At 42.2% G+C, this 119845-nt stretch overlaps 1 protein-coding gene across 1 annotated transcript; it reads right to left on the bottom strand.

Annotated features, from left to right (window-relative positions):
* Nucleotides 1-34921: 34921 nt before the first annotated feature.
* On the bottom strand, nucleotides 34922-88645 carry NOX3 (NADPH oxidase 3; the record flags this gene model as incomplete). Its single annotated transcript, XM_079779656.1, is given in 14 exon segments — nucleotides 34922-35048; nucleotides 43111-43235; nucleotides 47253-47399; nucleotides 57111-57270; nucleotides 64097-64350; nucleotides 66126-66218; nucleotides 71340-71469; nucleotides 73845-74026; nucleotides 76621-76766; nucleotides 86544-86628; nucleotides 87604-87714; nucleotides 87827-87922; nucleotides 88555-88611; nucleotides 88613-88645. Coding segments are annotated over 14 exon segments (1746 nt in total).
* Between the last annotated feature and the right edge of the window lie 31200 nt (nucleotides 88646-119845).

The following is a 119845-nucleotide window of genomic DNA, read 5'->3' as shown; positions in this document are numbered from 1 at the left end:
CTCCAGAAGGACACACATCTGGGCGGACAGCGTGACTCCAGCACAGTGAGAACTGCTTCAGACTTCTGAACTACAGGGCTGTCACATAAATGGGTATTATTTTGAGCCAACATGTTTGTGGCAGTTTGTTACAGCAGCCACAGAAAACTAATACAGTGGTTTTTTTTTAAAAAAAACTATAACGTGACTAATGAATAACATAGCATTACAAAGAATTGTGCAATATGAACATGTTACAAAACATTATATAGCATTATACCACATAAGGTAATGCTCATAATGGATCACATATAGTGGCCAACACATTGAAAGTATTTTGTCAGTGTTTATTCTCTTACTCTTCTCTTTTCCCGTCTGAACACACTAGTCTAGCAGATAGATACCTAGTTCTATATAATCAACATATGAATTGTTAATACCCTGATGCTATTGAAATCAAATAACTGTTAGGATGTAGTTCCCCTAATGCTGTTGTGACATATGACAAAGTGAGCTCAGAGGATTGCCTGCCAATTTGTTATTCTGTGGCGCTGATGAAAGATGACTTTTCCTTCTGCAGATTTTTATTGAGCGTGGCTATTGCATATTAACTCTGTTCTTTCGCTTCATTATTTAGAGGCCTTGACAATTTGAACACCAGAGAATTATCTTAAGGATAGAACTACAAGTGTTGCACCTTAAAACAAATGTGTGATTTGATCTGAGTATTACCCAGTTTAAAAACTGTATTCATTTTAGCCTATTCAATACCTCTCTTATTCTTTTTTGGGGAGGAGGGTGAGTAATTCTAATTAATAATTCTAATAAGTCATAACTATTTATACCGAATCCAGTGGCAGTACAAGACATAAAACATTAAAGGGTTGTTATAAAATGTTACATTGTGTAGTGAAATGTATACACAGGATGTTGTGACTGAAATCCTATAATTTTAGGCTATCTTTAAAACAGTTCGCTCAGGGGGTCTTATGAATGGGAGGGACTATGGGAGAGAAATGGGAGTGCTGACTAAGAGCTACAACAGCTACACTAGTTAATTTATATTGTATTATGTTCATGATATCACATAACCTCATTATATTAATCATATATATCTTGTTCCCTTTACTGTTAGTGGAATCCTTAGGAAGAGATGGCTCAGAAGCCCAGAGGCTCTTTAACAAAGGAACATAAATTATGATACAAACTTAGATATGAAAGTCAATATTTGTTTGGAATAAGGAAAAAAATCACAAGATATGGCAAACATCACAACATACAGAAAAGTAACATAATATTTTTATTGATTAACTATTTTTAGACTTCTTTGATAATTTTCCCCTACATTTTTGGGAAGCAAACTCTGTGGTTGCCTCTTCATGTGATAATATTTACAAATTTTTCCATAGAGAGAATAGAAAGATAGTTTAGTTTTCACACTTTCAGGATTGATTGCAATTTGGCTTTTATTTTTTGATAGTTTAGAAATATTCCTTGCATCTTCCCTAATCATTTTTGTTTACATCATATTCATTGTTAGGCTTGTTGTCAGATTTAGAAAACCTATATTAAGTGTTGTGTTTTTTTTTTTCTTTTTGGGCATTCCAAGTTTCTTGTGCAGTGTTTAATTTTGAATACTTTGAATTGATGACACTTATTAACCAATTTGTCATAGGTGTCCTTTTTTGTAGTGATGTATTATGAGTTTATATTATATTAATTGATGTCAGTATTTGGTGTCACATAATCAAGACATTTAATTTTTTTCTAAAATATTCTTATGATTCACTCCTCTTTATGAATTGCATTATCAAACAATCCATAAGCCTATTCATTACGTCTACTCAATTTATTTATTCTTCTTTATAAATTACTGCATTTTGATATGATGAATTTTTAGTTGCAATTCACATCTTGGTATAGAAATAAATTTCTATTGATTTTATTGCTCTATATATCATTCTATTGCTGTTGTTTCTTACCCCATTACTTTTTTAATCGAATTTTTCTCTCAGTTCTTTAAATACATAAAATTTAAAGACAGCAGAAAGGACACTCCATATTTACACAAACCTGGAGTCTACTTCTGGAATGTTCTAAAACATCCTTCCAAATTTCAATTAAAATTTTCTAACTCAATTTCCCCTTCACCAGATCCCAAAATGTTTGGTACCACTAGAATATCACCTGGAAAAGACCACGGTTTTAACTGTGGCTCATGTGTCTTACTTTGGCAAATTTTACAAAAACTTACAACCATGTGAGCACATTTCCCGGCTCCTCCCAGGGCCTTGGAAGAGGCTTGTTCAGGGGAAAGGTCTGGAGCTTCAATGGTCAATCTGCCCATGTCCCGCAACAAGGGCCAGCCTGAACACCCGGGGTGGGAGGCACTGTAATTAGAGGCCTAGTCACACCACCACGGCCAGACAAGGGCTTCTTTACAAGATGAGCATTGTAGCTTGCATCACCTCAGACTCGAACCCTAGGCAAGGATGCAGATGGTGGTTTATATGGGAGGTGATCCCAGGAAGTACAAATGAGGAAAAGGGAAAAGGAAGAGAACCAATGAAATGTGGTTCAAGAGTAATTTAAGGTTAGGGTTCTAGGACAACTACACCTCAATCCCACTGAGGACCCTTTGAAAAACTTTGTGAGACCCAGCTCAGAGTTTTCCCACCAGAAGCTGGGGACGCTCCCAAGGCCCTCGGAACGGAAGACAGCAGGGGAGGTCGGAAGCTGCCCATCTGCCAGGAACCAGGGCTGCAGGTGGACTCGGGAGGACTCAGGATATGGGTGGGCAAGAACGTGTAACTGCTGCTCTGTGACCCCTGTTCCACCTGGGAATTTAGAAACTCAAAGTTATTTAGAGTGATGATAAGGAATGATAAGGAATCTTCAATGTTATAGACCTTTCTCATTTTAAGATGACCTTGTAGTTAGAGGACAGGGGTTGAAATACAACGTGGCATCTTCCCAACTTGCCAAGGAAAGTCCTAGATGTTTTGAGCTGGAGATAAGTATTTTCTTTAAGCTGAATGAGAGCATAGTTCGAATTCCTAATTCCCTTTACTTAAATTCATTTCCCCTTAAGTATAAAAAAAAGTGGTGAAACATTTTTGTGTATGCCAACAAGGAACAATTTAGTCATGAGAATGCATTTTGCCTTTCTGAAGGCTCCTATGTGGTGAACTTATTGTGAAGAAGGAAAAACTGGACCACTTTATTCTCAGACTAGAGGCCCAGTGCGTGAAATTCATGCACTCGGGAGTGGTCCCTCAGCCCAGATTACAAGAGGGCGCAGGCCAGGCTGAGGGACCCCACTGGTGCATGATCAGAACTGGGAAGAGACATGAGAGGTTGGCCAGCCGGGGAGGGACTGCAGGAGGGGCTCCAGGGTCTGTCTGGCCCGTCTCACTCAGTCCCGATCGGCCTGACCCCAGCAGTAAGCTAACCTACTGGTCGGAGTATCTGCCCCCTGCTGGTCAGTGCATGTCATAGTGAGCAGTTGAGCGGCCTTAACATATCATTAGCATATTATGCTCTGATTAGTTGAATGGCTGACCGGATGACCAGACAATTAGCATATTAGTCTTTTATTATATGGGACTAGAGGCCCAGTGCATGAAATTCGTGCACGGGGGCGAGGGGGGTTGTCCCTCAGCCCAGCCTGCATCCTTTCCAATCTGAGACCCCTCGATGGATGTCCCACTGCCCATTTAGGGCAGTCAGACATCCCTCTCACAATCCAGGACTGCTGGCTCCCAACTGCTCACCTGCCTGCCTTCCTGATTGCCCCTAACCACTTCTGCCTACCAGCCTGATCACCCCCTAACCACTGACCTGCCAGCCTGATGTCTAACTGCTCCCCTGCCAGCCTGTTTGCCCCCAACTTCCCTCCTCTGCTCTCCTGGTCACCCCTAACTGCCCTCCCCTGCAGGCTTAATTGCCCCCAACTGCTCTCCCTTGCAGGCCTGGTCCCTCCCAACTGCCCTCCCCTGCTGGCCATCTTGTGGTGGCCATCTTGTGTCCACATGGGGGCAGGCTCTTTGACCACATGGGGGCAGCTATCTTGATCTTGTGTGTTGGAGTGATGGTCAATCTGCATATTACTCTTTTATTAGATAGGATAGAGGCCTGGTGCAGGGGTGGAGGCCAGCTGGTTTGCCCTGAAGGGTGTCCCGGATCAGGGTGGGGGTTCCTTTGGGGTATGGGGCGGCCTGAGCGAGGGGCCTGTGGTGGTTTGCAGGCCAGCCATGCCCCCTGGAAACCCAAGCAGAGGCCCTGGTATCTGGGGTTTATTTATCTTCTAAAATTGAAACTTTGTAGCCTGGAGCGAAGCCAAGCCTTCTGCTTGCTCTGTGGTGGCAGCCATTTCTGTTGGTGTTTATTCACCTTCTATAATTGAAACTTTGTAGCCTGGAGTGGAGGCCTGAGCCGGCCAGGGCAGGTGGAAAGCTTGGCTTCCTCCGTTACCAGGGGCAGCCCTAGCCTGCTCTCTCCAGCTCCGTGGCCGGTGGCTGCCGCCATTTTTCTTGGGATTTATCTTCTATAATTGAAACTTTGTAGCCTTGAGTGGAGGCCTAGGCTGGCAAGGGCAGGCAGAAAGCTTGGCTTCCTCCATTGCCAGGGAAACCCAAGCCTCCCTCCTACTCTCTGTGGCGGCAGCCATCTTGGTTGGGGTTAATTTGCATACTCGCTCTGATTGGCTGGTGGGCGTGGCTGGTGAGCATGGCTTGTGGGTATAGCGGAGTGATGGTTAATTTGCATATTACTCTTTTCTTAGGTAGGATACTGTGGTCACCTATTCAAAACTGGAATTATGATCATTTAAGGGAGAAACATAAACCATTTAAATGAGATTGGTCTAGTAGGAGAATAAATGCCGGGCTAAGTGTTATGCCAATCAACTCTGAACCTTGAGAAGCCATTTCCATTTTTTTGTGCCTCAGTTTCCTCATTTTTTGATAGAAGCCTTGGATTGGTTGACCTTGAACTCCATTTCCAGCTCTGAGATACTGTGATTGAAAAAAAATTAAGGTTGTAGCATGTCATGAAGCATGGGTCTTACTGTAGCATTATGGGCTTGACCAAAGAAGTTAACCTTTTTGACCTTCAGTTTTGTCATCTGAAAAATGTTAGGTGTTCTTTAAGGACATCTCTGCTGGATATAATCCAATAGGAAAAAGTGTGTGTGTGTGTGTGTGTGTGTGTGTGTGTGTGTGTGTGTGTGTGTGTAAAATCTGGGAGGATGCACAGAAGTAAGCCCAGCCTGGCCACTGGGTGGCGATCTTGTTCCATGTTAAGGAAGCATTTATAGCTTTTACCAGTAGTGCCAACGTTTGAATTAACTAAGCCTAGTGAAGAAAGATTTTTTGAAAGGATACTGAAATAAAATCAGGTCAGCAAAACCCCCAGATTTATGGAGGAATGACAATAAACATCAATGCCAAATAAGAGACATAAAATCCTTATCTTCAAGGCAGTAAAACATGGGGGGATAGATGAGAATTGTGTCTGGGTATTATTTAAAGGAATATAGGGAGAGGAGTACATGGTAAATTTATATAGTTTTCGAAACACATGGTTTAAAAGTTAACGCTGACATTTAAAGGTTTAACTTGTAGAATGACCGAATACCTAAAAACTGTACTAGAGCATAAAGGTCTAAACCTGCAAAATCTAAACCAAATCAATGAAGATGTTACTTCTTTTGTCAAATCTAAGAGAAACATGTAAGGGAATTGTACTCCTGCTCCAATATTTTAATGTTAAGGAAAAGGAACGCATCAACAAGTTTTGCACTTTTTTTAAAAGGAGAATGTGGTCTCCATCAGGCTCCGTAGCTTAGCTTTAGGATTCTAGAATGATGGCTCCTGGAGTAATGGCCTGCCTTGGTGTTTGCAGGGCTTTGAGTGGAGGTCCGTTTCTATGGAGATAAAGGGGCATCAGCAGGAATGAGGAGGATAAAGGCTGCCTGATCACAGGGCTGCCAGCCCCTATCTCTAGAAAAGGTGACATTCCAAAGGAAAACATAAGCTCCCCAATAAAGCACCAGTGAGCATGAAGGGGACACCCAGGGGCTGGAGGAAGAGGGTAAGGATGGAGGAACCATCGCATTCCCAACTATTGCACAACCTGGGAGGGGTGGCAGGAGGGTGCAGGGGCCGAGACCTGGCATTGCCAACCCACCCTTTTCTCCCCGCTCCTCCTCCTCCTCCCTCCCAGGTAGACACGTGCCTCCTGGAGGCCAAGCGTGGGCCTGCTGGCTCTGGTTGCCATGGCTGCTGCTCCCCCCCCCCTTTCCTTTGATACATTAGCCATTAGTTTACATAATCCTCTCACAGGAGGATGTCCCCATTCAAAAGGGGAAGAAAAGTTAAATTGCTGTGTAACCTTTCACAAGGAATAGCATTCATTATGCATTTGCCTAATGACACGGAGGCATTGTTTGCTCTCGTTCAGGTGATAACAGCAAATCAAAGGCACCGAGGCCAGACTGAACTTTAGAGGAGCCAGCAGAGCCTGGATGGAAATAATACTTAGCATTTATGTCGCACTTTATACTCTCAATGGGTTCCGCGATTATTAATTAATTATCCCACACAATAGCTCTAGGAGGAAGGTCAGTGTCATTAGCTCTGTTTCACAGATGAAAAATCAGACAGCAGTTCCGTGATCTTCCTCCCTCCCCCCAAACATTGAAAGGCCTCATGTCAGAGCAGACGCAGGGGTGGGGACTGCAGGTAAATTATGAAGTGGGGAAGGGCCAACAGACCAGAGCCGCCCCTTGCAGGGGCTCCATTTCCTCTGCTCTGTCTTTTGAAAACCTTCTTCTCAGAATGGTGTTCTGGACTTGGGAACTACCTCCCCCCGCAGCCTGGTTCCTCTTATGTATACCTGCCTTTCCTACATAGCCACTGTTTTGTGTGGGATTTTATTCCCTATTCATTCATTCATTGGACCTTAATTGAGTACTTAATATGGTTGAATGGGATATAGAAATAAAAAACAACTGATTCTTCAAATGATTCTTTCCTAGTACACACACACACACACACACACACACACACACACACAGGGCAGTGGAGGAGGAAGGAGTAGTCACCCTTGGGGGGGTAGGAAGGACTGCTCTGAGAGAGGATGCCCAGCAGTCCTCTGCATGATGTCTTTTGTTCAAGCAGCAGTGCTCCTAGAGGCCTCTGGGAGAGAAGGTGTAAATAAGGTGTCCTGGATGTTGGCTACTCAGATTTTTGCCTTAGGCCAGGCCTCCTATGGGCTAACCTGGTAAACTCATGTTTTAATTATTTGTGAATATCTTCCCTTTTTATAGGACTATAAGCAATTTGAAAACGCTAACCAATTCCCATGGCCCATGGCCTTTGTAGGAAATAATAGTGTGAAGGGCCGCCATGCATCGAGTGTCCACTCTGTTTAGTGCTGTGCAGTGCTGACCTTCGCTATGCCTCACAAGGACCTTTGAGGCAGGTCTTGTCAATATCCTTTTATTTTTATAGCTGAGGAAAGAGAGATTCAGAAAGTTTCGGTAATTTTGCTAAAGCCACATAGTTCTTTTGGCCGTTAAAAGGAACTTAGTGACCTACGCTTTGTGCTAAGTACAGAGATCCAAATGGTGAGCAAAACAGACATGCTCTCTTCCTATTTTTACCTACAGTCCACTGGGGAAGACAGACATTAATCAAGTAATAACTATATGTCAACATATAATTACCCCCTGTGAGGAAGCCTATGAAAGAAAGTGCAGAGGTACATGTAGGAGCAGTTAGCCCTCTGTGACCTGATCTGATCCCAGGCCAGTGGGGAGGGGGCAGATATGGGGGAAGGCCAAGGTCAGGAAGCTTGACCTCACCTAGACGCTCTGATGTTTAAGCTGAGTTTTAAAAGATTAATGGGTGTTAAGTAGGCCAAAGTGAGCATCTCAGGAAAAGGCCTTAGTGTAGGAGGGAGCTGGGAGTATTTGAGAATCTGAAAGCAGGTCTACTATGCAGAAGAGGGGAGGGTGTAAAGGGGAGAAGACGACTGGAGTAGAAGGTGGGGCCTGATCTTGTAGGACCTTATGAGCCAGGGTAGAATTTAATGCTTAGGAGCAAGTCTGGATGAAGCAAGGGGAAGCACAAGAGTGTGAAAAGGAAACTGGGTAAGCAGGTGACAAAGCGATTCTTGTGTGAGACGATGGAGAGACCAGGTGACCATGGCAGAGATGGAGAGAAAACACATCGGTTGGGGAAGTATTTGGAAAGTCCAGCGCACAGTTCTTAGTGATGGGTGGGGAGAGGAGAGGGAAAGGCAGGCGAGAAGGCTGATTCCACGGCTCCTGGCTTGGACAAGAGAATGACTGGAAGTGTAGACGGGAGGGGACCAAGGGTTTGGGGGAAGTGGCAAAGGCAGATTTTGAATCTAAATCTGCTTCTCACCAAAATACACTCTGTCCCTTGAGGGAAGCAAAGTTTCCCAGCCCCAAATATGCCTTTTTAAAGATAGTGGTTATTTTAAGCTGGTTATTTTTAAAAAATAAAAATAAAAACACATTTGAACTTCCTCCTAAGGACCTAAAAGAATTTTAGAGACCTGCTCAGAAAGGGAGCTGTTATGGTTAATAACTGTAGTCCAATGTGAACTCATGGGATGGACAGGGAGGAACCTAGCAAGGCCTGTTTGATCAAAGTCCTTTCTGTCCCGCTTGTTTACCAAACATTTGCGTTTCTATTTCCACATGAATTGCCTTACTGTTTGTATCCAACAACCCCAGCCACCTTCTCCTTAGCTCAAGATGGCATGTAAGTCCTAACTGCTGCATATTCTTAGGGAACCCCTGTATGTACACGCATAATACTCGTGGTTATTTGCTCCCGTTAATATGCCTCCCATTAATTGGATGATTGGACCAGCCAGAGGAAACTGGAAGGTAGAAGGAAAATTGTTTTTCCTCCCCCACCACAAGCACATGGGTTTGGAACTCCACTGCTGAACTGCATTTCTAGCTTGCTAATGCTCCCATTGCTATCACTGTGATCATCACCTTTGTTTCCTAATCAATTAGTGATATCAGCAGGAGACATGTCCATGGCAGGGATGCCAGGGAGATCTTTTGGGGGAAGGGGTACCTAGAATTAATTTTCCCCACTATTTTGCTGTTCAGCAGTTACGCAGGAAGGCTTTGGCTCAAAGTGTTAGGGTTTAACATTCACCAGAGCTGGGCCAATTGTTTAACATTTCTAAGCCTCCTTTTCCTCTCTGTAAAGAGGGAGTTGTAACAGGGTCTTCTCCATCCTGAGGCTGTTGGAAGAATGAGGGTTGCTGCTGGCATATAGGACACCTTCGCATGAATTAGAGGAAGGTTGCCATTCTCAAGTAAAAAATATCTCTTTGAAGTTAAGTGTATTATATATTTCTCTTCAATTACAATTATACAAACATAAAATCAGTCTAAATAAATGATATAAATCAAAGTATTCAACATAATATAATGTACCATTTGAATTTTTAATCACACTAATTAGAAAATCAAATTTAAAAATAATAGATATGTAACAAGTCAATAATTTTAATAACAGTTAATTATGAAATTTCCATAGCAACAAATAAACAAGCCCTCTAATGCAATTACCAGATTGTTATGTAATAATCTCTAATTTATGTCAACTTAATATGTACTTTGTATATTGTTAATGCTAAATTAATATTAGTTATTATCAGTTATTTATATCAGTGTAATTGCGTGTATTTTACAGGAGGAACCTGCAGTCCCACTCAGCACAGAGTACAAGTGGCAGAGAATATAATCTGCAGTATACTGACGCTGATAGATTTCTTTTAAAAAAGTAAAGATGCTAATCAACCAGTACTTTAGTGAAGAAAAAAAACCAACAACCCACTACTTCTTATTTAGGAACACAAGTTATTTCGATGATTGTTAGAGCATCAAGATCTTTTCATTGAACAGACTAGTATTCTTCTTTGTAAATCCGATCTGAAAGTGACACTTACAGCAATCCTATTGAGCAGATAAACTCTGAGAGAAGCCTGGGGGCTTGCCTACGGAAGGGTGACAGTGCTTGAGCCATCCCATCTCTAGGGTGACTGTGTTCCGGTTCACCTGGGATGGTGCCACTTTACGTCTGCTGTCCTGGCATCATTCATAGTGCCCCAATCATTGTCTTGATGTAGATGAAATCTAATACGGTAATCCTGCATTTCTCACCTGAAAGATGGGGGAAATATTCCAACCCTTTCTTTCTTCTAAGGTTGTTAAGAGGACCAAATGAGATTATGTTTATAAAAGTGTTTTTAAAATGACTTAAAGGAGACCTGCCCTGACTGCATGAGTTGGTGGCATTATTCTTTGTTGTTATTATCTATTTGGGCTCTCATGGACTTGTTAGTTCAATTTCATTTTCTTGGGTGTGTTTTGGATTGTTGAGGTCATGAAACAAGTTATCTCCAGATTAGAGAGGTGTTAGTTTATATATGGTTCTATTAGCAGTAAAAAATCTCATTTTTTCAAGTTAACACTTCATTTAAAAATGGAATTGATTTTTACAAAATAGAAACGTTACCAGCATAATTTCCCCCACTGTTCAGGCTGAACTTCTAAATGATAAAAAAGGAAAAAGATATACAAATAGAATTTTAAGCAAAGAATAAGTAATAAAGCACCATTATAGCAATAGCACAAAAGAAAAGAAAACAACACATAGAAAGGCTAACCCTGTATGTATGGTGTGTGTGCGCACGCATGTGTGTGTGTGCGCGCGCGTGTGCGCACGCGTGTGTGTGCACATGGGTAGTTGTAATTCAATTTAAAACGTATCAACTTGATAAGTGTACATTTTCCTGAATCTATTATTGAAATGGATAAATATTCGAAGCAAGAAAGGAAAACAATTGGGGTCGGGTATCCAATAGGATGATGAATCAGATCTTTAATAACTGAGTTGACTGTCTTTTAAGCAGTGACATTTCTTCTGTTAGCAAAACAGACAAACAATCCCATCTGTAATTAAACTCTGATCTGATTGTGTTGCTGTATTAAGTGTTGCCTCTGGTATAAAATAATGTGCTTTCTCAAATGGGATTGCTTTTCTATTGCTCTTTATTCCCGAATGACCCTATTTTTCCTGCACAGGGAGAAAATGTGCTTATCTAAATGAAATAATTATTTCTTTCAAGGTCTGACACCATTATTTGGTAAATTATCTATTTCCGGGCCTCTGATGGTGCCTCCAGGCAACAAATGAGTTAATTTTCCATAAATGGACAGTGAGGGTTCCTTCAAAGGCAGGAAAGCTTTTGTGGATTTCCCAGGAAGATTCTTGGGGGCTTTCCTAGAGCTGCTCCCCCATTTATTGTAATTTTCCTTCACATGGTAGGATGTGGCCTGTATTAGAATACCTCTGAGGTTGAAAACTGGTAGCCTATATGTTCTGTTTGACCCGGGGCACTAAAAATGTTAAAAATTACAAAGGAATATAGATTTCTGGCTTCTCCAAACACACACACACACACAACAACAACAACAACAACAGGAATATTTTATGTGGCCAAGTTGGCTGGAAGCTGAGCAGTGAGTCTATCCCTTTGAGGCCTGGGGCATTTGCCAACCCCCTCTTATCTAAGAGACTTGGTGTTAGAGTTTGCAACTCTTCCTCTATTTCTTCATTCACTCAACAAATTATAAAGACCTTTGTATGCAAAACCCTGTTGAAGGAGCTCAGCCAATATGTACACAGCTCCTTCACCCTAAGACTCTATGGAAGTTGGGTCCCCTGACCTGTGAGGCTCTGTGGAAAGCATGCCTTGGACACGTGTGCTGGGATGGGCTACATCTGTTTCTCTTGGAAATTTATAATGCAAGTCATCATATCACAGGCTCCACAAAGCCCTAATAAGGAAACCGGTTGAATATTGCTTAACCATTCTTTCTTGGCTAAAAGTTATTTTTAAAGTGACATCTATTACCTTCACAAGGGCTAGTTCTAGAGAACATAGTTTAAAATAGTCATCTGTAGTTTGGCGTTAAATGGAAGGCTATTTACATTTGTATATTAATACAAGTAAGAAGTAAATTAGAAATTCTTGCACCGATATTCAGAGAAAAAAATAACTGAATTAAAGACTGTTTAGTGAACCTGAAATAAGGTCCATAAGAGATAAGAGTTCATGTCTTTTTTTTTTTTTGTAAAACATTAATATTGGGTGGAGCTTTGTAAGTTCTCTTCTTTAAATTGCCACTTGTATAAAGAATTTTTCTAAAGTTCAGTCAGTACAGTAAGTGGGAAGAATAAATAGATGCTAACTGTTTTGAGGACGAATACATTCATGTGCTCCTTTAACAAAGCCATGTCCTGTGGATTTGCCTCCTCAATGGTCCTAGAATGTGGACCCTGGCTCCTCCTCACAGGTATCCCTACAGTAGGCACCACCGTCATCTACCTCAGGTCGACTACAAGGCCTCCTCACCCTAGCACATTTCTTACCCTGTACCCAGGGTGAGCTTTTTAAAATGTGAATCTGGAAATCTTTGAATGGCTTCTAATAGCTCTTGAAGATCAAGCTCCACCTGAGGTCTGCAAAGCCTCACATGTTTTGGGCCCAACTCCCCCAGCCTCATCTCACTCAGCCTTGCCACTCTCTATGATACATTCTCTTAAGTCTTTCAGTTCTTGAACGAGAAGTCTCTCTCTCGCCCCAGGGCCTTTGCACATGTGTTTGTTTGTTTTTTCTTTGTCTGCAACTTTCCCTTCTCCATCTTTTTAAAAAATATATATTTTTATTGATTTCAGAGAGGAAGGGAGAGGGAGAGAGAGAGAAACATCAATGATGAGAGAGAATCATGGACCAGGTGCCTCCTGCACGCCCCCCCACTGGGGATCGAGCCCCCAACCCGAGCATGTGCCCTGATGGGGAACTGAACCGTGACCTCCTGGTTCATAGATGGATGCTCAACCACAGAGCCACGCCGGCCGGGCTCTCCTCTCCATCTTGATCCTTCCTTTGCAACTTCCGCTGGGTTCATGTCTATTTATTCAAATCTCAGCTAAAATATTGCTTCTTTCTTGACCCGCCACCACCACATTCTGACAACTATGTCAGCTTCTCCTGTTTTATCCTTTCACGCTGCACTCTGCATAGTCACTGTGATTTGTAATTACATACTCTTTATAATTATTTAATCAGCATTTGTTTTCTCCTTTTGTTTACTAGTTTCTGAGCACCTGGCGCAGTAAGGAACAGTCAATAAATAGAAATGAAGATCTGTGTGACAGAAGATAAAATGGTTATGCATATGGGCAAAAGAAGTGACAGAAGTAACCTTTTGGGAGATTTAAAAATAAGCCAATATTGCTTATAAACTGGGACCTTGGTCTATATATTTAGGTATAAACTTTGCTGCTAGAGGGAGACAAATGAGATATGGGATGCAACTAATCTAGCAGCAATGGAAAACAAAATTTCTTCTGGTGAATTAAGTAATGGTTTTCAGGTTGGCTAATTCTAGACACAGAAAATGATTGATTAAAGCTTCCTGCAAGCTTGGGCTATGCAAATATAGCAGGTGTCTCTGTACATGCAAGGCTTGAGCACAGTCTCCAATTATTTTTTGGGAAAGTTGCCCCCAGTTGAGTTTGGAATCGAGCATCCACATCTGTCAGTATGTTCCAATCACTACGTGGCCAACGAGGCCAAAAAATAACATAAAATTAAAAAAAAAAAAAAAAGTTGGGCTGCCCCGTATGGAATGAATGTTCCAACTTACTTATTTCTGTTCTAATGAAAAAAAAAAAAAAAAGGATGGGATGCTCACGAAGGCTTCAGTATTGGCTAACAAATCCACTGGAGTGTCCCTCACTACGTGCTCCACTGGCGGAATGAATGAGCAAGTGTGCTGGGCAGGAGAGAGCGCGGAGGTTCTGGGGCAGGCTTCACTTGAACTCACAGTGGTCTGATATATCCCAGATCTCCTTTGGTAAGGCCTTTCTAGGTGACATTACCTGATGCCCTAAGGAGCTCTTAAAAGTTGATGAGAAAAGGGCCACTTCGTACCAGGCACCTTTCAGGATGGTCCGTAGGTCAGTGTTTCTGGTCCATTTCAGCCCAATGTATTCCATTTGCAGTATCACTTTTTTGTGGTCATCCTCTGATCTTTTTTCCTCCTAGGCCTCATTAAGAGGCTCCTCCAGGAGCCGATGGCCATTCAAAAGTGATTTCTGGCAATGAATTCAACAGCAAAAATTTATTCTGACTCATGATCCTGTTATTGCTCAGTTCCTCTTTGTCTTGTATGTGCTGAAAAAGAAAAAAAGCAAAAACAAAAACAAAAAATTTGGTACATCTATGAACAAAATAGATCCAGAGACATGGAAGTATGGAACAGACTGGTGAATCTCAGAGGGAAGAGATTAACCAAAGAATTTATATGCACATATGCATTACCCATGGACACAGACAATAGTGTGGTGAAGGCCTGGGGGTAGAGGAGTGGAGCTGGGTGGAGGGGGTCAATGGGGTAAAAAAAAGGGGATAGCTGTAATACTTTCAACAATAAAGATAAAGTTTAAAATATATATGTAAAATTATTATTCCACCCCACCCCCCAAAAAAAGAATATAATGGTGGAGGTGTTAGCTCACACTATAGTAGCAATCATGTTGCAACAGATAAGTAAATCAAATCATTATGTTATATACCTTAAAGTTACACAATTTTATATACCATTTACATCTCAATAAAGCTGTGTTTAAGAGAAGGAAAAAAAATAGAAATTGCACTAATAGCCAATGATTAGGATAGACTCACATATAATTGGAACTGTTTTTTCAAAATCCAGGTGTATTTTTTTATTATTGGTAAAATTTTCAAATTGACATGTATTTATTAAGTGCTGCTGATGATTCAAGGTTCCTTCTAATTCCATCTTAATTTCTGATTCTGTGACCTTGATTTATATTAGTCTGTGTTTAAACTCTGCTCAATTGAAGATAATAATAATACCTATTTCTAGTAGCAAAAGCTAAGAAAATAATGAGTTACATTACATAAATGAAATAATTGTATTCACTTTAGACACTGATATTAATATTTTGAATTTTTAAAGTTAAGGGTAGTAATAATATCCCATGAGCTCTCTCAACACCTGATTACTTCAAATCTAAGGAAGCAGACATGAAAGAAAATCCAGTTATTCTCAAATAGAGAAGAAATGTGACAATATCCATGGCAGCCTTCGATAATTAATTCCACTAATATGAGTGACTCCTTAAATTCCTACTTAAAATATGTCTCCAAGTTAAATATTATACATTTAAAATGGACAAATCTATATTAATCTAATGGGTTTCTTGACAATTTGAAATGAAACATGGCTTACTATGACACGATTTTAAATGCATTTATTTAAATGTGCCATACTTAATATGCAACTTTGAAAGTCCCTGGGTTGACATCAAAATATATTCATCTATCTCTGATTTGCTCTTCTGAAGTTTGGCCATACTTCTTAGCCTCTCAGGAAATTGAAGGAAAATTCCCCAGGCCTTAGTATCACTTTCTGTAATGCAAACTCTATTCTGAAACTACTTTTTGTACTTATCTATCTTCAAGCCTGAAATGGATAGACATTTAATTATTTTAAATCGTTGCTTAGTGTCTCCTTAGGTTTATCACAGTATTTGTCTTAAAAAAGTGGTAAAAAATTTAAGGAAAAATGCCTTAAATTTATTAATGGGCTTAGGTAGGAAGTCTATTCTTTTACAAAAACAATTGAAGGAAATGGAGGGAGTTTGGGGGGGTCCTTGTTCTGGGCCATTTAAATGCCACTGGAATTCTCAATGTTGGTTTTGGCTGTTCTGAGTGTAGCGTATTGTGTGTGTGTGTGTGTGTGTGTGTGTGTGTGTGTGCGCGCGCGCGCGCCCGTGCGTATTCCATTCCCCTAGACTGAGATCCTCAAGCTCTATTTTTCCCAAATTTTAAAACCCAGCTAACATCTCACTTCTTCAAAGGCACCCTGAATGAAGCTAAATTGTTCCCATCCACAGTAGTTCTTAATCAGGTGCCAGGGGACCTTACTCTTTAGCCATCCTTACCCCCGTGACCTCTATTGTTCTCTTTTGCTGGGTTCATTAACATGACCTCTAGACTTCCTAATGTTGATTTTAATTAAAGGTGATGTTGTGCCTCACTCAACTTGCCGGAGCTAAAACAAGGTATTTTAAAATATGCTTTGAAAGTGGAAAACTCACTATTTCCCTTCTTCACTACTAATGGGAAATGGGGCTGGGATGATTCCTGGTGTGTAGAACGCAACCACGGGGATTTTAGTATTTTTTTCTGGCATAAGAAGAGGAGCAAGGGGAGTTTCTACATGGAGTTGGGCATAATGTTGGGCAATAGAGAAGGTTTTCATGTCATTAGGTTCCATAGACATATAGGAGGCTCCTGGAGCTCCATAGATTTATTTATTCACTAGAGACTTGGTGAACGAATTTGTGCACAGGTAGGATCCCTAGGCCTGGCTGGTGATCAGGGCTGATTGGGGCCTTCTGGCTGCCAACCGGGGGCCTCCCTTCCCTGGCTGCTGGGCCGGGGCCTTCCTTCGTTCCGCACCACCCCCTGGTGGTCAGCGCATGTTATAGCGAGCGATAGAACTCCCAGTCTCGTGTCAAACTTCCGTGGGGACACTTTGAATATTAGCCTTTTATATTATAAATTCATTGATTCATTCATTTCACAAATATTTTTAGAATGCCTTTTCGGTGTCATGTGGCAGGACAGAAGGCTGATTTTTGTGCCCTGGAGTTTTTTTTTTTACTCTAGGATAACTAGTTTTGTTTTCTGATTTGTCTTGGTTTCTCTTTAAAGGGGTTCTGTGTTCTCCCTACCTATGTTCCAAGTGAGTTCAATAAATCCTTTTTTATTGACAATGATGTTTCCAACAAGGCTTTTAACCTAATTTAGTTACTGAAAATGTCTTATATGAGAGTTTTTCCTTTGCCAAAATAATTTGTCTCCTTTTTTCCATGTTCTTTTCTTTAGTATCAATTAATTTCTTATATGACTATTTGCCATTCCCTTTCTTATCTCCCTGTCCTCTTGAATTCATGTTCTTCTTTGACTAACTAAATAGAAAGGCTTGGAGGATTTTTTTACCCCAATTTTTAAAATCTCTTTCATCTCTACATGACATTTTTTTTCTTTCTGATAGCTCTTTCATTTTGGTGCTTTTTTCTTTTGCCTTTTATTTGACATTGCTTTTTATTCCCGTGCTCAGTGAAGTCAGTTTTTTTTTTAAAACACATTCTACCACTTCTTTTCAAGTTGGCCCGTATCTGCTCCCAGTTTCTCTCTCTTTTCTTCTTCTCAATAAATCTTTTTCTCTCTGATCTTTTCCTCCTTCCACTTCTTATCCTCTTTCCTCATTCTTCAAATTGTCCAATATGCCTTCATCTTTGTGTGTGTGTGTGTGTGTGTGTGTGTGTGTGTGTGTGTATGATTTCCTTCTTCCTTTTTTTTCTCAGTTCTTTTATTTCTACTTAGTACTTTAAGGGGAAGAACAATTTGGAACCTTTTACTTTTTTTTTAGCTCTTGTCAGGAAAGGCCAGACCTTGCAGGACAACAGCCACATGGCGGGTGTTGGGTTGGAGAAACTGCCCCCCTTCTCTCAGCCCGGGAATCAGAGCATCATGGAGGCTGACATGCAGCCATGAGCCCCCCACTCAGCCTTCATGCAATAGTGCCCTTTCACCCCAGGTATACAGAGTGGTTTATGTTTTTCTTAAAAACACTCAAGACAACTCTACCGTTTAATCACTTTTCCACTTTTCAAAGTACCTGCACCTCATTTTGTCCCCGACACATTGAATGAGACAGGATGGCCATCTCCACTGGGGGGATGAGGCAGCGGAGGCAGAGCGAGGATTAGCGTGTGTCCTGGGGCCTGGGAACCACACGGAGCGCCCTGGCCCCTAGACCGCCCCCCCTGGGCTCCGGGGGGACATTGTTAGCACTTCCTCAGGGCGCCCCCAGCAAGGCAGCGTTTGTCGCCCAGCCTCCCTCCCCCTTTCCCCCTTTATTCCTCACTCTCTGAGAACACGGTGAATCGTTCAGAGAGCTCCCATCTGTCCAGCGTTTGGATGGGAAGGCATTGCACTGAGTCTACCTGAACAGTCAACCCCAGGTCTCGCAGGCCTCCTCTGCCTCTTACATTTACTTCCCGAGTGTCCTCATCTGACTTCAGTGTTTATCTCCCACCTCGGGTCCAGCTCACCCCAGACACAACTATGAGATACTTCGCTTGGATGGTTTCCATCACCTCAAACTCCACAGGACCAGACTGAGTTTGTCCTCCTCAGTCCTGGCCTCCCTTCCTCTCCTAGAAACGTCTCGGCAGTAGCACGTTCCCAGCCACAAAGGCTCGAAGTCAACTTGGAGTCATTCTTGCTCATTCTCATATTTAGTCAATTTCCAAGTTCTGTGAAAAGCTTCTTTTCTCCTTTTTTTCTTTCATTTTCTACTGCCAATCCCCCTGCAATTGGGTTACACTTTACCCTTTTAACGGTTCCTTTTACAATCTCACCCACTCCATTTTGCCTGACATACTGATGCCGGAATCCTATTTTCTAAACTTCCAAAGACTTTGTTTTGCCAATGGAATAAAGATTGCACAAGACTGAACAGTTCTTTGGGGACAGAGGTATGGCTAGAGCCCAGGATTTGTAAACTTGTTTCTATACTTTTTCTACTAAACTATACGGTGTCTTATGAATTCCAGCATAGGAATCCTTTATCTGTCCTACCTTTCCCTAAATTATTTAGTTTTTTCTGTGCTTTGTTTTCATCTGTAAGCTTCCTCAGTCCTTTTGGAAGTAGGAAGAACCTTAAAATTTAATTAAATAAAAACAAATGCTGGCCCAAATAAAAATGCTGTGTAAATAGACACATAAAACCACATCAAGCAGGTGGAACAAATTTTTTTTTCTTTCAGAGACAAATACTTCTGAAAGAATTTGGTTTCAGATGCGACTGCCTATCGAGTCTGGACGATTTCTGATTCAAGAGTCTCCCTTCACCGACTCTTCCTCCAGGGAGTGTATCTGTGCTGATGCACACGAGGGAGGTAGCCCTTGGTACTGAGCTCTGGTTCTTATCATGCTGGGTTTCAAGAATATTTGGATAGTTCACTATTTTAACATCATTAAAGTATAATCTACCCATGGCATAGGGCTAAAAGCCCATTTCAACAAAATCTAAGTTAAGGTTGGAATTAGCTAACAAGGCTATTTATGACATCTTCAGTTGGTCCTAAGAGGAACCCTACAAGGGACCTACCTGTAATGGACTTCAAGCCCGAGATGGTGGGAGGAATTGGCAAACAGAAGCAGAGAACTTCAGCCTTGTGGTCCCGCAGCTGTAAGCTCACGGACACTCGGGAAGCACGCTCTACTCACATCCTAGGGAAGGGCTCTGCTGGACTCGGCCTCCCCAGGGCCAAGCACGCTCTATAGCCTCTTGGCCATGCCAGTTGTCTCAGTTATTTGGGGACCTGTCTCTCATGCCACCCCGTTATAACACGGGAGAAATTGGTTCAATGTACAAAGACCTTATTTGGCAATTTTCATCTTCCGTGCACTTTCCAAATGTTAACTAATTAATCTGCTTGACAGTATTCCATTTAACAGTTGTACATGTTTTATGTTCATAAACTCTTATAAACTTTTTATTGCTTTGATATTTTATTTTTAGGTGTTTTTTTTTTTTCTGTGTCCCTCCAAGGCCAAATTAGCATAATTCTTTGCTGGCATGGCGCATGTTCTCCACAATCTGGAGGCCTTCAAAGTGGTAGATGACCAAGCAAGAAAATAAGATGAGGACGTGGGAGGCAGAGGAGGAAACAGCCTCGCCCTTGTGAATATCAGAAATGCCACCAGAAACAGACCTGGCATTCAAGCAGCCATTGCCTCTGATCATGGCACCCAAACCCATCCAGCTCCTGTGTGATCAACAAGTATTTACTGAGTGCCTACTATGTGCCAGGCCCCGTTTCAAGCACTGGGGATAGAAGAGTGAGCAAAACAGACATCAGTCTTTGTCCAATGGAACCCCAATATCATACATAAGCTTAGAGAATTTCCTCAAATATTCCATAAAAATGTCTCCTTATTCTATAGCACTTCCCAGGGAAATGAGCTCCACATATTTGTTTTCCATGGGTAAATACAACTTAATTTGTCTTAAAGCTTTCTCTTTTAAGTTTCAAGGTCCACTCCCAAAAATTAGTGTCCAAATCCACACTCTTCGCATCTAGACCACTAGTTCTTGAACTTTTTGGGCTATGAATCCTGTAAGTATATGATGATAGCTATGCATTTACTCAATAGAAGAAATATATATATTACAAACATATATAGTTTTATTTATACATATATTTATATGCAGATATGGAAAAACATGCATGCCATTTTAAGGGGTTTATAGACCTTCCAAAGTCTGTGTATCCCTCGTTAAGTAACCTCATCTAGCCTAGAAATACCACTCGATTATATAGACTTTATCTCATTTAGATTTCAGCTATCACAATTAGATTTTACAGATTGGAGAATGAGGTTATTAACACTGATTCTAATAGGCACGTGTGTTTGCTTCTTTGACCTCTTTGATCATTTCTTTGAATTATTTGGGCCCTTATTAAGGCAGAATTGGCAAAGCACAGAGCAGTCTAGCTGTGGATATAAGATTATTTTAGAGAATAGAATGAGAACATTGGCTTCTGCATCATTTTTAATCTTTTAGTTGGGCCAGGACATTGTCTTTAAGGTGTAGCTATAATGATGGCATGCTCCATGTTCTAGCTGGTGACTGAAACCCCGGGTTCCATCACTTTTTCCAGAATAATTGGTCTTACGGTCCCTGAATGTGTTCTCCTACACTTGCCTATGAGGAATTTCATCTGCCAGTTTTTTTTCTCCCATATGCAGACTTGTAGAAATTTTCACAGTTTCCTCTGCATAATGGCATGATATTTCATTATTAAAAAGAACTTAGTGTCATGGGCAAACCTGAGGATTTTATTGTAAACAGTCTCTTGTTACATCTTAGCATCCATTTGTGAGTTGGAACCATTTTAAAAAATATTTATACTTCTCTCCCTCTCTCTCTCATATTTTTTTTGAGCCAGTGTCAGTTCTTTTCCAAGATAAAACAGTTAATTAACTTCTGTGTTTGATCCCAAATGATATACAGCAAAATATTAACAGTGAACATCTCTGTGATCTAGATTGTGGATGATTTTAATTTTATTCATTTTGCTTCTCTGTGTTTTCCACGTTTCCTATAAAGAACAGATATTGCTTTGTAGTTAAACATTTTGTTAAATGCACATCGTTTTTAAAAATGGAATCTTTTCCGAGTGTCACTGAGTATTGAAATGGCGGACATCAAGTGGGTTCTCTTTCCCAGTATTCGGGAGGTGCACTCTCCCTTTCAGAAGCTCTCTTGCCTTTCTGACGAGAGATTATTTTATTTAGAAATGTATAGGCACTCATCTCCTTTGGTCCTTCCTCCTAGGTGCCTGTCACATCAGCAGTGTGACAGGCACCTATGAGGTCTCCATTAAATTGATCTGTCTATACAAGTTTCCAATGGATCCAAAATTTCACCCTTGCGTTTCTTCTAACCTCTTGGGGAGAGCCCATTTATTTCTAGTGATCACTCAAGTTTGGGAAAGAAAATCGTGACAAAAATGCCTTATTGATCCAGCCAAGAACATCTCGTTTATTTATTGCTATTTGATTTTGTACCTGTGACTGATCTGCTTCCAAAGTTAATTTAGGAGTGAGAGTGTTGGTAATGCCTTCCTTTATAAACTGATTCATTCTGCAACCTCCTTTTCAGACCTGCCTGCACTTTTCATATTGTGATCATCAATCAGTTGGTCTCATCGATTCTCTCGCCGTCTTTCTGCCTCCCATGATTCTAACACAGATTTTAATATGAGGATTAGTCCCTCAGAAATGTCCCCCAATTTTTTTAAGCTTACAAAAGTTCTTTTTAAATTTGCATTTGTTCTGCTATGTATGATATTCCTTATATTTTTCTACTTGGGCACATTGGTTTTTAATATGGTGTCTTTTCAAACAGTATCTTTTAAAAAAAAAATCTTCACTTTGCTTGAAATAGGCTAACCTCTTATCTTGATATTTAAGTACAGGAGTCGCCCCTTGTCCATGGTTTTACTTTCCACAGGTTCAGTTACCCACTGTCAACTGTGGTCCGAAAATATTAAACGAAGTATTCCAAAAATAAACATTTCATAAATAGTAGTGCTATGAAATCTCCCACGTTCCGCCCCATTGGGGCAGGACGTGCACCAGCTCTTTGCCCAGTGGCTCCACATGTGTATCCTACCCACCCTTATAGTCAGTTATCAGATATTTTGACAGAGAGAGACCACATTTACCTAACTTTTATTACAGTATATTGCTATAATGGTTCTATTTTATTATTGTTGTTGTTAATCTCGTGCTGTGCCTAATTCATAGATTACACTGTATCATAGGTATGTGTTTGCAGGAAAAAAACACAGTAGACATGGGGTTGGGTACAATCTGTGGTGTCAAGCTTCCACTGGAGTTTTGGCACGTACCCCCTACTGGTAGGGGGAACTGGTCTATGGCATTTCTACCCCCCAGGGATTCTATTGTATATTCTTTTTCCCATAGAGTTTCTCAATTTCTTTTCATCGCCTCCTGAGCGCCTGCGCCATATCCTTCCTATGCAGAGTTTTTGCTTGGCAGCAAGTCTATCGGGTCCATTCCATGTTAATTATATCATAGTCCTCACGATGCCAAGTGTTCCCATCTGGCCGCTGGGTCTGTAAGTCTTTAGTGTTTATTTGAAGCAGTTACGCATGCTGGATTGGGCCTTCATCACTTCTCCCCTCCATTTGTTCTTAGATGAGGGCATCCTTATTTCATTATCCTCATTTTCCTCAGATGTATTCTCCACTTCCTCCCTGATTGCTTTATTTGAATCTTGGATACCTCAAACATTCTGTTTGTATCCATCTTCCTCCCCATTTCCTAATTTAAAATCTTCTGAAACTTGAAAACTATCCTTAACTGTCTGGTGCTGTTTTACCTCAACCTACATTTTTCTATATAAATTCTACTTATCCAAAAAATATCTTGGTTCTTGGTAATCTGTAAATGTCTTCCTTATACTGTTATCTTGTCTACATATTCAGACTCTGGAAATCTGCTCATCCTTAAAATTCTTTATAGAATCTACCTTACTTTGGGAGGTTGTACTGAGGTTTCTTGCCTTGCAATTGAAATGTGACCCAGATATGATTCAAATTGAGTCCCTATAATTGTTAACCATTTATCCACCTCAACACCAGCAGCCTTTTTCATAAAGGTCACTATAGGTGTTTTGAAAGGCCGTTCAGGACATGGATCACGGCCAACATAGTCTCTTTGTGAGTCAGTTACCCAATCTACCAACAAACCCGATTTCTCTGCCTTCAGTAGCATCCCTCATCTTAGAGAAGTTTGGTTAGGGCAAGTTACTGGGTATCTCTCAGCAGATGGATTCCAAATAAAGATCAATTTATTTTCCCATTATTTAGATACTAGAGGCCCGGTGCACGAAATTTGTGCACAGGGGTAGGGGAGTGTCCCTCAGCCCAGCCTTCACCCTCTCCAATCTGGGCTGAGGGACACTCCCCCACCCCTGTGCACAAATTTTGTGCACCGGGCCTCTAGTATCTAAATAATGGGAAAATAAATTGATTTTGCGGAAAGCTTTGCTTCTTCCATTGCCAGGGGCAACCCTAGCCTCCTGCTCTTTCCAGCTCCGTGGCTGCTGCCATTTCTGTTTGGATTTGTTTACCTTCTATAATTGAAACTTTGTAGCCTTGAGTGGAGGCTTAGGCCAGCAAGGGCAGGTGGAAAGCTTGGCTTCCTCCATTGCCTGGGAAACCCAAGCCTCCCTCCTGCTCTCTGTGGCTGTAGCCATCTTGGTTGGGTTTATTTGCATACTTGCTCTGATTGGCTGGTGGGCATGGCTGGTGGGCGTGGCTGGTGGGTGTAGTGGAGTGATGGTTAATTTGCATATTACTCTTTTATTAGGTAGGATTTTTATTTGGTGTGATGAAGAGAACATTGAAGTAAGATTTTAAGAAATTGAATTTTTATTCTAGTTATATACCTTAACTGAGTTAAACCAGTCTGGACCTCTTCAACTGCAAAAAAAAAAAGCATTTGATGTAGTTGGCCTCCAGGACTCTCCCTGTCTTCGACTTTCTGATGCTCTGTAGTGGACTGTGTATTGGGAACAATGATGTGCCCCAGTAGCATAATTGGCATACAGAGATGCCATTTCCAGGGGCATGAACTTTCACGTGAAGTAAAGTTGTAGGTTTAATTGCTTAATTCTTCAATGTCTTTCTTTCCAGTGATGCTGAAAACGATGATGTCTGCCAGGACCTGAAGAACTGGGAATGACTGCCTTGACTATGCATAGGAAGGCTCTGAGGCCCAGAAAGCCAGACTCTTCCCAAACGGGGAAAAAGTGGTAGGTCCCAGAATTAATCACCGAGTTGTATGTCTAGAAGGGTCAGTTTGAGAATTATATCATCCCTGGTTCCTGGACACCGTTTCCAATGATGGTTTTATGATAGTCAGTGGATGCTGTTTCAGGTACTAAGTTCAAAATGGTTTTGACTTCTTATTTCCAAAACCACGTTCATCAGAGTAACCACTATCCAAGGAGAGCGATCCCACTTTCTTCTGGGTCCTCAGACCAAGGGTTTGTTGGTTGTTGTTTTTTTTTTTCTAAAGAAAAATAAAGCCATGCATTTATGTAGGATTATCATGAGGTTTCACTCAGATTTTGGATTTGGTATCGCTGTTGATAGAGATGAGATGGTTGCGTTAAGAAATCTGATTTAAATAGCTTATTTTAATATTAAACAGTATGTCGCATATACCAGACCCATTTTGCTGGTGGAGGTCAACATCTGCCACATGTGGCAGTTGCTGGACACCAGTGGTTCTACTGAAAATGCACAGTGGTCCTTCCTTCAGTTTTGAGCTCTTTGTCTACATTAATCTTTTCCCTGGCCTTCCCTGACTGCTTATTTGTTTACTAGAAGCCCGATGCACGAAGATTCGTGCTAGAATGGGCTTTCCTTTCCCTGGCTGCCAGCACCACCTTTCCACTCTGGCCCCGGAGCCGCCTCTTTCCCCTCCGGGAGCCACCTCTTTACGCTCCGGCCCCGCCTTCCCATGCTGCCCAAAGGCCCTGAGAGATGCGGGTGGGGCAGAATGCCTGCGTCCACCCCCGTCACTCGGCGCCTGTGTATGCAAATTAACCGCCATCTTTGTTGGGTTAATTTGCATATCACTCCTGATTGGCTGGCGGCGTAGCAGAGGTACGGTCAATTTTACATGTTTGTCTATTATTAGGTAAGATATTCTTTTGCTTAGGTTATGTTGAGCTGGAAAAACATGGTTAGACAAAACCAAGTGTGTTAGTTGTTACTTTCCTTCCCCTTGGCGATGTGGATGTGGGAGTGAGCGGGTTAGGGGCTGCAGCCAGAGACAGGAGATGGGGTGCTGGATGGGGTGAGCGTAAGGAGGGCTCGGGAGAGTCAGGTGCTCCAGTGCTCACTGTGCCCATTCTCTTTGCTTTTAATCACAGCCTCCTTGGGGCTGTTTGTGTGTTGTCTCTTCATGCTAAGCACCGTTTCCCTGTTTGACGGTAAACCCTTTGAGGGCAGGCGTGGGCCATCTCTTCTGCCTTTCAGAAACAATGTTGATAACAAGACAAAGAGCCCTGCTCTTGTTGAACTTCCCATGAATCAGACGTGAGAAGAGGTGAAACATTTAGCATTGTTCTAGGACAGAGTCAAGCTCGGACCTGACTATTTTCTCTGACCTCCTCTACACTGTACTCAGTGTCCGGCACTAACAGTCCACACCATGCACTGAGGAGTCAGTTATACCTGGAATCCACAGTGGAACCACTAGGGGCTCATCCACACAGTGGGCGGGATGTGACGACAAATGCTACCGTTCAGTTTTGTGGTCCACAGTGTAGCTTTGACATGGAGAAAGTCTTAGAAATAAGGAAACGGAGACTGCGTTAGGGGAAAAAAGTAAAAATTTTTATCATGTACATAAAATATATACATATAATTATAAATATAAATTCTGGAGAGTGGCTAAATTCTTAGAATAGTTTCCTTAGCATCTAAATAATTTCAGCAACTCATGTGAATGTCCTGCCTTGCATGTTTAATGATCTCTGTGTGTGTGTGTGTGTGTTTTGTTGCCCAATTGAACTATAAGCTCCTTGCAGACAGCACCGCTGTCTTATGCAGCAGTCACCCAACAGGGCAGCTGTGGGCATAACTCGTGTTCAAGGAGCCCGTAAGCCAGAATCACAATTCGGGCCCAGCATGCATTGCGCTGAGGCTGCCAGGTTTGGTCAGTCTTTCACGGCGGCAGCTGGATATGTGACTTCCACACAAGCCTGTGTGGCTCTTTAATTCCCTCTGTGTGGGCCACTGTTACTATTCCATACCTCCCAGCGTTTTCAGCTAAAGAAGCTGACCGAGCAAACCAATGAAGACATTTCTCATCCCCTCTGACGGAGCATAGTGCCCTCGTGTATAAACACATAACACAGACATCGCGGATGCACTGCCATTCCCTTAGCGCTGTGTGCCCAGCAGCTCTCCTGGCCCGGCAAGGAGCCCGCGTTCTGTTTCATCTAAATTATGCTCATCATAAAAGAGCTTTCAATCAAGGTAAATATCATTTCATCCCAGCATAACATCTACGCGCCTGCGCTCTCTCCCTCTTTCTTCCTTTCCTTTTATTCTCTGGTGGGGATGACAGCTTTGCTCCTCAATGAACTATAACAGCTCCAAACGCCTCCCCGGTAACCGGCCTCTGTGACTTGCAAAGGTGGGAATAAATCAAAGCAGGGAAGAGATGCCGCAGGAAGCCAGAAGCTAAATGCTACATCGTGTCGCACGAGGCCCGGGAAGCGAGAGCCTGCTTTTCCTGGCAGCCCGTTTCTTCGTGCTCCTCACCTGGGCCCGGCCCGTTAGAACAGTCCTGCACCTGCTGGGAACGGTCACCGCTCTCCTTCCTGCCGGGCAGCTGGCGTTGGAGGCCACAGACACCGCTCAGTCCCTTCAAGATTCTTCACACACACACACACACACACACACACACACACACACACACTCTCTCTCTCTCTCTCTCTCCCACACACACACACACATACTCTCACACTCACACACTCACACACACACTCACACACACACACACACACACACTCACACAAAACCAAAATGAAGCTTAATATGTTAAAAAAGAAAAAAATAAATAAAGTGGCAGCTTACCCTCAGGCTCAGCGCATGCATGGGGGAAAAGCAAAGATAAATGCCTGCAGGTAACATGTGCAGACACGGATTCCGGATTTCTCTCGCTCTGCCCCCCGCCTCCCCACCACCCCATGTACCACATTCATCATGCCCGATGGGGAGACAGTTCAAAAACTTAAGCAGTTTTCCAACAAAGATGCACCGTTTATAAAATACAATAACACAACTTTATTTTGCGTCGCTTTCTTTGTACCAGCAATGAATCTGAAAAAGGTGCTGCGGCTGTGAATGCAAATAATTAATGCCCGGGTAGGGACAGGAGGGAGAGGCGGGAAATAGACAAGCGTAAGCAGAGGGGGATCCTCGTTCCCTTCCTGTGACCTTGCCCAGATCTCAGGGCCTGGGCCAGGTCTCCCCATTCATCACAAGGCTTGGTTAGCTCTGCCCTGGTTCCTGGACCAATTCAGACAACAGATGGGTCGGTACTGAAATAGCCCCATCATTTCATCCCATGGAATTTAAAGCGCAGGCTTCCCAGACCCAAGAGCCCTGTGATGTCCCTGGCGCCTGTGTGCTCTGTCTTGGTTCTCACTGCCCTGCTGTCCTCACATGAGTCCGGGGGTCTCTGCCTCTGACACCCTTGTACCCTGATTCTTGACGCTTCCTGTTGATGACACTGGCCACTCTCAATCCGACATGCTGCCCACCCCGGATTTCCCGGGTCTACTTCCTTCCCTGGATGTGCCTTATCCTACAGCAATGTCCACTCTTGCCTGACGCCAGGTCCTCTTCTTTGTCTTGCATGCCCAGCTGCTTTTGTGCCCAAGCCCCTCCCCGGCCCCCAATCTGCTGTAGTTTAGAATGTTTGTGCCAGACCCCTTCTCCTGTTTTCTGTCTATACTGTATTCCTACCATACCCCAAAGTTTGAAACAATAAACGAGTAGAAGGGGAGAGGAGATTCCTAGAACTCAAAGGAGTAGGGCTGTGGCCAAAGGTACTGAGCACTAGAAAAGGACATCATGGCGGACTGCAGTGGCTGAGACAGGTGATGATGTGTTGAGGGATGGCAGTGGTGGCCATAAACGTTTGAAAAACCTCTAGTCATTGGGAGGCCAGCCAGGCTTCCTAGTCACAGACACAGTGACAAATTGGACCTGTTCTTTCTGGTTCCAAAAAGCCAGGTGTCCAGAATTTATGGGGTGGGTGTGGAGAGCCCTCAGCTAGGATGAACTGGGAAAGCACCATCCACTGAGGAAAACCTCTTTGTCCCATGCTAACTTGAGGAACCATCCCTTGCCTCCCAGAGCAAAAGTCTGCCAAGAATGGTTTAATATTGTCAACTATATCAGGTGCACACAAATTGCAGTGTATGTGATACAAATTTTAAAATTCAGTTTAAGAAATAAATATCACGGAGACCACCAAAGCCTTCCATCTGTGTCCTTACTCTCATTTCTCTCATCAGAGATAACCAGGGTTCTGAATTTGGGGTTTGTAATTTAATCTCTGTACATTTCTGTATACTTGTATGCATGTGATTGCATGTGTGTATGAATAAATAATAGCATTTTGCATATTTTATAGTCTTATTTGAGTAGTTCCACACTACATGTATTCATCTATAACTTTTTTTTTCTTAGTATGATTGTGAGGCTTATTCATGTTTTAATTCTGAGATTGGCAAACTATGGCTCATGGGCCAAATCTATTGGTAGTCTGTTTTTATACACCCCTTGAGCTAAGAATGACTTTTTATGCCTCTAAGTAATTGAATAGTAAACAAAATCAAAGCAATAGTCATGACAGAGGCCATATGTTTATGGAAAGAGTATGACAATTCTTGCTCTTTTATTTTGTCTTGGTTATTTTTATCTCTACATTCTTCTAAATACACTTTTAAAAATAGCCTGTCAAGTTTCATAAAAAACCTTTTCAGAATTCTGATTGAAATGATTATATATATATATATATATATATATATATATATATATATATATGTATGTATATATATATATTTGCATTGATTTCTTGGTGGAAAGGAGAGGGAGAGAGAGCCAGAAACTTCAATGATGGGAATCATTGATTGGTTGCCTCCTGCATGCCCCACAGTGGGGATAGAGCCCACAACCCGGGCATGTGCCCTGACCGGGAATCAAACCCTGACCTCCTGGTTCATATGTTGACGTTCAATCACTGAGCCACATCAGCTGGACTGAATTGATTTTGAATCTATGGATTGTTTTGAAGAGAATTGATATATCTGTATTAGTTATTCATTACTGCTCTAACAAATTACTAAAAATGTTGCAGCTTGAAACAACACAAATTTTGTCATATATATTTTTAAGTCAAACTCCTAGATGAATATCACTGGACTAAAACTCAGGTGTTGGCAGGACTGGGTTCCCTTCTGAAGAGTTTAGGGCAGAATCCATTTCCTTGCCTTTTCCATTTTGGAGGCTGCCCACATTCCTTGGCTTGTGGCCCCTTTCATCTTCAAAGCTATTCATCATACCATTCCAACCCCTATTGTCACCTTGTCTTCTCTGACTTTGACTGACTCTTCTACCTCCATCTTCTACTCGTTACATCTCTGTGAAAACAGTGGGCCCACCCAGAAAAATTTAGGATGATCTTTCTATCTCAAAGAGAATCATGTCAAAACAACCACAGTTTCATCTGGAACCTTAAGTTCTATTTGTCAAATAACCCCACATATTCACAAGTTTCAGGGATTAGGATGTGGAGATCTTTAGGCCAGGATTATACCTACCACACGCCCATCTAGTGAGTTTTTCTCCCATTTCTTATCATTTTAAGTTCTAGAATTTGCAATTGGTTCTTTTTATATCTTCTACTGGTATTTCTTTGCTGAGACTATTTTTCCATTTGTTTCACGAGTGATCGCAGTTGTCTGTTGAAACATTTTTAGGATAGCTGCTTTAAAATCCTTGTTAGAGAATTCCAACATTCGTGCCATCTTGGTATTGGCATTTGTTGATTTTCTTTTTTTAATTTGAGTTGAGATTTTCCTAGTTCTTTGCATGACAAAAAAAATTTGGACTGTATCCTATACATTTTGAACATAATGTTATGACATTATGGTTCTTTATTTAGATCTTCTATTTTTGTTGGCAGTTGACAGGTTTAGGTTCAGAACACACTTCCTGGCCCACTTTGGTGGTTTGTGGTTCCAATATCAATGTAGTCTTCAAAGCCTTTGCAATGCTATTCTGATATACCCCACTTGTATGTACCCAGAGGCCAATCTGAAATGTGGAGGTATTCCTCACTAGAGTTCAATTCTCTAATCACTGGCTGTGTTGATTTTGGTTGGTTTCATACAGTGGCCTCTTGGGAATTTGCCCAGGACTTCAGACACAAATTTATGAATCTTTTTCTTCAGCAACCTTCTCTCTGTAATCACACCCTGCACCACTCCATCCCCTGCCAAACTCTCTCTAACCTAAGTAGACATTTGTTTAGCATTAGGCAGGAATGATTGGCAGGTCTCCATCCCAGTCTCAGGGTGGGGTACAGGAGAAGTGAAGGAATAGCACCTCTGTTCATGTTAGTGTGGGGGAGATATGGTTGATAGAGTTTTATAATTTTCTTTCTAAAAATTTCATATATTTTGTTGGGATTATTTATTAGGACCTTATGTGGTTTGATGCTGTTCTTACGCTTCTAAACATTTAAAAAATGAAATCTGAAGTCTGAGGTAAGTTGGTTAGGGATTTGGAAGGTGTGGCATGAGACTGTCACATAAAAATGTAATGGTGGGGGTCCTGTCTTTAGCTAGGTTTTTAAAAAAATAATTATTGATTTTTACAGAGAGGAAGGGAGAGGAATAGAGAGTTAGAAACATCAATGAGAGAAAAACATCGATCAGCTGCCTCCTGCACATTCCCCACTGGGTATGTGCCCACAACCATGGTACATGCCCTTGACCGGAATCGAACCTGGGACCCTTGAGTCCACAGGCTGACGCTCTATCCACTGAGCCAAACCGATAGGGCGGAGACTTCTTAAATGAGTCAGTAAATTGAGACCCGAGTATTATTGAGCTGTTATCTTTAAGATCAATTAGGAATATATATATATATATATATATATATATATATATATATATATATATATGTATATATATATATATATATATATATATATATATATATATATGCCTAAGCGACCGGCTGACCAGCTAACTGGCCAACAGCTGACTGGCCAACTGGCCCGTAGCTATGATGCACACTCACCACCAGGGGGCAGACACTCAACGCATGAGTGGAAACCACAGGCATGGAAACATGGAACAGACTGATGAATCTTAGAGGGAAGGGGGAGAGGAGTGGGTGGGAAGAGATTAACCAAAGATCTTATATGCATACTAGAGGCCTAGTGCATGGATTCATGCACCGGTGGGGTCCCTCAGCCTGGCCTGTGGGGATCAGGCTGAAACCGGCTCTCGGACATCCCCAGGGATCCCGGATTGCGAGAGGGTACAGGCCAGGCTAAGGGACCCAACCGGTGCATGAATCCATGCACTGGGCCTCTAGTTTTTATAATAATTTGAAGGTATTTGATAATTCTTAACACAGCTTTTCTTCTCTTTGGTTTGAGGGGAAGAACTGAGAGAAAGTAACTTAGAAGGATGCAGATATTCTTATGATTTTTGTCATATTTTTCTATCTGGATAGGTCAGACTCTACATAGTGTGTAGGGAAGTAGCCTAAAGTTCACAACTAAAAAATAGAGATTTTTTAAAAAGCAGCAAAATTTGTTTCTTTTAAAAAGAGACTTTATTTTTTAGAACAATTTTAGAACAAAATTGAGAGAAATGTAGAGAGCTTGAATTCTTTGTTTAAGGACAAGTATACTCTAATTTATTACACAAAATGAGTTGAATATAGAGTACATTTTATTTTCAAGTATACAGGAAAAGAAAAATAATAATTGAATACAACTAAGAGAAAATATTTTAATAGATTAAATTTTCCTGCTAGAGTAAAGATTTAGCATATACATTTGACTGCTGAAAGTTCTAGTTGTAAAGGCTGAATCAAACTTAAAAGGGAAAATAAATATACAGAAAGACTGGGTATATTAAAATTAGTTGAGTTTGAATGATATCTTCAAGCAACATTTAAAGATACTGAGAAATTGCAATGTGGAGTTAGTAGTAATAATTTTTGAGACATCAGGGAATATACCCAACTTTTCTCCTAAAGCATATTTAAAAATCATAGAATTAATTAATGTCAATATCTGAGGATAAAGTAAAAGAAATGATCAATTTATAATTTAGAAATCCCTAAAAGAGCTTAATTGGCTGTCTGACTTTATAAAAACAAATCAGACCAATTTAATTCTTTTTTTTTATGACAGAATCACTGCATTAAGCATAAGAAGCATTTACAAAATACGACCTATTTTAATTTCAAGAAATTTTTTTAACTGTATATGGCATACTATTTATAGCTAAGGAAATATGTGGTGGTGTACTGTTCTCAATGGCTAGTTATTACTAACCTGTTCCAAACTGGAAGCTCATGGTCAAGGCAGTTGCAAGAATTGGTGGTGGAATTATATAGGTTTAATAACATGATTAAAAATCTAAAGAAAAGTTTTTAGATATCACTAATTAAATCTGTAGATCTTACTAAGCTAAATACTAGTATTAGTCTCTGATGGTAAATTTCAAAACAATCTTGAAAAATTAGAAAGATAAATTCCAAAAATACTAGCCAGTCTTAGTAGAGAAAGCTATAAGATATGAAGAACACGTTGGGAACACTTTTGGGGTAAAACAATTGCGTGACAAGGAAAGAATAGCTCGATGGGAGTATAGAATTTAAAACAAAATTCCAATATGTTTGTGTGGTGGAAGGTGAGTTGGAATATAAGTGTCAAAGTGATTATAGATCAAAATGTTATAGTGATAAAAAGTATTTGTCAAAAGAAAGTGAGAAAGAAATAAGAAAGGAAGAAAAGAAGAAAGAAAAAAAGGAGAGACAAACAGAGTTTAGTTGTACTGAAAAGCATATGGGACACTGGATCTAAAAAATCACTCTGCTCAATACTGGTTATGCTCCTATCAGAATAGTATGCTCCATCGGAGTCAGCTCCTTTAAGAAGGATGTGAAGAAATGGAAATGAATTTAAAGAAGAGCAACAAGACTGATTGAAGGGCTACCATATATATCCTCGGCTGAAAGGTTAAGTATCCAGTATTGTTTGGACTAGAGAAGGTTTGGGGAAGGGATGATTTTATGGTTTTTTTTCAAATATATAATGGATTTTTGTGAAAGATAACCCTCATTGGTGATTTCTCAGCTCTATAGGGATGAAAAGAGGCATGAAGGAGCTTAAGTTTAAGCAGAAAAGACCAGGTCTGGACGTAAGGCAGATGTCTCTGCCATCGGGGTGATGGACATTTGAATGGTTCTACCGAAGACTATGACCCAAGCTGTCATGCTGGTCTCCATGTTGGACATCCCATTAAGCATGAAAACAAGTTTGGGAAAGATTCTCTGTATCAGTGGTCAGCAAACTACCCACTGGCCCACAATCTGCTTTGGATAGTCCAAGAGCTAAGAATGTCTCTTACATTTTTAAGTCATTGAAAACAAAAAAAAGAATATTTCGTGATATAAGAAAACAATTAAAATTCTATTTCAGTGTCCATAATGAAGTTTTAATGGTACACATCCACATCCACTCATTGGCGTATTCTTTATGGCTACTTTGGTACATTACAATAGCAGAATTGAATAGTTGTGACTGAGACCGTGACCCACAGAGCTTAAAATCATAACTATTTGGCATTTAACAGGAAAGGTTTCCCAACCTATGACCTATATGATTGTAGCCACTTAAAAAAAAAAAAAAAAATATATATATATATATATATATATATATATATATATATATATAATAAAAGGGTAATATCCTAATTAGACTGGACGTCCCTTCCAGACAAAGCCATAGCAGGTGGGGGCCACGGCAGAGGCCTCTGGCCACTGTGGGCAGGAGCCCGGGCCAAGGCCCTTGCATGAATTCTGAGCATCGGGCCTCTAGTGTGTGTGTGTGTGTGTGTGTGTGTGTTTATGCCAGCTACCAGAACAGCAGAACAACCAGAACAACTGAAATGACCGGTAGCTATGATGTGCACTGCAGCAGCCAACCAGCCTGATCCCGACCCTGATCAGCCCCCAACACCCAACCATCCACAGCCCCTCCCCCGTGCCGGCCTGGCCGATGGGCCCCCATTGGGGCGGGCCGGCCAGACCCCACCCATGCATGAATTCATGCACCGGAATTGATTTCAGAGAGGAAGTGAGAGGGAGAGAGATAGAAACATCAATGATGAGACAGAATCATTGATTGGTTGCCTCCTGCACACACCCCCACTGGGGACCGAGGACATGTGCCCTGACTGGGAATCAGACCGTGATCTCCTGGTTCATTGGTTGACACTCCATCAGTGAGCCACACTGGCTTGGCTGTAGTCACTTTTTATCTCCCAAGTCTAGAAGCTTTCTTTGTTGTAATGAAAATGGACCCCTCTGGGGTCTGCTGATGAATATAAGCGGCACATCCTTTGAAGGGTCTTTGAGAGAGCTTTGGGCCCACAGAAGAACACGCCAATGCTGCTGCTGCAGGAGGGGTCAAAGAGGAAATAAAGGTCATACAGGTCAAGGCTGGCCCGAAGCCAAGACAGAATTGCAAAAGCTGGGATGTGGTTGTGGTTGTGACTTATTGATTTTTCTACATGCACTTCCTTTGTTCTCAGATTCTCTTTTCCTATTTCATCACCATGGTCTCCCAAAGGTCCCCAGGGTTCTGTTATGCCCTAAGTCACACAGGTAGGTGAAGCAAAGAAGATTGAGGCTGGTAAGGTCATAATGACTGGGGAGGGAGTTTCAATACAGAGATGACAGGACCTGGATTTTTGGTCTAGTAACTTTGATTGACATCTTCTTGGATGGTAGAATGTAAGCTCCTTCAGAGCAGAAACCTGGTCTGTGTTTCTCATCTTTTACTGTAATCCCACCACCTAGAATAGTGCCTGGCATACAGTAGATAATTAATAAACGTTTATTGAAGGAATGAGTTAATGGTTATTATCTGTGTGGTCTCGGGCAAGACATTGGACTTCATTCTCCAAAACAAAGATAATAATGACTACACTGTATGTTTTATGGAAAGTTAAGTATGATAATTCATTCAAAAAGATTTAAAAAGTGTTAGTTATTACTCAGATGCTGTTCAAACCTGTCGTTTTTATAGGTAATACAATTTATACTAAAGTCATAATAACCTAGTTTATTTCTCCTGCTGGAATTACTTTAGTTTTCAAAGAAGGCCAAAGAGAAGAGTTGGAAAGGAGAAAGACATGGCTGAAAATGTGGTCACCCAAAAGTTGTCCTCTGTAATCACGGCATTTCAGAAAACTGTGCTGAAGAGGTATTTTTGCATAAAGTGACGGTCCCAGGGATGCTCACATCCCTAGTCATTGCTACTGCCAACCTTGCTGATGTGTAAACAACACCATCAGCGAAAGAACTCGGGTTATCTCTGGAAGATGGGAGGGGCTAGTCCCTATATGGACTTAGAGAAACCAGGTTTTCCCTGGTCTTGCATCGTGCTATTCCTTACAGCGTTTTTCCAACCTCTGACATACTTTAATTAGTTCCTCAGTTCTCCTACTGTGCTGTGCATAAAATTATCTAGGCCGATTGTTAAAACTTAGGTTCCCAGTCTTGGGGTCAAGGAGTACATTTTTAGCAAGGCCCCCCCGGTGACCCTGAGGCACCTGGTGTAGGGGCCACACTTGGAGAAGCACCACCTTAGAGGAAGTCTTCCTATGCCAGGCTCCGCCCACCACACCACCTCTTGCTCTTCATATAGGTATTTTAGGAAGCACTTCTATAGCCTCATTCTACTCTAGCTCATCTATTAACATGGTTCTCTGCCCTGTATCACATCCACATTAAATGATGTGTTCCAGGGCCATAATATCCATGGCAGAAATTGATGGTTCAATTACATTTCAAACTCTGTATCTTCAAAGAAACATACAAGTGGATTCATTTGTAAATGACGGTATGTTTAAACTATATAAGTCTTATTTTAAAGACGTCATTCCCATGGCTACATTTGAGAAAGTACTTTTTTCAGGAACTATTTCTTACTGAAAAATATGAGTTTATGACTTATTGAAGCAAGTGTCATAGAAGGCAATAATTAGGAGTGCTCTTGGTCCCACCATTTTATTGCTGATCAACTTTGGGCTCATTAAGTGCCTCCTCGAAGCCCTATTTCCTTATCTATAAAGCTAGATGCCTGGTGCACGGATTCGTGCACCGGTGGGGTCCCTCAGCCTGGCCCGCACCCTCTCGCAATCTGAGGCCCCTTGGGGGATGTCAGACTGCTGGTTTCGGCCCGATCCCCAGCAGTCTGACATCCCCTGAGGGATGTAGCAGTGAACGAAGCAGCAGGTGGCCAGGGAGGAGCCCTAGCCGGGTCCAGGCGCTGCTCCCGCTCATCCTGGCCCCACTGTGCCTGCTGTGGAGGCGGGAGAGGCTCACGCAGCCGCAGCTGCGCTCACCAGCTGTGAGCCCGGCTTCTGCCTGAGTGGCACTCCCACTTTGGAAATGCACTGACCACCAGGGGGCAGCTCCTGTGTTGAGCATCATAGTGACCGGTCATTCAGTTGTTCAGCTGCTTAGGCTTTTATATATATAGATGGGAGAACTATCATACCTAGCTCCTAGAACCCCCGCGAGGATTAGACACGCAGGTACAGCTTTCTGCCCCATGCTTGGTACACAGTGAGCTGTCAGAAACAGCTCACGTTAGGACCCACACAATGCCCGCCTGCTCTCCAAAGCTGCACAGAAGATATGAAGTGCGCTGTTATCCCAGAGATGATTAGGGACTTCCCGGATCAACACTCTGTCACCAGGATTTTTGAGTTCTGGACTGAAACCTTTGGAATGACAGATGGGTCAGTGAGCAGTCACAGTGTGGCTCTGTGTCTGATGCCCGGAGGTAGCCTTGCATCTAGGTTCAAAGAGGCTGTTGTGGGTGGTGATATTTTTCCATTAGCGTAGGTGGCACCAAAGAGATGGCCACCGGTCCCTTCCCACCGGGCTCAGATGGCCCTTTCTGTGCGGCCGCGGCAGTGCGCGCAGGAGCTGAGACCGCCCTTTGATGCTCTGCCTGGAAGACTCCATTTCAAAGGCCTCTGTTTGCTGGCTGCCAGGGGGACCACTGGTGGCCCCACAGCTCCCAGCGACCGGTCCCTTTTGAAGTTGTGGCTGTTACTCGGCACAACTAAGTCTCACAAAAGCCATTTATTGTCCACCTTCCATTAAGGCAAAAAGGCCAGTCCTTCAGCCAATTGTGCATTCCGGTCCCCACCCAGGGCATTCCTGTGCTTGCCTCGGTTACCCTGCTCAGCATTTGTGATTTCAAAGATGGAGATTTCTTGTCACAAATGCGAACTGCGACTCACAGAGCCCAGAATCCGCCCGCAGTGGTTAAGACACAGATGTGGCTGTATTTCCCCCCCCGCCCCCGCCCCTCCTTTACGAGGCAATGGACAAGTGCGACAGAACCCTAATGGGGTTGGTAAAGAAAAAAATTCATCTATAAAATTTAATCACCCGCGATTGCTTAGAATGAAAAAGAGCAGATTCTCTGTAAAAGAAGTATAAAAACACCAGGCATTGTTCTTCTGTTTACAGCCTGCCGAGCTTGCTCACGCAGGAGCTGGATCGGGGACGCTGTGGCATTGATCAGCCCGAGCTGCTGACTTTGATGAGAAAAGGACAAATTTTACACAAGCTGCAAAGACGGCTAACAGTACAGCATTGTATTTAACTCTGCTACACTATAAAGAAAATCCTCTTTCTCCTCTCTTATTTGCTAAATAACTATCATCTCTTCTCCGTGGGGTGGATGCAGTTTTCAAAAAACGATTCAGCAATGCCATGCATGAAAGGCATTGGAAATGTCACCCACTGGGCGATTTCCGGCCAGCAGATAGATGGGAGATGGGTGCGCCCGCCAGTCCCTCCACTGTCTTCCTGGACCCTCGGCTCCTGCTGCCTTGAGCCCTTCTCTCTTTAAATGTATGTTTGTTTTTATGTGTTGGCTTTTATGCTTGGTAAGTTATAACCCTGTAGGGGCAGACCCTAAACCCCATTTAAAAAAAATCAAATTACTTTATACCCTGAGTGCTTTCTGCAAATAAAATCGATAAACAGAAGCTTCCTGCGCATTTATGAAGGCTGAGAAGGGAGACAGTGAGAGCTACGAACTGGGTATCAGACAATGGACACGACTTTGGGGGAATCTTTCCCAGAGGATGTTTTTCATTACAAATGCCTCCAAAGGAGCCACCACATAATCCTGTTTTGTAAGACACCTTCTTTTTCGTAACCACAGATGATCATTGTGTTGGCCAGTTTCTTTTTTTAACCCATCTCCCAACTGATGGGTAGCAGCCTGCCCTGTGACTTCTCTCTGCACCCTAATTCCTCATTGTTGGTAAGAACCCACAGTTGGCTCTGGCAGTATACTCACGGCTGTGGCACTGCTGCCCTCTTCCCACCAACCCCATCTTCTCTGGCCAGAGTTAGGACTCTTGTCCCCACTTCCTCATCCTCCCTACTGCCGCTTAACTCGAGTAACAATTGGTCACTGTGGTCGGCTCGGAGGAGCACAGAAATAGTTGCTGTCCTTGAGGATGTCAATGAAAATAGCTCACTTGTGGCATTGGATCCTTGGAAACGGTAGACCCATTTTTCTGCCAATCCTGTCGCCTCCCCCTCTTTGATAAGACACTAATATATATATTTACATACCTTCAGATAGAAAAATCCTAATATTTTTGCCATATCTCATGATTTGAAAGGTAATATCCCCAAAGAAACTTTGCAGAGCAATAATAAATCTACCTTGGCTCACCCACTTCCCTAATCCCACCTACCACAAATGAGTAATGCCAGTAATTTTTTCATGGAATCTTCACTTGATTATAAATGAAGAGCTGGTATGCTCTGGTGAAAAAATTCTACCTAAATATGCAAACAATAGTCCAAGTCATAAGTTTAAGATGGCATTAGTTTTTCTCATGAAGCTATAATTCGTCAAGTGTGGGATTTCCTTTGAAGTCTATTTGTTTGAATATTCTTAACATTTTAGCTCTGTAATGGATGTTTAGTATTCCTGTTAGACAGAGGGCCTTGTATGCCATAATCAGAATGTTAAATTTCTTTAAACTATCCTTTAAAAACCCTGGGCACATATGCACGTACCAATGGGAAGTGGAGGTTGTGTACAGAAGCAATTGTGATTCCAGATGGACACATTTACTCACTTTAGCACAAAGGTATTTTTACATTTCTGAAAGCAATAGGTGGTCGAAAATACATTCTTGCAATTTGGATTAGAAGCTCCCAATCACCTTTCCTCATCCCTGGGTTGGGTTGAACTTTTCTAACAAATGCTTGTACTCTTTTATTCTTTACTGTTTACTTCCAGATGAAAGAAGCACTTCTATTGAAGTCATGACGTTTTTATGGTAATTAATAATATAAAGTTTCATGCCTATAAGGCATGGTGAAGTTATTAGTAGATAAGTTGCAAATGGCAAACCATAAATATTATGTGAAGTATAAGATCAAAGATTGAAGTCCTATGGAAAATCATTTTATTCAATTAATTAAAAACAATTGATCCCTACATCCAAAAGGTTGAGTATATGCACAATATGTGTTTATTAAAAAAGTAGCTGGATGTGACAAAAATATATTTATTTTCATTCTGTAGACCTTCCTGGTAATGATTTTCTGATTTTCTATTTGTCTAAAGCTTGGGAACATATTGAAAAGGCTTACAAAAAAAAATGAAAAACAACTTCCATATTTGTAAGGTACACATTTTTATAGATTCCTAAAGTAGACATCAATGCATGTATTTAATTAACTTACTGAGTTTTAACTGAGAGCATAATTTTCATTGTTTTTATGTTTAGAGCACTTTCTGTGCTTGTCTAACAAGCAGTATACCACAGTTGTCACATGCATGTCAATCATGTCAATCAAAGACTCAGTTTTTATCCATCCACTTACTATTGGTTGATCCGTTAGAACATATTGTGTTGTTGAATACAGCTGACATAATTATGAAAATTAATTGCAAATGAAAACAACAGAATACACTTTCCCATTTTCAACTTTCAGACTTTGATCTTTTTAATCCCCCCCCCCTTTCCTTATTTCTATTCATTTTGATGCCCATCAATTTGCTTTTCTATTACTGTTAGTTTTGCAATTTTCTGGTTCCTCTATAGCTTGCACTATTCTCTTTGATCTGCTTCCCTTCAAGCTTTGGTGCTGTTTTTCATGTTCTATAAAAAATATTTTTGCCCTTCTTCCCTTTATTCTTTTGATTTAACTCCTTCTTTTTAGAACAAGAGCAATCTCTAGCTTTGAGTGAACAGGTAAATGTTTTTAAGACAGTAAGCCCTAAGAATCCCCAGTTTCATGCTGATGAATAGAAATGGTTGGGAGCCCACTTCAAAGGCCCTCAAGAACAAAGGACCTTTTTGGAGGCCACTAACAAACCCACCAATTCTTCCTGACCCATCTTTGCCAAAAGATATGAGCTAATGACAAGACAGACCTGTCTTGTAAGACTAGCCAAGTAGTCTTGGGAACAAACGTATCCTTGACATAATCAGGGGAAAACATGCTGTTTATCTCTTTAATAACCATCTTGAAGAAAATTAATGCTACTTTGTCCTTTGTGTAGAACCGTAATTGGATTGTGTATTTCATTTATATCTGGACAAAGGCCAGGATATTGAAATACTTCTCCATATTAAATTTTCTTGTTTAAAAATTAGATTTTATTGGCATTCTCTTTCCGAGATTTCTTCATTAAAAGCTTCATTAAACATAAATCTTCTATTGCACAGCAGAAAACAAAATTATTTTAAGGAGGTCATTTGAAAAGTCTTTTGGAAGGGTGGTGCTAAGCTCTTTATTGGGGACTCATCTTCCCATGGAGCTGGCACTCAGGGATATCATGATTATTGTTCTTTGCCAACATGTGTCTAATATTAATGACACAGACAGTGGAAGCTATATAACAAGTTGGGGTGTTCTAGAGTCTAAGGCTATTACAAATATGCCGTTTTTAAAATTTGGGCTAGGAAGTGAGCTGTAGAGGCTTGATTCAGTGACATCCAGACCTTGCGGCCTGTTCTCTGGAAGCGTGAAGTCATCCATCAGGAAGAGCGTTCCTAGTGAAACTCTGTGTGCTGAGAAAATTCAGCGGGGCTTTAACGACATTCATGGACTAAACTTTGATGATGGCTTCCGAAAAGGAATGCACACACCCTTCACAAGGGCAACAAGAAAAGTGGCAGCTGCGGTTTCCCATCTTCACACTGTTCTCCATCCCTCACTCCCTGCAAAACCAGGCACGCTCACTCCTCGGCACCATGCAACAATTTCCTGGGGCAGAGTTTGTGCAAACTCGGCTTTACTCTCTGGATGCTGTTGTTTCTGGTTTACACCTTCTGAAGGAAGGGAGATAATGAAATACTTGGGCTTGAAAGGCCTTTCCCACTGGGCTGCAAACTTCATGTGCAACAAAAATAAACAAATATACTATGCGATGTCAATAAGGGACAAACATAATAAAGAAGGGTCCTATCTATAAGAACTTATGTCCTATCTATAAGAACTTACAACCAAGATGTGTCTTCCTCAACAGCCTGCCGAGTGGGGACATTCATTCCATGATCACTGAAAACTGAGTACAAGATGAGTCTATATATTTTTCCAAAAGGAGAAAATAGCAACAACAAAAAACCTGGTTGTGGCTGAAACATATGAGCTTGTAACATTTTGTTAGTTTTCTACTTATAATTCTTTCTTTTCTAACCTACATTCTCTTTTTAAGGAAACTGCAGATAAAATGATCCAGTCTGTGCCTTTGGACAAGTACCTGATGGGCGTGAGATGAAGGGTGGCGACCTTCAGGGCTCAGAGGAGGCTGGGCTGGGGGTGGAGGGGCAGCCAACATTTTCTGAACTCAAAGTCTATTGTAGGCTCTTTGTACATAGTCATGCATTTCATCCTCACAGAAGCCTATGAGGTAAGCACTATTATTACCTGTAGTTCACAGAGAAGGGGACTAAGTCAGTGGCAGAATAAGTAACCTGTCCAAGTAAACCGGTGGCAATAGCAGAGCCAGGATTTGCACCCAGGCCTTGGGCTCCATATCCTGGGCTTTAACCCCCATGAGAAATCCCTGCTTAGTCTTATAACATTTTGTCTGCTTTGTTGGATGTGCTAGGTAGAGTTTACAGTTGGATGTAAGTGAATTCTCCCGTTGGGTATTCGAGATCAACTACGTACACCAAAGAAGACATAGGTAGTTTCAGAAATACTGTCACTGAGTTTAAGTGAGAAAGGGATCAACATAATTTCTAATCATCAGGGGTTGTAAGCCAGTCAAGCCGACATTGTGGTTCCTGAAATATCCCATGACCACCTTTTCTAAGGCCAACATTTTATCTCTTAACAAGATGCCCACTGCTGCAGATTAGCCAGCGTGCCCGAGAGCTGACCACTTCAGCAGCAACTTGTATTTCTCCAGGGAGGCTCCCAGCAGGCAGAGGGAAGAGGGCCTTACCTGGGGTGATTGTAGGCTATCTGCCTGAACTCGTTGTTCCAGTTAGGTCTTCCATAGAAGGTTTTCTGCTTTAATCCTGTAATCACGTCAGTATTTTCATCCCAGTGTAAAGCTATGTGAATAACCTACAATAAAAATTGTGGTATCAGATGACATTGAGAAAAAAAAAAGGGAATCTGCTACTAAATAAAAGATAAAGTAATTATGCTCATTTGTAGATTTATTGGTACAAGGCACCTCCCACATCGTAGATGTACAGTAACATGAGCCTGGAAGGAAGATTTTTCTCTAAAAAATGAGAATAATAGAGTAAATTTGGTTAAGGGAAAGCAAGCATTAGGCTACTTTTTTTTTTCCTGCCAAACTTTAAAAAAGTTAATTAGTACCTCTGTCTCTATTCACTTAATGCTAAACCTTGGGGATCTGAGAGGGGCACTAGCAGATGAAAGTGACAGGAAACTTCCAGGAAGAAGACCGTACAATCAGATCTGCCTACTGGGCTGAAAGGGTGTGAAGTGCACTGTCTGGGTTCAAGTGCCGGGAGGATGCTGAGTCTGGCAGACAGGACACTGTGGCCAAACATAGCAAGAGGCCCAGTTGGAGCTCTGTGCCCCGCTGTTTGCCTTCAAATTCTATGAATGCACCCAGGCATCGGTAACTGCTGGTCAATGAGTAAAAGCCTGGGCATAGCAATGCCTAGTGATGCCATTTTTGTTGTTGAATTCTGGTAGCTTCCTTGCTTCTTACCTTCTGGGATTTGTGTTGCCTGTGCTCATCCTTTAGACCCCTTCACAGCTCTTGAACTCCTGTGTTTTTTTCCCTTTGGTTGCTCACATCTTAACTTTTCCTGTTCCTGACCAGTTTGGCTAACAACCCTGCTAGGCCCAACTCTTGCCCCAGGTTCCTGCTGCGCACCTGACTTCCCTGGCTGGGCTTCTTATTGGTCTAGAAAGCAGCCAGGGGTAGGAATAGGGAGGCTGAGCAGAATACAGTGGTCGTGCCCTAACAGGCCTGTCGATGGCAGACCATGGTGGGCTGCAGGAAGTTGCCATCAGGCGAGTCCTGACCTCAGGTAGCTATTAGAAGTGGGTTTGGCAATAGGGCTCCAGGAGAGAGAGAAATGGTGAGGAGGGCAGGTTTATCATGACAGAGAGTGAAGCAGGAAGGTCAAGACAAGAGTCCAGGAATAAGAGCTCAGGTGGTGGGTGAGGGCTGAGCCTTGGAAACGGGCAGAAGCCCTGTTATCAGAACTGGAGCCACAGTCAGAGTGGTATCAGCCTCCAGGTTAGAGTGGCAGCTTGGCATCCCCACAGCCCTCCTGCTTAACAGGATTGATGGGTGCCATACAGTGAGCTGGTTTCTGCTGTGGGCAAAGAAGACGCCAGAGTCAATTTGCTTTTGATAAAGTGCCAGATCGAATGACCAACTCAGGCCTGCTTCTCCTTGGCTTCTTCACCACTGGCCGAGCACTGCTTCCTCCTGATTTGATTTGCATTATAGAATCCCATTTCTTCTACTTCTCTCTGGCGTTTCTTTTGATTCAAGGGAGAAAATGTAGGTTTTGTTTTCCTATTATATTGTCCCGTCTCAAAAGGTAGCTGCCTCTAGTCTCAGCTCCCTGCACCTCTTGGGGGCCATTATACCCCAAAGAGCTTCCAATTCCAAGGTCCTGCTTAGCATCATCTACAAAGATGAACCCAAACTTTCTTCCCGAGCCCTCCTCTTCCTGCCTCAGTAGAGTCCTGCATCTGGAGCTCCCCAAACATATTTTTGTGAAGAATTCTTTGTTCCTTCAAATTGATCAAAATAGCTAAAAATGAATCTTCCCAAATAATTTTGACTTCAGGAGGTGAGTGAGCCCATAAGCGGGCAGTGTGTGCTAAGTGGGAGATACAAAGAAGAAAGAGGGAAGGTCTCTGTTTTAGGAGGAACTGGTCATTGAAGGGGAGCAGGTCACGTGCATAACTAGGAGTCAGACCACAGTCCTCTGTACTAGAGACAGAAACAAGCGCTCTGGTGAAGCCCACAAATTGCTTGGGGAAGCCCTGAGTGATTTTAGCCAAGAGAACTGGGGAAGGCTTTACAGGGGACTGGGCTTTAAAGAATGATTCTGTGCAGTGGGCAGCAGGGAGGGGCACGTCAGGGAGAGGGGACATGTCAGGGAGATGGGACAAATACGGGAAGACATGGAGTTGACAGCATGATAGGAGACCACACATGGTTGGGTGGCTCCAGCACCAGAGGAAAATGATGAGCATGGAAGAGAACAAGTGGGTTGCCATCAGGTCAGGGAGGGACTTAAAGAACCGGCTAGTACTTCAAGTTTGGGCATTATTTAATAGAAAAAAGGGGCCTTTCCTACTTGTAGTGGTACCATCGAGCTGCCAATCACTGATGTTCGAGCTTTTGGAACTCTATTTGTTCCATATTTCTCCGCCCAATGCTCAATTAATCTCCAAACCCTGTTGATTTGCCCTTCACAACACCTTTTCCATCTGTCCCTTCTGTGCTTGTCATTCTGCCACTTTGAGGTTGTCGAATTCAGTTTAACAATTGGCTATTTCTGAAACAGCCTCTTGATTTCTTACCAACAGATCACATCAATTATTTTATTCCTGGAATTTGAGCAACTCAAATATTTCCAACATGTCATGGCAAAAATTTAAGAACATTATTTTAATGTACTTGTATTCAGAAAAAAAAGTACATGTTCTAGCACACTTTTGGAAGGGGCAGAGATGGGACGGGGCAAAGTTGCATTGTCACACAATCAAACAGAGCCCCAGTCTCCCGCATGGGAGGTGGGCCCTTACAGCAATTCACTTTAGACGCAGAAGAGCAAAGCAGGGTACTAGGGAGCAAAAGACAGAGGTATGTCTATACTCCACCAAATGGCTCATTAGCAAAAAACGAATAAGGAAAATGTTTGTTTGGAAAACATAATTAACACTAATTTATTGAGATGCTTCAAGCCTAGTTTCTCCCCACCCCCAAACACACACACACACACCTATATTTCAAATTATCGCAGAGGTATAAATATTTAAGGCTGACTGAACATGAGACCTTAAAAATTCAGTTAGATACTGAATTTAAGCAAAATTTTACTCATGCAGAGACAGAGCCAAATTACAGTGATGTCCTATAGGGCCACTGTGTGTGTGTGTGTGTGTGTGTGTGTGTGTGTGTGTGTGTGTGTGTATGAGAGAGAGAGAGAGAGAGAGAGAGAGAGAGAGAGAGAGAGAGCTCACTAGCTGACAAGAGTGCATTCACTCATGAACTGAGTGATTAACACAGGCCGCCTGGACTCACATACACTCTCCGAAGCTAAGTATCCATAGGAGCTGCCACAGAAGTGCCCATGAGAACATACACTTCATAACCTAGTCATCACATCACTGTACCTGCCATGCTTGAGGAGTTAAAAAATGATTTAAAATTTAATAATTATCATTCAATATCCGCAACACTGCTACACTCCCGTAGTACAATATTTGGATAGACATTATTTTTGGTAAATCCAACCTTACTGTTTCTAACACAATACACTGCAGAACACCTGCCGCAACAGAAGATTGTCTTGATCTTCGGTGATTTCACATACGTGCACACAATTGCTAAGTACGCCTTAAGAAACAAACACCTTTAGATAAGTCGTGTGTTCGTAATGATTATTTTCTGCAGAAGCTCACATACTTTACAATATAAAATGTTGAATATAAACACCAAGGAAATTTTTTTTTTCTGCTTAACTTCAAAAGCATAGAATCAGAGCCAATTAGGAGCTCAACTCGACAATACAGCCAATAATATTCACTCGATGTCACTAAAATGACAAATGCCACTTTCAGTGACATAATTTTTCTTGGGTTTTCAAAGTTGGGATTGTCTTCCACTGACCACTCTCTTTTCCTATCTTCTTTTCCATTCCCCAGAATGTTAACTGTAGGTTGTTTCATTGATACGATTTGAATAGCTCTTTCTAGTTTGGTTTTATGTTATTCTCCTTTACTTTTTAAAAACAAAAACACAATTCTTATAGTTTTCTGCTACCAGAAAGCTATATAGCTCATTATTGAAATTGTTCCTCTTCTCTTTGCTCTGTGACAGATAATATTGCTCATTCTCGGTCTTATCAATACCTGGTTTTCATCCCAGCCTGTAAGAAATATATGATAACTCAGAAGGTGAGTTTTCCCTTGCTCGCTCATGCGTGTTTCCAGCGAGAGTAAGAGATCAGCAAACCACTCAAAAGCTCTGGAATCCCGGCAAATCCAATAGAAATACACCTGCCGAGAGAAGAGGCGAGAACGGATTTGTCCCTCTTTTCACAATGTGCTGATAATCACAGACTACTTTATCTCCATTAAATTATTTGAGCCCAAATGGGCACTTCTGCAAAATAACATGCTTCCCTCTGCCAGTGAACAGTCACACTGTGATTTCTTTTGAAAAAATTCACAGAGCATTTCAAAAAGCCCAGAGTGAATTGAGAGTCAGGAGCCTGATGGCTGTTGCCAGTTTCGCTGGATGAAAATCAATTCACCACATTCCTGGCTGTGCTTCTTTTGAACGAGGTTAATAATCATAACTAGCTGTGCCTTTCACGGCTCCCAGAGGCGGATAAACTGTCAGCCCAGCCCTTCATCTTTACTTATGACCTAAGCTGGGGATTTGAACTCTCTTCTCCAGAGACCCCAAAGGCTTGTGCACTAATCCACTCCACCAGCTTGGCCTCTGGAGGGCGAAGATTATGGAAATTGCAGGCCAGGAGTTTCCCCTCAGCCAGACATGCCATTGTCCAAGGAGGCTGGTGGGTGGTGGCTATGGTTGTGTTGCCAACTGCTGTAATAAAATTATACCTAGGAACATTAAAAAAAAACCACAACACCACCTCTCTGTGATTAGCAAATGGCATGTGACAAGAAGTAGTTTGGGTTTGTTAAAAATACAGGCTTAGTTTTTGTGCTTTGAGCTTTAGATAATTGTCTCTAGGAGCAACCACAGGAGATAGATCTATTAATTCTCCTGATTTTTCTCACACTCCTACCTCCTGTGGCCCACTCCTGTTCCTGCAACCCCTCCCCAACGAGGCACATCTCTACTCCTTAACAGGCTACCAGGGGGCTGGTTTGAGCTCCACCAGGAAATATCTCCTCCCATTGTGAGAGTTCTCCCTTCCCCCTCTCACCAACCAGCCTGCAAGCTCACCGTCCTATAATGCAAGTTATAGACGAGAGTTAATTAACAGGTAACATTCATGAGGGGAAAAAAATCACAGAATATAGTTCAAGGCTAACCATCTTACCTTTTCTCTCCAGGTTTAGGAGGGAGTTTAAATATTAACAGTCAGGAAGAGCAGAAGCTAGTGATGGGAAGACCTTTCCTCTTAAGAATTAGGGCTTATATATTTGTTGGACAGCTGCCACTTGGAAGGGCATTTTGAATATTAATTCCAGGACAAATGGTAATCTCTAAGCGTGCTAACCCCCAAAAGGAGTGCCTGTCTCTTTTTATCTTGAAACTGAGCCAATGGTTCCTATGCCTCAAGAACCCCCACAAGTACAGCGATTGCATTCATCCACTCACTTGTTGACTCAGCAAACATGTATTAAATGCTTACTCTGTGGCAATACTGTCTTGGCTCTGGAACCATAAGAGCAAACAAAAGAGACAAAAATTTGCTGTCCTTATGGAGTTTGCATTTTAGAGGGAGAAGACCATACATTAAGACATAAAATATTGAGTATGTCAGCCAGTGGTAAGTGCAATGGAGAAACATAAGCAGGCTGGAAAGGGCTGCAATTTGAAGTCAAATGGCCAAGGAAAGGGGACACTTGAGCAAAGATGTAGAAGAGGCAAGGGAGTGGAATAGTTAGGGGAGGAACTCTACGGATGGAGGGAACAAGGCGTGAAGGGACCCTGGGTGGGACCTGTCAGGGCAGAGCCAGGAGGACGGGATGGCTGGAGTGAGATGGGAGGGCACAGCAGGTGCCAGTGTCCAGCAGGCAGCGCCGTGATCTGAGGAAGGTCCAGGAGGGCAGGATCACTCCGGCTGAGTTGAGAATAGACAGAGCTGTGGGTGTAGGGTGGGGGTGGGAGTCGGGGTGGGGACAAGGATGAGAGGATGGAGGCAGGAGGCTGACTTTATACTCTCTGTGATGATACCACTTTCTTCTTTCTTTTCACTCTGCAATGCCCAATCTAAATTATTCTTTGCAAACCTTAACCCTCCCTTTAACTTGTTTTGCTCCCCATGGAAATAGAAAAACTGCTGAATTCAATGCCATTCTCACCTATGCACCTCCCCAGCCCCTTCTGCCCTCTGAATGTTGCTTCATCTAAGAACATTAATGTTGACAGCTGGTATAGAACAAACTTCATTTTCTGTTATTCCACTCTTTAAGGAACATGCTTAAAAGACATTCATATAGGAATAACAAACCAAAACGTTTTTTTAAACCTGTCAATTTCAAATCCAGTCCCAATCATTCTTACTGGAAAAATGCCCCATCTTGCCATCTTAGCTTTCCTTTCAGACAGGAATCATTCCTGTCCTCCATGTGAGCTGAAACCACACGGAGGAGTTCCATAGGTGCCAGAGTTGCCCTTGACCTTGGTCAATGCCTCCACCCACCATGGAGTTGTAATGTGGCTTTGCCTTCTCCTGGGCAGCACTCTTTGTTCCCCATTGTTGTGGACTGAATGTTGGTGTCCCTCTCAAATTCATATGTTGAAACCCAATGGGATGGTATCTGGAGGTGAGCCTTTGAGAAGTGGTTATGTTTAGGTGAGGTCATGAGGGTGGAGCCTCCAGTAATGGGATTAGTGTCCTTCTAAGAAGAAGAAGTGCTAAGAGCACTTTCTCTTATATGAGGGCACAGGGGAAGGTGACCATCTTCAATCAAGGAAGAGATTCTCACTAGAACCCAGTCATACTGGTGCCATGATCTTGGACTTCCAACCTCCAACACCGTGAGAGATAAATGTTTGTTGTTTATGTCCGCCAGTCTATGGCATTTTGGGTACAGCAGCCTGAGCTAACTAAGTCACACTGTCTGAAATAACAGAACTGACAGACGCGTCAAACCACAGGGCGATGGAGACTTTTCATTGAGGGAATCATGACCATTTTCCAAAGAGAAAACTTTTCTCTCTGAAAAGATAAAGACTGTACTTAACAAATGGTCGCTATTATTGTCCTGGTCTTAATTTCCTTGTTGTTGTTGTTGCCAAGGTCATCCTGGATGAACACAATAGCAAATTTTGAAGCAACTGTTTCATCTTATTGAGAAGCTTCCTTAATGCAGTTTCCATGTCCAGTTTTAAAGAAATATATTTATAAAATTGTTTTTCTGGTTGGCAATTATAAGACTGAGACCACAATTTATCAATCATGTTTAGTCCTTAAGACTTTTTTCTAAAGCCATTATCCTTAATGTTAACTATTTCATGGCTATCCTGCTGGTTTGCCCCGTGACCAAGGACTGACCTTGATTGTGCCTTGTTCTGTTCCACTTAGAGTTAATAATTGTTGGATAACCAAAATGTCATTAATAATAGAACGGTGACAAAATTGTGAGATACCCTTACTGCAGAATACTGTGAAGGCATTAAATAAAATAAAGTCAATCAGCAGGTATTGACATTAAATGTGCTCCAAGCCATGTTAGGATGAAAACAAAAATAAAACAAAGGGCACACCTCTCACTCTCTCTCACTCCCTGCCCTGCAAAAATAAAACCACACCCTGCATATGTGCATCGATGAGTATGTTCATGCAAATGAATGGAAAAGGAACGGAATAAGATGCACTTAATGGGTAGTGGTGCACCCCTGGAGAGCAAGGTGTTGGTGCTGGTTAGTTTGGAGAGGAAGACGAATAAAGGAAGATTCTTGACTATTTGAGTATTTTATTGGAATTTTTTACAAGGCCACTGTAGTCTTGTATGGTTAATAAACCAAGATATTAGAAATATTAATTCTGGTCACCTCCCCATAAGGCAACGGTGGGGTCTGATGAAAGACTGAAGTCTTTGGATTCCATCTGGTGAAAGATGAGAAGAATGCGTGTCTCTGGAGAGGCAAATGTGGCCTCATGCTCCCCGTGCAGACATTACAACCCTCCACGTGTTCAGGAGACATGATCCATTCCAGGAGTAGCCACAGCTCCAGTGTGAGGGAAAGTGAAAGTAAATGATTTCTCAAACTGAACAGATTCAATTAAATGCATTTTTCATTCATTAGAAAAGGGAGCAGGCCTTCCTTTGTTCCATTAATATATTTAAGTGGAGTATGGATTTTTGCCATTCTTGGCCTCTTTGTCTTGTTCCCACTGGCCCATGCTGTCTTTTTATTTGAATTATCTGTTTATTATATTAGGTTAAGAACCCAAAGGCCATTTTGCATGGGACACACTATAAATACCCATTAGCACAGTTGTATATTCTCGAGCTGATGAAGGAAGACCATTTATGAAGAAATTAGATTACCTCGGTTTTTCTATAACCTATTCTATTATAGTCTGAGGACTTCGTATGCAGTTAAGAAAATGAACCACTCTTCTGGTTCCTCTCAGTTCTGCCTACACGGCTGTGACATCGGGGCGAACTACAATGTGGAAGCCAATATATTTATGTCAGCAATCTTCCCACGCCCTCCCCACGCGCACACACCTGTTTCATTCATCATTTTGACAGTTTGCACAAGCAAACTGTCCTAATTTTTTTCAAGCGCTTTTCACAAATTGAGTGTGATGTAGAATTAATCATGTCCGTTAGGCAGGAGCTGGAGGGCGTCCATGGCGATGGGGCATTTATACGCCTCAGCACCCAGCTTCCTCCATGTTGCATCAGAGACTCCTCCACCAATCGTACCCCTTCCCTCATCTCAAAGGAGCCTTTGCTCTAGTCTGCCTTCTGCTAAGTGAAGGTTGGTTTTTACTTCTGGGTTCAAAGTATTCCTTTCATATATTACACTGTTCCTGAATTTTCTTCACTGCAAGCCATCATTATTATACTTATTAGAGGCCTGGTGCACAAAATTCGTGCACGGTGGGGGGGGGGGGCGTCCCTCAGCCCATGTCCCACTGACAGCTTAGGCCCACTCCCTGAGAGGGCTTAAGCCGTCAGTGGGACATCCGTAGCACTGCCGGGGAGGCGGAAGAGATTCCCGCCACTGCTGCTGCGCTCGCCAGCCATGAGCCCAGCTTCTGGCTGAGCGACACACCTCCCTATATAATATATAGGGAGCGACACACCTCCCTATATAACAATCCTATATGTTATATAGGGAGCGACACACCTCCCTATATAACAATCCTATATAATAAAAGGATAATATGCAAATCGAACGGCAGAACAACCGGTCGCTATGACGCACACTGACCACCAAGGGGCAGATGCTCAGTGCAGGAGCCGCCCCCTGGTGGTCACTTCACCAATGGGTGAAGAAAAATGGTCACTGACCACCAGGGGGCAGCTCCTGCACTGAGCATCTGCCCCTTGGTGGTCAGTGTGCGTCATAGCGACCGGTTGTTCTGCCGTTCGATTTGCATATTATCCTTTTATTATATAGGATTGTTCTTCTGCTTTCTTGGGAAGTCTCCTCCAAACCACTTCTCTCCATTTCTCTCCACCCCCCGCCCCCGACTAAAAAATAAGCGACTGTGAGGAAGAAATTTTTAACTTCAAATGGGAAGTGCTACACATGACTGGACAGAAGCAGCAGGTGTCCGGTTGGCTATTCTGCATTTTCCTTAGACATGGACTAGAATAACGTGGAAGAGGAAAAGGGTGAAGAAAAATGGTTTGCAGTGGACACAACAGAGAAAAGTTTGGTGCAATTTGCTTAAAATTTTAGACTTGCACCATGAGGCTTTTTACCAAAAAAATGTATGCCTTTGTGCCGACTGCTACTTTACCAGGGGAGGAAAAATCCACTCCAGTTAACCGTTTAGGTTTAAAATTCCAGCTCTGAACCCCAGTGCTGTTTTTCCTCTTTCCTGTCACAGAAGAGAACAATCTGAAAACGAGAGCCCAGATCTATAATTGTGAAGATGCTGCTAGATAAACATATACTGCTCTGCTGCACTTTAGAAAACTCTATAGATGCTGACAGGGTAGTTGGAAGAAGTGGTATTTATATCTCAGAAGCATGTGGGAGGCCCTGACAAATATTAGTTACAAGCCTAGTGATAGCCGAACTCACACACACATGAACTTGCTTTAAAACAGGGAAACTTCTCATAACAGACAATAGAGCAGGGAAGGCCTACGGAGAGGGCAGGAGCTGGGTGGAGGGGGTCAATGAAGAAAAAAAGGGGACATCTGTAATACTTCCAACAATAAAGATAAATTAAAAAACAACCAGAGAAACGTCTTAAACTGTTTCTCATGCATGAAGATGCGAAGGAAGTGGATCTTTAGTGTAATTTTCGGCCTAAACTTTCAATAGCATGGAATCTCACTTTCATGACGTAGGAATCAGAAACACATGCTCTCCCACCCTGACTCAGTGGCTAGTCAGCTGGGTGCCTTTGGACAAATCACTTCCACTCCAAGTACAGATGCTGACTTTTGTAGTCATGTGCAGAGCTAGGAGGTTAAGACCCTCAAGTTGTTTGTGATTCTATGCTTTTAGCTCCCATATGTCATTATTCCTACCTTTAGTTTCACCCAATTTTTTTCTTTATTCTTTTAAAAAATATATATTTTATTGATTTTTTACAGAGAGGAAGGGAGAGGGATAGAGAGTTAGAAACATCGATGCACACTCCCTACTGGGTATGTGCCCACAACCAAGGTACATGCCCTTGACCAGAATCGAACCTGGGACCCTTGAGTCCGCAGGCTGATGCTCTATCCACTGAGCCAAACCGGTTAGGGCAGTTTTACCCAACTTTGACTCAATATTACCCCCAGTTTTTATGTTATATAAAATACTGTATTTTTCTTTTCAATTTCTGTGTTTGGGATAAAGACCAATGTCCCTGTTTTATAGTTTTGTGTTAACTGCCTAACCCTCCCATTGAAACAGCCTTGAGACACCCCATAACAGCACCCAGGAATAACAATGGAATGCTGAGAGAGGAGGCAGTATTAAGATTTTGAGGTTTCCTATATGGACTTTAAGATTTTGTGGGTTTTTGTAAGATTTATTCCACTCTATTTGTAGTAAAATAATTGCATGCATTATCTTTATTATAAAATTACTGAACAAACAGTCTTTCTGGTTAAATAAAAAAAAGTGAATTAACCTTAGTAACCTAGACTCTTATAGAGACTTGCACAAAAGCCATTTGTTTATTCTTTTGGGCACATAGACATTTATTCACTCATTGATTTATTCAAAATTTATAGTGTGTGTGTGTGTGTGTGTGTGTGTGTGTGTGTGTGTGTGTGTAATAACTAAAGAAGCTAGGGGAAATAAGATATTGCCTGAACATGCAGGAGGTCAAGAGGTAGATGTTAAGAGAAGGGTGAGGTATTGTAAGTCTGGTGTGAGAAGAATTATGGGCTTTTCACATCAGTATGAGAGGGCCTGGCATATACTAGGTGCTAAATAAATAAATAAATATTCATTGAGTGAATAAGTGAATGAAATGTAAGTTTTAGTGTAATGAAAACCATGAAGCAAGGAGACATGTCTCTAAGGGGGTTTTACCTGGTAGACAGCAAGAGGAAAGAAAAAGATTAGGAGGACTGAAAATTATCATCAACCCTAACAAAGCATTGCGGTGGGATCCAAATATGTAAAACAATAGCTATGCCTGGCTGGTTTGGCTCAGTGGATAGAGTGCTGGCCTGCCGACTGAAGGGTCCCAGGTTCGATTCCAGGCAAGGGCCGTGCAGGAGGCAGCAGATCAGTGATTCTCTCTCATCATTGATGTTTCTGTCTTGCTTTTCCTCTCCCTTCCTCTCTGAAATCAATAAATATATGTTTTAAAACAGCAGCTGTTTTGCTTGCTTTGTACCATAGACTGAATGTTTGTGTCCACTCAGAATTTATATGTTGGAACCAATCCTAAACATGATGGTGTTTGGAGTAGGGGGTGTCTTTGGGAGATAATTAGGTCATATAGGTGGAGCCCTCGTGAATGGGATTAGTGCCCTTATAATAAATCTAGATGTCTATATCTTTTTTTTCCCTCATTGAGTTGCAAATGGCAAACCAATAAATGTGACTGCTACTGATTAAAAGAAAAGACCCCAAAGAGCTACCCGTGTCCTTCTGCCATGGATAAGGACAATTCTGGCCAGAAGACGGCTATCTATAGACCAGGAAGCCCGCAGGCTCTTGTCAGACACCAGGTGAGCCAGCGCATTGACCCTGGACTGCCCAGCATCTAGAACTAGAGAAGTAAGTGCCTGTTGGTTATAGCCACTCAGTGATGGTACTTTGTGCTAGCAGCCCCAACAGACTAAGACACTTTATTAAATTCATTGCGTAGAGGAAAGAAGATGGGCGTTCGCACAAGAAGGACCTGGATTCAAAATCACGTTCTGATATTCACCAGCGCTCTGTGCTTACGCCCCGGTTGGGCCTGGACTCTTGTTTCTCCAGTAAATGGATCAGGAAATCCAGCTTAAAGAGCGGCGCTGACTCACTCAAGGTGATGCTTCTAGTGAGAGTGGAACCCGGCTGAGCTGGAGTCTCTGACCAGGAGCCCCACAGTCTGCCCGCCCTGCCATGGCGGGAGGCTTGCCCACCATGTGCTGGTTATGCCGTGGGAAGCGCCAGATGGACCTGAGTTTGCATCCTGAACCTGCCCTTGGTATCCATGTGTTTTCAGGAAAGTCCCTCTGCCTTGCTATGCTTCAGGTTCCTTATCGGAGAAACAGGTCTTTTGTTATCTACGTTCTAAGGTTGTTGGGAAGATTATAATGATCAAATGGGAAAAGGTGTGCAGGCACCTGTCACTTGGAAGTTCCTGAAATGAGAGCTCATTTTACTCTTACTTCTTAACTGGAGGCCCCAGCTGTAGTGATCTCCCGGCCTGGCGTTGCCTTATTAATAAGTGATATTCCCTAATAAATGTGAGGTGAAGAAAGCTCCCATGGCTGAACAAGCGTGGGGCAGGTGGGGAAGCAAGCTGAATGAGTTCTTCCCTACAGAACGTAGTCAATCGGCTAACGGATGCTGTGACTCTGCTAGGGTGCGACCTGCACTAGCATTTGTGGAGTTCTTTACGGGGCCATAGCCTCTGACTGATGCTCCGCAGAACTCTCACTGAGCCATGCTGATCTCCCCAAACCTCTGGCTTTGATGGATGAGGAAACGGCAGCCCCAGTGCCAACCAGACAAGAGGTCGCAGAATCAGGACCAGAGCCGGGCCCACCTGACCCCCTGGCTCCTGCTAGCTGCCACCACTCTGTCTGAGCCGGGCTCCCTCTCTCCGCCGCGCTGGGGTCTGCGGCTGGTCCTAGGAGGGCTCCTCAGGGGACAGAGTCCCCGGACAGCACAGGGAAAGGAAGGTGCCATGAGCACCTCGCCAGAGCACACACAAGAAGCGGCGAAAGGGCGGTTTGGGGATGCATGACACCAAGTGAGCAAGCCGGTGAACCCAAGGAGGGCCCGTTCGCTCCTGGGTAAGACCCCGAGTCCATGAGAGGAAGATACCGAATTGTACACTTGCAACTGGCGTCAAGGATCAAGCTGAAGAGACCAGGGCAGGCAGCCTGTTAATGCCACTCCCCGCGGCCAGTCACACAGCCATCTGCAGCCCGGGCCGCACTTGACTGACATGAGCAATTACATGTCCTGCAATGGCAATGAAGCAATAAAATTTATGTCTTGTCATCTCTAACCAGATTAGACGGAACCCTTCTCATAAATGCAATCCTAAATGGGGGTTTTTAAGAACATAAGTACAGTGAAGGATCCTTGAGTGTATCCCTCAGAGTTAATTAAAATCCTCCCCAAGAATCGGCCGATGATAGATAGCAGGGACGGGGAGCCTTTTAATCCGCGGCAGGGCGAGCCCCTGATTTCCCTCCTACCTTGCTCAGCTGAGGGGGCTGCGGCTCACAGCATCTGTACCACAGAGACTTCAGCACCGCGGCGAACGGGGTGACCCCGATGCCCGCCGCGATGCACACGCTCACCGGGTAGTGGAACACGTCGGTCAGCGCGGCCCCGAAGGGCCCGTCCACGGCCAGCCTGCAAGCAGAGCGCCCCGCGGGGTCAGAGCCCTGCGCTCAGGGCGCCCCCCACAACCAGCGCCTCCCAGGCGCTGTGCCTGCGGGTGTGCAGGGAGCTGGCTCCGTGCTGCAGGCGCCCCGTTGGAGCTGGGGCTCAGCATGAGCCTAGGGGGCCTGCCTCCTGGGAGGGGGGCGGAGGGGGACAGACCGCCGGCCCAGGTGTCCTTCATGGAGGGGCAATGCCCCGACTCCCGGGTTGGAGCTCAGGCCTCTTCCACCAGGCGGGCGCTCTTCTTCCAGGTCTTAGAAGCTTGTTTGGGCTCCAGGCACCATGAAGCCCATTCATGATGCTTCTATTCCTTCCTTCTGTTCTCCTGGCTGCCACCAGAGCAACAAATCGGGGCCTCCGGCTGGTTTCCAAGGCTATCTGCTCTTTCGTTAACATCTTTCCCTCCCCTGTTTTTACTTATTCGGTCTCACACCTTCGTACCACCTAGTTATGTAAATTTTAGCCTCACGGAAGCCATTTGTGTGAAATCAGCAAAAACATTTGGAGGTCATTTGTCAGTTAACGTGCAATTTCTAAAACCCGTTATTTTAGATTGTGCAAACTCAAAATCTGTAACGATTAGGCGAGGGTGGCGCTGGTGTGTCCTTGCTTAGCAAACTTGTCTTGTTAAGGAGAAGGCATATTCACGGCATAAATATAATTGTCTTTAACATGGTCCTCACTGGACTGGCCCCTGGATTCCACTCCAGTTGTTTTTTTAAAAATATATTTTATTGATTTTTTTACAGAGAGGAAGGGAGAGGGATAGTTAGAAACATCTATGAGAGAGAAACTTCCATCAGCTGCCTCCTGCACACCTTCTACTGGGGATGTGCCCACAACCCAGGTACACGCCCTTGACCGGAATCGAACCTGGGACCCTTCAGTCCACAGGCTGACACTCTATCCACTGAGCCAAACTGGTTAGGGCATCCACTCCAGTTCTCACAACCAGTTCTCCACGCTGGCTGTTCTGTCATCTCCTAAAAATAAACAGTACCCCGTTGTGCCACAGGCCCTTTGCACATCATATTCCAAGTAATCACCTGGAACACTCTGCCCCACCTTCTCCCCTGACTGGGTTAATGGCTGCCCTTTCAGGAGGTCGTATCCCAATCGTCACTACCCTGGGGAAGGTTCCTGGGCCCCTTAGACTAGTTGAATCCCTCTTTATATAGTGCCACGTCCCCTCCTCAGCAGCCCTCGTCACAATTGCAATTTCACACCTGTTTTGGGGGTGTGCGTGCAGCCTTTGCTTGCTGCTGCCTCCCAGCGCCTCACACCAGCACGCAGTTGTTCACTAACAGTTTACTGAGTAAATCGTAAAGGGAATGCTTAAAAGACTTCCGTCAGCAGAATGTGTTAAAAAAGTCAACTATTCTGAAAGCCCACATTTACATATGAACAGAGATATGCTAATTAAAAGGGTTCTAAGCTATTCATCACCACCCCCTAAGGGGTGTCTGTTGAAGACACCCCAGTTTGGCCCACTGGGCTTAGGATGTGCCCTGAAAGTTCAATTGAGTTTATTTTAAAATATTCCACCTGCCAGACCTCCTAATAATTCAAATGAAGTCTCCCCACGTTAATCTTAATTAATAAGGCTTTATTACATATGGATATATGGAAATGGAAGAATAAAAATAAAAGGTCACTAACCAGAAAGCGTTAGTATCTCAGCCCACTGCAGATTATTTCATAAATAATTAGAGAAGGGGCATTGGGAGAGAAAAGGGGAAACCGTCCATGGATTAACATGTCCTGTTGGTAATTGTTTTTATAATTAGTCATATTTGGGGTTTATATGACACTGATTTGAAAAGATAACAATGAAATCCAGAGAAGAATTGTGTCCTATAATCCATAGAAATAGATAATACACAAATTTCTGCATAATTAGACTTGAGAACCTAAGCCAGAAGCGGCAGGCAACAATATTCAGCCCCGCTTCCCTGCTAATATAGGAGTCCCTCCTTCCACCTCCCTGACCGCTGACATTTTCTGATAGTAAATTGCAGGGCACCTGGCTCCATTCAGGGGCAGCTCTAAGGAGAGAGTTTTCTCCCACGTCTCACGGAAGTATCTTCTGACTACGCGCCCCTCCTGTCTTCTTGAGACACACACATCAGGTCTTTTCTCTGTCCTGCGCCTCAGGCCTTTAAATACTTGCCGGTAGCGATCATGACACTTTAATTATTCTTTTTGGACCAAAATGTCTTCATTTCTCAAGACCTCTCATGATCCTGAGATGGCTTCCTTTGCCCAAATTCCTGTTTATCAAGTTCGCTCAGCGGCTTCCTCTTTGATGGGGATACAGAGAATTTCTAACAAAGCAGCACAGAAGGCAGTTTGCCTTTCCAGTACTACCCACACAGGCTGTTCCCCGTTGCTTATGGCCGGCAGCTTCCCCCACTCACCTCATCAACCTCTAGTCTCGCCTCTTTTTTTTTTTTTTCTCCCAATTTATTTTTAAAAATGTATCTTTTTATTGATTTCAGAGAGGAAGGGAGACGGAAAGAGAGAGATTAACATCAATGATGAGAGAGAATCATTGATTGGCTGCCTCCTGCACGTCCCACACTGCGGATTGAGCCTGCAATCTGGGCATGTGCCCTGACCCGGAATTGAACCTTGACCTCCTGGTTCATAGGTGGACCTTCAACCGCTGAGCCATGCCGGCTGGGCTCGTCTTGTCTCTTTGAACCCGAGACGTTTATTCATCCCTGTGCTTCTCCTTATCTAATCACTCCTTTGCTGTCACCTCCCTGGTAAGTGACCTTTCTTATTTTGCTAATAATAATAGCTAACTTTAAACAAAATCTTTATTGTTGAAAGTATTAATATGTCCCCTTTTTTCCCCATTAACCCCTTCCAGCCCGCCCCCACCCCTTCCCCCAGGCCTTCACCACCTTATTGTCTGTGTCCATGGGTTATGAATATATGCATTCAAGATCTTTGGTTGAGCCCTGACTGGTTTGGCTCAGTGGATAGAGTGTTGGCCTGCGGACTGAAGGGTCCCAGGTTTGATTCTGGTCAAGGGCATGTACCTTGGTTGCAGGCACATCCCCAGTAGCAGGTGTGCAGGAGGCAGCTGATCAATGTTTCTCTCTCAGGGATGTTTCTAACTCTCTATCCCTCTCCCTTCCTCTCTGTAAAAAATCAATAAAATATATTAAAAAAAAAAGATCTTTGGTTGATTACTTCCCACCCACCCACCCTCCCGTGCCTTCCACTCATAGCTAACTTTTTTTTATTATGCATGATGCTGAGGGTTTATGTGGACTGTCCCATTTAATCCTAAACAAAGTCTCAGGTGCTGCTATCATCTTCATGGGGAGACTGAGGCTCGGCGGTTCAGGACCACACACACAGTTGGGCTTTGAACCCAGGCTGTCTGAGGCTGGAGCCCTGGCTCCGGGAGGCAGGTCAAACTGCAGAAAACTCTAGAATCTACTCTGAGAAAAGTCTTCCATTTTACTGTAGGAGCGAAAGTCTTCTAAAGGAGCTCACTCGCTCCCCCTTTCTCCTGGGCTCAGAGTAAGGCTCTGGGCCCTGCTCTTTGCCTCGGTTTGCTTCTCCTCTGGGCTCCTCGGTCACTGAGTCCCTGGGGCTGGACGAAATCCTTTCTGGATCCAAAACCAGTGAAAACCTACGGTTCTTTCCCCCAAGTGTTTAATTTCACTCAAAACACCTTTGAGAGATAAAGTCATTTAAGGAGCCCCAATAAAATGCTGGTACTTCCTGGGTTAAGATATAAACAAATTCTAGTGTTTTTTTTTTTGGTTTTACTGCTAGTACTTGTGCTGGCACACACATATTTGTTCAAAAGAATTGAACAAATAAAGGGAAGCTGCACTGTTTACGACGACTCGTTTTTATTTATTCCTACATATTTATTGATGCAACTGAGAGTGAGGGCCTTTTCTAGCCCTGTGGGCGCCAAAGTGAGCCAAACAGATATGGTGCCTTTACTCACAGAACTTCCATTCTAGTGTGGGGAGGGAGATGTGAACAAGCAGGTGCTGTCCTAGCTGGTGTGGCTCAGTGGATAGAGCGCTGGCCTGCAGACAAAAGAATCCCAGGTTCGATTCAGGTCAAGGGCACATACCTGGGTTGCAGGCTCCTCCCCGGACCGGACCCTGGTCAGGACTTGTGCAGGAGGCAACCAGTCGATGTGTTTCTCTCACATCGATATTTCTCTTTGTCTTTCCCTCTCTCTTCCACTCTCTCTAAAAATCAATGGAAAAACATCCTTGGGTGAGGATTAATAAAAACCACAAACAAACAAACAAAACACCAAGAACAACAAGTAGGTATTTAGTGTGTCAGGTGGTGGTCACGAGCAAAGTGACCCCAAGCGTCAGCTGGGCACAAGGAGGGAAAGAAAGGATTCACTAGGAGCCATTTGAGCAGAGACTTGAGGGAAGCAGGAAGCACAGATCCAAGCAAGAGTGTCCCAGGTGGAGGAGAGGCAGCGGCCAGGTGGGGAGAGTGTGCTTGCTGTGTGAGGGAAAAGAAGGGCTGATGCCCCCAGGGAGCAGGAGGTGGAGCCCAGGAGCCTGGGGCCCTGGGGGGGGTGTGTGGTGGGGAGATCCTGTCAGGCCCTGAGGTGATAGAAAGCATAGGGACCTCTGAGAAGCACGTTCAGAGTCATTGTTGGGGGATTGGCTGCAGTGCTAGCTGGTCTGTGAAGGGAAAGTTTGGTGAAGAGACTGAATAACTGTATGCCCAAAGCAGAGACCAGGCTAGCAAATAGGATGAAGGTATGGATCTTGCTGAGGGACCTGTGTGTGTGTGTGTGTGTGTGTGTGCCCGCTCGCCTGCTTTTATCCCTATTAAGCATTTATATTGCATTCTGAATCTTAGAATCCTGTTACATGGCTTCATTTCCATGATAAAACAAAAGGTCTTCATGGAAGCGTCAGGTGTTACCATATGACTGGAGCTCTGGTCTGGTTTGGCGTCATACCACTCCTTAGTGCTAATGTTTGGAAGGAAAGCTTGTGGCTTTTCCTACCCGTTAAACACAGCCAAGTCCAGTGCTACGCAGTTATAGCTCAGTGTCCCACGGGAGGGGGGAAGGGTACAACACACTGATCAGATTCTGTGCCTCAAATTCATCCCAGTGCCTGCTGTGCCACCTGTAAATACTTGTTAAGTTAAATGAGTTAAAGCACCCATTTTGAGTCCAGGGGCTCATTTATTCCCTTATCAGATATTTACTCTGCACCCACCATGTGCCAGAAACTGTTCTAGGTGCTGGCCATTCAGAAGAGAACAGACAACATCTGGCTCCCAGAACGTTCCATTCTGGGTGTGTCTTTACAGTGTTCACCACCCAATTTCTTATGCCAGCGGCCACTGCTTGGTGGTCCCTGGTACCCTCCGAGGATGGCAGAAGAAAGAGTATCTTGATGCTTCTTTTGAAATATCAATTTTTTCAAAAATGTTTTTCTCAACATTGTGTGTGTGTGTGTGTGTGTGTGTGTGTGTGTGTGTCCCTGTTTATCTGGGGCCCTACACACAGGCTTTGTGTGCTTATCAGGTAATCCTGCAGTAAGAGTAGGAATCAACATTAAGCCATTGTTTTCTAAAAGGAGCCAAGGAGTGGTAATTTACATGGGGCTTCTGTCATGTTCTGGATTGCATCATCTCCCCCAGGTGATATGTGACCTTATTTGGAAATAGGGTTGCTTTAGCTGCAATTAATCAAGTGAAGATGAGGCCAGACAGTCGGGTGGGCCCTTATTCCAGTGACTGGTGTGTGTATAAGTAGAGGTTTCAGGAACACAGAGATGTAGTCACAAGAGGGAAGAACACTGTGTGACAACAGAGGCAGAGAGGGAACGCTGCAGCGGGCGGCCAGGGAAACAAGGAGTGCTGGTCAACCCCCCGAGGCTAGGAAGACATAAGGAAGGCTTCTCCTCCACAGTTTCGGAGGGAGGATGGCCCTGCAGACACCTGGATGTTGGACTGTCGTCTCTAGACCTGTGAGAGAATGATATTTCTGTTGTTTTAAGCCACCCAGTTTGTGGTCCTTCATTACAACAACCCTGGGAGACTAATCCAGATGGCACTATTCTACAGCCTTCTCAGACCTGCCTTTTGCACATCTTCCTTGTAGCAAAATGAAATCATTTGCTTGCATTAGACCTCCGGAGGTCCTGGAGGAAGGGCTGGACTGTCAGGTCATGGTGTCATTAACTTCCTGGACTGTCAGGTCATGGTGTCATTTTATGAGCCTCGATCTGGGATTGTTAGCGTTTTCCCCAGTGTCTGGAGCCTGCGGATCAGTTCTGACCACGAAGCATGCTTCTTAGGAAGACCAAACTTCACAAATATAAAGACCTCCGCCTAACAGCAGAAAGTTCACAGGGCTGTCTTACTCATCACAGGCTGCAGATAATCCACCACGTGATGGTTTGGGGCTGGGAAAGCAAAATTCTCCTTCTTCCTGAATCACCACCTGCCTTTGTTGAACATTTTTATTTTTAAAAGAAACGTATTTGCTTCTATCAGAAATCTTCTAAATTACAGCTGACCCTTGATCAACGTGGGGTTAGAGGCACTGGCCCCTGTGCAGTTGGAAATCCATACTCATGACTCCCCCAGAACTTCATGATTGTAGTGTTTATATAGATTCTCAAATTTAATAAATGGACTTGAACTTACCATGTAGATATTAAATTTAGCAATAAAAATATTGCTAAATTTGGTAGCATGTTGATGCACTAAAATACGTACCTTACTTTAAAAAATATTCCACCCGACACACAAAAAGGGGATGGGATCCAACCTTGGCAGGCTCCAGGGCTCCTTCAGGGCCTGGCCCTCAGCTCCAAAGGCCCGACACAGAGCTCCGGTCCAGTCTCCCGCTGCCCGGATGTGCACACTGAAGAAGTCCTCCTGGGGCGCGGAGGTGAGGGTGAAGGGGTGCCACTCCAGCCAGGATATGGACGGGCACTGTATCAAGACGTACTGCCCGGGTGCCATGTGGAAGTGACGCTTTTTCATGTGAAGTTCCAGGACCCCCGACGGATGGCTTACCACCTAAAGTAGAACAAGAGAGTTGGTCTTTCTACCCAAGCCAAGTAATAAGAAAATAACCTTCATCACATCAAAGGTTTTTACATTTTAATTTTTTTTTGAAGTATAGTTTACATATAGCATTTGTAATGAGCCTCCAAGCATCTCTGACATCATGTTTACGTCTTGGTTGGCAAATGCAGTGAGATTGGAGTTCAATTCCGTCACAGTGATGTCTGAAACTTGGGTAGCTGCACACAGGTGCAACGTGGTGTCTGGCACATGGCTTTATGTCTGAGATGGCCAAGCTTTCTTAGCATAGTTAACCGGACCCAAGAGAATATACACTAGCACATCACGTATTGCACATCACTATGCTTCAAGTTATTAAAATAGTCACAGAATTATCTCCACGTTTTAAAAATGTAGGTCCTGTTTTAAAGGATCTGAATCGCTTCTCAATCCTTTGTGAATTAGCCCTGGTATTTCTTCCTTGTAAGTGGGAAACCCTCTTCAAACTCACTCTGAAAGGTTTCCTTTTGTTTGAGTCACGTGTCATCTATCTCCTTCCTGCGCTCTGAGTTTTAGTAGAGGAAGCATCATGCAAAGCTCTTATCACTGTTATAAGAACTTTATAGCCTGCTGCTTATCAGAGGCAAGGAACTAATTTCCCGTTTTTTAGATTCCCATCGGTTTTCTGAAAAATCTCTCCAGGTCCCAGGTTTTTTATTGTGGCAAGAGTTATAAGGGAACAAAATCTCGTGTCCAGATTCTGTGACAATATTTTTCCACACATACGAGAATTTCACCGCATTTTAATCACTAGTTCTGTTTCTCTTCTCCCTACTGATATCCGTTCTGATTCTGCCGCAAAATTGTCTCCCCAGTAACAGCTTTAGTAGATTTCTAGACGTTTACTGTCTAGCATTTGATACAGCCTCATAGGCTTTGGTGCTTAGCTTGAAAATAGCAATGTAGCAACAGCTTAAAACAGAAATATGGAGCAATTTCTAGGCTTCTGCTCTCATGAAGACAGTTAAAGGGATATAGTATTCTATTAATACTGTATTAGCAAAGTGGTATAGGCTTGGTTAGCAGAGAATTTCCTCTTAGACATTTAAAAAACTGGGGGTAGAGTATTTGGTACTTTTTCAGTCTCCTAGACCATGTATTCCTGGTCTGTCTGCTCATATCTTCCTCCTGCATGAGGTAGACATTGGTGAGCCATGAGTAGGGTTGGCAAGATTAGAAAATGCTACCACAGAGCAAGTGCCACTCATTCTCCAGGGCAGAGCTCATCCTATGTCCTTCCTCTCTACTTTGAGGCCCTCAGCACCCCGCCTCTCTGAACCTGAGAGCGACTGTTCCCCCATCTTCTGTTCAGTGATTGTAGGTATGAGAGTATAGGCTTGAACACACATGCATATCATTTGTGTGTTTGCAGAATCTGTGCCTCAACGTGGTGAAGGAAGTGATTATACTTCAAGGTGCTATGACCAGTGTAAAGCAGGCTCAGTCCCTCTGGAGAGAAACTGAAATAGAGAGAAATACAGCCAATTTGTGTGCTGCCCCACAGCCTTTATCAGAATTCAGTGCACCAGTCTAGAGCCCTGGTCCCTGCCTTCGGTTAAATTAGTCACACGAAAGGATGTGCAGGAGGCAAGCAATTATTAGCACAGAAGATGAGCCTCTAAATTATAGACAGTTCTGCAATAAAGATGGCAAATTAAAAACTTGGGCTAATAAAAAATTTCCATCTACACGCAGGCTTTTATTCCGACATAAAGCTACATGCATACCTTTGTAATGACGACTTCTTGGTGAAATCGCCAGAACCTAATTAGTCTTTCACATGCATACAGGACCACAGGGCCTAAAACCCATTTCCAAGCCTACAGAGAGAGAGAGAGAGAGAGGAAAAGGAAATGAAAATAGAACCAAATACCTTCAATTTGAACCAAATCAATATGTTACATGATGGGGTTTAGACAGTTTTCTTTAACTTTGGGCCAGTTGTCAACAACAAAGATGTCTCCTTGTATTAAATACTAGAACATTCAATTATTCCTTGAAGTCTACAAGCTTATTTAAGAGATTAAACTCTTCTGTATTGGTTTTTATGCTCACTTGATCAATGATGCCTTTATGTAATCAGAAATAATTGAATTTGCAAAGAAATAAGAAAGCAGATTGATGTTTATGTTCCATATGATAGGGTCATAAATGCTCTCAAACTCAGCCAAAGTCAAAAGCTTATAAAGCTACATTACTGAGCCAACATAGGACATGGGAAATTAAATAAAAACATTTCAAATAGTAATTTGGGGGGCCAAAATGCATCACAACTTGGGGGGTCTGCCTGAAGAAGTACCCCCACCCATCACACACATATACACTCACACATATACACGCACAGCCAATGTGATCTGGAATAAAACATGACGTTAGTTTCTCAGTATTTTCAATCCACGTTTACAGAGTCAGAACAAAAGCCTCAGCTCACTATTACAGGTCCTACGGTTCCGGTCTCTGTCACAGTGAGAACTGTAGCAGTGATCATTTCTATTTTCACTAAAGCCCATCCCCTGTTAACCTTTTCTGAGTATAAACTGCATTATTGGTGCTCATTTGACCAGCAGGCTATTCCTGTCTCAGGGGTTGGGGACAAAATAAGGTGTCTTCTTTCCCTTAAAGGAAACCAATAGGAACTTTAAAATTTTGAAGGCTTCTCCTAGGTCTTATCCCAAACAAGCCCACAGGACATATGCTACTCCCTCTATTTTACAGAAGTAAAGTAGAAATGAAGGCTCAGCAAGTTCAAATTGTCCAAGGGCACAGAGGCCGTAAGATGCACAGTAAAGACGTGAACCCCAATGTGCCTGGCCACCTGGGCTGTGCTCTTTCTAGGACCCCAATGCCCCCTCGAGCATTTACCATGTCATCACACTTCTTCCTGTCCAACACTGACATAGGTGCTGACACTTGTTTTACAAAACATTAGAAACGTATTTATTGGATTTCAGGATGCCTAAGGGTTCTTGGAGATCTAGTGTAATTTTGCATGTATAGAATTAAAAACCAGAATGGGTATGAGTTGCCTGGGAGACAGGTCTAGATCACAGAGACCCAGGACTATAACTTCACCCATTCCACCATTTCCCTGAATTCCCTTCCTGGTTCACTAAACCCAGCACAACTTACTTACTGCCTTAGGAACAGGAGAATGTCCAGGAAACTATCACCAATGGACTTACTGTCTTCAACACTTTTTAGTCCCTTGCCTGCTATCCTGCTCCATCTTTCCTGTTGACAGGCCACAAGCACTTCCGCATTATTTTTATTCCTGTTATCTTTCTTGTTGTTGTGAATTCTCTCTTATTTCTGGGCGTGTTTGCATGGCCCCTCTTCTCACCTACATCAGCCTTCTCTGCTTTTCCCCTGAGAGCCTGTTGTTTACCTGAAAAAGGTTTGATTTGTGCAGGCTACACAAAGCAATTTGACCCACCTATTCTTTTCTGCCTCAATAGCACTCAGCAACATGTTCAGAGTAGCAGAGAGAATGAACCTTTGTCCACCCACGCTGTCGGTGAGGCCGTGATGATGGGCAGAGTGAAGGAAAAGATGGGAAGGGGACCTAGGGACCGAGTCCTTCGGTTGCTTATGCTCAAATGAACCAAAAAGTGCTTTGAGAACTGGTCTGGGTATTGACGGAAATAATAGCAAGAACACAATTCTTTCTATATAAATTTAGAGAGGTGTCTGCAAAGACATTCACATGGTCTCTGTGGATGTTTATGAATAATGTTCCATGCATATTTTGGAAAGTTTTAGACATCACAGACTTGATTTCGGTGGTGTCCAATCAGGCACGGTCTCTGATTTTTCCATGTTGATAAGATGGAATGGATTAGTTTTCTTCGTATGGCTCGTCAGGAAGGAGGATGTAAGCTATTAATCCTCAGCTCTATCTCTTCTCTAGTAAATAAATTGCTTCAGGAGGAGAAAGCCCGATTTAGTTCCACTGTGATAGTTAGTCCCAGAGCCGCTGGAAGTTGGGGCGTGAGGGAGAGGGTATCTCAGAGGATTATCCTGATAGCAATGGCCAATGCAGACAGGGTGAGTGAGGCCAAGGAGGCCAAGGCACTGAGCAACCAGGGCAGGTGGAGAGGGAGATCGGAAGCCCCCGCTTCTGGTGTTGTGGTTACCACGCATAACCCTATGCCTTCAGGCAAGTCTTGAGCCTTTTCATGGTCAGGTTTTCTGTTTCGTAAAATGGGTTGGAAGAAATGATTACTTTGGGTAATCTCCAAGATCTTATATGTTTTAGCTTTATTCACAGAGATAAATATCAGGTTGGGGACATGTACTCATAGATAGCAGCAGAGAGCTGACAAGGTGAGGGGTGGGAGGAGGCGAGAGATTCAGAATGGATGCTGGAGGGTATAGCGGTGAAAGTTCATGGCCACAGAGTTAGAAACTCTGGTTTCTTGATGTGGCTTTGTGGGCAATGCCTTTGTGACCACAGGTAAGAAATTAAAACTCCTTGGGCATCCATTTCTCCGGCTGTTTAGTATCTAAGTTTCTTAAATGCTAACATACTTTGTGGATTCTTAGCTTTATTTTTTCTTCTCCAAAAATACTCAGAAAGTTACTGTACAGTGAGTATTTTATGATAGAAATAAAAACCACTTTGATTTAAAAGCTGCAGTAACGAAACTTATTTCCTTCACTTTCACTTCTGGTTTTTCATTCCTACCAGAAAATAAGAACATGCTTTGCTTTGAGTTTATTTTATGTGTGAGCTTATGAACAATAAGATTTCCAGGGCAGGAACCACATCTCTGAATCAAGTGCAGGTCTAAATGTGTAAAAGCCACTTGGAGAAAGTTTGCTGAATTGACTCTGCAGCCATTAAAACTTTCCCTGTAGTGTTGCTGTCATTCCCTAATAATTTAAAAAGCTTCAGCCTTTATTATTGGTATTTATTATTACTGATTGATGCCATAGTTCAGTGCAACAAGGTGCTTTTATTTTTGGCTAAGCAAGACCAGGTATCTTTTGACAGTGGATCACATGAATAGTTCTAGAATCTGGAGTCTTGTATGTCTGGGTGTAATCTGGTGTCTTGAATTTCAGGGTAAAAGGGGCAGTGAGACAAGTGGGGGAGAAGGGACTGCAAGGTATAATTGGTTCCTTTGATCAGTTCAGTTTCTAGGAGGTGATGTAACGTGGGGAGTAGTGCACCGCTGAGGGTGAGTGGAAATATTCCATTGATAAAAGCGCCATGAAAATGCACTGAGTTAAGGGAGGCCAAGAGGAGGGGATGAAGTCCTGCAAAGACAGGGTGCATGTGGTGCCTTGAAGTGCAGGAGTCCCTCCTTGTCCTTGGGATGCCTTCTGGATTCAGCGTCTCTAAGACATCAGAGAGAATATTGCGCACCCAGCCAAGCGGTAATTGCACAGCCCACACACGCTTTGAATTAGGATCCATTAAAAATAATAGGAAAGAGTGACAACATGAGTTTGGGTGTGCAAGGAGGTGTAGCAGGGGCGAGTTAGAGAGATGGGTAAGTTCTCCCTCTTAATGATAATTAATGCCGGCATCTGCTGCTGCCGGCAGCAGCCTCTGGTCCGTATTCATGAGGTGTGGGGAGATATTGATTTTTTTTTTATGGAGACGATGGAGCTGGAAATTTTAGAGAGGCATTCATGTTCCCCATTAATATGCAGGCTGGGTACTGGCTACTGATAGTTGAGTTTAAGACAGAGACAATCTATACTGGCCATTAAAGGAACCACAGTCTATGGGCACATCTATTCCAGTTCGCTCTGTTTTAAACATTCTTCCCAGCAGTTTTCACCTTAAAATCCAGTGCTTAATTTAATGTATTTGAGGATTTTAGAAAAAGTCGATTGTTTTATCTTTCCAAAGTTGATGACTTAATTCCCTAAATCCCACGATTTATATTCTGTTAAATACTATGAGTCCATTTTTTATGACTTTTTTTTTCGGCGGGGGTTGGGGGCACTTGTTTTCTTCTAGTTTTAATCTCTGGGCTTCATTTTTTTTACACATCACCCAGCCATCCCAAGGTTTGTGTTGTTCTAAGATACCGGAGAAGACCAAATAGGATTATTATTTCTATTTTCCTATGCCATCAACAGAAATGATTACAGCACACCAGGAAACCTTACTTCTGAGATCTTGCAGGCACTACCATCCACTCTAATTAAGTCTCTCTTCGGCTCCTATTGTCATTATTTCAGTTGTGGGAGCTTAATTAGAACAGAAAGTAAATGCATTAACACCCCCATTTTTTCTATCCCGAAAGCTATAGAAAGAAGGAAGACAAGCTTAGAAGGAGGGCATGTTCTCATCTGGTTGTGGCATAACGTTCATTTGAGAAGTGATGCTGTTCATTCTCAGAATGCAGTAGAGGGACAGGGAGCTGAGCTTGCTGAGAACAAAGGATGGAGAGCCACACGGCTTTCTTCTTTTAAATATGTTTTTATTGATTTTTTTAGCGAGAGAGGAAGGGAAAGGGAGAGAGAGATAGAAACATCAATGATGAGAGAGAATTATTGGTTGGCTGCCTCCTGCATGCCCCCTGCTGGGGATTGAGCCCACAACCTGGGCATGTGCCCTGACCAGGAATCAAATCAGCGACCTTTTGGTGCATGGTCTGACGCTCAACCCCTGAGCCACACTGGAATTTAGAAGTCTTTCTAATTCCCCCAGAGACATTACTGTGCTCGTGGTGCTATGAATTCCCACAATATGAGACGTCCCCATTTCAATGTAAGTAGAACACATATCAAATCAGACAGAGTGCTTTTGGCAGTAAACCTCTTTTTGAAATTATCCATAACTCGATTTCTCCATTAGCACACTTAATGAAGACTTGGCTTTGTCTAGTGGTGACATGGGCTGTTCTTTTCTCAAGCATAAAAGAGCTCTAGTGCTTCTCACTATGGAGACAGCTATTTTTAAAGGCTCCTGGGTTCATTCTTACCGAAGGCTCCTTTCCAGAAAATTGAGGCACGGGGCACGGGGCAGCCGCCTGCCATTCAGCATAGTGGTCTCTACAGAAGGTGACGTTGTGTTGTAAGAGGCTCTCAGGAGTTTGGCCTCGAACAATCCGACTTGCCGTTAGAAACAAAACAAAACAAAACAAAACCCCAACATTTTATACTGATTTTGTGCAGTCTTGACACCACAGATATATTCCACAATGGGCTCTAGAATCACACTTCCACTGTCTCACAACGGGCTCTCATCCATTCATTTCCCTCAGCACCTTTAAAAACGGGAACCTAAGAAGCTCTGAGTAACTTTGAAGACTTCAGAAAAGAAGTGTCCCTCGGTGGTATCCTGTGTTAAATGGAAAGTGTCTGTGTTAGAGAATTTATAATGAAGGGAAATTGTTTGAACACATCCTTTTGTAGACTGTTGAATTTAATTAGGTTACATCTCATCCTGATTGCTGATTCGGGCTAATTGGCTAACTTTGTACTATTTGAATCTTTTGCAGGTTTATTTAACTTCTACCCTTCTTGGTTTGTTTCTGAGCACCTAGAAGTTTTTAGGTGAAGAAGTCAGAGGAAGTGCCTTGAATAATAATATTTCCCCCCTGGTGACCACTGGCAAACTTAGTGTTTGACAGGGTCAAAGTAGGTCAGTGTGAAGTGCATCTTTAGGACTAGATTGTCAAACCTGAGAGCGAGAAAAGAAACTGGCCTTGCGAACAGAGGGTTGGATGGAGGCCTGTAGTCCTTCCGTATTGTATTTGCCACGAAGGCAGTGCTGACTGACCTTTGACTAGGAGCTTTGGTACAAGTTCCTCGATGTACCCATGGGTGCCCAGGCTGTGAAGCATAAGACATTGAGGTTGGGTCATCTGGCAGTTGCTCAACTCCTAAGTGTTTACTAGTATGAATAAAATACATTGGTTTATTTTTGAGAAACATGTTTCTCACAGGCAGTGAAACGTGAGCATCACAAAGGCTCATGTTCTGGGTGGCCTGTGGGCACCACGTGCCTCCTTGCATTAGCGGGATGGGGGGAGGGAGCAGCAATGCAGTTGGAGAGCTGGTCTCTTGGCCTTTGTCCCATCTGCTTATGGGAGTCATCCAGGCTTGATAACACCCTTTTGACTTAGATGAGCAAAACTATCTCTGAATCTCCCCAGATACAAGAAGGGGAGATAATACATGGGAGCCGGGGGAAAGAACCTGTAATTTTAACACCTTCATTCTCAGGCTGTAGGCAACATTCCCTGTATCATCTAAAGAAACCTCAGGACAGTCCACCAATGCTGTGTCTTTAAAATTTTTAAAAATTTGTTATGTCTTCATCTATGCCATCCCATAATAGGAAGATTAGTGGGCTTCAACACATTCCAATAATCCTCCTTTACTGGAAATTTGCAAATTACTTTTTGCTGTAAACAGTAGCTGTAAAATACTTCAAGCTGAGAAGATTAGATGAGGCCCTTATCCCAAAATAAGCCTTTCAACTCAGTTAAAATGACTAAAAATGCCATCTTATGAAATGGTATTTGGATATTAAAAAATATCTCAGTGGAGCACTGCCCATTGAAATCCTCTTGTACTTGGACAATGCGCCAGGGTGTGAATGCAGGGGCAGTGGGATGGGGGGCGGAGGAGTGGGGGCTGTGGGATGGGGGCAGTACATGCATAAGTTTTGTGAAGAGACTTCTAGACTCACATGGATTAGGAAGAGCCTCTCAGATGCACTACAGGGGTTAACACCGGAACTGGGAGAAGAATCTGAGGAGGGATGAACAGTCTTTGGGGTGAAATCCTTTGGGACTACCCCCCCTTCAAGATGAATAGTCAGGGAGAGGGATTGATCACACACTCAGAGGAGCTGGTTACAGATATTTTAAAGTTAAAAGAGACTAGGAAGCCTTAGTCAGGGAACAGCAATGCGAACGCTGGTTGACTAGGTTCCTAAGGATCAGCAGAGGGGCAGGCAGTTGGGCGGGTACTATACGCCCCAGGGGCAATTCTTCCTTCCACTGTGTCCCTGTGTCAGACAAGCTATGGATAGTGGGGGAGCTCTTAGGCATAGGTGCGACAGCAGCAGAAGTATGACCCCCTCCCTGGGGTTGGGGCTGAGATGGAAGGGATGTCCAGTGTGGGGCATGGGAGGAGGCAGAAGTGAAATATGGGTGTCAAAAAATATATATTCCCACAAGCATTGAATTGTGGGAATAGGTTCTGGATGAAGCATGCCTCTATTGTCATCAACCTTCATTACAATTCCTGCATTTTATGAACATGTCAAGACTCCCCAACAGAGTTGCCGAGGAAAAATAAATATAACACCTCCACGCCTATGTCGCTTATTTTCAGTTTTACTGAGAAAGGAACCATGGTGAGTGTGCCACATAGAGTGATCTATGTGTCCTTTACTCCCCTGCATGTCATGTTCCTCCACCCAAAGGACTTTCTAAGAGATGGAAGCTTGCACATTGAACACAGTACAGACTTACCCTGCCCCGTGGATAGCCAGGCTGATGAAGAAGATGATGAAGAGGTGGTGGGTGTACCAGAACAACTCGTAGGAGGTCTGTCTGATGAACTCGGTGGAAGAGGTCACGATCAAGATGAAAGCCAGAGAGATCATCAGGCCAGAAATGCCCGTGATCGTCATTAGCAACTCGGAGGTGGTGTTCTGAAGAGAAGCAGGCGCCAGGGCATCCATGTCTTAGTCCTAATTTTCCATTTGAGGGCCAACACTTGAGCGTCCAAGCGAGGAGCAACTCAAATGTTCTAACCAGACACATACACAGGGTGGGGCAAAAGTAGGTTTACAGTTGTTCGTGTGGAAAGTAATACAATAAAGAGCAAACAGTAACACAGGAATAAACTCTAGTTTCGCACACTGACACTGTAAACCTACTCGTACCCCACCCTGCATTAGCTTCAAAATGGTCCCCATACAAGTCAAGGAGGGAGTTCCTTTTCCCTGGCCTCTCCCCACCTGATGGCAGGCATTCGCTTTGTGAAAATTTCATCAAATGCATTTCATTAACTTCACTTTTCATCTGTATAAATCAATTTTCAGGTCAAAGATACTAGTTTGAACCGAAATTAGGGCACTATCGGAAAATACATTTTAAGATCAAATACTGCAAGATAAATCTGAGTTTCAAGTTTTTAATTTTTAAATTAAAAATGTGGATCCCTTTGCTTAATTGCATCTTAGCATGAAGAGATGCTGTTCCTGAGAGGTCCCTGGGAGGCCTCCGAGCCAGGCAGCGCCAGCCCCTGCCCCTCTGGTAGTTAGCAATGCCTCGCTTTTGCTTTTTAATTGGAAGGACCATGACTTGCATTTCTTTCATGCCACCTCAGGAGGCTCGGCGTAAGACTCTGCAAATCCGAGCTGATCAATAAAGATGCGGCTATTCTTATCTGGGCTGCTCCGCCAGAAGGCCAGCATTCCGACCTGTGAGTGCCGGGGATGGTTCAATAGCCTCTTAGCATATAAACCACAAAGCATTTTGTGTTTATTGTCAGTTTCCCATATTCTCATCAAGTCATTAGTATTCATACGTGGTGCTACTATCGTTGAGATGACTGTGAGCTTAATAAACTCCCACTGTATCTTTTGTCAGTAAAATCTCATTAATTTGGGTTGCCTTGAGTTGCTAGGTAATTTGGACCGGGACTTCTCTGATGTTTATTTTTTTTTTCTTCATAGAGCAAACGGTGGAAATGAAATTGGAAGGGTGAGTCCAAAACATTTAAAAGATGTTTTCCAAGTGTACTCACATATTTTAGAAAACCATTTATATCACATGATGTGCTAATTCCAAACCATTCCTCTGCTTATTAAAGCAAATCCCTACGTCCCTCTTCTTGCACCATCCTTACAGACTGGTTTGAGTTGCAATGTAGCCTCTAAAATTTAGAAATACTCTATAAAATATACTTGGTGTTACTGATACTCATCTTTCTCCAAATACCCCAAATTAGAGGGTTTTCTGGGCTTAATCAGTACGTCCATGGTAGATTACTACTAGTATTTTTTTGAAATAACTATATTGGAAGTAGTTTAATCATGCTGTTAAATTGCTTTAAAAGTATTTATAATAAATGTTGTTTACTATATGGTCTCTTTAAAATGTTGAGACTTATTCTTGGGCTTGTGTGGCAATGAACTCTCCAGAGCCTTAGCGAAGAAAACAGTTAACCCTAGTAGGTGCCCAGATAAACGCTGAGGCCCAAATGAGTACCCCAAGGCATTCCCGCAGTAGGGCATCTCTAGTTTTGATTTATGACTTTGAAACTTGTCCTTTTAACTGTTATCAGCTAAAAAAAATGTAGCTTTACTTGACCGATGGTCTCATATTGGAAATTTTCTTTAGGATAATTAGGGGACATGACATGGAAGAATTTCCCCAAAAAGAGGCTTTGAATTTTGCTTCTTCAAATAAGGCTGCCTGGGCAAAATGGCCCAGATGGTAAGGGAGAGCTTTCCATGTCTGGACTGTATTGTCTTGGGGCTCTTCTTGAGCAATACAGATTTTTTTCAAACCGGATGAATGTTCTGGATGCATAGTCCAAGATGGTAGTGCATGGCGAAGGGTTCAGATCATGTCAGGAGAAAGGCAGGGGGTGGATTAAGCAAGAGGAATGTCTTAATCTCTCCAGGTGGATTTCTGTGGCTACGGGTTTGGTTTTCTTGTTGTTTCCCACATGTGCTGCCTCTCTCTGCACACAGACACTTAGCATGAATGAGGTCACTAGCCAGGCAGGCCTCATGAGGAAAGTAGCTACTTTGCCTAGCATCTGATTTGGCAAACCAGCTAGTCACACGTGTGCCAAAATATGATACAGGAGAACTGATCCAGAACACACTTTGCAAATTGAAAATGAAGACACCTAATTTATAATCCCTGGATTTATATGGCACTTCACATTCTTTATGAGTCTAACATCGGCAAAAAAATATCTAAAATTTTAAAGATTAGCGATTTAACAGGTTACTGCATTTCCTCTTTAGGCATATTTATTATTACTTTTTGCTAGAAACAAATTAAGTGGCATCAGTTTTTCTCCTTACTCATAACCTCTTAGCAAACATTTATTGGCAGAAAGAAAATAACTTTTTTAAAAAAAGTGAAATTAATGTTAACATCTGGCAGTAACTTCTCTCAAGCTCTTTTATGAAAAGCTTTTAGAATACAGTGTTCTTGATTGTAAAAGGGATCGGAAAAGGACATGTTTTTCAGATGAAGAAGTAGGCAGCGTGCAAGAGCTCACCGTGTGGAAGGTCCGGATGGGGTTCAGGTAGCTCTCATTGGAAGTGTCGCCCAGTTTGGAAAGTGCAGCCAGAAGTCCCCTCGCCTCCGCTGACTGACCCTGGTGGTAGCGCTCCAGGTTGCAAGCATGTGCCACGATGTGGATGGCTGCAGACAAGGAGGCAACATGGGCCATGAGCCATGTGGTTTCTTCCTCTGTAGTTACTCAGAAACACAAGGTCTACATGGTCAAGCTTTTCTGCTGTGGTGTTTATAATCCCAAGGCAGAGTGAGCTACCCATGTTGCCAGAAACCAATTCCAGCATGTAATAATTACAAGAGTTTTACCAAAAGGTTGGTGAAGCTTGGTGGGCTCAACAAGGGTGAGCCACATATGTAGTTTACCTGTTGGAAACGGCTAAAAGGCACTTCCCCCCAAACCTGAATAGGATTGTTAACTGCCAGACAGCTCAGGGCATTTTATTGCCTCCTGTTGGCCAAACACCCGAACAGCTGTAGGCTATTCTCCAAACTGATAATGCTTCTGTATTCTACCCTTTGATACCTTACCCTTTGAAGTGTATATCTCCACCTTGCCTTAAGGACAAATTGTGTTAGAATAAAAGCACGGGTCCTTGGTCAAGGTAGGAGTCTTTAGCTCCCTTTAGCTGAAGGTCCTCTGACCCCCCAATGCCTTTCAAAATTATCTTTCATCCTAGGACTCCTTCTTGAATCTACACGCAACCCCTTTCTCCAGAATGCTGAACCCTTTGTAAGGCTGGGAAAAGAACCCCAGCACCGTGTGTCTTACCCAGTGTCTTAAATGGAGTGAATTGAATACTTCCTAAAATATATTGTATGATTTTCCATATTCATACTGATTATATTAAGAAAAAACATAAATCTCGATTCACCATAATTTAATTATAAACATGTGATCATTCTGGAAGTGAAATAGGTATTGTTATCACAACATAATGTTGAATAAAACTTCTTTCCCAAGAAATCATTATTCTAGACTACTGATCTGAAGCTGTCCATGGGGTGCATTGACTCTGAGGCCTCCCAGAAAGTGCAAGTCAAAGAGACACTGCCTGTGCCCTGTCTGGTGCCACCTGGCATGAGCTACAGAGTGATCTGCAGATGGCTGCTACTTGTGCTGGGTTTGGAGATGCCTGGGAGAGACCAAGCTGTGAACCAAGGCCTGTTGCTACTAGTGCTGGGCCTGGGTCTACTTAGCCAGAGGTATAGGGCATGCTGAGGCCAGATGCTGCTTAGTTGAGAGATTCGAGGAAAGTCTGAAGCTTGAGGCAAGAGAGGCCATTTGTATTAAAAAAAAAAAAATAAAAGCCACTGGAAACTCCTTGGGTACGCCTGCAAGTCGGGTGGAGCTGGTTCTCAGGGAATCATTACGGTGGGGCTAACGATGTTAGGTTGGTGGGGGTTTAGATATTGTGCATACCTGCCCGCTCTGTGGGGGTAGGACCCAGAAAAGGGACAACGGCCTCCGCCAGCACTTCTGTCTGGGGAAAAGCTGCCCCTCCAGCACTTTTCCCAAAGCCAGATAATTCCATTTCTCCCCAGAGGTCCCTGACACCTTTTGAGCTGCTGCCCCAGTGCTGGAGCTCAGAGGGAGCGATTAAGTCCGTGCAGCCAGGCCTTTAAGAGAATGCCTGGGACTCCAGCAACCTCCATCTCCATCAGCCACCATCCATGCTGGTTTTCACAGCCAGAAGTTATGGGGACTTCTTTTCCCAGCCGTGGAACCCTGGGCTGAGGGTTGGGGTGGAGGGGGTTGTGTGGGACTGGGACCCCTTGCTCTTCAGGGACCACTGTAGCTGAGATATTCTTCCAGGTTTTAACCACCACACCTGGTTGTGGGACCAGCCCCTTCTGCATCTCAGCCCTTCCGAGCAGTCCTTTTATCCTTAGTTATAGGACTTCTGTTCAGCTAGATTCCAGATGGTGCTAAATGATGGTTGTTCTGTAGTTTAGCTGTAAGTTTGATGTGGTGTGGGAGGTTCTAAGAACCGCATTTACCTACACTGCCATCTTGACTGAAAGCCTCCTCCCTCTCTGTAGTCTTAAGAAGAAAACTCAGCTTCCTAATTCTGGGAATTGATGGTGTCTAAATTCTAAATCAAGACCACAAGCCCAGGAACACAGCATCACACAGCCTGAGGAGTCTGTGCCCAGGGCTGCTCCTCTTTTTCCTGTCTTGTGAACTCGGTGGGGAAGCCAGCCATCAGCCATAACAGACAAGGAAATCCTTATGCTTTTCCTGCAAATGGAACCCCTGCTGGGTGGCCAGTTGACACCCACTGTTGGAATCAGATTCAAGTGTGAAATGAGAATTCATTTCCAGGCATAAATAATTTCCCAGTTGACATACATTATTTTTTCTTTTTTTCTGTACCCACGGTGAAAATGAGCAGAGGCCACTACTATTATTCAGTCTCTACAAGTTGTTGGTGGATTCTGGGACCCTCCATGGCTGTAGGTTGAGGTGTGGGGGAGTTAGTTTGAGACTGTTGGTGTCATTTTATCCCTGTTGTCCTTGTAGGAAATATATTTAGAAACATCATCTTCTATTTAGCCTCTCTGTCACTCGGGTTCATTCTATCAGAGCCATTCCCTTTGTGCCTTGCAAAGTTCTCCTCATGCTTTGACTCAACTCAAAAGTTGTTTTTAAGCAAGCATTCTTCAATCCCACAGGCACTACTGATACCTTGATTATAACATTTCCCAGGCATCATTGTTATGAGTATTTATTTATATCTACACTTCTCAATGGACATTGATGCTTCAAGACTTGTTCATGTTCAAAATAAACAAACAAACAAAATTGAAACAGACTTCTACACGCAGAGAAGAGACTGATGGTTGCTAGAGGGCTGGGGGGTCAGGGACTGAGTGAAAAGGGTGAAGGGATGTAAAGTACAGGATAGGGAATGCAGTCAATAATATTGGAATAACTATGTATGATGCCAGGGGGGTACTGAAAATATTGGGGGGCGGGAGGAGAGACACTTTGTAAAATATACAATTGTCTAACCACTATGCTGAACACATGGAACTAATACAAAATAAAATTAAATATAAACTGTAATTGGAAATAAAATTAAAAAAATAAAAGCAGTTAACCTAAAAAAAAAAAGTCTTGTTCAGCTTGAAACCTCAACACCTAGCACATTGCTTAGCACCAGTGTGTATGTAATAATGATTTACTGAGTGACAATGAAATTGCAGAGAGAAAAAAAGGGTCAGGAAGTTGGTCTGTAGATGCAACATTGTTGGAATAATATTTCCTATGCTGATGTATATTACTTGCACATTTTTTGGTAGCCTTTAAGTAGAAATCAAGTAAATATAGTTTTGGTTGGGGCCCACCTATGAAGGCAAAGCCAGTGATAGTGTTTCTGAGTTTGTGATACTGATTGTCTCCTTATGGGTTCTGTGAGGTCAGCACCCACGAGACTGTATTTTCTCTTTATGTTCCATTCGTCAACATATACAGCCATGTCTATGAAGGGGCTGCCTTGTTTAGTCTCAGCATCCTCCAAGCTAGAAAACCTTACATAGGAGCAGTCTCTTCCTATAAGCCATGTATAAAATAGGAACTACTTGCTAAGTTAAACACGAACCATGTCCAGTATTCCTAATAGTAATTTCCTGATCATTACTTGCATGTTTGAAAAAAACAGGTAATGTTTCCCATAGCTAACGTATATTGAATGCTTTTTATATTCTGAACACTGTTATAAGTGCTTTAAACATATTATCTCTTAATCTTTAGGTATTAGTTTTATTCCCATTTTACAGACCAATATTCAAAACATTAAGGAACTTACTTGCAGTTCATTAATGAAAGCTGGGATTAAACCCTGTTTTCCTGACTCCAGGGCCCCATTTTTTAAAATCTCTAAGTTGTATTGTGGGCTCTTTTCATGAATCAATAATTGTTATACCTTACTTTTTACTGAAAGCAAATACCTCCCATGGGCTTAGCTACAACTCTTCAAATATTTATTGGTCTCTTTAATCTAGAGTCAAATAGCTCCTAAGAATTGAGTGCGCACAACCTTTGGAGCCATCATTGTGGGTGGGTAAAAACACTGCTTTCACACTCCACCCCTTTTGCCCTCACTTCTCTCTCTTAGCTCGCTTTTATTCTTCCTCCGTGGACTAAATAAAACACACCAGACAGCGAGGGAACTGTTCCCATTTTGCAGAAATAGAGACTGAGCTTCAAATAAAATTAAGTGATGTATTTCCCATTTCATTATCTACATGTGACGGTTGGAAAGGGAATACAGGATAAATTCGTGTCATATTCTACATTTTATAACATTCTTATGTGTAATGAGTTGTTGATCACAATCTGTTTTCTATTAGATGGATTGCCACATGAGAATTTGACACTGTTAAAACTAAATTTAAGTATATTTATTGAGTGAACAAAAATATTGAACTATTTGTGTATTGTTATTGCCAGGTCTCCCATAGCAGAGCTGAAGAAACGAATGGGGTAGTATAAGAGAACCCAAGGTGCTTTTCCAGAGGTAGCTCCTGAGGGAATCAGTTGAAAATTATTCTTTCCAGTTTTTTTCATGTACTTTAAAATTCATGTGCCTTTGCTCTAGCTACCTCCATCTTGGGTTGTCTCCTCCTCCTCCTCCTTCTCCTCCTCCTCCTTTTATAGGTAGAAGATAAAAAGTAGAATATCTTATTTTGTGTATCTCAGCAATTCTCAGAGAGAAAACTGCTTGTGTCTACTTTGTCTAAACATTTTATTTCCTCTTTAATCTGATCCTAATGTTATTATGATCATGACTTGGAATTAAGAATATCCGTTACCAAATCCAGGGCTATTGGGACCTGCTAGATACCAGGAGAGATGCTGATTTTGTTCGTTTTCAGACATTATATTTTAGATTCTTCCCTTTATACATTTTAGTTAGTTTAATAGGAATAACCATGTTACCTAAGTTTACAGGGACAGTGGTTTCAAGTATGTGACCAAGTAGTGTTGTGACTTTATTTTTCTCTTAAGTCATCAGAACCATATCACGTTATTAGATTTGACATTATGTAGGAGAAAAAGTAATGAAGAGAATACCTCTTAGTTACTGGATTTTTTCCAGCCTCTGTTTTCCCATCTGTGGAATGGGAGAATTGGACTGAACTACATGATATCGAAGCTCCCTTCTAGCTGCCTGTCTTCTCTGTCTCTGTCTGCAGTTAACCAGGAACATTTATCATCTAAAAGGGATCTACAATCCAATATGAGAGTAATGCAAACATGACACTCATGCTTTAATATGTTTTCAAAATCAACACTGGCTTAAAGAGGCATTCTAAGTCTTGTGGCAAATCCAATGCCATCAGCTGCACAGGTGGGCTCCTCCAGTGCCTCTGAGGACTTTGTGCTGGGCCCGTGGAAGAGCATAAGATAAACATTTCCAGAGCCCCCCGAAAAGCCAGGCTAAAAGATGCTATTATGGGGTCTTCCCACAGTTTCATTTTCTCACCAAAGTACTTTTACAGTTAAAAGAGAGCAGCAATCTTGGACATACTACAAATGCACATTTAATTGGTGTGTGAACTTTTGAGGTCAGGTAAGGAGCTTTGATTGAAGAGTGAAGCAAAAATATCATAAAGGCTACAATTAGAGCCAGTTGCTCTGACAAAGTTCCTTTTCCTTCTTTCTCTCCTTCTTTCTATTTTTCAGGAGATCAAAGGAAACACAGTGGAGGGAGAATATGGGAAGGGGGGGTGGTCAGTTCCTGTTATCTTTGAGTTGGTCACCTAATGAAGCAGCCATTAGAAATAAAGACCCAGGGACAAATCTTGGCTGCATTCCGACAGGGAGAACCTGGCCCCAAACTTTCGACTTTGTGGTCTGATTTCTGCAGGAACGTGTATTGACTATGGCACCCTGCGCACGCCACTCATTTGTGAACCAAATTTAATCATGTTTGGCAGGACTGGGGAGACAGTCTCCTCGGAGCTCCCAGTGCCTGGAGCTGACCCGAATTAGTAGCAACTCTTTGGGGATGCGGGTCTTGAGAGTTAGGGCCTCCGGGGCTGTTCTCTACCTTGAGGCCTCCAAATCTTTCTTCTCAGTTCCTGCCTCATCCTGAGCTCACCCTCCTGCCTCATTCGGAGCGCAAGCCTCAACCTGTCGTTGTTATGTTTCCTGAGCTTTGTAACCTAATTTTAGCAGCTCATCGGGAGCTGCCCATGGGTAACTGCAATCCCCTGGAAACTAGCAGATGCAAGTTGCGGAATTTGCTGGAGGGAGCTGCCCGGGTCACTGTTGACAGCCCCCTTTGCGGGAAGCTCCTGCTCCAAGCACTGCTATCCAATTGGAAGGGCCTCCGAGGTCGGCCGTGGACCAGAGAGTCCAGAAAGATCTGCATTAATAAGAACGAAGAGGCTGTGAAACTACGATTTTTCTACCAGTGGGGTTACGGGTCCCTGGAAATGATTTATTGGTGGCTGAAGAACACTCCGGCAGCCCTTATCACAGGCAGGCAAGCAGGCAGGCAGGCGGGCAGGAAGCCAGGAGGAGAAGAGTTCCTGTTGCTGCGTTTTCGGTGATGCCCTTGATTACAGATACATTGTTTGTCTCCCCCCTCCTCCTCCTGGCCTGCTTCCACCCGGCTCTAATTACATCCTTTAATGATGTGACCAATTAGAGTCTGCAGTTCAGCTTCTCGGGGAACGGATGAGAAATCAGAGGCTGGCACCCAGGCTTCGGCGTGGACGTGCCTCTGCCAAGGTTACACACCTCTCTGAAGCCGGCGGGCTGTTTGAAGAGCAGCATAACGGGCGATGCTAATAGAATGGGCACCGGCTCGGGATGCTCCCAGCGGCTCCCAGGCGAGGACAGCAGAAGGACAGACACAATGTGAAAAGCAACGGCACACCCATGCAACCAGGCTGCGTTGTTTTCTTGTTTTCTCTCAAAGTGCAGTTGCCAGCCGCCTTTCTGAGTGGCTGTGAGATGTAATAATTGCTTTGCCAGGGTTTGGGAGAAGCCCAGCCATCTCTCCCCACCCTCCTGCTAGGATTGGAAGCCCCTGCAGCCCGCAGGTTGCCATGGCGGTGGGAGAAGAGGAGCCGGCGGAGCAGTGGGGGTTCAAGTGCAAGGGGGCTGGAGCGATGGTTCTCTCCAGGGGTTTGTGAGGGAAAGAAGGAGAAACAGCACCCTTATTTTTCTTGTTGCACCAGGATTGGACTCTAAGAGACAGTTACAAAGGTTCTATAAACAGAAGGAACAACAACAAACAAACAAACAAACAAACAAAACAAACCACAGCGTCAGAACACATCAGAAAAGAAAGCAGAGAACAAGGGAAAGTGTGTTATGAAATAGTTTTTCCTTAACTCTTTGGGCATCAAAGGTTTATTATCTTGGACAATTGGCATCATTTGAATCTCTTCCCTGCCCACACCCTGTTTTCTGCACCCTAAACTGCTCTGGGTTCCCTGAAGGACTCCTGTCATGTCTGTACCTTTCCCAGTCATTCCGTCAACCTCTTCGGCCTGCTGGTCGACGCCTACTCATCCTCAGATTTGACCAAATTTGTTGAGATTCTATTATGAGCAAGGATGCATATGGCACAGTCTCAGCCGCTGGGGTAATCAGAGTCTGAGCACTTTCTCTTGCTGGAAGAGGTGTGATTATGGCCCCCAAAGGAGAGGGGTGGAGAGGCCAGCCCTGGTGGGTCAGGGGGAGGCAGACCCGTCAAGGGGTCCTGGATGCAGTGACATCTCGCCCAGTGAAGAAGGAGAGGAAGCGCATTTCAGACACAAGGAAAAGCAAGAGCCACGGCACAGACACGCAGGGACTGCCAGTAGCTGGGTCCACTGAGGAGGAAAAGCAAGGGAGTGTGGGGAGAGATGAGACCGGAGTAGAAGGCAGGGCTTGACGAAGGAGCCTGCCCACCGCCCTAAACTTGGATTTCATCCTCTTTGCAACTAGCATAAGTGAATGAATGACCTTGTAGTCAGTAGGTTTCAAACCAGTCCACTCCTGACAGCTAGCTAGTCTGTACATTTCTAGGGATGGGTAGATGGTGTTAGTGTTCTTTTAATTCCACAGAGGGAAGGAAGGGCCTTCTCCGAGACCACACGACCCATCTCCTGCGACCGGGGTATACAATAACTTGATTCTAGCCAACTGCTGCCCCTACTAAGTTATACTCCATTCTGAAAACAGCACTGACTGCCCCAGCTTGAGAAGATTATGATGCCCATCGGAGTATCTTGCACTTGGGAGATATTTGATACACATTGCTTATGTGTTTGTGCTATTAATATATGATTACATATAAAGAAATTTACATGCACAAAGGCTTAAGGAAAAACTATTTCATAACACATTTTCCCTTGCTCTTTGCCTTCTTTTCTGAAGTGTTTTGATGCTGTAGGGTTTTTGTTGTTTTTTTTTGGTTGTTGTTCTTTCTGTTTATAGTATCTTTGTAACTTTCTCTTAGAGTTCGATTCTGCCTTTAAGTGATTGCATAGTGATAATATCCTTCCTGCCATTTTACTGTGTCTTAGCTCCTCTTTTAATGCAGGAATTAAAGATTCTTAAGATTTTATTAAAGCTTAGAAATCTCTTGAATTCCTTCTCTAAGAGCCTTCTAAGGAGCGATCTTGAATCCACGTGGACACCAACCAGGACAGGGAACTCAGTACTCTCAGGGGACCCTTGTTCTAATTTTGGATAATTTTCAAGGTCCGGCAAAGACTTCTATTTCTGAGCTGAAATCTTCCCTGAGTCTTCACTCTTTCATGCATTCACTCATTCATCAAAGGTTATTGGCACCTATGCATAGTACTTAGCACTGTTGTAGGCCTTGGAACACAAAAGTGAATTAGCCTTGCTCTTTGCCCTCCACCCCTTAGCTGGTTTCCTCTAGAATGTGATGTCCTTTTACTCTTATTTCTTAACAGACTACAAAGACCTTTTGCAAACATTGCCTGGGTTGGTTTAATCTGGTGTTGAAGACATCGATGGGGAAGACTCCCCACATATCTCACCACACACCCAAAGTTGTGTTAATTGGCACTCAGGCACCGTCTGTCATATCTTGTTGCTTAATTAAATCCACATTTGTTTTGAGTGTTCTTTTTATTCTGCTATTATTTATGCATGAGAGGATAAAAGCAAATGAGGAAAACATTTTATAGTTAAATTAGTTCGAGGGGAACAGTCCTGAATCATAAGTCTTTATCGCTCAGATAGCTTTTTATTTCAAAGTAATTTTTGTCCAACAAAACCACAAGCTTGTCGGTTATTACCCCTTCCCCCCAACACACACACACTTGTCTTTCTCCCCAGAGTTTAACCTTGGCCTTGGATATTAATTTCTAGGTGCCTTTCTCTTGAATTCTCTTGTTTTTCAATTCAAGAAATAACAATAACACTTTATATGCCTATAAAACTTCACATCTTTTCAAGATCCTTTTATATTCACTAGCTCAGCACTATTCAGAACCTGTTCACAGGATCTTGCTTTTCTGTTTTCTTTTTACTGCCCATGATACCATTTGATAGGCACTTTCTTATGACTGTGAGTAAAATTTTGAATATAGGTCAATTTCATTTCTGACGCGAATTATATTGAATCACAAAGTATTCAATAGTCAAGTAGGCATTTATCATTGTATTAACACCAAGCTCAATTATTCACAAATAAAAATGAAGTTTCATAAACTTTCTCCTGAGAAACAGAAGGCTTGGTAGAGAAAATTACATGAGAGTAAATTAGAAATTAAAAAATCCATTTGCCTACGGTTTATGTGGTCAGATGGAAGGCAAAGATTTCTTTTACCTCAGGGTGAGCCTTTGGTGAGAGGAAATAAACAAAGCTATAAAGTTAAACATTAGATATTGTCAAATCCATCAGTCAGTTAATAAGAAGCACTTACTTGCATTAACGGCTATTGCATAGGCGACCAATTTGTGGAATTTGAGGTTTTTGTCTAATTGCCTTCTCCATGGTCCTCGGCAGCACTAGGAGAACAGAAATAAAGTCTTGTTTGGGGAAATATCACAGCGATGACAGTGTCATGAGAGATAAGGAAAGGACCCACACTCTGCCTCAAATAACTGAAGGTGGGGGCAATGTGACACAAAAACAGTGGACATTAATTAGTCAAACAGGCAAAGCCAAAGGGTTATTATTGGTTTCCTAAAATTTCAACTCAATAAAAATGACTGAGTTAGTAGTACCCTGGCTATAAGTCAAAACTCTACAATAAACCTGCTAATATTCATGTTCAGCTTATTTAGAAAATGAAGATGATACCCATCATTGTCATCAATGTGGTTTAGTAGTTTTTAAGTTATCCCTTATTACACAAAGAAAGGCACTATTTTCAGTGCCTAAATAATCATAAATTTATGATGAACATATATATATATGTACATATATAAAAAATCTTTGTCTATTAAAGGTTTTTGAAGGTCATTTTTCTGTGCAGTGTGTTGCTCTGTTTAGCATGAGCCACAGTTAAGTACCCAACACAGTGAAATCAATATAATTAGGAAATGTTTCATTATGTCTGTTAGGGGTTAAGTATTCATAATAAAATCTGTGTACTGTGATTGTGCTTTCTGGAGAACTCAGATGTTTCTGTAGTGATATTTGGCTCAGTTGCATATTTGTCTCCTTTCAATCAGAAATGGTAATAGTTCAAGCTGTTATAATACTTCCATGTCGATGAATGAGCTCAATTTTATTAGCCCTACTTTTCAGATGGAGGCAAATGCATCAGGGAAAGGTTGAGTGCTGTCCCAATGTCATGCAGGGAGTCAATGGCAAAAACAAAAGTCAAGTCAGATGGACCAATTTCTGATTTACAGTTTTAGCCAAACCTGAATCTAAACAAGATTATTGGGAATTTCATAATAAACCACAGTTCTGTGTTCAAGGGCACTTATGTTAGTCATAACCACTAAAATTATTTCAAATACTTTAGTACTTACGATACTTGCTCCTCTTATGAATGAAATAAGGTTCCGACTGATTGGTAAGAGAATTAGCATGCAGTTAAAATTCAGGCAGACTGCAGATGCTCTTGCCCATGCCAGTGTCGACTGTCCATATGTAAAGATATGAGAAAGAGACACAGAAAAAACAAGGAAGCTGGGAAAACAGAATGCATTTTGTTTTCTACAATGATAATGTGTAGTCACCAACTCTACTTACCCCCAGAATAACTCGTGTGTAAAAGAAAGACTCTTCCTCTTCATACCAATGGAATGTGTCGATGAACAGATATAAATTAACTCCCAACCAAGAGAGCTAGAGTAGAATGAAAAGAGAACAAGTCAATATGATCTTCAATCTTTTTTTTTTTTCAAAATCACTTGGGGTTCAGTTCAAGTGAAATAAGCTTCTCAATATTAATCAGAATTAATCCATATAATTATTTTATAGGTTAGTTTTTGACAGTAATTATATTGGTAAGAAATCATTACCTTAATAAAAATATTTTAAACATGTATGTGTATACTTTAAGGAATTTTATGAAAGTACAATACCTTCCTAATCAACATTGCTATGTAGCGTTTTAAATCAACGCTATCAGGAAGAAGGAGGAACTGTTTAAAAAACAACTCAGAAAGTACTCTAGACAAATTCCAATTTCATAGTCTAATTCAAAGACTTCATTTGATTTAGAGAAGCACTCATACATTATGCAAAAACAAGCTACTTGACTTTAAAAATAATTAAAAATAAACTCAATCGGAAAACAACTTTACATGATTCTGCAAGGGTAAATTAAATATATCTACTAAATGTTTTCTAACAAGTTTTATTCTTTTAACCAGAGTAATACTTGAAGCCATTCAGCATCCCTATACAAGTTATTCTAAAAATCAATGACTATTCAATATATACATCTAAAGTTGAATAGCAGAAATGACACTTACTACTAATATGACAGAGAGACTCTCGTTCAAAACCCAGCACTCCATCACGCAGCTTTGCTCTTTTCTGCTGTTGGCAAATTATTCCTTTCATTCACCTGAGTTACATCCTTAGTCAAGGCTCCTCTGCTAAATTATTTTGTCTTTTTGACTTAGGAAGCACCTACTGGGAGCAGCTCTCGAGGAATTCCTAATTAAGGACTTCTTGCCAAAGGCACATCACCGAGCTGACACGCCTCATGACCTGGATGAATATAAGGCAAGTCTCTGTCTAATGATTCCTTTCTTCAAAGATCTCATAAGCAAAGAAAGCTCATTTTATTAAATTATCCTCATGTACTTTATACCCCATTCATTTTCTACATGATTGCAGTCAAGATGATAATAAGTCTTTATGTAAATTTGAGAAATAACCTAACTGCAGAAGGTTAGATACAGCAAAACACTCCACAGGAGCTTCCTCTACTTTGTTTATTTTCTCTTCTGTATTTTCTATCCTTCCCTTAAAAAAAATGAGCTCTTTTAAAAGATATAGAATGGTGTGTAAATAAATATGAATAGAACACACTTTTGGAAGATTGTGAAGAAAAAGGAAAAAGATCTTTTTAAAAAATCACATACAGGAGAACTCTCATAGACCTGAAAGAATGTGACTAGAAAGAATGAAGTAGATGATTTCTGTGGGCTTAATGAAATAAATCCAATTTTCCTAATACCACTTGGTGCACCCATGAGGTAAATGAGAATACCCTGTTATGCTTAGTGATCCCAGGGGTAGCTGTGTGTGAACCTGGCCATGCTCTGATTTCGTGTGTCAAAGTTGTTAAATGCAATGACTATGACAACTCTGGTAAGTGAAGTTGTCTCAGTTGAAGCAATTTTCTGGCTAGTCCTGGCGTAAGTATTTTATTTAAAAATTTTAGACACTGAAGATGAAAATAGAAGGATATTTGAATCATTTGAATGATTGCCTAAACTTTCTATGTCTTCATATGGTGAATCTATTTAGTTGTCCTAAAAGAATAAAAAATTGTAAAAACCTGGTAGGAATAATAATAATTTATTGACCAATGATCATCATCATAATAATCCTAAACTTTAAATAAATAATATAGGTAGTAGGTTAAGAGCTTTTTGAGAATTGCCCAACTAAATCATACATTAACTATATGAAATAGGTATTATAGATCCCATTATGCAAATATGGAAACAGACCCAGTGAAATCTTGTAGTAGGGACTTGAATTCAGTCCTCTCTGACCTGAGCAACTTCATTTTTAAACACTACCTTATACTGCACTTTATGAAGTATTAATATGTGGATTTGTGCATCAAACACACTTAATATACAAATATTAATTTCACTCCCATAAATTGGACATATTTAAATCATAGGAATTAATTTAGTTGATTAATTTCAAATAAATATGGGTTCTATGTGATTAAGTATGCTATTTCCACATAATGCCAATGAATTATATAAAAATGAATAGTTATTCTATTCTATGAATCACGTTTTTTATTTTCTATATTAAAAAATGTCTTTAACATCTTGGCAGCCTTGCTAACACTGGGCAGGGCCTGTCCCTCCCAGGGTAAGCTAATTCCTGTGATAGCAAACGACTTGCCTGAGAACACATCTCTGATAGGCAAACAAACCAATCCAGAGCTCACGGCCCCAATCACCTCCTTTATCAAGCTCTCCCACACCAATTCAACATTCTCTCTGCCCTATTTCACCCCAGGGCCAGGTACCAGAGAACTGGGAACCATCCCTCCAGCCCAGAGTCTATTGAAATTCTTCAAACTATTCAGTCCTAAGCCTCTTCAGCTTGCCCACCCAGCCTTGCTCATTCTGTTCTGCAAAAAACACAATGAAGGCTCTCCCCTCTCCTTCTGCCTCCTGACTGACTGGTGCTTCCCCAGGTGGCCCTGCCTGGTGTGGTGTGCCCCCTCCTTTTGGGAACTATAGGTAACAAGCTCTTATTTCAAGGCAGATGTCTCCATGTCTACCATCTCACCATATTCAATTAGGACAGATTCCATTTTAAACCCCCTATAGTTCTAACCATCCTGAACTTTGGTATTGCAAGTTAAACATTTTGATGAATAGGTGAGCTTTCTGCTTGTCAACCAGCCCTGACTGTGTTATACCTCTTTTGAACCTGAGTTTCCTCATTTGTTTCATGGGGCTGATTATATCTACCTCATGAACTCCATCTTGTTTCTCCTTCACTCCAGTTCTCCTAACAGACACACATACACCCAGATCCTCATCAATACACTCACACATGAGATGATGCCTCTTTAGCTGAAGTCTTAGAGTTGCCAATAAAAAGTTAGCAAATTTTCTTCTCTTTAGAAAAACACATCTTTCTAAAGGAATTTCCCCCCTCTAGTAATATATAAAAGTAGAGGTATTTTGTGAGCATTAACCTGAGGTTAGAGTGCATTTAGTGAAATATCTTCAGTTGCTTCTTTAACAGTAAGTATTATAAAGATGTGAAGCTTTCGTAGTCATTTCCTTAAACCAATAATCTTCCATGATGAAATGATTTGTTATTTCTGAAGTGTTTAGGATTTACATATCTTAGAGGCCTTAGTCAGTTGGGTTATAAAATTAATTCAGAGAGAATAAACCTAGAATTTTATACTATTGTGTCTATTTTAGATTCAGTGAGTGTGAGGAAGAGTTAGAATTTTCTAGCCTTCTGTACTTTTCACACAGTGTTACAAATGAGAGGTATACATTGATGAATAATAATGCGTGGTCACTTTTTTTGTTGTTAACTTCTGAGGATATTTCTTGTGGTAAAAAAAAGTTGGAAGGTTTAGGTTTAAGAACCTATCTTTGCATGCTTCATTCCTATTTCTAAAATGTGTTTATTTCTCTTTTGAATATGTAAAGGTACATTGTGTTAAAATAGAGCTATTATTCATTTACTAGAGGCCTGGTGCATGAAAATTCATGCACTGGAGGGGGAGGTCCCTCAGCCCAGCCTGCCCCCTCTCACAGTCTGGGAGCCCTCAGGGACAGGAGGCAACCTGTTGAACAGGGGAAGGTGACGCCCCATCACACCTCTGCTGCTGCCACTGCTGGCAGTGCAAGACTCAGCCGGCCCTGGTTACTTGAGCCTTGGGTGGCCCTGGGCGGCTGGGCAGCCACCATCCAAGGCCTGCCTGTGCCTTGGGCTGGCCCTGGGTGGCTGGGCAGCCGCCATCTGAGGCTTGCCTGGACCGTGGGCCGGCCCTGGGCAGCTGGGCAGTCACCTCCAAGGCGCAGGCAAGCCTCGGGCCGGCCCTGGGCGGCTGGGGGGCTGAGGGGACTGGGGGACTCCGGAGGCAGGCACGCAGCAAGGCGAGGCTGAGGGGACTGGGCGCCGCCATCTTGTGGCTGTGAGCGCCACCATCTTTGAGGGCGGGGCAGACAATTAGCATATTCCCTCCTTATTGGCTGTGGGCGCCGCCATCTTTGCGACAGCGTGAGGGTCAATTAGCATCTTCCCTCTTTATTAGATAGGATAATGTATAAGAATGGATCATTATTGTATTATGAAAGCATAAGTCATGACTTAACTCAGCATTTTTCTTCATGGGTTTTATTTTTGTAGAACTCCCCAAGGATATTTAGTTCACTCATAAAACTTGTGAACTTCAAATTATATTCAGAGTCATTCATTCAATGTTTTTATGCAATTGATGGAATACCCTTTCTTCTCAACATTTTTATTTTCACATTTAGAAATAATTCGATAACTCCACTGGTTGGTTTACAACATTGGAAACAGACTTTATACGACTCAAGGTATTATATCATGTCACACCCCCAAGTTCAACTCAGTTCAGCTACTGGGCTCCTTCCCAGAAGCTCTGTTTTGCTAAATAAGACATTGTGATCCCTCTCATTATTCTTAGTTCACCTGGTATAGCTCAGGAGTGCCTACCGTGCCTCAAATGTCTGCCTCAGTTTGTACTTCAATGAAGGAATCTGTACAGATCAGAGTTTAAATTAAGACTATTTGAATTGGGCCAAGTTAATGGGATTGCACCTAATGAGAGAGGAAGTTGTGCAAAATCTACTAAAGTGATATAAATGCTCAGAATTTGATCTAGTTTCACCTGATTGTTTTCATTGCATATATATTTTATTTCTCAGAACAAATGAAGTGAAATTTGCATTGCTTGTTTCCAAGGTAGGGAGTCTTTGTAATTAAATGGATATACGCAGTTAGCTCTTCCAGAAAACACACAAAAGATGATGTGGGCTTTTTCCCTTGTAAAGATCACCAATAACAAACTTTCTATAAGGAAAGAGTAGGAGGGAAACAGAACAAAGATGTTTACAAAGAAAGGCTAGTTGCTTGTAGATAGGAACACAAACTCTGCATTGTCTACAACATAGTCCTGGACTGGATTTGCTCTATTATATTTTTAGTTCTTTTTAGTTTCTTCATTAAGCAGTTGACCCAACAAAGAAACAGTTTGATCCTCAAGGGCAAGATTGATCATCTCGCAGTGTTGGCTGCTGCATACTAAGATCTAAGTTCCCTGTGGATATAGCAGAGTTCATAGAGTATAAAAATAATGTTGCCAAATTTCCCTCTCCTAACCATTAAACCTTATTTTTTCCTTTTCCTAAAAGGATATATATATATATATATATATATGTATTACATTGAAAAGAGATGAATAAAAAAAGAAAAAAATACAAACATATAATTTCAAATTCTTCCCTGGTTATCTTGAGGAGCATTTGTTGTGATAACTATGCATTTATATTAGATAAGTCATATGTCGGATAAATTCTATTTTTAAAAAGAAAATCAGAATAAAAGACAAGAGGTAAGAAAGTCCATGCATTAAAATATATCTAATTTTCCAGTAAAATTTAATTAAGCATGTCACCAGTACCCTACCTTGCTGAATTACATATATCATATTTTTATTTCAGGAAACATTGTGCTCTATCAATATCATTTAAAAATGGCTTGTGTCAGGCCTGGCCTGTGTGGATCAGTAGTTGAGTGTCGACCCAGGAAACTGGAGGTCACCAGTTCCATTCCTGGTCAGGGCACATGCCCAGGTTTCGGACTTGATCCTCAGTAGGGGGCGTGCAGGAGGCAGCCAATTGACGTTTCTCTCTCATCGGTGTTTCTCTCTTTCTATTCCTTTCCCTTTCTCTTTCTCTCTCTCGACAATCATTTAAAAGTATTTTTAAAAAATGAAAAAAATAAAAATGGCTTGTATCATAAGCCTAGTTTACATTATCCAGTTCATGCTTCCCCCCTCCTCCCCCCACCTAGGGTATAATTTTTTTATCTATCCAGTTTTTATATTTTCAAATGAATTTTCGCTGAGACCACTGCAGGCATCACACGTGCTGGGCACAGTGGGTGTTAGACGCTTACAAAGCAGAAGGGAGGGGCCGGGACCTGTGCAACAATACAGAACCTTTGAAAGGGGAGGCTCTGGAGTGGCAGGTGCACTCCTAGGGGCGCCTGGAGCCCAGAGCCCTCTAGGTGAGGGATTTATTCTGGGGAGAATTCTCGGCAGAAGCGGATCAAGCTGGGCTTTGTCCAAAATTAAATAGTGTGGGGAAGAGGAGGAGGAAAATAATTTGAGTGGCAGTGTCTCTGGAAGGGTCACTTGAATAAGTGCACAAAACATCAAAGAGCATGCGAACAATACTCCTGCCTCCAGCCCTCTCCCTGTGCTCACTCCCGGGCTGGTCTGCTTGGCCTAGAGGGCTTCCGTGCCCCACGCCCTTCCCATTCGCCTGCCTTCATCTTCCTCATGCTCACATATATTTGCAACACATTACTTTATATTTAGCAAGTCACCTAAAACCCGGCTCAAGGTCATTTTGAGTTTCTTCTGCAGGGCACTGACTCTGTCACCTCGTCAAGGAACCAGAGTGACCAACTCACCATTTCTTCCCCCAAACCAAGTGGCACCGTTCAAAGCCTCCTGTTTGGCTAGTTTTAACTTTTTGGTGGAGGAGTCTGGGGGAAGCTGGAATGATCATGCTTGTCATGTTCTATAATGTGTCCAGCGAGCATTGGCACTTAGTGTTAAATAATCAGTACAGAATCACGTTCGTTTCTCTGCTTCTTAACATGTCAAGACGGTTCTGTACAAGTCCGTCCACAGACACAGGTGCGGGATGTCCAAGCAGTCCGTGCTTTTTCTTCAAGTTGAAAAGCGAGCGGGAAGTTTCCCTCGCGAGGCAGCGGAGCGTTTCATTCTGAGTTCAGGAGAATTTAGAGTGTGAGAGGGCTAGTCCAGAAATCCCTTCTTTGCATACCCAAGCTGTTCATCTCTCAGAAGTCAAAGTGGATGCCAGAATTCCATAGATTTCATGTTTCAAGATGAACATTCATATTTGAACATATTTCAAGCCAGATGGTTTACAGTTCATGTATTTGTTGCCGTTTTCCTGCCACAACAACTAAATATTGAAGACACATATTTGTGATGAGGAGAGCGCTTCCAAACCCTTATTTCCTGCTGCTCTTTCTCGCTGCTCGCCCACCAATCCCCCAGGGCCGCAGGGGAAGGTCCTGGAATTCAACAATGAGTTACACCCATTTAGTTTAATAGAGGAGGGGTGAAATAATATAAATCAAGCTTCCTAGAAATAAATGCTTCTTGCAACAGCCATGAATTTTCTGGCAACGCGTAAGAAAGCAAATGAACACCTATTGAAATATCCTGTTTTCATGATCCATTTAGTCAAGCTGGAAAGTTTACTTTTAAACCTGCTAGGAACTTCCAAGATAGTTCGCCAAACTGCGGGATAGTTTGATGGGAGTTCAGAAAAACAGGAAGGTCAAACAAAGACTTAGTATTTTGTGTTGCCAGTAGAACCACCAGATATGAAAAGCGGAGCTGCAGAAAGCACTGCACATTTGTCCTGAAGGATGCCAATGTCACTCAGCGGGTTCAAGGGCATCTCTCTTCTAGGATGAAATGATTTGCTCTTCACTTGTCATCTCCTGCAGTTTGTTATGATTCTACTCTACCATCAATGTGCGCATTATTGCAACTTTGAAGATTTATTTTGTTGACAAAGGGCCATTAGGAAGCGGGACCAAAACAATACAAAATTCAAAAACAAAGGAAAATAGAACAAAGACTGCTAAGCACAGAAAACAAGTATGTTTGCTTGGTACCATGACAAGATTTCTACAGCTATTCAATAAGCAGTAAATAAGGAACTGGCAAAATGGGATGTCCCTGTCCACAGTCATGATCATCACCATCACCATCCAACAACCCCTGGCATGCACACACAAAAAGACTCAATACTATTTTTTTTTTTAGATGTGGTTTGCAGAGCCTCATACTTTGAATCAAAACTGTCTAGAATCATAGGACTCAAGAACCGAGGGAAAGCTCAGGAGTGGTGTAGAGCAATATTTTCCTTTTAATGACTAAAGTCATATTGCTGGTGAGTGGAGAAATAAGACTAGTGTTCAGGTGTTCAAGTCCACTGTGGGGAGGGAGAGTGTTTGCTTCGGTTTTAATGGGCATCCAGAGCTAAATGCATTTTATGATGGCCTGGCTAATTAACTTGAGTCAATAAAGAAAAAAACATGATTCAGAATGATTGGACCCCTTAGGCTGAGCTTCTGTCACAAGTAAAGACAGGATCAGTCCTCTAGTGCTACTCTGCCCTATTCCAGTGACCACGTAGCTCTTGGGAGAGTGTAGAGTTTATGTCAAAGCTTAAAAGTTTATACTTGAAGCATAAATATTCCCAGGGGAGAATACAATGTAATAGGACAGTTACCTCAAAGAAATGCCTTGTTACTGGTACATAATTTAAAAATCAAAATTTATTTTTTTCCTTTGGCATATTTCTAGCATTTCTTTTGACCAAGAGGAGAAAAACTAATTGCTCCAAATCCATGTTAGAGTGTATTTTAGGAGAAGGGTCTTCAGCAAGAACAATGAATGAACTCCTATAACTATGATGAAAATGAGTATATTGGTCTATTGCTTTTGATGCCTGGTTCAATTCATAGCTCTTTCTCCAGGTGGCCTCAACCCTTTCAGATAATTTAAGTGTCAGTCGAAGCTACAGTAGCTAGGGTACCCAACTAAAACTGTTCCATTTTTCAGTTCAAAGTCTCTTCAAGGAGGTGAGGCCAATGGATTAAAAAATCATGGCTGCACATCATTTGATTAATGGCTACTGGCTATGCATATATCCATCTGTCCTTTACACTTTATCATTTTTATACATGCATTCAATTTTCGCCTCCTTATCTCGTCCTGTGCTAGTGGCACAAACACCTTTCAGATACCCTCCTGCATATTTTTTTTTTAGGTGGAGCTATCTTAGCCATATACTATTCATCCTATAATTAGTATTTACCTAATTTGCAAGGGCTTTTCTTGCTATGATGTTATTATGGTAAGAAAGAGGATTTCTTGGCAAGATGACCAAAGAGGAGGCTTTGCTTCAGATCACTCAGTCAAACTCTGACTTTGTTCTTGAAGTCAGATGATGGCAAAGTACCCAGCAGTACTCGTGGCATCTTCCTACCTTTCCGCCTCTCCACATAGTATAGGTAGGTCTTGTTGATCTGTACATTTTTTTCTTATATTTGATAACTTTTTTTAAAAATACATTTTATTGATTTTTTACAGAGAGGAAGAGAGAGGGATAGAGAGTTAGAAACATCGATCAGCTGCCTCTTGCACAACCCCTACTGGGGATGTGCCCGCAACCAAGGTACATGCCCTTGACCGGAATCGAACCTGGGACCTTTCAGTCCGCAGGCCAACGCTCTATCCACTGAGCCAAACCGGTTTTGGCATATATTTGATAACTTAATCTATGTTTTCTAACCAACCTTGACTCCTTCCCTTCTTCCACTCGACTAGATGTCACTGAGTCACCTTGCCTTCATGCTCATCACTCACAGCTCATACATTTATGGCTCAAAATGACATAGGGAGGGTGGAAGAGGAGGAGATAGATGCACTATGAAATGTGAGGTTTGGCTCAAGAGAGAAGAAGTTTTATGGGAAGCTAAATCCACACTGCTCCTGATTATTTTTAGACTACACAAATTTTGAGGATAGACAACAAGACGTAGAAAAAGCCATGGAAAGGGAAAAAAGTGGCTAGATATATCAGGGCTATCTTTAATCCTTTCTTCATTCTCCCCCTGTATATTCTTTCATTTACTCACTTATTTAATAAACTACTGAGAACTGAGTCCCCAGGTGGGCTAGGCCTTGGTGTGCTAAGATGAATAAAACATAGGTTGACTTCAAGAAGCTACAGTACAGTAAGCCAGCCATCAAATCTTGTCAAGTGATTCTGCTTCTGTGTCTACACGTGTCCCCTCCCATCTACTCCAGGTGGCTTGTCTATGTGCCTTTATTACATTTCACATGCACTTTTTGCAAGAGTTCCTAATCAGTCTGTAGTACTTTACTTCCAGAGTACTGCAACCAGAGTCCTTACCTTTCTAAAGCACAGAACGAATTATGTCCTAACTCTTACTTGTCTGAAATGACTCTCATGAGAGGCTGGCCCCGAGCTTCCACTCCAGCTTTGTCTCTTGTCTCTTCCCAGGTTTCAGCACACCCTCCGAGCCAGCCATACCTGTCTGCATTTTGTTTCTGCTTTCTGGAATGTTCTTCCTTCGTTTTTCTGCCATGTATTAGTTGGAGTTCTCTCCAGAAATAGAACCAATAAGACACACACACACACACACACACACACACACACACACACACACACATTTATTTATTTATTTTTAAGGAACTGTGTCACGGGATTGTGGGAGCTGGCAAGTTTGCAATTTGTCAGGCAGGCTGGCAAGTCAGGCAAGAGCTGGTTTTGCAGTCTTGAGTCCAAACCATGCACAGCAGCAGGCTGGAAACTCAGGCAGGGTTTCCATGTTTCAGTCTTGAGAAGAATTCTTCCTACTTTGGGGAACCTCAGCCTTTGCTCTTAATGCCTTCAACTGATTGGCAGGGGCCCACCCACATTACAGAGGGTGATCATCTTTACTCAAAGTCCAGGGATTTAAATGTTACTTACACACACCTTCACAGCAACATCTAGACTGGTGTTTGACCCTGCAACGGGGCATCACAGCGTGGTCAAGTGGACATATTAAGTTAACCATTACATGTCTCATAAACTTAGCCCCTTTCAAGGATTAGTTCAAATATGATCACTTTTAGAAGGTTTCCTACCCTGGAATAATTTCTGCCTAATGTGTTAAAGGTGAAAAGAAGGTGTTGCAGTTTAAGGTACAGTTTGCCACTAGGGGGCAGCAACCCGCTCAGTTTGAGAGATAAGGAGGAGGGATTTTTCTAGGAGTTTGCCCTCTGATCTGAGTCTTGAAGGAAGAATTGCAATGCCACCAGGAAGAAAGACGTAGGAGTTTCCCAGGCAGGGGTGCAGCAGGTGTAAATACGGAATCACAAAACCATGTGGGTGTGGGGGAGTTGCAAGCCTGAACAGGGAGGTCAGTGGTGAAGAGAGGAAGGACAGAGGGGAGAGGGGACTGGATGGACTGCCCCGCCAGATCCCTGAAGGCCTTCCCTAGGGCTGCTGTAACACACTGCCACAGAACTGACAGCTTAAATACAACAGAAATGCGTTGTTTTGAAGCTCTGGAGTCCGAAGTCCCAAATAAAAATATCTGCAGGGTTGCTTCATTTTGGAAACTGATACAGAATCCCTTCTGTGCCTCTCTTGTCGCTTCTGATGGCTGCTGCACCCTTGGGCTCCTTGGCTTGGGGCTGCATAATTCCAGTCTCTGCCTCTACCCTCATGTGACTTTCTTATTCCTGTTTGTCTCTGCATCTTCTCCTTTTCCGTGTCCTATAAGACACCCGGTCATCATATTTAAGATCCCTTCTAATCCAGGATGACCTCATCTCAAGATATTTGCCTTTATGGTAACTACAAAGATTCTTTTTCCAAATAAAGTTGCATTCTGATATTGCAGTTGGACATATCTTTTGGGGGTCACAGTTCAATTATAGCCCGGAAAGGAGAATACTAGGTTGGATCTGAGCCTGAATTCAGGGACAGACTCAGAGTGGGTCTAGGTGGTCAATATCCGTGAGTTGGGCCTGAGGTATCTGCTGTGCCCAACCTGGTCTGAAGGGGGCAGCCTTTGCTTAGCTCCAGGAAGAATGTTGGCCAACATTATTAGTGGCTTTTTAACAAAATATATTTTTATTGATTTCAGAGAGGAAGGGAGAAGGAGAGAGAGAGAGACAGAAGCATCAATGATGAGAGAGCATCATTGATCGGCTGCCTCCTGCACATCCCATACTGGGGATTGAGCCTGCAACCTGGGCATGTGCCCTGACGGGGAATCTAACTGTGACCTCCTGGTTCATAGGTCGACGCTCAACCACTGAGCCATGCCAGGTGGGCGGCTTTTTAATTTTTGAAGAAAAGTAAGGCTTCAAGAATTTTCTATGAAATTTTCTTATTTTTAAACTTGGAGTCAAATTTAAATTAAAAAAAAACAAACAACCCCAAGTCTTACATCACAGCACGAGCCTGAGAAAATACCTTTGTTGTCTGGAAGTTCCTGGGCCCCCAGCTTGGCTGGAATGGTAAACCCTGTGAAAGCATGAGTCAGCCCCAGATTGCTGTGTGGCAGGGTGACCTTGGTGGCAGGGTGGAGGTGGCCTGGGGCAGGGAGAGACACCTGCGAGGTAACTCTACATACCGCAGCCCCTAACACATGCCCAGCCCCCATGAACACTTACTGAATGAATGCAGGAATTAATGAGCTTTTAAAAACTTGCAGACACATGAAATAAGAAAACCTGAAGAGGCAAAATTTTTTTCCATGGAATTAAAATATCAAAGAGTCCTTTTTTCTCTTTTTCAGGAACTAGATCTATCGACTACCATTCTGCTTTCATTTTCAAATGAAAACTATATACAACTAATTAAATTAATATCGCTTGTAATGACAAAAATAATTTCTTTTGACTTTGTGGACAGCACCGCATTCTATATTAAGCTGCTAATACTCCTAAACATATGATTTCAAAATCAGCCAAGCTTGAAAAATTACTGTCTCCGACATTCCCAAGATCAAAGCAACCCAAATTATAATATTATATTAACCAGGTTAAAAAATAGTATTACAATTTCTAACCTTTCTTAACCGTAATTATTCATCTAACCATGTATCCAAACTTATTTGATATATTTGCATAGTTAATTAATTATGATTTATTTAAAGTATTCCATTTGTAAAAGTTTATTCTCCTTAGCCCACAAGTCAGATTGCCAAGGGATAAATTTAATTTTTAACTATCTTCCTTAAATCATGCGTAAGGCATAAAAGAGGAAGGTGCTGAAAAATACAATTCATTCTCTTTTAGAAAATTAAGCTTTTCAAAGAGAAGGGGGCTCAGTTTGAAGAACCTAATATCTTAAATGCGAATGTGGCACATGGGGAACCCTGGGGTCTTCTTTACCAACAATTAATTAAATAATGAACTGGAAAAACTGGTGTCCCTAAACAGTGCTTGATGTACACTCAGAGAAAGATCTTTCCAACCTGTAGGATGGATTAGGCTTTGTTGCATTCACCTTCCAGTTAAAATCACATGATCAGAATGCCATAGAGCATCCCCATCGCGTCACTGAGAGCCTATGTATCATGCTCAAGATCAAAGTCCTATAAGATATAGATGAAAAGTTTACAAATCTTTTGAAATGAGTACAAGAAGTTAAATTGGATGTATATCTACATGAACTCAAGTGTCCAGGTAAAAACTTCAGTCAGTTATTCTGATGTTTACAAATATCAAATTTCTCCTGGATTTTCTGGGCGGTGTGAACATATCTGTATCAGTTCAGTTTCTGGTCAAGGTGTGGCCTTCTCTACAGGGAACTTAAAATGCACAGACATGAACCTAACTACTTTTAGATGTTAAGAAAGGTGTCCTCGCCGGTTTGGCTCAGTGGATAGAGTGTCAGCCTGCGGACTGGAGGGTCCCAGGTTCGACTCCAGTCAGGTGCACGTACCTCGGTTCCAGGGTCCTCCTTGGCCTGGGCCCTGGTTGGGGCACGTACAGGAGGCAACGGATCGATGTGTTTCTCTCACGTCGATATTTCTCTCTGTCATTCCCTCTCTTTAAAAATCAATAGGAAAATATCCTCGGGTGAGGATTAAAAAAAAAAAAAAGATATAACCAGGTTTATGATACACATAAAATTCCAGCAGAATGAAGAGGATATTCAAAGTGAGAGGGCGGGTCCTAGGATAGAAACTCATCTTAGACCTCCAGGTAGAGAAGATGCTCCAGATGTACCCAAGAGATGATACCGGCTCCCTGCCCAGTGAGAAGCTGTGGGTCACAGCTGTTATCCATCAATAGGAACGCCTTTGCTTGGAAGACAAGGGTTCATCCTTTGGGAGGAAAGTATTGGGAGTTGAAACCGTGAATTTGTACTGAAAGGTGATGAAACACAGAACCACAAATGAATGTAAAATTAGTTCATAACCAGTGAAATTTTTAGCATCATGATCGAGACACTGGAAGGTAAGACTCAGTTATTAGGTTTCCCTTAAGACTGAGGGTTGCCCTTACATATTGAAATTTTAATACATACAAGGTTCAGTATAAAACAGTCTATAGACAATACATTAGATAATTACCATCTAGATTATAAGGACTAAAATAGCAATAACTGCTCAGAGAGAAATGACTCCAAGTTATTTTTAAAAAGTAATGTGACTACATTTTAATTTACATATGATGAGGACAAAAAAGAGCTACAATCTACTTTTGGTGGTAATAGTATTCTAAGACTGCTGTGTGTATTGAAGGAGAAAGAAAATTAATATTCCAATTGGTGTCATGGAGAGCCAAGGTTTTCAATGTGAGGAAAAAGGATACAGATGTGAGGTCAATGAGGCTAAGTAGAAATTCTATAATTATGGATTTGAATTGGTAGCATCTGTATAAAGTCATGACATATACTTATCTAAAAGTTTACTTCCTAGCTCTGTTCATTAAAAAGTCCTGGCAGGGTGGGAGGGGGGGCTCACCCAATGGCAGTGGGCAGTGATCTTCTCTTGGCTCAGGGTGTGGTTTCGAAATACCACCGACCAATAAAACAAACCACAGTCCATGGGAAGTCCTGAGTCCAGGTCTGGAGCAGCCTGGAATGGGAGCCTGGAATAGCTGGTCAGACAGAAAGCAAGGAGGCTCTCAAAGCTCTGAGTAACATGTCAAGAAGACGTAAGCGCCAAATTGAGAAAGTTCCCACTGGCCAAAGATGGGGCAATTTGAAAACCAATAGAGATAACAATCTATCAAATATGTTAAATGCATGACTTCATAAAGATACTAAAAATGAAGTACCTCATTTGTTGCCTTTGGGAGCTCATTATTTGACAGCTGTTAAAGGGGAAGAATCAACTATTTTTACATTTTTATTCTATCTTTCTGTTTGAACCTATCTTTCTGGTAGCTAGGGTAACCACATAATTGAATTAAATACTTCTCTTTTTAGGAGTACCGCTTTCATGCTTATGCTTGCAAAAGGAATGATTAAAGTTCTGTTATCATTTTGTACCTCATAGCCCTCAGTCTAGCACTAACTCACCCTGGGGTCATCACTAGCTGTTAACATCGGAAAAAGAAACTCAACCAGACATTAAGAATCTCTTTATGATACATAACATTATGAAATATGTTTGCCAAATAGAATATTGAACCTTTATTTAATCAGGCCTCTAGATCTAACCACCAATTTTAAAAAAAACCTGGGTATAGAAGAAAATTTAGAATAATTCCTGGATGCATTTAACAAATTCCAGTTAAGAGGTGTCTTAAGCAAGGTGCAAAAAGCACAACTCTAAAATGGAAGATTTATGAATTTGACCACATCGAATTAAAGAACTAATTTATGCAATAAGCAATACAACATGTAGTTAAAGTAATGTGAAAACTGAGAAAAAAATTGAACATGTATAACTTATATATGATTGATATCTTTCTTTAAATTTAAATCTTTATTGTTGAAAGTTTTACACGTGCCCCTTTTTTGCCCATTGACCTCTCCCACACTGGCCCTGCCCCAGACCTTCATCACCCTATTATCTGTGTCCATGGGTTATGCATATACACATATGAGTTCATTGGTTGATCTCTTCTTTTATATAAGAAGAATATAGGAAAAATTCTAGAAATCCATAGGAAAGAAATGCAGAGAACTGGAAAACTAGACAAATGAAACTGACATCTCTGAGAAGAAGAAATCAAATTGGTTAGCACACGTACAAAAGGAACTTGAACTGTATTATTAGTCATAGAAGTACACACTGGAGGAGCAAAGTATTCTTTCTTACCCATTTGATTGGCAAACATGAAAATGACAGATTCTATTGAGTTGGCAAGGAGAGGGGATGGAACGCTTCCAGGCTGTGGGCTGGAGTGCTAATTGTTGTAACAGCTCTGGGAAGCTGCTAGTAGCATGGAGCTGTCTTGAATATCTGTGCATCCCACCACCTAGCGATTCTTCTAGGTGCCTGCCTTAAAGAAACTCTCGCTCATGTATCCAAGGACAAAGGCACAAAAGTTTATTGCTGTTTTTTTTAAAAAATTATGTTTTAAACCACCTCATGTGCACGAATAGGGGAATGTATAAAAGACATTTGATTCTGAGCTATGTTTGCTATTATAATTCAGAATACCACCTTTTTGATTCTGAATCAAATTCATCTTTTGACCTGTGTTTTGCCATCGGTTTGGTGCACACAATGATGTGTCTGCCTTCTTTCTCAGTGATTTTCTAAAATTCTATTTCTACATGTTCTTACAGATCCTTAAATAGGAAAAAAAATGACCAGAATTAATTTGGGAGGATACCCTTAAATAGCAACACAAGACTCAAGAGAAAGAGGACATGTATGGGATGGAAGGAGGAGGTTGTGATTAGAGCATTTGGGATGGAGATGGATGGAGAGCAATGTGATACCTGGGGAAGGTAGGGGGTTGTAAACTGATGAGAAACCAGAGACAGTGCCCTTTCAATACTAAATTCTAGGTCAAGGTTTCTTTTGTTTGTTCATTTTTTTTTCTGTGTGAAATAAAAGAATGGCTGAGCAAATACTTTATAAAACATTATGTTGCCTTCATTAAAAAAATTTAAAAGCACATATAACCTTTCAAAGAGATCCCTGCTGCTGACTTTTGGGCAGGAAGACTATGAGACTGTTCTCTTCTTTTATGATTACATGTTAATTAAATATTCTGATTACATTACAGAGTGATTACATATTCCCTTGCTTCAGTCTTTCCAAAGGCAGCGTTTTAGACGATCTTGAAGTAGTCTTTCATAAATTATCACTTAATAAAAGAAAAGAAGCGTAGCCAATTATAATTAAGTGTTCAAGAGCTAACGTGTTTTTTTTTTCTTTTCAAAAATAAGTTCTGAGAAATTTGTGCAGCCTTGTATTTGGAGAGGCAAAAAAACCCCCAAAACAAAAACCAAAAAAAAAACACACCACCAACCCATAGCAACTGAAAAACAACATTGTTAAATAAATGAGGTGCAAAATTTGATTTACCTTAATATTGTTACAGTCTGGTGGGGGAAAATCCACAATATTCTTCATCCTGTCACTTACAAATTAAAAAAGTATCCATTGTTTATTTAGCCCCCGCGATGCTGTAGTTGTCAGGGCAACTGCAGATGCTGTGACGGATCTATCTGGTCCACACTTAGGAACGTGTGGATTCTGCAATTATGCATGTGTGCCCACGCAAACATATTCATGTCCACTCCTTGAGGACAGGCATGAGGTGTGTGTGCGCGTGAGGAAATAAATTTCAGTTGCAGTGAGTCACCGTTTAGGCCGTGGGTGATACTCTTCTGCTCACCCGTCCTGAGCAATTTACTACCTTTCCCTTATAGGCAAGGTTAGGATTCTCTAGCATGCCGATCACTTAGGAGAAAAATTTAAACTTCTGGTAATGGCTCCACTAAATCATTATTTAGGTTTATGTCATTGTATCCGTTCAGTTTTGGTTCACTTAGGGAAGGTAGAATAGAAGTGCCATTCAGGTTCAGGGTAAGTGTAAGCAAAATTAATTATCTGTCTAGTGGTTTATCTGGATTGTGCTGGATCTGCTAATTAAATTTCTGCAGTACATAGTTAGCCAAGTAAATGATGTGGGGATAACACTGGAAATTGACAAGATGGTACTCGCATATACTACAGGTTCTACTGTATATAATATAGCTTGTCTTGTGCTGTTTGTTGGACATTTCACACCTGGCTTTTGTCTATTGTCTGTGTAGCCACAGGGATCAATAATCTGGTTATTCTGTGTCACTAGCCCTAGTGCTTCGGTGGTGGGATTAATGATTTAAATGTGGGAGGCAGCAGAGTTAGGCACACAGCTCGGGTACTGTGACTCCAGCTGGCTAAACTTGATTCAAGTACTGACTAACCTTCCTGAACCTCAGTCTGCACAGCCGTGTAATGGGGATGATTATAAAACTTAGAGCATGACTGTGAGGCTGCATTAAGATCGAATCAACCAGTTCCAGGGCACAATGCAGCACGAGTGCATAAACCGTGTTCGATATTCTTCCTAAGACTCCCTGTCAGGTAGCAGGAGCCTGCCCGCTCCCCCTGTGAGCCTGGAGGCTGGTGCTCGGTTTCTTTCCTGTCGCCCGTGATAATGGTCTTCAAACCTGGCTGCAATTTCGAAGCACTTATGAAGCTTTAAACCAATATATATGTCAGATCTATTTCAAAATCAATTGCATATAAATGTTGGCATTAGGCCTGGGTGTCATTATTTCTTAAAGTGTCTTGGAGTGATTCTAATAAGCAGCCAGGGTGGAAAACTACTGGCTAATGAAGTCTTCCCTGTAAAGAAAGTTCAGCTCTTGGCTGAGATCCAGGGGTGGGAGTGGAGGGACCTCTCTGTTTCACTTCACCAAGAAGCCCCTAAAGCCACAGCTTCCACTCCTGCTTGCCTGTTCTCACCCGCCACTCTCTTTTCAAGCTATTGCGTTTAGGTCTCCACCTTGGCCAGAGCACACGTTACCATGGCTTTCTAATGTAGGCTCTACTTGCCCGCGTGGCGACCACGCCCTCCTTCTTTGCTGCCTCCTCTCTGACACTCCTGACAGCCTCATCTGGTTCCCATTCAATTTCTCCCAAGTGTTCCTTCCCCGTTTCCTTCATGGGCCCTTCTTCCTTTGTCCTTCCTTAAATGTCGCTGGTTTCAAAGGTCTTATTCTTGATCCCGTTTTTCTTTCCACACCTCATGTTCTCCACCAGCAATCTCAGCGTGCCCATGGTTTCACTCTAATGATGATGCATCCACATCTCTATTTCTGGACCAGAGCTTCATCTTGGGCTCTAGACTTTGCGTTACCAAGTTCACTGTTATTGTTGCACATCCAGAGTAGTTCCAGGCACATGGAAGGGGCTCGGTTATTTTTAAAACTGAAGTAACCATACCAATGAATGAATGGCCTAAAAGGCCAATACCAGATTAAGCAGTTTGGATTTCACCCTGGAGCAATGAGAAATCCTTGGAAATATTTCAAGCATCAGACTAAAGTGATGAGATGTGCGTTTTTGGAAAGATTATCTCTAGCCATAGATTAGGAGATAGATAATAAGGAAGACGTCATAAAAAGATGAAATAAGAAGATGGCAAAGCTAATATTTCTCGAGTTCATACTATTTTCCAGGAAAAAGCACTAAGCTATGTACTTTACATATATTGTCTTCTTTAATGTACACACTAGCCTGTGAAATAGGTTTTATTATCTTGTCTACTTCTCTGATTTAAAAACACACACACATGAAATAGGAGAGATTTAATATTTGCATGGTGATACGAAGCAAGATAGTGTTGAAGCACTAATTCCAGGAAGAAATTGTGAGGCCCTGGACTAAGATGTTGCTGGTGGAGGTGGAAAGGAGAAAACGGATGAAATGTTAAGAAAACAGAACTTGGCGTCGTTACATGGTGACTGGGAAGGGTAGGGAGGCAAGGTCTAGGTTGCCATTCTGGGCATTGCCATTGATCTCAGTAGACTTATGGGCCCAAAGCTTCCATCCATTAAATTATCTGCTCCTCGACAGATCTCATCATTTTGCATAAAATTGCATTGACACTTTTGAACTTACTATCCCTGCCTTCATCTTGATAGTATCATTTTTTCTTCCATTTATTCAAGTAATATAAATCATGTTAACACTTCAAGAGCTGTATCTCAAGTTTTATCTTTTGCATGAAACTTAAAAAAATTTTTTTAGGCAAAACAGAATTTCTATTCTTTAGAATATATTGTCTACATCCAAAAATTTAGGCAGGTGACCAGCGGTTGTAGAGCATAATGTTTCAGTGCATGGATTTTGGAGCCAGAAACACCATTGATTTATGCTGTTAGCTGATGACTTCAGCAAATTATTTAACTGATTTGGGCTGAGCTTTCTCAGCTATAAAATGAGGTTTTTAATGACAATGAATTTAAAATACATTGAATGTTAAATAGCATAATGCATGTATAATGCCTAGCATCTTGACCGACACATAGTAGCACTTACTAAATGTTGGCTAATACTATCTTTATTACTAAACACTTATATTTATCTCAGTGTTCTCATAATGTTCTATTTTACACTTGTATGCTTTGGCTGCCCAGGAACAATGTGATTATCTCAAGGGCAGGGAAAGTGTTCAGCACATGTGGTAATTTACCAAATACTCAATAAATGCTGTATTAAGGGATGATTGTACAACTTCTTTCGCTTTTCTTTCAGCAACTAGTGTTACATTGGACTGTACTAGACACTTAATAAACACTATTTGAGTGTTTAAAAATTATTATTGAAAAGCAATGATAAGTATGATCTCATGCTTGTTTAACCTAATTGAATGGAACTCTAAGTACTCTGTAACCAGAGGAATTCTCTCTGAATTTCAGAGCAGCAGAACATTGTGCCCATGCATTTTCTTAGTATCATTATTACATGAATATCTTAATCCTGAAAATCCATATGCCCTGTATGCCGTTTCTAGGACTACAAGGGTGGAGTCTCTTGGTTTAAGAGGAGGATGCAGCAGAATTCTTTCCTCCCAATCCTTCCTTTCTTCCCTTCCATTTCCCCTCCTTCTTTTTCTCCCTCCATTTTCCCTTCCTTTCTCTTCCCATTCCTATCTCTTTTTTTTTCTTCTTTTCTTCTTCCATACCTCATTTCCTCTCTCCCTCCTTTCCTTCCTTTCTCCACTCTAACAATGGATATCATGTGCCTACTGTGTAAAAGGCACTGCTCCAGCGTTGAGGATCCGAAGAGCCACATGGAGATTCAATGTTAGGCTTGTATGTCTTTGTCTCCTCTGACATTATACATCTGATTTCACTGACAAATAGTACACAATTATGGGAAACAAGTGCCCATAAATTCCACAAAACCAAGTGACATTTCAAGCTAGAACAAAGGTCAAAGGTTACTGTCATCACTCTCTATGAATCATACCATTATCAATATTTTAGACTTTGAAGCAAAATAATGAAAAGTTTCCTTAAAACAATGACATCAGATAAAAGCCATTCTTTGGTATTTAATATCAATATTTTAGAAATAGGATCCCAAAGTATTTCCAGATGTGCTTATGTGTGCTGATTGATTTTAGGTTGATCATTCTTCTCTTTCTAACTACATGATGCAAGAGGTTCTCTTCACATGAGGTGTGACTGGTGACATTTGTCACTATGACATTAACTGGGAACATGGCACACATAGATATACATAGAAGCGCCAAGGCAAAACTTACCAAAATGTAGGACATTTTGTGTACTTGCTTGCTGCGTTAAGTTGTCTACCATATTTACTTCTCATCTAATGTTTTAATTGTGCCATTAAGTAAATGTCCCTGCATATTCATAAATATACTCCATACTGTTATTGCTAGAGAATACCCATCCATGTAGCTGACTTATTAAAAATGAACAGCTATATATGTACTTGTGCTGTCATCCATGTGACAAACTACAAACTTGGTGTCACTACAGAAGCCACTTACTGGAAATAGAGTAATTACGCCACTGCTGTAAATTACAAGATTTCACATAGGAACCGTAGACAGTTAGTAAGGGTTGCATCATTACAGATTTATCAGGTTTGCATTTCTTCTGTGACTTGGTATTTACATATCTGTAAATTCATTTGCATAAGAAATTGAAAGCAATTGATTGAGGCTATTGGAAAAAGAGCTTTAAAATCTCATGAAGTTGTTCTTCGTACGTATGAGTGTTTTTTTCGTTTGTTTGTTTGTTTTTTAGATTCCACAGTTAAGCAAGATCACACAGTATCTGTCTTTCTCTCTTTGACTTATTTTAGTTAGTAGAATGCCCTCAAGATCCATCCGTTTCATCACAAATGGCAAACTTTCCCTTTTTTTATGGCTGAGTAATATATTTCGTTGTAGATATAGCACATTTTTCTTCATCCATTTAATCCAAAGTGATGGACACGTAGGTTGTTTACAGGTCTTTGGTACTGTAAATAATGCTATAGTGAACATGGCGTGCAGATATCTGTGAGACAGTGATTTCTACCTCTACACACCTTTCCACAGTGGCTGAACCAATGAACATTCTCACCAACAGTGCAACATTTTAATTTTTAATATCGATATATGCATGTTAATTAGATTTGTCCTCTCAGATCCTGATGATGGTCATTCAGAATCTGATGATCTTAACCACATTCTTGGGCTTAGCATGAAATGTATGTAACTGAGTAATTGATGGCAGAAGTATAATAGCTCTTCATAGCTTTACCAAAATGATGCAGATAGTCCTTTTCAAATATTAACCAAGCCTTCACAATTACGGCACCCTAGGTGAAAACAACAAAATCAGAAAACAACTTCTTAAAGACAGTTTCAAGGTTAGAGAAATAGTAAAAATAAGTTCCATGAACCATCAATAAATATGAAACAACAAAATAGAAAAAAGGGTTAATATTCTGTTATACACAAAAACAATTTGGCTTTTACTTAGTTTCATTTTAAAAAATATTAACATCAGAGTCTCTTATCGTGATAATGTCATTCAAGAATGGCAAATAGTTTCAAGCACACACTACCACTTTGTTTTTTATGGTCATACTAGAGGCCCGGTGCACAAAAATCCATGCAAGAGTAGGCCTTCCTCCCCCCAGCTGCCAGCACCGGCTTCCCTCTGGCACCCAGGACCCGGGCTTCACTCCAGCCCTGGCTTTGTCTGGAAGAACGTCCAGAATGATGTCTGAAAGGACATCTGGCCTAATTAGCATATTACCCCTTTGTTATTATAGATGGGCATGATCTAGTCTGGTGGAAAGAACATTTAGTAGAAGGTAGGCCTGCATTTTGACCTAATCTCTTCCTCTAAACAGCTGTGTGATAATCCACTTACTTAGGTTTGTCCAGTGTGAAATAAGGATGGTAGACTAGATTATCTTTTAAGGTCCCTTCTATCTCTGATGTTCTGGAAATTTATTAGAATGTCAGTGTAGATTTGCGGTTGCAGAAAAAGCTGCCTAAGCCTTCCTTTCTACGGTGCAATGGTGTGTTTACACCCACTGGTGCTTATTCACACATTTGCAGCACTGCTTGTTTCAGAGGCGCTGAGAAAAATCTGTCCTCCTAGAAATACTCAAAATCAGTCAATTTAAAACAATTCAATAAGTGCCTGTGTTTTGCCTTTGTGTTTGCATTTAGGATAAAGTAGCTCTTTCATCTGTATAACAATTTGGAATTAATGATGGTTAAATCACCTAATACTCCTTGATATCAATGCAAATTAATCTGAAATTTAACTCCATTTGTTGGAGCCTTGGAGTCTCCAGGCACTTGTTTTAGATCTCCTCTAGGAAATGAGTTGAAAACATCCTGACATCCAATCCTTCTTGACTTTGGGGACTGCATTTCTAAGCAGCAGAATTTTTCATATTGGATCATAAATCTGCTCCACAGGAATTTTGTCTCCTTAGATCCCAGCTTCTGGTTTAGGCTTCCAAAAACAATTATACTAATAAAAATGTCCAAGCAGGGGATAAACAGAAGTGGCAAGTATGTCAGAAGCCAAAACAGGTTGTTTTTATTTTTCACAGACAGAGAGGGAGAGACTGCTTGTTGGCATTCACCATTATAAAACACAAGATTAATTCAGTTCTCAAAAAGAAGGCTAAGTGCATAAAATGAAAGAGCACAACCATTATCCATCTCAATGGGTATGCCTCCAACCTGCAAAGCCCAACAATACATAAAAAATACATGATGTTATTAGCTGGTGGAAGCTGGCAATATATTGTCCATAACTTATTTATATAAGGCTGTCCGGAGAAGCAGTGTTAACTCTGCTGCAGGCAGATAGGAGTTGGGACCTGTGTCGTGGTTTATGGAGTGTCAGAAGGTAACGAACAAACACTCTGAAACAGATGAAACGTGGGACGTCTGTCACTATCTCCTGGACCAGTTCTCACGGTCCCTCCAAGCTTCTGCTGATCCCACAAATCAAGGGCCATCTCATTGTTTTGTCTAAACCTTGTACTCAGTTGTTTACATCACTGGTGGAAGTATTTAACTAGTAAATGTCACGAAAATTAGGAACCAGCGCTCGCAGCCAATCACGGAGTTATCTGAAAGGACAGCCTGCATCTCTAGCTAAAGAACTGGATCCTGGCCTTCCATGGACCAGGGCACCTGGGATGTCAGGAGTCTGTAGAGAGGAAGGTGTGGGAGCTCCACTGGTGTCATAAGCAATATAATGGAAATAAAGTTCAGCTGCAGGAAAGGGACTCTTGAACTTGAATGTTCAGGGATCCTGGGCCCCAGACAGAGAGCATATGGCCTGGCTGGGGCCACTCATGGGAGGTGCATTGATTGGGTAGTTATGACTATTTCCTGTATCTACATTCTGAAAGTTTTGTCTCCTTGACTACCTCTGAAGTTTGTCTATATACAAATTACTTTCACCTTTCTTTTTTAAAAAAAATATTTTTATTGATTTCAGAGAGGAAGGAAGAGGGAGAGAGAGAGAGAGATAGAAACATCAATGATGAGAGAGAATCATTGATCAGCTGCCCTCTGCACGCTCTACACTGGGGATCGAGCCCACAACCTGGGCATGTGCCCTGACCAGGAACTGAACCGTGACCTTCTGGTCCATAGGTTGATGCTCAACCACTGAGCCACGCCAGCTGGGCTCACCTATTTTTCCTAATTTTTTTTTTTTTTTTTTTGCTTTTCAAATAAAGATTGTAATAAAAAAGCGACCTTGATTTTTCTTCAAGTAGTGCAAACAATGAGTGGGAAGGCCAAAACTTTGTAGAAACCAAGCTTCCCATTAGGAGATAGCAGGCTGTCATCAAACTTCAGTGGCCGTGCTCTCCCATACACGTGGGACGGATAGCACCTGTCTTTGCAGGTCCTCAGCTGACAGGGAAGTGAGACCATCTTTTTTCCTGAGATAGTGCAATTGATTTCTCAAAGGTCACCAATGAACTCCTTCAAGTGAATGGAATTTAAAATTTAGTTTAGCCTTAAAGGGCATTGCAGTTCAATGGTCTAAATCGGGGATTAACGATGACCATTTGAGCTCTGTTTTTCGGGCATGTTGGTGACGGGAGCGATTGCATGGGTGCCCTGTGTTAGCAAGGGCTGCCAGCTCTCACTCCCGCTCAGGTGAATTTTCCCAACACGTGATGTGCGATGTGTTTGCTCCTTTATAAACTATAAATCTATCCTAAGAATTTTAGGATGATTGGATTTCAGAACTTAATATAACTTACTCTAATCTGTTCATTAGAACTCTGCTTTCCTGCTGAGTTCAGTGGTACTACGGGAGGCTCATATGCACCATCTATTTATGAATCCATGATGTAGACCCCATCCAGAGAGACTCTGGTTTGATCGTTTATAAAGGGCTAGAACCCTGGACAAATTTTGACAAATTTCCCTGGTGATTAAAACAAAACAAACAAGAGCAACACATGCACACATATATGCACACTATGGATATCTTGTAACATCAATACATATTGTAAGCTCATTCTTCTTGCTGGCTTCACTGACTCATTAGCTTAATAAGCATTTTATTTAAGAGCAAGTTTCTTTACTTCTCTGTGCCTTAGTTTTTTCATCTGTGCAGTGGGGATAATAACAGTACCTGACTCACAGTGTTGTTGTGAGGATTTAATGTGTTAATATTGGTGAAGGGTTTAGAATATGTCTGGAAGCTACTAAGCATCATGAAGGAGCTTGATATTATTAATATAATTATGATTTTTAACCACAGCTTTCCTAAGAGATGTTAAAATCTGTACCCAGATTTGGGTGTGTTTTTAGGTGGTGGCAATTGCATGAATATTTTTTCAAATTTTTGTAATTTAATTTTAAATGGACTGGAGAACGAATTAGGAGGCGGGTGGGAGGGTCACAAGCTCCTCAGGAGGCAGGAGGGAACTCTTAGTTCACTCTGCAGCTGCAAGTGTGAGACTTTGGGCAATTCATGGAGAAATTACGGGGCTAGAGTTTCCCATGTTTTAAAGAATTGGTCACCCAGGTTTCAGTAGCTTTAACTGTGACTTGGCATTGTGAAAACAAGAGCAGGTACATGTAACAGTTTTCCCCAGAGTGTACGATACGCTGATGCTTTATCCAGAGCCAAAGTCACAATGTCTAGAGTGTGCCTTTGCTTATAGTAGCCACTCAATAAAATTCTATTAGAGAGTGTTTAATAAGACTGTTCAAAATACAAAGTGAGCATACAATGAATATTCATAGCTTGTTTCCCCCCGACTGGTTATCTGAGTTCTTCTGTAGGAACTGCTCTAGAAATATGACCAAAATGCTTATCTTAGTTTTCAACAGTAAAAAGATTAAATAGGCTTAATTTTATTCTTAGCACATCAACGCATATCTATTTTTATTGCCATGTTAAAATTAAATCACTTCAACAGCTGCAAAATACTCTGTCTAGAAAACTTTGTTAAACCAAAGAAATGGAAGGTGCGTGAAACAAATCCAGTTTTTACTTAGTGTGTGCAAATCGCACATCCTTTGGAAAGCCTTGGTCCTCGTAGGGCAAGTGTTTAAGTACAGCAGTGCAGTGGACTATCAATTAGAGCGATCCTTTTCACTTTGATGAATGAGAACGAATTTTTATAGAGCAGCAAGATTGGATGCAGTTACATTAAGCCTTGATAACATTAGCATCTATTATGTGATTGGAGAAGAGCCCAGAGAAGTGGGAAGGTGAAAGACCTGTGGTCTTACTTTCTTTGATGAGCTGAAGTCACTGATTCAGAGGTTCTGAGGCATGCGTGGATCCTGGCGCTTGGAGCTCTCGGAAATAGAATTTATTTTTTCATGCTGGAGTATGGATTTTTAAAAGGCCAACTTTCATTTAATTAAGCAGTGAAACCAAACCACACTTCTCAATCAGGAATATTCTAGGCAAAAAAAGTTTGGAAAGCCAATGGATTATATAAATAATAGTGAGTTTTAACATAAAACTCACTGAAAGATGCAACAGGTCAACCCATCTATGAACCTCTGGAGGGTAACAAGACAGCAAACTTGACATTGCACCGGATTTGACATACTGTGGTATTTGACATACAGTGAATCATTATTTACATTTTATCCAAAAACATTTACCTGCGAAAAGGTCATGACGTTAAATGTGGAGACATTTACAGCAATTGCCAAATGTTTACCATCTACACGAATGCCACGCTCCTCAGTCAAAAGCGGGCTGATGTGCTAAATGTCAATTACTTCAACTTGTTTGATGGGAGCATAGATTGCCAAGCAACATAAAAAGAGGCTTAATAAATATTATCGTCACTGCTAAGCATTCATCTTGCCAGCGGAGGCTCGAGTTTTACATGGAGAAGATTTATGACAAGCAACCGCTCAGGACATTAGAGCTCAATTACCGCAGGCCTGGGTGGCGGCTCAGCCATTCCCTTCTGGAAGCTGCACCTTCCTTCCCTGGTTTCTGCTGTCTCATTTGAGAAGCGCCAGGTAGACTGGAATTATTTTAGAACGTGGATGTTTTCTCTGTGCTTCCCGGGCCTTTTCAAAATTAGCAGCAAAGGAGGATTACCCAGAGTGATGTTGGTTTTCCTCAATGATTATAAGACACTAGAGGCCCATTGCAGGAAGATTCCTGTAAGAATAGGGCTTCCTGCGGTCGGAGGAATAGGGGTTCTCTGCTGCCCCGCCTGCTTCCGCCTGCTTCCCTCCCGTCTCCGCCACCCTGCTTGCTTCTCCACAGCTTCGCTCCCTTCTGCAGTGCTTGGCTTCCTTCTACGCTGCCTTCAGTCTTCACTCCACGCCTGTGTATGCAAATTAACCTCCATCTTTGTTGGGTTAATTTGCATACTCGCTCTGATTGGCTGGTGGGTGTAACAGAGGGACGGTCAATTTGCATGTTTCTCTTTTATTAGTGTAGATAATGAGATTCAGCAACCACCCCAAAGTCTGTAAGAGAGCAGCACGGATGTTCGGAGGGAGGCAAGAACACCGATGGAACAGACACTTGTGAGGGAGCCAGCGACAATGAAATGCAAACTAGCTTCCAGGATGGGTTATCAGCACTAAAACCCAGTGAAAGCAAGGTATGCAAAGCAAGGCGCTTCCATTTTCTTCTGCTAGCAAACCATGCCCGTAACAAAGGACACAGTGATGGAACCACAAAAATGCCCTGGACCAAATGCCCAAGGTCGATGCTCTACAAAGCTGGGTCATGGGCCCCAAATGCACATGTATAAGTGCCATTCATGTCTATTTTTTTCTTGATTTCCTTTTCCTTGGAATTTGAGTTTATGAATATCTGTTAAACACTTATTGAGCACCTTGGGTTTGCAGCACAGCACTGGGCCCTGGTACCATTGATGATTGTAGTCAGGTAGAAAGAGGATGAAACAGTGCAAGTTAGGTTACATGAGTACCACCAGGAGGGACGGAAGCAATTCCCTGAGCGTTCAACAGGGGAACTTGGAAGCAGAACCAAAGAAGTCCCCATGCAAGCAGCGTGAGAAGGGCAGCTAGAACACACTCATTTGGACACAAGTGGCAACGGGCATGCCAGGCAGAAAGGACATCAAGAGCCGGCATGGAAATGTTTGTGTCCGTGGGAGTTGGGGGCAATGGCTTGCTTTGCCTCAGTCAGAGGACTTAGGAGGGGACTGTGGAAAGTCAGCCCCGAGAGGGAGGAGTGAGATGCCCCATGAAGGATCCGGATTGCCAGGTTCAAGTCTGGCTTTCATTCTGGAAGCACATGGAATCGCTGGGGTTCTTTGAGCAGCTCAGGGCAAAGATTAATCTCAGGGCTAGGAGAGTGAAAATGCCATTGATGGGAAGAATAGAAAAGGGCAGGGAGACTCAGAAGGTTTGGAGTCAGGGTGAGAAGGGCAGGGTAACATGCAGTTGTATTTAAATGCCACGTTGGCAAAGGTGACCCAGAACGCAGTGGCATTTTCTTCCTGAGAGACCCTTATCCTCCCATCAATCAGGGAAGGTTCAGGGATTCTCCCTGACAGGCAGCTGAGCTAAGCGGTTTCTCCATCCATAGCACGAAGGGATTTCTAGGACTGAGGGTAACGAATTAGTCAAGAGTTTTCTTCCCTTGCATATATGAGTAATCACAGGAGAATGCTTATGGTAAGCTTCTTACTTCCCGGATGCAAGTGCAATTCAGCTGAGCTGATTTGCAGCTTATGCCAGAGTGTTCAGTCATCTCCCAAAACAAATAACATAAGCAATTATGTCAACATTGAAATGTAGGTTTGTTCGAGAACCTGAGACTTATGACTATTATCTCCAGCCCGGGGCCCCGGGCTAGACAAAGAAAGTTTACTTTTAAAAGGGTCAAAAGCACTTTCCAGATCTCACACAAGGTCTCACTCCTTTTAAGCTACTAGGTCATCTGATGTTTGCATCATGTAATTATTCATGTTAAATGATGATGGTCGCTGATCAAATAAAATGTTATTAGGAAAGGCTAAGTCATTCTGTCATATTCCCTTGGCGGTCCAAATTCACATCTTGGATTTTACCAATCACCTAGTGGGGACGTAAGGGAAATATTATAGGTAAATGATGGGGGGAACGTCAATAAGAAGTCTCCCGGCAGAACAAGCTGGACAGTGACCGGGAAGAAGGCATGGGGAGAGTAGAAATTCAGGGAACAGCACTTTGATGCTTTCTTTGTGTTTTTTAGTCAAGAGGATGATCAGGTAAACAAATTGCTTACTCCATAGTTAAGCCTAATGTGTGCCCTTACTACCTGATCTTCCCTAGAGTCTTGGCGATTTCAATGAGCTTGGAAGTTTTTTTCGATATTTGATTGGCCACGTGTGTGAAAGGTAGATTTCTGCTTGGCTTTCAGAGCATGGAACAATAGTGGAAACCATAAACCACCCTCCCCACCCCCCCCCCCCCCCCGCCACCAGAACAAAACACACACACACGCACACACACACACACACACACATGCACACACTCACACACACACGCACACACATCACATCTCCACTGTCCAAATAAAGGGTTGACTCACAGGTACTGAATCTACGGGATTTAGATACCAATTGGGTGGCAGGACAAAGGTGATCTTTAAAATCCCTCCCAATTTTGAGATCTTTTGCTGGAAGAGTACTGGGGATGATAAAGAGATCATATTAAGGACTTAAGCCTGGAAAAGGTGGCTAAAATAACTCAATATGTTTCATACGTCTTAGCTAAGTGATGAATTGGAGAGATGCGGTAACTCGTGACTTCCATCTGAAGGGTAAGAAGAAGGGTAGGATCATATATAATGCCAGGAGGAAGTACAATAAGAAATTATAGCATGAAATTTACTAAAGGAAACTGTAGGATCAGAATTAGAAACATTTTTTCAAATTAGACTTCAAAAGTCTAATGTTCTTTGGCACTGTCTCCCAAGGGCAGCCATGAAGCCCCTTTGAAAAGCTCCAAATGGCCTTGTCTGGAACAAGTTAAGCATCAGATCCTTTAAAACATAAAACTCCTTTTTTGGAGAACAGGGAGGAAAGGAGTGTACAATTTCTTTTCAACACAAAGCATTCTGCTGTGAGGGTTTCTCCCCCACAGACCATTTCTTCTACAACAGGATGTAGGCAGACTTAGGCATACTTGTGCCCCACACACATGGGCTGTGAAACATCATCCAGGAACATCGGGCATCACTCTCCAAGCCTGCTCCCTGGGGTCAGGGGAAGAGTACCTGTTGGGATAGCCTTCTGCCATCTTTCCTCTTGGAGAATGTTTTGGGGAAGCCAGGCAGCTCTGCATGTCTTCTCCCTCACCTTCCCCCTCAGCTAGTCACTCAGACGTTGGTGACCATCAGCCTAGCAGAGCAGGTGAGGGGAAGCAGCCTTTCTCTCTCTGGTTGGTGTTTGGCACTTCCTGAACCCTGCAGCCCACTTCCCTGACCCCCTTCTTCTAGGACTGGATTTGCTCATCGCTCCTCCCACAAGTCTACCCTCCACCTCACCGCCTTTTTCTCTGCCAGAAATGCCTTATTTTCACTGTCATTTAAAATAAGAAGACAGCAATTTAGAATATGCGAGCAATATCAGGAACTAATGATCCCCAGTCTTAGTCATAGCCCTGGATCTTTCTGATTGTGTAACGTAGTTGTATAATGTTAGGCAAATCCCTGAAACTCTCTAAGGCTCAGACTCTTCATTATTAAATGGGGGTGTCCTAATTTCCTCACAGGCTACCATGGCGATCAAAAGCAATGATATATATATATATATATATATATATATATATATATATATATATATATATATATATATATATTGGTGGTAAAGTTCTATGTTAATGTGAGTTACTATTATTAATAGTAAAATTTATAAATCATCTTTGGTCCATGTTATGTACAATGATTTCTCCCAGTGAGACTATGTCTCCTAACAAGATCTAAGTTCTGGAAGGGAAGGACGTTCATTGCACGCTGCTTGAAACCTATAAAACTCTTCCGAGGCCATGAGCATGCTTTGTGGGGTAGAGCCATCAGGGAGAAGCTGGGCGCCTGCATATGTTTCTTGGTAGACTAGCGCGGGGAAAACTCCAGACTATGCGTAGCTGCTGCTGGCCCTGGGAGGTAAGTGGGAAGCATAGGTTCAGGGGAGATGAAACAAAAGGGGAAAAAATTAGGAGCTGCTTTTAGACTTAAGTGTTTCTGGGTTTTCTCCAAGAGAAGATATTGTGGG

The sequence above is a fragment of the Cnephaeus nilssonii genome (genome assembly GCF_951640355.1).
Source record: "Cnephaeus nilssonii genome assembly, chromosome: 9".
NCBI classification, from domain to species: domain Eukaryota; kingdom Metazoa; phylum Chordata; class Mammalia; order Chiroptera; family Vespertilionidae; genus Cnephaeus; species Cnephaeus nilssonii.
This window is presented reverse-complemented; position numbering and strand designations above follow the sequence as displayed.